Source organism: Hyla sarda, chromosome 9, assembly GCF_029499605.1.
Source record: "Hyla sarda isolate aHylSar1 chromosome 9, aHylSar1.hap1, whole genome shotgun sequence".
In the NCBI taxonomy this organism is placed as follows: Eukaryota; Metazoa; Chordata; class Amphibia; order Anura; family Hylidae; genus Hyla; species Hyla sarda.
Window position 1 is genome coordinate 77,831,432 of NC_079197.1, and position 144,179 is coordinate 77,975,610.

At 45.8% G+C, this 144,179-nt stretch overlaps 2 protein-coding genes, 1 non-coding gene and 1 pseudogene across 7 annotated transcripts; 3 read left to right on the forward strand and 1 right to left on the reverse strand.

Annotated features, from left to right (window-relative positions):
- The first annotated feature begins 19,345 nt into the window (after positions 1-19,345).
- On the forward strand, positions 19,346-26,314 carry LOC130291476 (zinc finger BED domain-containing protein 4-like). Of its 5 annotated transcripts, XM_056540219.1 has the most exons (4): positions 20,755-23,485; positions 23,572-23,639; positions 24,558-24,647; positions 26,180-26,314. In XM_056540219.1, exon 1 carries the CDS (start codon positions 22,054-22,056, stop codon positions 23,338-23,340), a length of 1,287 nt encoding a protein of 428 aa, XP_056396194.1. In that variant the 5' UTR covers positions 20,755-22,053; the 3' UTR covers positions 23,341-23,485; positions 23,572-23,639; positions 24,558-24,647; positions 26,180-26,314. The 5 variants fall into 5 exon arrangements, with proteins under 5 accessions (XP_056396196.1, XP_056396194.1, XP_056396192.1 ...); XM_056540221.1 differs by having other exon boundaries at positions 19,346-23,639; XM_056540217.1 differs by having other exon boundaries at positions 20,755-23,639.
- On the reverse strand, positions 26,214-98,789 carry LOC130291474 (uncharacterized). The gene is made up of 2 exons (XM_056540211.1): positions 97,041-98,789; positions 26,214-26,332 (listed from the first exon to the last, which is right to left on the reverse strand). The coding sequence occupies exon 1, from the start codon at positions 98,601-98,603 to the stop codon at positions 97,293-97,295; it is 1,311 nt and encodes a 436-aa protein (XP_056396186.1). The 5' UTR covers positions 98,604-98,789; the 3' UTR covers positions 26,214-26,332; positions 97,041-97,292.
- Positions 98,790-124,514: 25,725 nt separating this feature from the next.
- Positions 124,515-124,701, forward strand: LOC130292238 (U2 spliceosomal RNA). The gene has a single exon (XR_008848144.1). It is a non-coding gene; the product is annotated as a U2 spliceosomal RNA (small nuclear RNA).
- A 7,693-nt stretch (positions 124,702-132,394) lies between these two features.
- Positions 132,395-132,632, forward strand: LOC130292173 (U2 spliceosomal RNA; annotated as a pseudogene).
- The last annotated feature ends 11,547 nt before the right edge of the window (positions 132,633-144,179 follow it).

The following is a 144,179-nucleotide window of genomic DNA, read 5'->3' on the forward strand; positions in this document are numbered from 1 at the left end:
CTCAGTCGGGCTGTTCGGGACCGCCGCGGTGAAATCGCGGCGTTCCGAACAGCTGATCGGACACCGGGAGGGCTCTTACCTGCCTCCTCGGTGTCCGATCGACGAATGACTGCTCCGTGCCTGAGATCCAGGCAGGAGCAGTCAAGCGCCGATAATGCTGATCACAGGCGTGTTAATACACGCCAGTGATCAGCATTAGAGATCAGTGTGTGCAGTGTTATAGATCCCTATGGGACCTATAACACTGCAAAAAAAATATGATGATAATAAAGGTCATTTAACCCCTTCCCTAATAAAAGTTTGAATCACCCCCCTTTTTCCATAAAAAAAATAAAACAGTGTAAAAAAAATAAAAAATAAACATATGTGGTATCGCCGCGTGCGTAAATGTCCGAACTATAAAAATATATAATTAATTAAGCCGTACGCGCAAAAAAATTCCAAAGTCCAAAAAAGCGTATTTTGGTCACTTTTTATATCATTAAAAAATGAATAAAAAGTGATCAAAAAGTCCGATCAAAACAAAAATCATACCGATAAAAACTTCAGATCACGGCGCAAAAAATGAGTCCTCATACCACCCCATACGTGGAAAAATAAAAAAGTTATAGGGGTCAGAAGATGACATTTTTAAACATATAAATTTTCCTGCATGTAGTTATGATTTTTTCCAGAAGTGCGACAAAATCAAACCTATATAAGTAGGGTATCATTTTAACCGTATGGACCTACAGAATAATGATAAGGTGTAATTTTTACCGAAATATGCACTGCGTAGAAACGAAAGCCCCCAAAAGTTACAAAATGGCGTTTTTTTTTCGATTTTGTCGCACAATGATTTTTTTTCCGTTTCGCTGTGCATTTTTGGGTAAAATGACTAATGTCACTGCAAAGTAGAATTGGCGACGCAAAAAATAAGCCATAATATGGATTTTTAGGTGGAAAATTGAAAGGGTTATGATTTTTAAAAGGTAAGGAGGAAAAAACGAAAGTGCAAAAACGGAAAAACCCTGAGTCCTTAAGGGGTTAAACAAACAAAAGACCAACTTAATAACCACATTCTCCACCGCCGCTACTCGGATGAAGCAGATATTGAGAACACACTGGCACATCCTCCAAAGCGACGTATACCTTAAAGGAAAAATTCCCGAGCACCCCCAAATCACATTCCGCAGAGCCCCCACTCTGAAGAACCTGCTGGCCCCCAGCCAGATACGACAGCACAAACAGACTAAAGGGACCATGAACTTACCTGTAGGAAGTTTCAGATGTGGGTCCACCCGTTGCAAATGCTGCAAGGAGATCAAAAACAATGTAAATGAGATTAAGTCACGTTCAACAGATGAAAGATTCCAACTCAAATACAGACTGACATGCCAATCGAATTATGTCATCTACCTACTGGATTGTATGTGTGGTCTGCAGTATATAGGCAGGACGACCCAATCCCTGCACTGTCGGATGAACAAACATAGACAAAATATAAAGAAAAAATTTCTGCTCCATGGAGTCTCCAGGCACTGTGCAATTGCACACCCGGAGAGTGCGGATCCCATAAAAATCACTCCCATTGATCACATTCCTGATCACAATTCCAACCGATTTGAACTCCTAAAAAAACGAAAGGTCTTTTGGATCTTCAAGTTGAGCACAGTGAACCCGAGGGGTCTCAATGAAATAGACGAGACTATTATATAATCAGTTATCATAATTCCAATAATCCTTTATGTCCATATAATGGCTAAAGCTAGCTAGACAACCAGGGTATAGTAAGTGTCTACTACCAATAACCTTCAATTAGACCACCCGTCATATGCTTCATACCCGCGGCGACTACAATTTCGGTCCGGTAATACACGCTGGGAGCGCTATAATTATTAAATAATTATTAATAATTAATAATTGTTATATTCAAATGCACACCGGCATGCCCATCCCCTATAACCAAGGAACATACCCAAGATACAATTATCTTGCTCCCAAACAGAGCAGAAGCATCGGGGGAGTAAGAATACATCGGCGGTTGGTCCATCGAGGAGGTGCATCACCAGGGGAGCCCGTACTCAGCCGCTCTCTCAGGGTAGGCCAGGGCCGAGCGCGGGCTCCCCTGGAGACGAACCTTCCGGTTTCTCCCTTGGTATTTTCCAGGGGGAATGGGCTGGTTCATGTACCCGACCAGGGGCAGGGCGGTCCCTGGGCGAAGCCTCTCTAACAGTCCCCTGACAGGCTTCCATGCCTATAGACCTTTGACACGTAGAGAACCAGAGAGGCTATAAGGGCGGGAGGTGCGGGTCCCTGTACCCAGGCCGGGCGCGCCGTCCTTGGGCATAGGATCGGTGAAGTGAGCACCCAGCAGCGGGGAGCAGAAGCGTCAGGCGAGTCAACAAACATCTGCGTGCGGTCCACTGAGGCGCCTCGGCCCTCCAGAGGAAAAATGAAAAATGACAAAATCCAGGTTGTCGGCCAGCAGGAGGAGATGTGAGTCCCTATGCCCAGGATGGTCAACCGAACATAGCAAGGCCCCTGGAAGGATCTTCCATGCCTGTAGACTTTTGACACGCAGAGAACAAGAGAGGCTATAAGGGCGGGAGACGCGGGTCCCTGTACCCAGACAGGGCGTGCCGTCATTGGGCACAGGATCGGTGATGCGTACACCCCAGCGTCGGGGAGCAGAAGCGTCGCCCGAGTCGGCAAACATTGGTGGGCGGTCCGCCGAGGAAGTCCATCACCAGGGGAGCCAGTACTCAGCCGCTCTCTCAGGGTACGCCAGGACCGAGCACGAGCTCCCCTGGGGACGAACCTTCCAGTTTCTCCCTTGTTATTTTCCAGGGGGATTGAGCTGTTTCATGTACCCAACCCGCCAACCCGGAGCTGGGCAGTCCCCAGGCAAAGCCTCCGTAACGGTCCCCTGACAGGCTTCCATGTCTGTAGACCTTTGACACGCAGAGACCCAGAGAGGCTATAAGGGCGGGAGGCACGGGTCCATGTACCCAGACAGGGCGCGCCGTCCTTAGGCACAGGATCAGTGACGTGGCCCCCCTGCAATGGAGAGCAGAAGCTTTGGGGGTGCAAGAACACATCGGCGGGCGGTCCATCGAGGGGGTTTGTCCCCAGGGGAGCACGTACTCAGCCGCTCTCTCAGGGTAGACCAGGGCCGAGCGTGGGCTCTCCTGGGGACGGACTTTCTGGTTTCTCCCTTGGTATTTTCCAGGGGGATTGGGCTGGTTCATGTACCCGACGCTGGGCTGGGCGGTCCCCGGGCGAAGCCTCTGAAACAGTTCCCTGACAGGCTTCCATGCCTGTAGACTTTAAACATGCAGAGAACAAGAGAGGCTATAAGGGCGGGAGGCGTGGGTCCCTGTACCCAGACAGGGCACGCCGTCCTTGGGCACAGGATTGGTGACGTGGACCGCCCGGCAGCAGTAGCATCGGGCGAGTAAGAAAACATTGTCGGGCTGTCCGCCGAGGGGGTTTGTCCCCAGGGTAGCCCGTACTCAGCCGCTCTCTCAGGGTACGCCAGGGCCGAGCGCGGGCTCCCCTGGGGACGAACTTTCCAGTTTCTCCCTTGGTATTTTCCAGGGGGATTGGGCTGGTTAATGTACCTGACCCTGGCCCGGGCGGTCCCCGGGCAAAGCCCCTGAAACAGTCCCTGACAGGCTTCCATGCCTGTAGACCTTTGACACGTAAAGAACCAGAGAGGCTATAAGGGCGGGAGGCGCGGGTCCCTGCACCCAGGCAGGGCGCGCCGTCCTTGGGCACAGGATCGGTGATGTGGACACCCCGGCAGCGGGGAGCGGAAGCATCGGGCGAGTAAGAATAAATCGGCGTGCGGTTCACCGAGGAGGTTCATCCCAGGGGAGCCTGTACTCAGCCACTCTCTCAGCGTACACGAGGGCCGAGCGCGGGCTCCCCTGGGGATGAACTTTCCGGTTTCTCCCTTGGTATTTTCCAGGGGGAATGGGCTGGTTCATGTACCCGACCCGTGGCTGGGCGGTCCCCGGGCGAAGCCTCTGAAACAGTCCCCTGACAGGCTTCCATGCCTGTAGACCTTTGACACTTAGAGAACCAGTGCAGCTATAAGGGCGGGAGGCGCGGGTCCCTGTACCCAGGCAGGGTGCGCCTTCCTTGGGCACAGGATCGGTGACGCAGACACCCCGGCAGCGGACAACAAACATCGGCGGGCGGTCTGCCGAGGAGGTTCATCCCCAGGGGAGCCCGTACTCAGCCGCTTTCTCAGGGTACGCCAGGGCTGAGTGCGGGCTTCCCTGGGGACGAACCTTCAGGTTTCTCCCTTGGTATTTTCCATGGGGGAATGGGCTGGTTCACGTACCCAACCCTGGGCTTGGCGGTCCCCGGGCGAAGCCTCCGGAACAGTCCCTGACAGGCTTCCATGCCTGTAGACCTTTGACACACAGAGAACCAGAGAGGTTATAAGGGCGGGAGGCGTGGGTCCCTGTACCCACGCAGGGTGCGCTGTCCTTGGGCACAGGATCGGTGATGTGGACCCCCGACAGCGGGGAACGAAAGCATCGAGCGAGTAAGAATACATCGGCGTGCGGTCCACCGAGGAGTTTCGTCCCCAAGGGTGCCCGTACTCAGCCGCTCTCTCAGGGTACGCGAGGGCAGAGAGTGTGCTCCCCTGGGGACGAACTTTCCGGTTTCTCCCTTGGTATTTTTCACGGGGATTGGACTGGTTCATGTACCCGACCCCGGGCTGGGCGGTCCCCGGGCGAAGCCTCTGAAACAGTCCACTGACAGGCTTCCATGCTGTAGACCTTTGACACTTAGAGAACCAGTGCAGCTATAAGGGCGGGAGGCGCGGGTCCCTGTACCCAGGCAGGGCGCGCCGTCCTTGGGCACAGGATCGGTGACGCAGACACCCCGGCAGCGGACAACAAACATCGGCGGGCGGTCTGCCAAGGAGGTTCATCCCCAGGGGAGCCCGTACTCAGCCGCTTTCTCAGGGTACGCCAGGGCTGAGTGCGGGCTTCCCTGGGGACGAACCTTCAGGTTTCTCCCTTGGTATTTTCCAGGGGGAATGGGCTGGTTCACGTACCCAACCCTGGGCTGGGCGGTCCCCGGGCGAAGCCTCCGGAACAGTCCCTGACAGGCTTCCATGCCTGTAGACCTTTGACACACAGAGAACCAGAGAGGTTATAAGGGCGGGAGGCGTGGGTCCCTGTACCCACGCAGGGTGCGCCGTCCTTGGGCACAGGATCGGTGATGTGGACCCCCGGCAGCGGGGAGCGGAAGCATCGGGCGAGTAAGAATACATCGTTGGGCGGTCCACCGAGGAGGTTCGTCAACAGGGGAGCCGTACTCAGCTGCTCTCTCAGGGTACGCCAGGGCCGAGCGCGGGCTCCCCTGGGGATGAACCTTCAGGTTTCTCCCTTGGAATTTTCCAGGGGGAATGGGCTGGTTCACGTACACGACCTAGGGCTGGGCGGTCCCCGGGCGAAGCCTCCGGAACGGTCCCCTGACAGGCTTCCATGCCTGTAGACCTTTGACAGACAGAGAACCAGAGAGGCTATAAGGGCGGGAGGCACGGATCCATGTACCCAGGAAGGGCGCGCCATCCTTAGGCACAGGATCAGTGACGTGGACCCCCCGGCAGTGGAGAGCAGAAGCATCGGGGGAGTAAGAATACATCGGCGGGCGGTCCATTGAGGAGCTTCGTTCTCAGGGGAGCCCGTACTCAGCCGCTCTCTCAAGATAGGCCAGGGCCGAGCGCTGGCTCTCCTGGGGACGGACTTTCTGGTTTCTCCCTTGGTATTTACCAGGGGGATTGGGCTAGTTCATGTACCTGACCATGGGCCGGGCGGTCCCCGGGCGAAGCTTCTGAAACAGTTCCCTGACAGGCTTCCATGCCTGTAGACCTTTGACACGTAGAAAACCAGATAGGCTATAAGGGCGGGAGGCGCGGGTCCCTGTACCAAGGCAGGGCGCGCCATCCTTGGGCACAGGATCGGTGACGCGGACATCCCGGCAGCGGAGAGCAGAAGCCTTGGGCGAGTCAAAAAACAGAGGCGAAATTAAAGATTACAAAGTCCAGGTTGTCGGCCAGGGGGATATGTAAGCCCCTATGGCCAGGATGGTCAATCGAACATGGCACGACCTCTGGAAGGATCTTCCACGCCTGTGGACTTTTGACACGCAGAGAACAAGAGAGGCTATAAGGGCAGGAGGCGCAGGTCCCTGTACCCAGACTGGGCGCACCGTCCTTGGGCACAGGTTCGGTTATGCGGACCCCCAAGCGTTGGGGAGCAGAATCGTTGGCCGAGTCGGCAAACATCGACGGGCGGTCCGCGGAGGAGGTTCATCCCCAGGGGAGCCTGTAATCAGCTCCTCTCTCAGGGTATGCCAGGGCCGAGCGCGGGCGCCCCTGGGGAAGAACCTTCAGGTTTCTCCCTTGGTATTTTCCAGGGGGAATGGGCTGGTTCATGTATGCGACCCGGGGCTGGGCGGTCCCCGGGCGAAGCCTCTGAAACAGTCCACTGACAGGCTTCCATGCCTGTAGACCTTTGACACGTAAAGAGCCAGGGAGGCTATAAGGGCGGGAGGCGCGGGTCCCTGTACCCAGGCAGGGCGCGCCGTCCTTGGGCACAGGATCGGTGACACGGACATCCCGGCATCAAAAAAGCCTCGGCATGCGGTCCGCTGAGGCGCCTCGGCCCTTCGGAGGCGAAATGAAAAATTACAAATTCCAGGTTGTCGGCCAGGGGGAGATGCGAGTCCCTATGCCCAGGATGGTCAACTGAACACGAGCAAGGCCTCTGAAAGGGTCTTCCATGCCTGTAGACACGCAGAGAACAAGAGAGGCTATAAGGGCAGGAGGTGCGGGTCCCTGTTCCTAGGCAGGGCGCGCCATCCTTTGGCACAGGATCGGTGACGGGGACCCCCGGCGGCGGGGAGCAGAAGCGTCGGCCGAGTCGGCAAACATCAGCGTCCGGTCCGTCGAGGAGGTTCATCCCCAGGGGAGCCTGTACTCAGCCGCTCTCTCAGGGTACGCCAGGGCCCAGCACGGGCTCCCCTGGGGTTGAACCTTCAGGTTTCTCCCTTGGTATTTTCCAGGGGGAATGGGTTGGTTCATGTACCCCACCCAAGGCCGGGCGGTCCCTGGGCGAAGCCTCTGAAACAGTCCCCTGACAGGCTTCCATGCCTGTAGACCTTTGACATGCAGAGAACCAGAGAGGCTATAAGGGTAGGAGGTGCGGGTCCCTGTACCCAGGCAGGGCACGCTGTCCTTTGGCACACGATCGGTGACGCGGACACCCCGGCAGCAGTCAACAAACATCAGCGTGCGGTCCCCTGAGGCGCCTCGGCCCCCCAGAGGGGAAATGAAAAATTACAAAGTCCAGGTTGTCGGCCAGGGGGAGATGAGAGTCCCTATGCCCAGGATGGTCAACCGAACATTGCAAGGCTTCTGGAAGGTTCTTCCATGCATGTAGACTTTTGACACGCAGAGAACAAGAGAGGCTATAAGAGCGGGTCCCTGTACCCAGACAGGGCGCGCCGTCCTTGGGCACAAGATCGGAGATGCGGACCCCTCAGCGTCCGGGAGCAGAAGCCTTCCGGTTTCTCCCTTGGTATTTTCCAGGGGGAACAGGCTGGTTCATGTACCCGACCCGGGGCCGGGCGGTCCCCTGGCGAAGCCTCTTAAACAGTCCCCTGACAGGCTTCCATGCCTGTAGACCTTTGACACGCAGAGAACCAGAGAGGCTATAAGGGTGGGAGGCGCAGGTCCCTTTACCCAGGCAGGGCACACCGTCCTTGGGCACAGGATCGGTGACGCGGACACCCCTGCAGCGGTCAACAAACATCGGTGTGCGGTCCGCTGAGGCGCCTCGGCTCCCCCAGAGGGGAAATGAAAAATTACAAAGTCCAGGTTGTCGGCAAGGGGGAGATGAGAGTCCCTATGCCCAGGATGGTCAACCGAACATGGCAAGGCTTCTGGAAGGTTCTTCCATGCATGTAGACTTTTGTCATGCAGAGAACCAGAGAGGCTATAAGGGCGGGTCCCTGTACCCAGACAGGGCGCGCCGTCCTTGGGCACAAGATCGGAGATGCGGACCCCTCAGCGTCCGGGAGCAGAAGCCTTCCGGTTTCTCCCTTGGTATTTTCCAGGGGGAATAGGCTGGTTCATGTACCCGACCCGGGGCCGGGCGGTCCCCTGGCGAAGCCTCTTAAACAGTCCCCTGACAGGCTTCCATGCCTGTAGACCTTTGACACGCAGAGAACCAGAGAGGCTATAAGGGTGGGAGGCGCAGGTCCCTTTACCCAGGCAGGGCACACCGTCCTTGGGCACAGGATCAGTGACGCGGACACCCCTGCAGCGGTCAACAAACATCGGTGTGCGGTCCGCTGAGGCGCCTCGGCTCCCCCAGAGGGGAAATAAAAAATTACAAAGTCCAGGTTGTCGGCAAGGGGGAGATGAGAGCCCCTATGCCCAGGATGGTCAACCGAACATGGCAAGGCTTCTGGAAGGTTCTTCCATGCATGTAGACTTTTGTCATGCAGAGAACCAGAGAGGCTATAAGGGCGGGAGGCGCGTTTCCCTGCACCCATGGAGGGGGCACCATCCTTGGGCACAGGATCGGTGATGCGGACCCTCCCCCTGCCCGGCGGCAAGGAGCGGAAGCGCCGGGTGAGTAAGAATACATCGGAGGGAGGTCCGCCGAGGAGGTTCGCCCTCCAAGGGAGCCCGCACTCAGCCGCTTTCTCAGGGTACGCTAGGGCCGAGCGCGGGCTCCCCTGGGAACGAACCTTCCGGTTTCTCCCTTGGTATTTTCCAGGGAATTGGTCTGGTTCAGGTACCCGACCCAAGGCTGGGCAGTCCCCGGGCGAAGCCTCTGAAACAGTCCCCTGACAGGCTTCCATGCCTGTAGACCTTTGACACGGAGAGAACCAGAGAGGCTATAAGGGTGGGAGGCGCGGGTCACTGTGCCAAGGCAGGGCGCGCCATCCTTGGGCATAGGAGCGGTGACACGGACATCCCGGCAGCAGGGAGCAGAAGCGTCGGGTGAGGCAACAAACACCGGCGTGCGGTCCGCTGAGGCGCCTCGGTCCTCCAGAGGCGAAATGAAATATTACAAAGTCAAGGTTGTTGGCCAGGGGGAGATGCGAGTCCCTATGCCCAGGATGGTCAACCGAACATGGCAAGGCCTCTGGAAGGATCTTCCATGCCTGTAGACTTTTGACATGCAGAGAACAAGAGAGGCTATAAGGGCGGGTCCCTGTACCCAGACAGGGCGCGCCGTCCTTGGGCACAAGATCGGAGATGCGGACCCCTCAGCATCCGGGAGCAGAAGCCTTCCGGTTTCTCCCTTGGTATTTTCCAGGGGGAATAGGCTGGTTCATGTACCCGACCCGGTGCCGGGCGGTCCCCTGGCGAAGCCTCTTAAACAGTCCCCTGACAGGCTTCCATGCATGTAGACCTTTGACACGCAGAGAACCAGAGAGGCTATAAGGGTGGGAGGCGCAGGTCCCTTTACCCAGGCAGGGCACACCGTCCTTGGGCACAGGATCGGTGACGCGGACACCCCGGCAGCGGTCAACAAACATCGGTGTGCGGTCCGCTGAGGCGCCTCGGCTCCCCCAGAGGCGAAATGAAAAATGACAAAGTCTAGGTTGTCGGCCAGGGGGAGATGCGAGTCCCTATGCCCAGGATGGTCAACCGAACATGGCAAGGCTTCTGGAAGGTTCTTCCATGCATGTAGACTTTTGACATGCAGAGAACCAGAGAGGCTTTAAGGGCGGGAGGCGCTGGTCCCTGTATCAAGGCAGGGCGTGCCGTCCTTGGGCACAGGATCGGTGATGCGGACCCCCCGGCGGCGGGGAGCGGAAGCGTCGGGCGAGTAAGGATACATCGGAGGGCGATCCGCCGAGGAGGTTTGCCCCCCAGGGGAGCCCGCACTCGGCGGCTCCCTCAGGGTACGCCAGGGCCGAGCGCGGGCTCCCCTGGGGACGAAACTTCTGGTTTCTCCCTTTGTATTTTCCAAGGGGATTGGGCTGGTTCATGTACCCGACCTGGGGCTGGGCGGTTCCCGGGTGAAGCCTCCAGGACGGTCCCCTGACAGGCTTCCATGCCTGTAGACCTTTGAAATGCAGAGAACCAGAGAGGCTATAAGGGCGGGAGGCATGGGTCCCTGTACCCAGGCAGGGCGCGCCGTCCTTGGGCACAGGATCGGTGACGCGGACACCCAGAAGCATCGGGCGACTCAACAAACATCGGCGGGCGCTGTCGGCCAGGGGGAGATGCGAGGAGGGTAAACGATCATGAGCAAGACTTCTGGAAGGGTCTTCCATGCCTGTAGACTTTTGAAATGCAGAGAACCAGAGACGCTATAAGGGCAGGAGGCGCGGGTCCCTGTATCAAGGCAGGGCGTGCCGTCCTTGGGCACAGGATTGGTGACGCGGACCCCCCGGCGGCGGTTGCAAAAGCGTCGGGCGAGTCGGCAAACATTGGTGGGGCGGTTTAGCTAGGCGCCCCGGACCTCTGGAGGCGAAATAAAAAATATCAAAGTCCCGGTTGTTGGCCAGGTGGATGTACGGGTCCCTTTGCCCAGGAAGGTCACTTGAGGTGACTCACTGTAACAAACCACCTCCTCATATATTCTCCCTACTACTGTGGGGACACAATGTAACAAACCTGTTTCTCATGTAATCGCCTTACTACTTGGGTGACAAACTGTAAGGAACTCATGTAATCTCCTTACTACTGGGGTGACACACTTTAACAAACCCCATCCTCATGTTATTAATTTATTGCTGGGGTGACATACTGTAACAAACCTCCTCCTCATGTAATCTTCTTACTACTGGGGTGACACACAGTAACAAACCTCCTTTCTAATGTAATCTCATTACTTCTGGGCTGACCCACTGTAACAAACCACCTCCTCATATAATCTCCTTACTACTGGGGTGACACACTGTAACAAATCTCCTCTTCATGTGATCTCCTTACTACTGGGGTGACACACTGTAACAAACCCCCTAATCTTGTAATCTCCTTACTACTTGGGTTACAGACTGTAACAAACCTCCTCCTCATGTAATCTCCTTACTACTGGGGTGAAACACTGTAACAAACCTCCTCACGTAATCTCCTTACTACTGGGGTGACACACTGTAATAAACCTCCTCCTCCTCATGTTATTAACTTACTAATGGGGTGACACACTGTAACAAACCACCTTTCCATGTAATCTCTTTACTACTGGGGTGACACACTGTAACAAACCTCCTGCTCACATAATCTCCTTACTACTGGGTTGACACAATGTAACAAACCGCCTCCTCATGTAATCTCTTTACTACTGGGATGACACACTGTTAAAAAAAAAAAAAAAAAAACATCCTCATATTATTAACTTACTACTTGGGTGACACACTGTAATAAACCTTCTTTCCATGTAATCTCTTTACTACTGGGGTGTCACACTGTAACAAACCTCCTGCTCTTGTAATCTCCTTACTACTGGGGTGACACAATGTAACAAACCGCCTCCTCATGTAATCTCCTTACTACTGGGGTGACACACTGTAACAAACCCCCTACTCGTGTAATCTCCTTACTTCTGGGGTGACACCCTATAACAAACCTCCTCCTCATGTGATCTCCTTAATACTAAGGTGACACACTGTAACAAACCTCCTCCTTATGTAATCTTACTACTGGGGTGACACACTGTAACAAACCTCCCCATGTATTCTCCTTAGTACTGGGGTGACACAATGCAACAAACCCCATCCTCATGTTACGAACTTGCTACTGGGGTGGCACACTGTATCAAACCTCTTCCTCATGTAATCTCCTTACTATTGGGGTGAAAAACTGTAGCAAACCTCCTCCCCATGTATTATCCTTACTACTGTGGTGACACTATGTAACAAATCTCCTCCTCGTGTAATGTCCTTACTACGGGGTGACACACTGTAACAAACCCCTCCTCAAGTAATCTTCTTACTACTGGGAGGACACACTGTAACAAACCCCCTCCTCATGTAATCTCCTTACTACTGGGGAAACAAAATGTAACAAATCTCCTCAAGTAATCTCCTTACTACTGGGATGACACACTGTAACAAACCCCCTCCTCATGTAATCTCCTTACTACTGGGGAAACAAAATGTAACAAACCTCCTCCTCAAGTAATCTCCTTACTACTGGGATGACACACTGTAACAAACCCCCTCCTCATGTAATCTCCTTACTACTGGGGAAACAAAATGTAACAAACCTCCTCCTCAAGTAATCTCCTTACTACTGGGATGACACACTGTAACAAACCCCCTCCTCATGTAATCTCCTTACTACTGGGGTGACACACTGTAACAAACCTCCTCCTCATGAAATTTTCTTACTACTGGGGTGACACACTGTAACAAACCTCCTCATCATGTAATCTCTTTACTACTGGGGTGACACAATGTAACACACCTACTCCTTGTGTAATCCTTGTGACACCCTGTAACAAACTCATCTAATCTCCTTACTACTGGGTTGACACACTTTAACAAACCCCATCCTCAAGTTATTAATTTACTGCTGGGGTGACACGCTGTAACAAACCTCCTCCACATGTAATCTTCTTACTACTTGGGAGACACACTGTAAAAAATAAACCCTCCTCATGTAATCTTCTTACTACTAGGGTGACACACTGTAACAAACCTCCTCCTCATGAAATCTTCTTACTACTGGGGTGACACACTGTAACAAACCCCCTCCTCCTGTAATATTCTTACGACTGGGGTGACACACTGTAACAAACCCCATCATCATGTAATCTTCTTACTACTAGGGTGACACACTGTAACAAACCTCCTCCTAATGTAATATCTCCTCCTAATGTAATATCTTGACTACTGGGGTGACACGCTGTAACAAACCCCCTCCTCATATAATCTCCTTACTACTGAGATGACACACTGTAACAAACCCCCTCCTCATGTAATCTCCTTACTACTGGGGTGACACACTGTAACAAACCTTCTCCTCATGTAAACTCCTTACTACTGGGGTGAAAAACTGTAACAAACCTTCTCCTCATGTAATATCCTTTCTAATATGGTGACACACTGTAACAAATCTCATCCTCATGTAATCTTCATACTACTTGGCTGACACACTGTAACAAACCTCCTCCACATGTTATTGACTTACTACTGGGGTGACACACTGTAACAAACCTCCTCATAATGTAATCTTCTTACTACTGGGGTGACACACTGTAACAAACCTTCTCCCCATGAAATATCCTTACTACTATGGTGACACACTGTAACAAACCTCCTAATCATGTAATCTCCTTTCTACTGGGGTGACACAATGTAACACACCTACTCCTTGTGTAATCCTTGTGACACCCTGTAACAAACTCATCTAATCTCCTTACTACTGGGTTGACACACTTTAACAAACCCCATCCTCAAGTTATTAATTTACTGCTGGGGTGACACGCTGTAACAAACCTCCTCCACATGTAATCTTCTTACTACTTGGGAGACACACTGTAAAAAATAAACCCTCCTCATGTAATCTTCTTACAACTGGGGTGACACACTGTAACAAACCTCCTCCTCATGAAATCTTCTTACTACTGGGGTGACACACTGTAACAAACCCCATCCTCATGTAATATTCTTACGAATGGGGTGACACACTGTAACAAACCCCATCATCATGTAATCTTCTTACTACTAGGGTGACACACTGTAACAAACCTCCTCCTACTGTAATCTCTTGACTACTGGGGTGACACGCTGTAACAAACCCCCTCCTCATGTAATCTCCTTACTACTGAGATGACACACTGTAACAAACCCCCTCCTCATGTAATCTCCTTACTACTGGGGTGACACACTGTAACAAACCTTCTCCTCATGTAAACTCCTTACTACTGGGGTGACAAACTGTAACAAACCTTCTCCTCTTGTAATATCCTTTCTAATATAGACATGTGCATTTCGTTTCGGAACGAATCGCTAAAATAACAAAAAGTGTGATTTTCGTTATTTTCGGACGATCCCGAAAAACGAACATGAAATATCGGATGTTTACAAAAACACCCCATTAACGAATGCTAATCTGACGATATTCGTAATGTGCCAAACATAAAATATCGGGTCTTTACGAAAACGCCGTATTAACGAATGCCAATCTGACGATATTCGTTAAGATCCGAATGGCGATTAACATATGCATTCGATAATTACGAATGTTGACTCTTGTTAACAAACAATGCAGTCTGTAAATAACGTACGCATTCGTTACTCACGAATGCATTTGTTACTCACGAATGCATTCGTTATGTACGAATGCATTAGTTATGTACGAATGCATTCGTTAATTACGAATGCATTTGTTTTTTTTGTTTTTTTAATTATAAATTTAATACGTACAAAGTCCATTAATGCTTACATCATTATCACAAAGCAAAAAAACAAAACCCCTCCCCCTCCCTTTTCCCTCCCTCCCCTTAAGAAAGCCTGCCCGAAATCCATTGACTTCCTTCCTTTCCCTACTCCTCTCTTACTCTTTACTCCTTTTCACTATCTACTTTCTCCTTTCTCCCAGGGTAGCCATTTATTCTCGATTTTTTTATTTCTTTCACTGTCCTTGAACCACAACAACTCATAAGTTCTAACCTTATTTATACCTCCTAACTATTCTTCCCTTGATGGAACCGCTGGGGCCAACCATTTCCTAAGAATCAAATTCTTTGCCACTCCCAATATTCCAAGTATAATATCAGTATGCTTCGTTCCCATTGTTCCTAGTCCATAAATTGCAACCTTAGGTTCAAAGAGCAATACCACGCCTATTCTAGCTTTAATAGTTTCAAACACTACACTCCAAAATTTTAGCAACTTCGTGCAATTCCATACCATATGTAACCAATTACTTCCCTCAAACCCACACTTGGGGCATTGTGCATTTTCCCTAACATTAATTTTATACAAAAATTGCGGTGAGTACTGTGCCCGATTTACTAACATCAAAAAAGACACCCTATTATTTGCATTGATCGTTGTTCTTCTAATATTCTTTAACACCAATTTCCACTCTTCTTCTGAAATTCCACCTATATCCAGTGCCTGTCCTAACTGTTTGACTACGTCCTCCCAACCCTTCTGACCTAACATTTTATATAAAGTACTCATTATTTTCCTTTTCCCCCCCCCTGTGCACTTTTAATATATTCTGTAATGTGATAACACCCTACCTTTAATTTCCCTTTCGGTTTTTGCTGTCCCAAGGCGTCTTTTAACTGTACATAACCAAAGTAATTAGTATTTTTTAGATTAAAGCGTTCACTCAAACATTCCCAATCTATTATTTCCCCATTTGTGCAAACCTGCTCTAACAACCTAATTCCTTTATCTTCCCAATTCACATATTCTGCAATTTTCTTTATTTCTGGGAAGTTCTCATTTTCCCATAAGGGGGTACACCACACACACTACTCATTATCCCTGTTGCTGACTTCATACTATCCCATACTTGTACCAATAAATCTTTAGCTACGTTCTCCTCTTCTACACCCTTCTTCAAACTCCCACTCTCCAACCACTCCCATATGGACCCATATTTCTTACACCCCCTTTTCAAATAATCCAATAGTGTTTGTTGCTCTTGAATAACCAATGTTAGTTGGGATGCTATGAAGTATTGCTGAAAATTAGGGAGACCCAGCCCTCCTTCCTCTAAGGGATGGTACAAATATTGACTCTTGATCCTGACTCTTTTTCCACCCCATATAAGATTGTTTAATATACTTTCCAATTTTTTAAACCAAATATTTTTAATCCATATGGGAGAAGCTCTCAAATAATGTGTTATCATGGGGAGTAATACCATTCTCAGCAGTCCTATTCTATCTGCCATTCCCAATCTCATTTTCCTCCATGTATTTACCTTTCCCCTTACCTTCCCCAACAGAGGTCCAAATTTAATCTCTCAAAATTCAAGACAGCGCTAGAGATCTTAACACCCAGATATTCCAAACTATCATTAAGTCTTAGTACTTTTACAGGGCCAATAGGGACCTTAATTTCTTCATCCAAAGGCATGAGACCGGACTTCTGCCAATTAATTTTAATTCCTGAGAAATATCCAAATTTTTCCACTAACCTAATCACTTCCTGTACTTTCTCTACCGGATTCCTAACAAACAAAAGCACATCATCGGCATATAATAACATTCTTTCTCTATCCCCTTGTACCCCAAACCCTTGAAAGACTTCTGTGTTCCTAACCATAGCTGCTAGTGGCTCTATAAAGAGTGCAAATAATAAAGGTGATAACGGACATTCCTGTCTTGAACCTCTTTTTTTTAAAAACGTATTCGTAAATTTCCCATTAATACTAATTTTTGCTATAGGAGCTGAATAAACCATTTTCATAGCTTTTAAGAATAAAGTGCCCAAACTAAATCTTTCCACCACCCCAAAGAGGAAACCCCACTCCACCCTGTCGAAAGCTTTGTTTCGTCCAACGACAGGATGGAGCGGGGATCCGCTCCACGTGTTTGAATGTTAAGGAATGTCCTGTGTATATTGGAAAACATATTCCTACCTACCATAAAACCCCTTTGTTCTTGCCCTATCATCTCACCCAAAACCTTTTTTAATCTTCCTGCCCATAATTTTGCTAAAATTTTGTAATCCGTATTCAATAGTGATATAAGACGGTAATTCTCCATCTTTTCCCTGTTGCCCCCCTTCTTGGGGATCAATATTATCACTGCTTCAGACATTGAAGGGGTCATAGCCCCTCTTTCCAAGGATTCATTAATAATCTCCATCAAGCAGGGCAACAGAGACCCATGAAATCTTTTATAAAAATCAAATGAGAACCCATCAGACCCTGGGGCGGAATTCCCTGCACATGTTCTCAATGCTTCTTGGACTTCCCCCAGGCTAATCCCCTCATTCATTTTCCTCTTCCCCTCCTCATTTAAACTTGGCAGAACTAAATTTTGTAAGAATGTTTTAATCTCCGATTCTGATTTTACCCCTTCAGATTCATATAATGTTTGATAATACTCCATCGCTATCTTCCTTATCTCCTCTTGATCTGTTACTATTAATCCCTGCTTATTTTCTAAATTAGTAATTTCCGTATTTTCCCTTAGATTTTTTATTATACCAGAGAGCCACTTATTGGATTTCCCCCCTTCCGCATAGCATTTTTGTCCCCAGAAAAAAATCCTATGTTGTGCCTTCTCAAGCATTAACTCTTTATATTCTTTTTTGCGCTTGTTCCAGTTTTCACCAGTTCTCATCTCTAGCATCAGTTGCATAAACTTCCTCCAATTTTTTTATCTGATCTACCAAGTTATCTTCTTTCTTCCTTACTTTCCTCCTAAACTGGGTTATATTTCGGGACAAAATCCCCCTCAAATATGCTTTCATAGCATCCCAAACCATAAATATATCGGCCGAACCTTTGTTTGTAGCCCAAAACCATTTAATCTCCTCCTCTATACCCTTTGTCACGTCTTCCACCTCAAACCAATGCGGATTAATATTTCTATTCATATTCTGGGGGGGGGACCCGATCTTCACCACCGAAACTACAACCACCATGGAGTGATCAGACAAGCCCTTGGGCTCATAGACAATTTTTCTAATACCCCTTGCTCCACTATCATTGGCCAGAATCAAATCGATACGTGATGCAGTTTTATGGCTCAAATTAAAACAGGAAAAATTTTCTTGCAAAGGATTCAGGTTTCTCCATACATCTCTCCATCCTACTTCTTTACAAAAATCTGCCAGGACATTCCTCCCCTCCCTCATTACTCCTCCTCTCCGGTCCCTTTTGTTATCCATTACTGAGTTAAAATCCCCGATAATATATACATCTTTGTAATTTTTATCACTTAAAAAATTCACCAGATTAACCAATACCTCTGTTTTGAAAGGGGGAGGAATATAAACAAAAGCAAGAATAACTTGTACCATATTCCACTCTACGTGGAGAAAAACAAATCTCCCTCTATCATCACAGCGAGCATTTTTAACCTGCATATTCATTTTACCGTGAATCAACACCGAGACCCCCGATGAGTAGTTTGTTCTAAATGAGGGGAATTCCTGAACAGCCCATTTCTTTTTCATTAGATGGACAGATTCTTTTGTTAAATGTGTTTCTAACAAGCATACCACTGCAGGTAGATAATTTTTAACCCTATCCATAATAGCTACTCTTTTCTTCCTCTCCTTAATACCTTTAATATTCCATACTAACATTTTACCTCCTTGGCTACCCTGGGTCTCCATACTCTTTTACTCCGTCATCTCTACTTCTAACCGATTTCCAGGCTGTCTTGAACCACCCTCAAACGGGCTGGGAATAACAGGAAAAAGCAATATTCAAATTATGGAGTCTCTTCTTAATGTCTCTATACTCCATTCTTTTCCTTTGAGTCTCTTTTGAAAAATCCAGATAAAAAAAAAACACCCGCGCTCCCAACTTCAATTTTTCCCCTCTCCCTTGATAACTTCAATAGGGTGTCTCTATCTTTAGCACACATAAATTTTAGCAGTAAAGTCCTAGGCAAAGCTCCGGGCGGTGGTTTGGTATATGGTATCCTGTGGGCTCTTTCTATAACATAACAGGTTGAAAACGTACGTTCTCCAAAGGTGTCAGCTAGCCATTTTGTGCAGAAGGCAATAGGGTCAGCTCCTTCTTCCCCTTCCGGAAGGCCAATAACGCTTACATTAGCCCTCCTTGATCTATCCTCTAAATCTTCTATCTTCCTTTTTAAGAAATTATTTTCCTTTGTGAGTTCTTCCTGCACTTTCTCAATGCTTTGTAGTTTACCGTCCATCTGGGGCACCATGTTCTCTATTTTCCCCACTCTTTCTTTCACCTTTTTTATATCTTCACGGATAAAACTCACGTCTGAGCTGAGACTGCCCACTTGTACTGTTAAGTTTTCTAATGCTTTATTACTTTTTTCCACACCACTTAATATGGAAGTTAGCATAGAATTATTCACATCTTCACTCTCTCCCTCCTCTGTTACTCCTTCCTCCTGAAGGGCTGCATATCTAGAGCCATACATGCTATCCCCATGTCTTTGTGTTCTGGTTTTAATTGTTTCTTTAGGTGATTTTAGAAATGTATCCATTTTGCCTGCTTCTCCTGTAACATTCCCGCCCGATCTCCTAGGCTGGATCTTGGGAGCCATATTAATTTGTTTGGCTTTTTTATGTTATACTCAAGGAAAACACCTGCACAGAAAAGAGGCAAAAAAGGTGCATAGTGCTTTCTTACCTTTTCCCCCCCTTGAGGCGTGAAGGTTTTTTTTTAAAAGTAATAGACTTACAGTTCTGTTGTTCAACTCTGCAGGCTCTAAGCTGTAAATCTGAATGCATACGTCCTGCAAAAAACCATACACCATTCAATAACAGAGAGTCACCAGCTCATCTTTCTTCAGTGAGTTATTTTATAAATTCAGACAGAGCAATACTTTTCAATATACACCTCCTCCTCTCTACCGATGCCTTCGGTTAATACGTTTTTGTTTCACCTTGGGGATAGCTGAAAAATTCCTCCACATAAGGTAATCAGCTTATATAACCAGTCCTCGGACTACCGATCATGTTCACATATACTCTTAACAACATTATCCATATAGAGGAGGGGTAGCTGGAGGATTATAAGGGGTATAGAGGTATAGGGAGGGGGGGGGGAAGTCACTTTATAGTTCCAAAACTGTGATAGCTCCGACACACCTCTGCCCCCCCTCCACCACTTTTAGTACAGTAGCTCATCCAGATTTCTTGATCTCACATGCTTATCCTATCATCTGTAACCAGGGTGAGGAAGTATACCCCACCAGACTCTCATAGACTGCCATTGCCAGCCTGCATTTCAGAAAAGCTTTCCTACAACGGACTTCAGTTAAAATGAATAGATTCAAGCTCACCACGCTGATCCTGGCCTCTGTTACCCGAGCTGATTGCAGGGCACCCGGAGCGGCCGGCGTGTTCCGTCGCACGCCGAGCCCGCTCACGTGGTCCCCCCAGCTGCTTTGCACCACTCGTGCTTGCGCTCCGTCTCCTTCCTCTTCTTCCTGCCGGATCTCTTTTCTGCTGACTGTGCGCCTCTCAGCTCGTTCACCTCCACCACTACTGTCCACTGCAGCGAGGCCGCCACACCCCCTCCCACACCGGACACCTCCATCTCCATACCACAGCGGGGAGCAGATCCGTCCGTCAGGTGGTTTCCTTTTTTCTTTTTTCTCTCTTTCCTCTTTTTCTTTCTTTTTTCGCCCTAATCAGGGACGTTCGTCCCAGGGTCAGCATCATGCCTCCTGGGGGGTGGGGGGAGAGGAGGGAGAGAGCCCTGGAGCGGGCGGAGCTGACGAGATCACATCCTCTCGTCACGTGACCCTTGTCCCAGAATAAACAAGGACTTGATTTGTTAATTACGGAATGCATTCGTTATTAGTTGACGAAATCGAAACTAAGGAATAATTTTCTCCATTTATTTGATTGGTCACTTTACAGAGTTTGTTATCACATGACATTAGTCAGCCAATCGGGGTGTCCTTCTACATCCTGTGTTTTTCACGGACATTGAGGAACTTTTCTTTATTCCTGTGAAAGTTTTACTGGTGTTAACAGTGACTCACAGTGCTTGTAGAGATGGACAGATCCCCTGAGGAAGACTTCCCCAGTGACACAGAGACAGCTAGAGGACAAGGTGTTACCAAGAAGCCAAAGGTAACCGCTGCCATTTTTTATAAGAGGACATCAGCAAGGCCTGCTGCCAAGTCTTCCAGTGGCCAAACTTCTAGGCAACCAATCAGAGACATCTGCCATGTGGAGACGGAGACTCTAGCAGAAAATGAGACAGCCATTACTGATGCTGAGGTGGCCCTAAATGTCCATCAAGAAGGCTCTGACACAGAAATAGACAACATCATGCATGTCAGTCCTGCCCTTGCAGATGTGAACATTGGCATTGTAGAAGAGGAGGTACCATGGTCCAGTATTGCACCAGATAAACCTTTTTCGCCACTACTATTCGTACATGACATTGATGATGACTATCAAGAATCTCAATCACCACCATCCTCCTCTGGCTCCATAGTTGTGGATACACCCTCCCATGCAAAGACTGCCACTGTCACCAGTACAAGGACTTTAGCTACTGCTTCCAAGAGCACTCCCCTTCCAGAAAAACCTTCCCCATCAGCACAACCCAGTGTCAGTGGTAACCGCAAATCTAAGGTATGGGAGCATTTCATAACAGTTGGGGATGGTCGCTTGGCCAAATGTAAGCTATGTGGCAAGGAAGTAAGTTGTGGCAAAGTCTTGGGGCATCTCACCAATGCAGGAATGGATAACCATCTGAGGACACACCACAAGGCAGTGTTGATGAGAGAAGAAAGTGGTTTGGCAGCTCCACCAAGTAAAAGAAAGGGAAGTAGTAGTGCTAGTTCCAGTGCTACTATGAGTTCAGCCTCAGATAACCTGGAAAAGGGGCAAGGGGCTGAAGCTGTTGTTCATCCCAGTAAAGGAAACCAGTCCACCATAGAACAGTTTACTGGTTTTCATCCCAGGGGGATTTCCCGCCAACAGTCCCGCAAGATTACCCGCCTTATAGGTGAGCTCATAGCCATTGGGGGGGCTCCATTTAACATGGTGGAAGGGGAACCTTTTAAACGCCTTCTAAAGGCACTTGCACCCCAATATATTGTACCATCACGTACCACATTCAGCAGAAGTATAGTACCTGCTTTGTATAAATCGTGTGTGGAAAAGAGGAGCTGGGAAAAGCTGCTGGACAGTCTGTACATCTAACCACTGACCTGTGGAGTGCTCCCAGTGGCCAGCATGCTTTCCTATCATTGACCACACACTGGTGGCAGCCCATTGTCACTGAACTTGCCCAAACCAAATCAGGTCCAAGAAGCACAGGGGCTGGTGTTGAGAATACAAATCAGGGCCACCGCTCATTCCTCCTCCATGCAGAGGTATTGGATGAGCAGCACAGCTCACAAAACATAACCAGAGCACTTAAAAAAAATGGTGGAAGAATGGCTTGGGGAACACGGAGATACACATCTGAAGATGGGTTTCGTGGTGACTAACGGTGCAGCCAAAATGATAAAGGCATTGCGTAATGGCAACTTTGTATGTGTGCGATGCTCTGCACATGTCCTCCATCTTGTGGTGAAGGCCGGTTTGGAAGACACCTCAGAGAGCAACACAAAGCTCACAGGAGTTCTGGATTCATGTAGAAAAATTGCAGGGCATTTTCACCGGAGTGTTAAAGACAGCCACTTACTCAGACGGGAGCAGAGTAAGGCAGGTGTTCCTCAACACAGACTGAAACAGGATGTTAGCACCCGGTGGAATTCCACACTAGAAATGCTGGAAAGAATCCTAGAGCAGCAGAAACCCATACATGCAAAGTCCCATGAAAATTATATTGGCATCACCAGAGCATTTGGTAGGGAGGAGTGGACCTTAGTTGCTCAGGTGGTTGCTGTACTTAGCCCCTTTCGTGCGGTCACGGAAAAGTTAAGCCAGGAGAAGGCAAGTTTGGCGCAAGTCATCCCTCTCTTTACTCATCTGTTAACCAAAATGGATGCCTTCCTGAATAACAGAGAGAAGTTGACTGGAGGCTATATAGTTGGTGATGTTGCCACACTGGTAAGGAGACTCCAGGTCCTACTACAGCGTAGGATTAAAGAGCTGACAGACACTTGCCCTGATCTAATGCTAGCCACCATGTGTGACCCCCGGATTAAGGGCAAAATGGCTCTCCAAGCAAATGCCCTAACAAGCTGGAGGGACAAATTAATCATCAAGGTGTGTGACAGACAGAGACTATTAGATGTGGGACAAGAGAGGCATGATGAGGAGGAAGAAGCAGAGGAAGATGAGCCTGCAGAAATCTCAGCAACCATCAGTAACACTGCTACAACCTCCTCAAGAGCTGCAGACTTTTGGGCAGAGACATTGCAAAGCCTGGTTGGACAAACCAGACAACCCTCTCGGATACCAAGAGACAAGGTGGCAGACATGGTCAAAATTTATGTGTCTGAACCAAATATATTTCCCACTGCCGATGCCATGAAATATTGGGACGAAAAGAGGGCTATTTGGCCTGCTCTAAGCATGGTGGCCCAGGAGCTCCTATCCTGCCCCCCAACCTCTGTGCAAAGTGAGCAGGTATTTTCTGTCACCGGGAACATTCTATGCCCACAGCGTTCTCAACTGTCCCCTCAGCTCATGGAGCAGATGACTTTTTTTAAAGTCAATTTGCCAAAGTTAGGGTACCCAGCCCTAAACTTTGAAACAAGTTAAAAAGTTGAAGTTACCTCTTCAGTTAAAGTTGAACACTGCAGTTACCCTTGAGTTCAAGTTTCGTTAACAAGTTGGAATGTTTTCCCGTTACTACCAGTTGTTTAAAAGTGAAGCAAGTGACAAGCTTAACAGCCCCTTCAAACAGGTGAGTGGTCTGTCAATCATCCCCTTCCCTCCTAATATCCCATTATTAATTTTAGTTTAATTTATACCTTTCCATCTTTCTTTCAGGATTTAGGAATCCTATTGCTGGACCTTGAAGTGGGTGAAAAAAAGGAGTTTCTTTCAGCAAATCACTGGTGAGTAACTTAAAATTCCATCAATTTTCTTTATAACAGTTGTGCTTTACAGTGCCTCTGCCACTAGAGGGACCCCTAGTAAATGAATGGAGCAAATATTCCAGAGGCATAATGGTCAATTCACACGTACATTATTTTTTGCAGATATTGAAATCTGCAGCATAATATGCAGTACATCAAATCTGCGCAGAATAATGTACGTGCCAATAGAAAATATAAGTCAGTGTATTATTTTTTTATTTATTTCTCTCCAGTCTGTCCACAGGGCTCTCTCTGCTGACACCTCTGTACATGTCAGCCAGGAACTGTCCAGATTAGAATAACATTTTCATAGCAAAGTTCCTGCTGCTCTAGACAGTTCCTAATACGGACAAAGGTGTCAGCAGAGAGCACTGTGGACAAGGGGGCAGATTTATCAAAACCTGCCAAGAGGAAAAGTTGCCCAGTTGCCCATAGCAACCAGTCAGATTGGTTCTTTCATTTAGCACATGCCTTGTTAAAAAATTAAAGAAGCGAGCTGATTGGTTGCTATGGGCAACTTCTCCTCTGGACAGGTCTTGATAAATCTCCCCCAAGATGTGGACAACACAAAAAAAAAAAAAAGTGGAAATAAAAATAATGTAATGTTAGTAATAATTTAGACACCACACAGGATAAAGAAAAAAATGTTTTTTTTTTCTTGAATGGCCAAGGCCTTCAATGCTGCAGTAGTAATAATAACATATCTTAAACAGAACAACAACTGAAACATATCAACAAGGCGAAATAATTTAGTCCCGTATATTTCAGTTTTTTTTTGGGGTATTGCTGCTGCTTATGGGGCATAACGTCCACCCTCAAATCATGCATCGCCTGCATCTGTTGTTGGCTATGGTGGGACAACATGGCCTGAAATTCTCCCATTTGTTTGGCCAACAGGGCTTGGAACTCTTGTTTTTGTGATCGGTGGAGTTCAACCATGGTGCGATTCTCCTTGGCCAGCCTTTGGATTTCTTTAGCAAGCTGCAGGTAAGTATCCCTTGGGACAGAGCCAGGAGCTAGGGTTGGGGGAGAGTGGTTGGTGTTGTTCACCTGGGGACACCTCCTCCTCCTCATCTATCTCAGCCGATGCTGAGGACAGGACAGGTGATTGGGGCAAGTTTTGATGGCGGACCATCCTCCCTGCAGATGGACCTGGTTGATCTGAAAAAAAAAATAATAATAATAATTAATTAGTAATGTTTTGACTGAAACAGTAAGAAAGTTTACATTACAGTGTGTCTCATTACTTTGATTAGCTGCCATCATAAGTTCTTAAAGCTTAAATAAATAAATAAACTACAATATGGTGAAAAAGTAATGAGTTTATTTCATCATAGGTAAAGAAGAAGATACTAAAATATTATATTATTAACCTCTGAGGAAATAAACTCATCACTATTTCAGCATTTTGGAGTGTTGTGGGTCTGGAGATGCTGCATTCTCTTGATTGTTCGATATCTATTTATGTATGCATGTGTGTACACACACACACACAAATATATATATATGTGTGTGTGTATAAACTGTATATGTATGTATCTATAGATATATATATATATATATATATATATGAATATTTTATTTATATCTATCTATCTATATACATATATATATATATATATATACACCAATATATACACATATATATATATATATATATATATATATATATATAGCAACAGAAGAATGCAGCAGCACACTACCAGATTTAGGTGAAACATGAATATGCAGTTAAAACATGGAGAGCTATACAGCTATGGTGTAATAGATGCAAATGTGAAACTATGAAATAGTAAGGCACTTAGCTCGCAAATTTGTCTCCGCCGGCGGTCAAATAGCTTGGACCGTCCCACCGCGATAAGGTGGCCTCCTTGGGACGGACCCTACACTGTGAATATGCCTCTGTGTGAACAGTTCAGTAAGCATGGCAGGGTCTGGAACATCCAAGAAACCTTATATACACACACCTGATAGAGGTGGGTGGGGTGCAAGGCCAACATGGAGGTAGCCACTCCCCCGTATGTGCAATACAGACAAAGAATAAGTCAGCCAGCACTTTAGTTGATACCAAACTATTATATGGACCTGGCCTACAGGTGCACGCTACTAGGCTAGATATACAGCAACAGAAGTATGCAGCAGCACACTGCCAGCACAAGGATATAGGTGAAACATGAATATGCAGTTAAAACGGAGAGCTATACAGCTATGGTGTAGGCCAGGTCCATATAATAGTTTGGTATCAACTAAAGTGCTGGCTGACTTATTCTTTGTCTGTATATATATATATATATATATATATATATATATATATACATACATATATATATATACCAATATATACACACACACATATATATATATATATATATATACACATATATGTATATATACATATATATATATATATATATGTGGGTGTGTGTATGTTTGGGATTAGTATGATTGTTTTATATTTTTTGAACAAGTAATTATTAATAATAATAATAATTTATTTATATTTTTTTACTCACCGCCAGCACTCTCGGATTCAGGCGACATATGAGGACCACCAAGGCCTGTCTCACTCCGACCCTCTGGCAGGAGATGGTTCCGGAACTCCTGCTCCCACTTCCTGAATTCCTTGTTTTTTTTTTATTTTACGCAGGACGGTTGCTTTACAGTCATAATACCTGCATGAGATATAGTTTATTAAAAAGTTTATCATACATTTAAAATCAATAAAAAGTTTTGTTGACAAATGTTACAACTGTTTGATTTTACTTATATGCACAATTGCATATAAGCAACAGATATAGCCAGTGTTACCAAAATGTCTGGTATGTTAACCCCTTAAGGACTAGGGGTTTTTCCATTTTTGCATTTTCGTTTTTTGCTCCTTGCCTTTAAAAAATCACAACTCTTTCAATTTTGCACCTAAAAATCCATATGATGGCTTATTTTTTGTGCCACCAATTCTACTTTGTAATGACGTCAGTCATTTTGCCCAAAAATCTACGGTGAAACGGGAAAAAAAATCATTGTGAGACAAAAATGAAAAAAAAAACGCCATTTTGTAACTTTTGGGGGCTTTGGTTTCTACGTAGTAAATTTTTCGGTAAAAATGACACCTGATATTTATTCTGTAGGTCCATATGGTTAAAAGATACCCTACTTATATAGGTTTGATTTTGTCGTACTTCTGGAAAAAATCCTAACTTCATACAGGAAAATTAATACATTTAAAATTGTCATATTCTGACCCCTATAACTTTTTTATTTTTCCGTGTATGGGGCGGTATGAGGGCTCTTTTTATTGCGCCGTGATCTGAAGTTTTTAGCGGTACCATTTTTGCATCGATAGGACTTATTGATCGTTGATTCATTTTTTCATGATATAAAAAGTGACCAAAAATGCACTATTTTGGACTTTGGAATTTTTTTGCGCGCACACCTTTGACCGTGGGTTTAATTAACGATATATTTTTATAATTTGGACATTTCCGCACACGGAGATACCATATATGTTTATTTTTATTTACACTGTGTTTTTTTTTTTATGGGAAAAGGGGGGTGATTCAAACTTTTAATAGGGAAGGGGTTAAATGATATTAATTCACTTTTTTTCACTTTTTTTTGTAGTGTTATAGCTCCCATAGAGACCTATAACACTGTACACACTGATCTCTTATACTGATCATTGTTATCCCATAGGGACCTATAACACTGTACACACTGATCTCTTATACTGATCATTGTTATCCCATAGGGACCTATAACACTGCAAACACTGATCATTGTTATCCCATAGGGACCTATAACACTGCACACACTGATCTTTATCATTGATCACTGGTTTCTCATAAGAAACCAGTGATCGATGATTCTGCCGCTTGACTGCTCATGCCTGGATCTCAGGCATTGAGCAGTCATTCGGTGATCGGACAGAGAGGAGGCAGGTAGGGACCCTCCTGCTGTCCTGTAAGCTGTTCGGGATGCCGCGATTTCGTCGCGGCTATCCCGAACAGCCCACTGAGCTAACCGGCATGGTTTCAGTTTCACTTTAGACGCGGCATTCAACTTTGAACGCCGCGTCTAAAGGGTTAATAGCGTGCGGCACAGCGATCAATGCCGCGCGCTATTAGCCACGGGTCCCGTCCGTTGTTAGACCCACCGTGGCCCCGCGTTATAGATCGGGAGCGGACACATGACGTTCCAGTACGTCATGTGTCCTTAAGGGGTTAAAGGGGTATTCCATTATTTTCAATAATGCACTTAATTATACTGTCTGTACCTCTGTGTGGTTTTAATTTTTCCATTTGTGATTAATTACTTAATTAGTAGAATATGCATCATTACAAGTGCCACACACAGTGTAATAATATTTAAATTCCCCATAGACTACTCTTACATTAAAGGGGTACTCTAGTGAAAGGCAGTAAGGAAAAATATTAACTGAACTCTCCAGGGCATGGTTATACAAACTAATATGTTTTCTCTCTATGGTATACTACCCCTTTAACCCATAAAGGACAGTAGGACACAGTCCATGTGATCATATATGAAATTTAAATTGCCTAACTGCTGCAGATGTCATGATCTGTATTGAATGATCATGGTATCTGGTACCCAGAATGAATGCCCAATTGCAGCAAGGGGTTAAACCCTCAGTGAAGGACGGGTTTAACCCCTTGCTGCAACTGGACATTAATTCTGCATTTGCAGCTCCTGAGGTATGATGCACGCTCACCACTCAGTAGGTGGGTACTTTCTGCCTGGCACTTTTCTGTTTAGTTTCTGTTTAATTTCCTTGCACCAGTTGATTTTAAATAAAAAAGGTTTTCACCAGAGTACCCCTTTAACTCCTCTGCTGCATGCTTGAGATCCTGGATGGAGCAACAGAGCATAGATAACACTGATCAATATGCTATGCTACCTAAGTTATCACCCTTTTCACATTAGGTGGAATTAAATATAATTATATATATGTAATAAATCCAGCTGTTGAAAAACTACAACTCCCAGCATGCCAACGGCTGTCTCCGGGCATGCTGGGACATCTGGAGGCACCCTGGTTGGGAAACACACACACATATTTATTATTTATATATATATATACACATATAACATTTACATATAGTACTCACCTTTTGCGGATACATTCGACTGATCGGTCCTTTGCTCCAACATGGACCACAGCGTCTCTGACCCGCTTCCAGGCCGCAAATTTCTCCTCACTGCCCACGGTGGTGGTGAACAGTGTGGCTTTATGTCTGGTGACAGCCGCCACCAGAGCTAGATTTTCATCTGTGGTGAACCTGGGGCCACGATTCTTTTTGGCAACAGGTGCCGACTCCTCCCCTCCACTTTCCGAACTTGGTGATGGGGACACTGACCACCCAAGTCCGTGTTGTCTACTAGTGGTGCCACTGGCAGTGCCACTGCTAATGTTGCCATGATAAAGGCGCCTCCTTCTCCTCTCTCCTCTTCCACCAACATTCACACTGACACCTGCACTCTCACTCACTCTCATACTCTCACCTTCCTCTCTCCCAGCCACACTTTCATGCTCTCCTCCAGACATTTTTATTCACTCAGTATCACAGTATAACAGCTCACAACAACCAACACAATACTGCATGCAGCTCAGCCCAGGTGGAAGTGGAAGTTGCTGGAACGAATTCGATTTTTTTTGTAATTTCAATAAACTTTATTGACAAAATTGCGGATGTATTCGTTATGCAATAACGAATGTATCCGAATAACGAATGTAGCCGAATAACGCATGTAGCAGAATAACGAATGTATCCAAATAACGAATGTATCCGAATAACGAATGTATAACGACTGCAGCCAACTAACGAATGTATCCGAATAACAAAAGCACCCGATAACAAAAGAGATGACGAATATATCAGAATACCGAACAAATGATAATGAATCCTATAACAAAAGTCCATTATAACAAATGCCTATGAAAACTAATGTTTCTGTTGACGAATGAATCCGATAAGGAATGCGTTCGAAAATTTTGACCGCCATTTTAGATAATAACGAATCTGTCCGAAAATGTCATCGGAAAATGGCTGCCGAACCGAAAACATACGAATATAGGTGTAAAAAGAAACGAAAAGAAACGAAAATTTTTGATGTGCACATGTCTATCATGTAATCTTCATACTACTTAGCTGACACATAGTAACAAACCTCCTCCACATGTTATTGACTTACTACTGGGGTGACACACTGTAACAAACCTCCTCATAATGTAATCTTCTTACTACTGGGGTGACACACTGTAACAAACCTTCTCCCCATGAAATATCCTTACTACTATGGTGACACACTGTAAAAAAACCTCCTCCTCATGTAATCTCCCTTACCACTGGGGTGACACACTGTAGCAAACCTCCTCCTCATGGTATTAACTTACTACTGGGGTGACACACTGTAACAAATCTCCTCATCATGTAATCTCCTTTCTATCGGGGTGACAATCTGTAATAAACCTCCTCCTCTTGGAATCTCCTAACTGTTGGGGTGACAAACTGTAACAAACCTCCTCATTAGTTCTCCTAACTACTGGGGTGACACACTGTAACAAACCTCCTCATCATCTAATCTCCCTACTACTGGGGTGACACATTGTAACAAACCTCATCCTCATGTTATTAACTTACTACTGTGGTGACACACTGTAACAAACCACATCCTCATGTAATCTGCTTTCTACTGGGGTGAAACACTGTAACAAACCTCATCCTCATGTAAACTCCTTATGACTGGGATGACACACTGTAATAAAACCCATCCTCATATTATTAACTTACAACTGGGGTGATACACTGTAACAAACCCCCTACCTATGTAATCTTCTTACTACTGGGGTGACACACTGTAACAAACCCCCTCATCATGTAATCTCCTCACTACTGGGGTGACACACTGTAACAAACCCCCTCGCATATAATCTTGTTACGACTGGGGTGACACACTGTAACAAACCTTCTCCTCATGTAATCTCCTTACTACTGGGGTGACACACGGCAACAAACCTTCTCCTCATGTAATCTCCTTACTAATGGGGTGACACACTGTAAAAAACCTCATCCTTATGTAATCTTCTTACTACTGGGCTGAAACACTGTAACAAACCCCCTCCACATGTTATTGACTTACTACTGGGGTGACACACTGCAACAAACCTCCTCCCCATGTAATCTTCTTACTACTCGGGTGACACACTGTAACAAACCTCCTCCACATGTTATTAACTTACTACATGGGTGACACACTGTAACAAACCTTCTCCTCATGTAATCTCCTTTCTACTGGGGTGACACACTGTAACAAACCTCCTCATGTTATTAACTTATTACTGGGGTGACGCGCTGTAACAAACCTCCTCATCATGTAATCTCCTTACTACTGGGTTTACACACTGTAACAAACCTCCTACTCATATCATCTCCTTACTACTGGGGGTGACACACTGCAACATAACTTCTCCTCATGTAATCTCGTTTCTTCTGGGGTGACCCACTGTAACAAACCCCATCTTCATGTTATTAACTTAATACTGGGGTGACACACAGTAACAAACTTGCTCACCATGTAATCTCCTTACTACTGGGGTGACACACTGTAACAAACCTCCTCATCATGTAATCTCCTTTCTACTGGGGTGACTCACTGTAACAAACCTCCTCCTCATGTAATCTAATTACTACTGGGGTGACACACCATAACAAACCACATCCTCATGTAATCTCCTTATTACTGGGATGACACACTGAAACAAACCTTCTCCTCATATAATCTCCTTTCTACTGGGGTGACACACTGTAACAAACTTCTCATGTAATCTCCTTAGTACTGGGATGACACACTGTAACAAACCACATCCTCATGTAATCTGCTTTCTACTGGGGGAAACACTGTAACAAACCTCATCCTCATGTAAGCTCCTTAAGACTAGGATGTAAGCTCCTTATGACTAGGATGACACACTGTAATAAAACCTCCTCCTCGTATAATCTCCTTATTACTGGGGTGACACACTGTAACAAACTCTATCCTCATATTATTAACTTACTACTGGGATGACACACTGCAACAAACCCCCTCCTCATGTAATCTCGTTTCTTCTGGGGTGACCCACTGTAACAAACCCCATCTTCATGTTATTAACTTAATACTGGGGTGACACACAGTAACAAACTTGCTCACCATGTAATCTCCTTACTACTGGGGTGACACACTGTAACAAACCTCCCCCTCATTTTTTCTTCTAACTACTGGGGTGACACACTCTAACAAACCTCATCCTCATGTAATCTCCCTTACTACTGGGGTGACACACTTAACAAACCTCCTCCTCATATAATCTCCTTATTACTGGGGTGACACACTGTAACAAACCCCCTCCTCATGTAATTCCCTTACTCCTGGGGTGACACACTGTAACACACCTCTTCCTCATGTAATCTCCTTACTACTGGGGTGACACACTGTAACAAACCCCCTCCTTATGTAATCCCCTTACTACTGGGGTGACACACTTTAACAAACCCCATCCTCATGTTATTAATTTACTGCTGGGGTGACACACAGTAACAAACCTCCTCCTCATGTAATCGTCTTACTACTGGGGTGACACACTGTAAAAAACCTCCAGCTCATGAAATCTTCTTGCTACTGGGGTGACACACTGTAAAAAACTTCCCCCCAATATAATCTCCTTACTACTGGGGTGACACACTGTAACAAACCCAATCCTCATGTAATCTCCTTACTACTGGGGTGACACACTGTAATTTACCTTCTCCTGATGTAATCTCCTTTCTACTGGGGTGACACACTGTAACAAACATTTTCATGATGTAATCTCATTATTACTGGGGTGACACACTGTAACAAACCTCCTCATCATGTAATCTCCTTTCTACTGGGGTGACTCACTGTAACAAACCTCCTCCTCATGTAATCTAATTACTACTGGGGTGACACACCATAACAAACCACATCCTCATGTAATCTCCTTATTACTGGGATGACACACTGAAACAAACCTTCTCCTCATATAATCTCCTTTCTACTGGGGTGACACACTGTAACAAACTTCTCATGTAATCTCCTTAGTACTGGGATGACACACTGTAACAAACCACATCCTCATGTAATCTGCTTTCTACTGGGGGAAACACTGTAACAAACCTCATCCTCATATAAGCTCCTTATGACTAGGATGTAAGCTCCTTATGACTAGGATGACACACTGTAATAAAACCTCCTCCTCATATAATCTCCTTATTACTGGGGTGACACACTGTAACAAACTCTATCCTCATATTATTAACTTACTACTGGGATGACACACTGCAACAAACCCCCTCCTCATGTAACTCCCTTACTCCTGGGGTGACACACTGTAACACACCTCTTCCTCATGTAATCTCCTTACTACTGGGTGACACACTGTAACAAACCTCCTCATAATGCAATCTCCTTTCAACTGGAGTGACACACTGTAACAAACCTCCTCCTCATGTAATCTCCTTACTACTGGGGTGACACACTGTAACAAATCTCCTCCTCATGTAATCTCCTTACTACTGGGTGAAACACTGTAACAAACCTCCTCATAATGCAATCTCCTTTCAACTGGAGTGACACACTGTAACAAACCTCCTCGTGTAATCTCCTTACTACTGGGGTGACACACTGTAACAAATCTCCTCCTCATGTAATCTCCTTACTACTGGGGTGACTCAATGTAACAAACCTCCTCCTCAAGTAATCTCCTTACTACTGGAGTGAAACACTGTAACAAACCCCCTCTTCATGTAAACTCCTTACTACTGGGGTGACACACTTTAACAAACCCCATCCTCATGTTATTAATTTACTGCTGGGGTGACACACAGTAACAAACCTCCTCCTCATGTAATCTTCTTACTATTGGGGAGACACACTGTAAAAAAAAAAAAAAAAAAACCCTTCTCATGTAATCTTCTTACTACTGGGGTGACACACTGTAACAAACCTCCAGCTCATGAAATCTTCTTGCTACTGGGGTGACACACTGTAAAAAAAACCTCCCCCCATGTATTATCCTTACTACTGAGGTGACACACTGTAACAAAGCTCCTCCTCGTGTTATTAACTTTCTACTGGGGTGACACACTGTAAGAAACATTCTCATCATGTAATCTCATTACTACTGGTGTGACACACTGTAACAAGCCTCCTCATCATGTAATCTCCTTTCTACTGGGGTGACACACTGTAACAAACTTCCTCCTCATGTAGTCTCCTTACTACTGGGGTGACACACCATAACAAACCCCATCCTCATGTAATCTCCTTACTACTGGGATGACACACTGTAACAAACCTTCTCCTCATATAATCTCCTTTCTACTGGGGTGACACACTGTAACAAACCTCCTCATGTTATTAACTTACTACTGGGGTGACACACTGTAACAAAACTTCTCCTCATAAAATCTCCTTTCTACTGGGCTAACTCACTGTAACAAACCCTTTCCTGATGTAATCTCCTTACTACTGGGGTGACACACTGTAACAAACCTTCTCCTTATTTAATCTCCTTAATACTGGGGTGACACACTGTAACAAACCTCCTACTCATGTAATCTACTTACTACTGGGGTGACACACTGTAAAAAACCTCCTGCCCATGTATCCTTTTTACTACTGGTGTGACTCACTGTAACAAACCTCCTCCTCATGCAATCTCCTTACTACTGGGGTGACACACTGTAACAAGCCTCCTACTCATGTAATCTCCTTACTACTGGGGTGACACACTGTAAATAACCTCCTGCCCATGTATCCTTTTTACTACTGGTGTGACTCACTGTAACAAACCTCCTCCTCATGTCATCTCCTTACTACTGGGGTAACACACTATAACAAACCTTCTGCTCATGTAATCTCCTTACTACTAGGGTGACCCACTGTAACCAACCTCCTCCACATGTAATCGTATTACTACTGGGGTGACACACTGTAACAAACCTCCTCCACATGTTATTAATTTACTACTGGGGTGACACACTGTAACAAAACTTCTCCTCATGTAATCTCCTTTCTACTGGGGTGACCCACTGTAACAAACCCCATCTTCATGTTATTAACTTACTACTTGGGTGACACACTGTATCAAACCTTCACCCCATGTAATCTCCTTACTACTGGGGTGACACACTGTAACAAACCTCCTCCTCAATTTGTCTCCTAACTACTGGGGTGACACACTCTAACAAGCCTCATCCTCATGTAATCTCCCATACTACTGGGGTGACACACTGTAACAAACCCCAACCTCATATTATTAACTTACTACTGGGGTGACACACTGTAACAACCCCCCTCCTCATATAATCTTCTTACTACTGGGGTGACACACTGTAACAAAACCCATCTACTATTATTAACTTACTACTGGGGTGACACACTGTAACCAACTGCCTCCTCATGTAATCTCTTTACTACTGAGGTGACACAGTGTAACAAACCTCCCCCTCATTTAATCCCCTTACTACTGCGGTGACACACTGTAACAAACCTTCTCCTCATGTAATGTCCTTACTACTGGGGCGACACACTGTAACAAACCTCCTCCTCATGTATACATCTTACTACTGGGGTGAAACAATGTAACAAACCTCCTGCCCATGTTATTAACGTACTACTGGAGTAACGCACTGTAACAACCCCCTCCTCCTCTAATCTACTTTATTCTGGGGTCACACACTGTAACAAACCTCCTCCTCCTCGTGTAATCTCATAACTACTGGGGTGACACACTGTTACAAACCTCCTCATCATGTAATCTCCTTACTACTGGGGTGACACAATGTAACAAATCTCCTCATCATGTAATCCCCGAAATTAAAAATGTCAAATTCCTAGTTGTAGGCCAGGGGGAGGTGTGGGTCCATGTGCCCAGGAAGGTCAACCTTACCTGGGCAAGTCCTCCTGAAGGGTCCCCTGACTGACTTCCATACCTGACAATAATTGAAAAACTGAGAACCGGTATGAGATCGGATATGAAAGCTGAATCCAGGTCACAGTTCCACGAGCTGGGCATGTCCGAGTGGTACGCGTTCATAAAACTGTATCGCAGCATCACGAGTAAGTACCTTAGAACGGCCGCCTGCCTCAGAATAGTAGGAGAGCAAGCCGTCCGGCTGTTTTCTCAGGGTACGCCAGGGCCGAGCGCGGGCTCCCCTGGGGTCGAACCTCTGGTTTCTCCCTTGGTATTTTCCAAGGGGATCGGGATGGTTCATGTACCCGAACGGGGGCAGGGCAGTCCCTGGGTGAATCCTCTGGAAGGGTCCCCTGAAAGGCTTCCATGCCTGTAGACTTTTGACATGCAGAGAACCAGAGACTCTATGAGGGCGGGAGGCATGAGTCCCTGTACACAGGCAGGGCATGCCGTCCTTGGGCACAGGATCGGTGATGCGGACCCCCCGGTGGCGGGGAGCAGAAGCGTCGGGCGAGTTGGCAAACATTGGCGGGCAGTCCACCAAGGCACCCCGGCCCTCCGGAGGTGAAAAGAAAAATTACAAAGTCCAGGTTGTTGGCCAGGGGGAGATGCGAGTCCAAATGCCCAGGTGGGTCAACAGAACACAGGCAAGGCCTCTGGAAGGGTCTTCCATGCCTGTAGACTTTTGACACGCAGAGAACCAGAGAGGCTATAAGGGCGGGAGGCGCGGGTCCCTGTACCCAGGCAGGGCGCGCCGTCCTTGGGCACAGGATCGGTGACGCGGACCCCCCGGCGGCGGGGAGCAGAAGCGTTAGGCTAGTAAGAATACATCGGCGGGCGGTCTGCCGAGGAAGTTCGTCCCCAGGGGAGCCTGCACTCAGCCACTCTCTCAGGGTACGCCAGGGAGGAATGCAGGCTTCCCTGGGGACGAACCTTCCTGTTTCTCCCTTGGTATTTTCCAGAGGGATTGGGCTGGTTCACTTACCCTACCCGGGGCTGGGCTGTCTCAGGGGTGAAGCCTCCGAAAGGGTCCCCTGACAGGATTCCATGCCTGTAGACTTTTGACACGCAGAGAACCAGAGAGGCTATGAGGGCGGGAGGCGCGGGTCCCTGTACCCAGACAGGGCGTGCCGTCTTTGGGCACATTATCGGTGACGCGGACATCCCAGCAGCGGGGAGCAGAAGAGTCGGGCGAGTAAACAAACATCGGCGGGCGGTCCGATGAGATGCCCCGGCCCTAGGGAGGCAAAATTAAATATTTCAAAGTCCAGGTTGTCGGCCAGGGCGAGGTGCGGGTCCCTGTGCCCAAGAGGGTCAACCGAACACATGCAATGCCTCTGGAAGGGTCTTCCATGCCTGTAGACTTTTGACAAGCAAAGAACCAGAGAGGCTATAAGGGCGGGAGGCGCGGGTGACACAGACCCCCCCGGCGACGGGGAGCAGAAGCGTCGGCGGAGTAAGAATACATCGGAGGGCAGTCCGCCAAGGAGGTTCGCCCCCCCCCCAAGGGAGTCCGCACTCTGCCGCTCTCTGTGTACGCCAGGGCCGAGCGCGGGCTCCCCTGGGGACGAACCTTCCGGTTTCTCCCTTGGTATTTTCCAGGGGGATTGGGCTGGTCCCCAGGTGAAGCCTCCGGAACGGTTCCCTGACAGGCTTCCATGCCTGTAGACCTTTTACACGCAGAGAACCAGAGAGGCTATAAGGGCGGGAGGTGCGGGTCCCTGTACCCAGCAGGGCACGCCGTCCTTGGGCACAGGACCGGTGACGCGAGCACCCCGCAGTGGGGAGCAGAAGCGTTGGGCGAGTCAACAAACATCGGCGTGCGGTCCGCTGAGGCCCCTCAGCCCTCCAGAGGCGATATGAAAAATTACAAAGTCCAGGTTGTCGGCCAGGGGGAGATGCGAGTCCCTATGCCAAGGATGGTCAACCGAACATGGCAAGGCCTCTGGAAGGATCTTCCATGCCTGTAGACTTTTAATATGCAGAGAACAAGAGAGGCTATAAGGGCGGGAAGTGCGGGTCCCTGTACCCAGGCAGGGCGCTCCGTCCTTGGGCACAGGAACGGTGACGCGGACATCCCAGCAGCGGAGAGCAGAAGCCTCGGGTGAGTCAAAAAACATTGGCATGCGTTCCGCTGAAGCGCCTCGGCTCTCCAGAGGTGAAATGAAAGATTACAAAGTCCAGGTTGTCGGCCAGGGGGAGATGCGAGTCCCTATGCCCAGGATGGTCAACCGAACATGGCAAGGTCTATGGAAGGATCTACCATGCCTGTAGACTTTTGACACGCAGAGAACAAGAGAGGCTATAAGGGGGGAGGCGGAGGTCCCTGTACCCAGACAGGGCGCGCCGTCCTTTGGCATAGGATCGGTGATGCGGACCCCCCAGCATCGTGGAGCAGAAGCTTTGGCCGAGTCGGCAAACATCGGCGGGCGATCCGTCGAGGAGGTTCATCCCCAGGGGAGCCTGTATTCAGCCGCTCTCTCAGGGTACGCCAGGGGCAAGTGCGGGCTCCTCTGGGGACGAACCTTCAGGTTTCTCCCTTGGTATTTTCCAGGGGGAATGGGCTGGTTCATGTACACGACCCGGGGCTGGGCAGTCCATGGGCGAAGCCTCTTAAACAGTCCCCTGACAGGCTTCCATGCCTGTAAAACTTTGACACTTAGAGAACCAGAGAGGCTATAAGGGCGGGAGGCGTGGTTCCCTGTACCCAGGTAGGGAGCGCTGTCCTTGGGCACAGGATCGGTGACGTGGACCCCCCGGCAGCGGAGAGCGGAAGCATCAGGCGAGTAAGAATACATCGGCGTGCGGTCCACCGAGGAGGTTTGTCCCCAGGGTAGCCCGTACTCAGCCGCTCTCTCAGGTGCCCAAGTACAGCGCTCCCTAGTTGGGTACAGGGAACCGCGCGTGCTCCCCTGGGGACGAACTTTCCGGTTTCTCCCTTGGTATTTTTTACCAGAAAACTCCTTTAATAGCACAGTGTTATACAGCACTGCACGGGAATTTAAGAATATGCAGCCTATTTTTTTGGTGTGGGTCCGACTGCTGAGACCCCCACCGATCATCTCAGTTGAAGTGGTTCTCCAGCTGTTGGAAAGTTAAAACTCCCATCATGTCTGGAAAGCCGCAGACATTATGGGAGTTTTAGTTTTGTAACAGCTGGAGAGACACAGATTGGACACAGTTTTACCCATCATCACTGCAGAACTTACAAGTGACTACAGCCCTGATGGGACAGTCAGGAGAACACACAATGATATCAGTGACCTGAGTGACGTCTTCTCACTTGAGTGATATTTTCTCTGTTATCTTTTCTTCTTCATCTGGTCCAGAGACCAGGTCTTCCTCCAGCTCCATCTTTTCTGCAGAGTCTGACATCCAGACATCATTGGCTCCTCACATTGTCAGCAGATCCTCATCCTCTGCATGAAGACAGTCATCATTATAACCTTGCCAGAAAGTGAACTTTAAATAAAATACTGCCCCACACCGTACCCTGAATATAAAACTGCTATACACTGTACCCACTAAATATAATCCTGCCCCATACTGTACCCTGAATATAATACTGCTATACACTATACCCACTAAATATAATACTGCCACACACTGTACCCTGAATATAATACTGCCACATACTGTATCCACTGAATATAATACTGTCCCACACTGTACCCTGAATGTAATACTGCTATACACTGTACCCACTAAATATAATCCTGCCCCACACTGTATTCACTGAATATAATACTACCATACACTGTACCCTGAATATAATACTGCCATACATGCATACACATAATATAAACATATACTGTGTATATGTCCTCTGTATGTCCTCTGTGTCCTCATCACCTCCGCCAAACCTATCACTACTATAACCCCCCTACAACTCTCATCACTCCCATAACCCCCCTGCACCTCTCATCACCCTCATAACACCCCCTGCACCTCTCAACAACCCCATAACACCCCCTGCACCTCTCAACAACCCCATAACACCCCCTGCACCTCTCAACAACCCCATAACACCCCCTGCACCTCTCAACAACCCCATAACACCCCCTGCACCTCTAATCACCCCCATAACACCCCCTGCAACTCTCATCACCTCCATAACCCCCCTGCACCTCTCATCACCCCCATAACACCCCAAGCACTTCTAATCACCCCCATACCCCCCTGCACCTCCATACCCCCCCGCACCTCTCATCACTTCCCCTCTGCACCTCTCATCACCCCCCTGCACCTCTCATCACTCCCATAACACCCCCCTGCACCTCTCATCACCCCCATAACACCCCCTGCACCTCTCAACAACCCCATAACACCCCTGTACCTCTCATCAACCCCATAACACCCCCTGCACCTGTCATCACCCCCGTAACACCCCCTGCACCTCTCATCACCCCTATAACCCCCCTGCACCTGTCATCACCCCCTTAACCCCCCTGCACCTTTCATTACCCCCATAACCCCCCTGCACCTCTCATCACCCCCATACCCCCTAAACCTCTCATCACCACATAACACCCCAAGCACTTCTCATCAACCCCCTGCACCTCTCACCACCCCCCTCCCTGCACCTCTCATCACACCCCTGCACCTCTCATCACCCCCATAACAACCCCTGCACCTCTCATCAACCCCATAACACCCCCTGCACCTCTCATCACTCCCCCCTGCACCTCTCAACACCCCCTCTGCACCTCTCATCACCCCCCTGAACCTCTCATCACCCCTCCTGAACCTCTCAACACCCCCTGAACCTCTCATCACCCCCCTGCACCTCTCATCACCCCCCTGCCCCTCTCATCACCCCCCCTGCCCCTCTCATCACCCCCCCTGCCCCTCTAATCACCCGCCCTGCCACTCTCATCACCCCCCCTGCCCCTCTCTTCACCCCCCCCTGCCCCTCTCCTCACCTCTCTGCACCTCTCCTCACCCCCCCTGCACCTCTTATCACCACCATTACACCCCAAGCACCTCTCCCCCCGCACCTCTCATCACCATTGCAAACCCCGCCACCCCTGCAAGTTCACCTACCCTGCTGGCTGCCGGGGATCGGTGCAGCGGAGGCTGCTGCTGCTCCTATGCACGGGGAGGATCGTCTGGACTGGAGATAATGCAGGGACAGGTCAGGTGACTGGAGTAGACGTGTGTGCCTGCGCAGGGCATGTCGACTCCCAACAGCCCCTGGCCTGTCCGGCCCTGACAAGCTGGAAAAAAAAAGGTCCAGGGTCGGCTGGGCCTCCTGAAGCTCTGGGCCCCATACAGGTGTATGGGTTGTACCCCCCTGATGGCGGCCCTGATCTTACTATATGCTTTCCTTTGCCATCATAAGGTGATTTCACAGAAGGAACTGCTGGCATAGCATTTTCTTTATCTGATACGGTAATACTGGTAATGCTAGAACTGTCTTCAGGAGTAACTGGGTAGGACATGGTAAGTTTGTAAGAAGTCAAAAGTGAAATTTTTGTAGCTGAATTGCCATTTACTTTGGCCTGCTGGGAATCTTGCACAAACACTCCATTAACCATCACTTGAGTTGATTCTGTTAGACATTTTCTGTCTGTGGTTGGGCACTTCTATACCTCGGCAACTTTCAAAATTTTAAAGGAATCTTCTGTCTGTTAAATCTGACTGCTTATACTTTCAACCTGTTTAGGATTTACCTCTTTGCTATTAACAGTAAGGTGTTCCTGTACACTGAAGGATTTTGCCATATTTTTGCTCTTTCCAGATTTTGCCACAAGCTGCAGAGATTTTTTAACTGTCTTATGTGCCTTTCTTAAGGGCAGTATAGCTCGGTGTAATCTTTTGGATAAGCGCTTGTTCTTACACAAAGGTATTTCATCAGACAACATACCTAAAACAACTTTAATATTTTCTTCTGACTGAGAGAACTATTGAATTCATCTAGTACACCTTTTAATAAGCACTGAAGTTACCCCTTTTTTATTCAGTCTATTCTTTATTGTGGAAATATCAATTTTGTGCAAGGCTTTATTTGATGGAACTGGGCTACAGGTGACTGCTGTGTCTCAACACTGTTATCTACTTTTAATGAGAGTGTCTCAAGGTTGTCATTTTTACTTTCTATTAAAATTGGAGTGTTTGTCTGAATTTCTGAGATAGTCTCCTCATACTTATGCCACCTCCAGGCTCTGTCATTGTGCCACCATGTGACATGTGGCTCCTTGTTAGATTTGGGCCTTCGTAGCCACACGCTGGGTCCTGAGACCCTTAAACTTGATATTTTTAAATTAAAGCCCTCTTATGTATGCATCCTCCTGCCAGATCCAGGCTGTGTCTTTCAGCAACTAGATTGTTTTGGGATGCAACTGGGCCTGTGCCTAATATGTTTGGATGTTAGCATTACCTAACATGAGTGCTTAATAGAAATATCAACATTGATATTTCAATCTTATTGCTCATTAAATCCCCCGGTGTACTGCAGATGCCTTTTCCTGACTGTTTGTTTCAGGAACTAATTTACTTAATGCTGCTTCTGGCCTTGGCCCTCCAATTTTTGGATATTTAGCACTAGCTAAATACATGCTTAATTGAAATTTCAACATTGATCTTGCAATGTAAAGGGGTTATGAAACCCTCGGGTGTACTGCTGATGCATGCTCCTGACTGCTTCTGTGTCTTTCAGGAACTACTTGGCTTATTGATGCTTCTGGGCTTGGGCCTTACATTTTTGGATGTTTAGCACAAGCTAAATACATGCTTAATAGAAATTTCAACATTGATCTTTAAATGTAAGGGGTTATGAAACCCTCTTAGGTACTTCTGATGCCTGCTCCTGACTGCTCATGTGTATTTCAGGAACTACTTGGCTTACTGATGCTTCAGTCCCTGGTAATTAGTGGTGTACCCCAAGGTTCAGTACTGGGCCCGCTGTTGTTTAATTTATTTATCAATGATATAGAGGATGGTATTAACAGCTCTGTTTCTATCTTTGCAGATGACACCAAGCTTTGTAGCACGGTACAGTCTATAGAGGATGTGCATAAGTTACAAGATGACTTGGATAGACTAAGTGTCTGGGCATCCACTTGGCAAATGAGGTTCAATGTGGATAAATGTAAAGTTATGCATCTGGGTACTAATAACATGCATGCATCGTATGTCTTAGGAGGGATTAAACTGGCAGAGTCACTGGTAGAGAAGGATCTGGGTGTATTTGTAGATCACAGACTACAGAATAGCATGCAATGTCAGGCTGCTGCTTCCAAAGCCGGCAGGATATTGTCATGTATAAATGAGGCATGGACTCAAGGGACAGGGACATAATACTCCCCCTTTATAAAGCATTGGTACGGCCTCACCTGGAATGTGCTGTTCAGTTTTGGTCGCCTGTTCATAAAAGGGACACTGCGGAGTTGGAAAGGGTGCAGAGACGCACGACTAAACTAATATGGGGCATGGAACATCTTAGCTATGAGGAGCGATTAAAGGAGTTACAATTGTTTAGTCTTGAGAAGAGACGTTTAAGGGGGGATATGATAAACGTATATAAGTATATAAATGGCCCAAACAAAAAATATGGAGAAAAACTGTTCCAGGTTAAACCCCCCCAAAGGACGAGGGGGCACTCCCTCCGTCTGAAGAAGAAAAGGTTTAGTCTAAAGGGGCGACACACCTTCTTTACCGTGAGGACTGTGAATTTATGGAATGGTCTACCTCAGGAACTGCTCACAGCAGGAACAATTAACAGCTTTAAAACAGAGTTAGATACAGTTCTGGAACAAAATAACATTAATGCTTATGCAGAATTATAAAACTACATCCCTTTCCCTTATCCCCTTACACCCTTCACTTCAATTCCCTGGTTGGACTTGATGGACGTATGTCTTTTTTCAACCATACTAACTATGTAACTATGATTAAGAACTTGGGCCTTAAATTTATGGATGTTTTGCACTAGCTTACATACATGCTTAATTGAGATTTCAACATTGATCTTTCAATCTTAGGGGTTATGAAATCCTCTTGGGTTCTGCTGATGCCTTTTCCTGACTGTGTCTTTCAGGAACTACATGGCTTACTGATGCTTATGGGCTTGGGCCTTACATTTTTGGATGGTAGCACTACCTAACATGCATCTTCAATAGAGATTTCAACATTCACCTTTTACTTTTAGGGGTTGTGAATCCCTCTTGTGTACTCATGCTGCTTCCTGCTCCACTCTGTCAGCCCTTTGGTCCTGTGACAGTGTTCGACTCCACCTCCTCCACCATGTCCTCAGCCTCCACTGCCTAGACAAGTCTCAGTGGCCCTTCAGCATACCATGCGTACAGGGCATGGCGGTGTCACGCTGTTCTTCACATGGTTTGTCTTGGAGAAAAGTGTTGGAAACAATGGCTGGTCAGAGCAATGGAGACATTGCGCCTACATCTCACAGTCACATGAGCCCTGTGGGGGCTTGTTAGATTTGGCCCTTTGTACCCACACACCGGGGTCCGGGACACTAAAAATTGGGAGTTAAAAGTTCAATTTCAAAATCATTCATTTAAATTTCAAAATCTAAATTTAAATAAAAAAAATCATACATTTCAATGGTCTCCTCATGCTTCAGCCAACTCCAGGCTGTGTCATTCAGGCAATATATGGTTTACTGATACTGCTGCTGGGCCTGGGTCTGGGACTGAAAATTTTGTTATGGTCGCACTAGCTATCCAAAATCTTTGGTTTAAATTTCTGAATTCATCTTTTAATCTTAGGGATTGTGAAGGCCTAGTGTCTACTGCTGCCAACTCCTGGATGTGCCATTCAGCCACTATATGGTCTCCTCATGCTTCAGCCTCATCCAAGCTGTGTCATTCAGCCACTATATGGTCTCCTCATGCTGCCAACACCTCCAAGCTGTGTCATTCAGCCACTATATGGTCTCCTCATGCTGCCAAAACCTCCACGCTGTGTCATTCAGCCACTATATGGTCTCCTCATACTGATGCCACCTGCTGGCCCTGTCATTGTGCTGCTCTGCGGCAGTGATTCTAAAAGCGATGCCGGTAATCTGCACGTTATTCTGAATAACAGTATTATTTCACTACCCCAGCACACCCCATATGCGTGTTAGAACACAGCAAAGTGTTCTATACCCCTACTGAGGCTCTCTGTAGGCCAGAAATAGCAGTTTTTAATATAGTTTCACCACAAATAAATTCGGATTGAAACAAATTTTTTCGAAAAATTCGAATCAAATTTTTGAAAAGTTTGCTCATCTCTAGCAGTTTTCCAAAAACTGCCAGAAAAAAAAACAAGTGGAAGCATAGCCTTAAAAGGCAGTACTTGATAAGAACAGAAGATAAAATCAATCCTGGAGCTGCAGTTTACATTGCTCCAGGTCAAACCGTCTCTCTCTGGTAAAACACTGTGGATTTTAAACTTACCGATGTTTTTAAGAAATGTAACAATCATATTTTTTAACATAGAAGAAGTTTTGTCATAATTTCTACTTACTGAGTTGGTAAAACGGTGCTTGCCCCTTATAATACAATTAAAATCACCTGCTAAAATAAGAGTCTCAGAATCATTGATAAAAATGGGTAAAATCTCTAACATTCGTGCTCTATCATTTTTAACGAGTGAACCGTAAACTGCCATTTAAAACCATCAATAAAAGCATTATGTTAGGATTCCTCCTTGGGGATAGCTCCGAGGCGTCCTGGGCACTGCCACAGGACTCGTTTCCACTCAATAAACCCGCAGACAACAGTTATTCATGCAAGCCTGGCACCTTGCCAGCTTTATTTAGACAGGTTGCAGGGGAAAAACAAACATAACGCAGGAACAAAATAAAATCCTAGACCGTCTGGTCACTGACTGCACATATCAGCATGCCCTGACTACTAACTGGTGAGCTACCCTCAGCCAGTTAAACATGTGACTCCTGCAACCAGCTACTCACAGTTCACATCACTTCTTGGACCACTTGCAGCGCCTTCTGCGTGTTACCTAAACAGGGCCCGTGTGTCTCCCCCTCTAACTGCCAGCATACTGTTTCCAAGGGAGAGCCCAGATTAGACTGAGTCTCCATCTTATATACACCTCCCTTCCCTGCTGCCTCATTACATAAGAAGCAGGTGAGAGATTATTCAGGGTGAGCAAAGGAAATACACCCTTTCCTTGCCACCTTATCACATATCCCCCCCCCCCCCCTTTGCTCAGACCTCCGGGAAGGAGCACATGTATTTGAAAGGCATAAACCATCTGCGTTTCCTTTCTCTTGGACAACTTTTGTCCCACAGTTTCTGAAGTCCTTGACTTTTCTTCTGGGCTTTTACCAGCCACCATTTGCAAATCTCTCGGTCACACCTCTGCAGTACCAGGTTCTTCACCCTGGTGTGGGCAGGGTTCTTGAAATTAAGGACCAAGAGGACCGATGCTTCTAACCTTTGTCTTCTTCTGGCTTGCCGGACCTCTGCCTCTGCTTTAGAGAATCTTTCGGCCTCAGTGGCTGACTTCCCACCAGGTTTCACCACAGTTTTGACTTCAGTGGATTTCTCACACGGTTTCACCTCATCCCTTCCAGCTTTCTCTTCAGGGGCACCAGCTTCCTCAGGTTTGGCTTCAGAGTCTTTGGCTCCTTCAGATTCGTGTGTAGAATCAGCTTCTCTTCTCTGCAGCTTCTTCTTCAGGCTTACTCTTCTCTTCACCTGTAGCTTCAGTTGTGCCATTCTCTTTACTCATAGCTTTTGAGGTTGATTCTGGTTTAGCTTCTGCTTCAGAGGATTTCTCTGCCTCAGCATTACCTTCAGAATTTTTGGTCTGCTCAGGTTCAGAGGATTTCCCGCCTGACTTCTCCTTAGTCTCCACTTCAGAGGATTTCACACCAGGTTTCAGCTCAGTCCTAGCTTCTTACAGGGCTTCGCCTCAATCTTAGCATTAGAGGACTTTTTGCCGGGCTTCAAAGAAAGCATCCCTGTATCCCGTAACTTCTGCCCCAGAAGCCTTTCTTGAGCCAATTCCACCATAGCTTGGTCTCTGCTCTCTTTTAGAACTTCCTGGTCCTCTTCCTTTTTCTCACATTTTCGCTGCTTACACTGGAGCTTAGCGGACTTCCTCCTCTCACTGTCAAGTAACTCTGTCAAGTCCCTGACAGTATCTTCCGAAGACAGCAATTGTTTCCTCAACTGTTCATTGTCCGCCAGCACAGCCACCTGCTCGTAGAGTTGCGCTCCCAGCAAAACCAAGGCAGCTACATGGGACCTTCTGCACGTTTCGTTCTGCACTTCCAGGCTCTCATTTAAGATCTTCATGTCATCTTCCAGCTTTATATATTTCAGCTGCTCACTCGAGCTTTGCGGAGATCATCTTCTCACTGTCCAGCAACTGTTTCTTGGTCTTTTCTAACTCATTGATACATTTTCCACTCTCATCAATCTGTTCAGATAGATCTAAGATCTCCTGTTGCAAGTTCTTGTTTTCATGTTTCAGAGTCTCAACTCGTTCCAGGGCCTCCTCATACTGCTCACGGAGCAAGTCATTGTCATGACGAGCAGATTTAAGAGCATGTGCAAGGGCATTCTTCGCCTTGACTTCCTCCTCAAGTTGTCTCTTAGCTTTAGAGACACTCTCCAGATTGCTGGCAAGATCATCAACTTCCATCTTCATTTCATTCTTCTCTTTTTCAATTTTTTCCATGGCTACTAGCCTAGCCTTGTGATCACTCCGCAGAGCCTGATATGCACCATGTAGAAGACTCACTTCTTCTTCCTGGAATGACATCCGCTTGGCCAGACTCTCCACTTCACTCTCCTTGCTGGTCACAAGACCCTGGGAGCGGGACAGTTCATCCTGCAGAGCCACAAACTTACTTCTGTGGTGCTCCATTACTTTTTCCAACTGAAGCCTCGCTTCTTGCTCTTTCTTAAAGTCAGCAAGCGATTTGTCCCTCTCCTCTGTCAAGCGATGTACCTCTTTTTCTTTCTCTGTCAACTTCACAGAAACCATCTGCAGGGATTCTTCCAGATTCTGGATCTGCTCCAGTCTTTTTCCGAGGCCAGCTAGTCTTTTCCGAGACCTTTTACTGACAGTGGTCTCCTCACTCTCGCTGTTAGACCATGAGAAATCCTCTGGTCCTCTGTCAGACACTCGACCCAGCAATTCTCCATCTCTAGACGAAGTCTCCTCCTTTTTCGGGGTTGCGGCCACTTTTGCCTTGTCATCATCATCATCATCATCATCGTCATCATCAACAGGTGCCATCAACACCTGGCACTCTTCCTCTCCCACCACGTTGGCAACTCCGGCTTTTATAGACATTACAGCTAAACACTCCCGTCGGACCGGCAATCCCTTGACGGTAAGTTTGTTTCCCCTAACAACAACTTCAATGGCTCTTGGCAGCAGCGAATCCATGTGATTTCCAAACAGTTCCTCTGAACTGTCTCTTGGCTTCTTGGCAGACTTTTCTTTTGTCTTGTTACAGTCTCTCCATGGCCTGGCAAAAACTACTCCTGGGCTCCTGGGTCTGCAACAATATCTGGTCCAGTGGTTTGACCTTCCTGGTTGCAACCCCTCCCTGGTCCAGACGCCACATCTCCTTCACTTAGGACTCTGTCTGTGATGGTAAGCGCAGCCCCCAGCTCCACCTGTACTCTCTTCTGGAGTTTTGGTTTTTCCACAGCCCTCTCCGTAGCTTCTATTCCAGTCACCTCTTTAACTTGACTTGCGGACTGTTCTTCAGCTCCCCTAGTGGTCTGGCACACTTCCACCTGACATATACCTAGGATCTGCTGACACTCCCCGTCCTCATCCTCTGCTGAGTTATTGTCCCCTGCTATGTGGTGAAAACCAAGTGTTGTGAGCCTATCAGGTGTTCCTGCTCTAGTCACCTGACTATCTTCCCACAACTGCTGAAAAAACGGATAATCCTTCCCCAGCACTACTTCATACTCTAAGGTAGGCTCTATTGCAACCTTGTGACTTGTGGTACCATAGGGAGTAGAAATACACACATTAACTGTTTTATAACCCCAAATACCGGCTTTTATAGACATTACAGCAGGGTCCGGCTTTCTGCAGCTGGTCTTTACCAGACTTATTACACATTTTGAATGTAACAAAACCATCATCTTTTTACCTTCTATTTCCAGCTCACACAGGTTTTCTTTTGTCCTGCGAGAGGTGGCAACAGTACTCTTTACATCAGAACACATTAACATAAGTGTTTCAAGAAAAAGATCATCAGCCTGGATGGGTTCACAATATACAGCACCATTCACACAGTCCAGTAGAGACACCCCAGTCCTCACTACTTCCGGAACCTTTGAGTGCGAACTCTCAGGTGCACTGTCGGCATCCCACAGCTGCCAGAAATACGGAAAGTCTCTGTCCAGTACAATTTCAACTGTAATTTCTGCACATACCTCCATCATATGGCTTACTGCTCCAAAACATGTATCAAAGGTAATTTGAACAGTCTTACCGGGCTCCGGGTGGGACTTCACAAAGAGAATTATTTCTGGCATAATCCGAGATACAGTCTGGCAACAATCCAAGTCCACCCACAGTGGGATTCCGCCCACCAACAACTCACGGGACCTCAGCTTCATCCTAGCAACCACCGGTTGTGGCCCACATCGGTTTCCCCCAGCAACGGCCTGTCCTTTTTCCAGAAAAAAAAATCTCGATCCGTGTCCCCTAGCAACGCTTCTCCGCAGACACCAAACTGTGCTTGAACTCCTCTGCTGGGCTCTTCCGACTTGCAATCTTGCAGGGGGTTGCTCCTAGCAACAGCTCCTCTCCAACTCGCTCATTGGTTGCCCTTGGCAACGTGCTGTCCTTAGCAACGTGTGCCTGCATCCTCCACCAAAATGTAAGGATTCCTTCTTGGGAATAGCTCCGGGATCATCCTGGAATCTGCTACGTGACACGTTTCCACTCAATAAACCCGCAGACAACAGTTATTCATGCAAGCCTGGCACCTTGCCAGCTTTATTTAGACAGGTTGCAGGGGAAAAACAAACATAAGGCAGGAACAAAATAAAATCCTAGACCATCTGGGCACTGACTACACATATCAGCATGCCCTGACTACTAACTGGTGAGCTACCCTCAGCCAGTTAAACATGTATCTCCTGCAACCTGCTACTCACAGTTCACACCACTTCTTGGACCTCTCACAGCGCCTTCTGCGTGTTACCTAAACAGGGCCCGTGTGTCTCCCCCCTCTAACAGCCAGCATACTGTTTCCAAGGGAGAGCCCAGATTAGACTGAGTCTCCATCTTATATACACCTCCCTTCCCTGCTGCCTCATTACTTAAGAAGCAGGTAAGAGATTATTCAGGGTGAGCAAAGGAAATACACCCTTTCCTTGCCACCTTATCACATTTAACCAATATAATTCTGCCAGGTAAAATTTCATTAATAACATCAATGAAAACATTTCCTTTTAAAAGTATGGCGACCCCTGCTGATCTGGATTCGTTAGACAACAACAAAAAATGTTGTCTCAAATGGCTGGAGGTGCTCAACCCCACATGTGGTTGTGCATTCATACTGGGGGAGCAGATCCTGCCCTTGTAGTCCGTTGCTAGGGGCGATCCCCAGCATAAAAATGCATACAATGGAGGATGCCTGCACCAGACTACAAGTGCCACAATAGAATCCTACACCAGATAGACGGTGTGGATGTGTAACAATTAGAACAATACAATACAGGAATTTAGGTGCACTACTGTGGTAGATGTATACAGTGACATTGGCTATTCCTCAGCACTGATGTTAAAATTGAGACATTCACCAGTATATTCTTATATGAAGGACATACCAGAGCCCACACACCAACACCAAGGTTTCTCAAATGGCACGGGACCTAGCGCTAAACTTACCTGTGCGTGATAAGCAAAACAGGGGCCAGTGGGCAATTACGCTAGCATTAGGCTGACTCACAGCGTCCTCCCAGGTACCCTCCAGCGTGGCTAAGCACAAATACAATGGGAGGAGGGAGGCAAACTGCAAGTCCCACCTAAGTTGGCTGATATACGTGCATGGCCTCACAGTTGCAAACTTAATGCTGCCTGGAAAATGTTCAATGCGCATTACATATGGAGTTTACACACCTCCAAGTATAAAATTTAAACAACAACAAAAAACGTGGTCTCAAATGGCTGGAGGTGCTCAACCCCAAATGCGGTTGAGCATTCATACTGGGGGAGCAGATCCTGCCCTTGTAGTCCGTTGCTAGGGGCGATCCCCTGCATAAAAATGCATACAATGGAGGATGCCTGCAGCGGACTACAAGTGCCACAATAGAATCCTACACCAGGTAGACAGTGTGGATGTATAACAGTAGTGTACCTAAATTCCTGTATTGTATTGTTCTAATTGTTACACATCCACAACGTCTATCTGGTGTAGGATTCTATTGTGGCACTTGTAGTCCACTGCAGGCATCCTCCATTGTATGCATTTTTATGCTGGGGATCGCCCCTAGCAACGGACTACAAGGGCAGGATCTGCTACCCCAGTATGAATGCACAACCGCATTTGGGGTTGAGCATCTCCAGCCATTTGAGACCATGTTTTTTGTTGTTGTTTAAATTTTATACTTGGAGGTGTGTAAACTCCATATGTAATGCACCTTGAACATTTTCCAGGCAGCATTAACCCCTTAAAAAATCATAACTACATGCAGGAAAATTAATACGTTTAAAATTGTCATCTTCTGACCCCTATAACTTTTTTATTTTTCCACATATGGGGCGATATGAAATTGATTTGCATTGATAGGACTTATTGATAATTTTTTCATGATATAAAAAGTGACCAAAAATGCACTATTTTGGTCTTTGGAATTTTTTTGCGTGTACGCCATTGACCGTGCGGCTTATTTAATGATATATTTTTATAAGTCGGACATTTCCGCATGCGGCGATACCATATATGTTTATTTTTATTTACACTGTTTTGGTTTTTTTTATGGGAAAAGGGGGTTGATTCAAACTTTTAATAGGGGAGGTGTTAATTGATCTTTATTCACTTTTTTTTCACTTCTTTTTTTTTTGCAGTGTTATAGCTCCCATAGGGACCTTTAACACTGCACACACTGATCTTTTACATTGATCAGTGGTTTCTCATAAGAAACCACTGATCGGTGATTCTGCTGAGCAGTCACTCGGCGATCGTACAGCGAGGAGGCAGGTAGGGATCCTCCGGCTGTCTTGTAAGCTGTTCGGGATGCCGTGATTTTGCCGCGGCTATCCCGAACAGCTCCCTGAGCTAACCGGCATGCTTTCACTTTCACTTTAGACGCGGCGTTCAACTTTGAACGCCGCGTCTAAAGGATTAATAGCGCGCGATCAATGCCACGTGCTATTAGCCACGGGTCCCGGCCGTTGTGGCCCCGCGTTATAGATCGGGAGCGGACTCATGACGTATGCGTACATCATGGGTCCTTAACAGGTTAAGGTAGCACCTGTGAGGCCATGCACCTATATCAGTCAACTTAGGTGGGGCTTGCAGTTTGCCTCCCTCCTTGTATGTGTGCTAGCCATGCTGGAGGGTACCTGGGAGGATGCTGTGAGTCGGCCTAATGCTGCCATAATTGTCCACTGGCCCCTGTTTTGCTTATCACGCACAGGTAGGTTTAGCGCACAGGTAGGTGTGTGGGCTCTGGTATGTCCCTCATATAAGCATATACTGGCGAATGTCTCAATTTTAACATCAGTGTTGAGGGATAGCCAATGTCACTGTATACATCTACCACAGTAGTGCACCTAAATTCCTGTACTGGATTGGTTAGATCCAGACCAGACTGATGGACCGTGTACTGGGGCTCTCGTAACCCCCCACATCTGAATCTACCATGCACATAGAGGAAGCTGGAGAGAAACTACCGTTGCTCAGACATCCCCCACAATTCAAGGCTACAGGTGTGTAGATGGAGCACATTGGTAAGACTGCCTTCTGGGCTCCAAACTCGTCTTCATCCTCCACCTCTTGCCCATCCATAGGGGTCGGGTGCTTACTCAGGTCTGTTTCGGGGACCTCGGAGATAGTCACCCCTGAAACCTCCTCCTGGCTGGGAGGAGGGGGGTATCCACTGCTGGGACCTGTGGATGAGCATCACTTGGAGTCCCCTTCTCGGCTCGTATGTATGTACAGTATAGACCAAAAGTTTGGAAACACCTTCTCATTCAGAGTTTTCTTTGTTTTCATGATTATGAAAATTGTAGATTCACACTAAAGGCATCAAAACTATGAATTAACACATGTGTAATTATATACATAACAAAAAAGTGTGAAACAACTGAAATAAGGCATATTCTAGGTTCTTCAAAGTGAAGAGATGTGTGAACAAGTTCCTCTAAAAGAAGGCGCTGGTACCCGAAGATGGAGGTATACTTCTTTATTAGCTATGCGTTTCAATCCCGAACCGGGATCTTCATCAGGCAGATGAAGATCCCGGTTCGGGATCGAAACGTGTAGCTAATAAAGAAGTATACCTCCATCTTCGGGTACCAGCGCTTTCTTTTAGAGGAACTTGTTCACACATCTCTTCCCATTGCAATCCACCAGACTGACTGACGTCATACCGTGAAGTTCCTCGTGGCAGCGGTTCCATCTGATTTTCTGCATCCGCACGCTACTATAGGTGTTGTGCTCTGAGCGCAACACCTAGGGGTAAGAACCCATCTTTGCGCTATCTCTTCCATTTATGATAAACGGTCCTCACTAGGGGCGCACCTCTTGTTGTTATTTCTCGTCTATATATAGGTTCTTCAAAGTAGCCACCTTTTGCTTTGATTACTGCTTTGCACACTCATTCTCTTGATGAGCTTCAAGAGGTAGTTACCTGAAATGGTCTTCCAACAGTCTTTAAAGAATTCCCAGAGATGCTTAGCACTTGTTGACCCTTTTGCCTTCACTCTGCGGTCCAGCTCACCCAAATCCATCTCAATCGGGTTTAAGTTCCCATGACTGTGGAGGTGCAAAGCACCCCATCACTCTCCTTCTTGGTCAAATAGCCCTTACACAGCCTGGAGGTGTGTTTGGGATCATTGTCCTGTTGAAAAATAAATGATGGTCCAACAAAACACAAACCGGATGGAATAGCATGCCGCTGCAAGATGCCGTGGTAGACATGCTGGTTCAGTATGCCTTCAATTTTGAATAAATCCCCAACAGTGTCACCAGCAAAGCACCCCCACACCATCACACCTCCTCCTCCTCCAAAAAAGTACACCTGTGAAGTGAAAACCATTTCATGTGACTACCTCTTGAAGCTCAAAAAGAGAATGCCAAGAGTGTGCAAAGCAGTAATCAAAGCAAAAGGTGGCTACTTTGAAGAACCTAGAATATGACATATTTTCAGTTGTTTCACACTTTTTTGTTATGTATATAATTCCACATGTATAAATTGATAGTTTTGATGCCTTCAGTGTGAATCTACAATTTTCATAGTCATGAGAATAAAGAAAACTCTGAATGAGAAGGTGTGTCCAAACTTTTGGTCTGTACTGTATGTCATACAACATACATGCGACATACATACAGCATACAACATACTTACAACATATATACAACATACATACAACAAGCATACAACATATATACAACATACATGCAACATACATTCAACGCAGATACAACATAAAACATACATACAACATACATACAGCATCCAACATGCATACAACATACATACAAAATACATACAACATACATACAACATCTATACGACATACAACATACATACAAAATGCATATAACATACATACATCATGCATACAACATACAACATACATACAACATACCACATACATACAACATCGCGATAAAATCGCGATGTCCCGATTAGCTAGGACGCAAGCGGAGGTCCCCATACCTTGCTCTGTCGCGTCCATTCGGTGTTTGATTCCTCAAGCCTGTAGCTCAGGCTTGGAGCAATCAACCCCCTATAACGCTGATCCATGCAAAGCTATGGCTTTGCAGGGATCAGTGTAAAAGATCAGTGTGTGCAGTGTTATAGCCCCCTAAGGGAAAAAAAAAGTGAAAAAAAAGTTAATAAAGGTCATTTAACCCCTTCCCTAATAAAAGTTTGAATCACCCCCCTTTTCCCATGAAAAAAAAAACTGTGTGAATAAAAATAAACATATGTCGTATTGCCGCGTGTGGAAATGTCCGAACTATAAAAATATATTGTTAATTAAACCGCACGGTCAATGACGCACGCGCATAAAAATTCCAAAGTCCAAAATAGTGTATTTTTGGTCACTTTTTATATCATGAAAAAATTAATAAAAAGCGATCAAAAAGTCCAATCAATACAAAAATGGTATAAACATCAGAACATGGCGCAAAAAATGAGCCATCATACCGGCCCGTACGTGGAAAAATAAAAAAGTTATAGGGGTCAGAAGATGAGAATTTTTAATGTATACATTTTCCTGCATGTAGTTATGATGTTTTGCAGAAGTACGGCAAAATCAAACCTATATAAGTAGGGTATCATTTTAACCGTATGGACCTACAGAATAAAGATAAGGAAGCCCCCAAAAGTTACAAAATGACATTTTTTCTCACATTGAAATTTTTTTCCGTTTTGCCGTGGATTTTTTGGTAAAATGACTAATTTCACTGCTAAATAGAATTGGTGGCGCAAAAAATAAGCCATCATATGGAATTTTATGTGCAAAATTGAAAGTGTTATGATTTTTAGTAGGTGATGAGGAAAAAATGAAAATGCAAAAATGGAAAAACGCTTAGTCCTTAAGGGGTTAAATTGTCCTTATGCTTTTAACCTGCTGCATACACGGGTGTCTTCCATACCGGGCATTCCAGCACCGAAGAAGTATGGCCGACACTGCAGACTGTCTGAGCGAGGGCTGCCAGGAACAAGAGTTTGTGTACCACCTTTTCTGGACTTGTTTGGGCCGCTGGGCCTGGGGCTGCTTTGGGGCCGGATTAACGTAGGGGCTCCAGGCCCCTACATGAAAATAGGAACAGCGGGCTGCACAGGCCGCCTGCATGCCCGGCTCTATGACTAGGCGGACCTAGCGCCCGCTTAGGGGTGGCCAGGTCCGCAGTCCGGGGGCGGGGGGGGGCGGAAAATTTACTGCCCGCTCCAGTCTGTGTCCGCCCACTCTGTCTGCCACCCTTTCCACTCCGTCTGTCCGTAGCCCTGGGAGCGCAGGGGAGTCACATGCGACGTCACGTGCGACATCACGTGCGGCGTCACGTGCGGCGTCATTCCCCCTGTGTCTTCACGCCGTAAAGCTGGGAGCCCGGCACTGCTGCTGAGCGCGGGGCGGATCTGCGTGTGATTAAGGTAAGCATGGGCTACGGAGGGTAGGCTGAGGAGAACAAAAGAATAAAGTTGCCGTGCAGGGGGGGGCCTAGGAGACTGAGGAGAGGGGGGTGTTGTATATGTATTATAAATGGGGGGAGGCTGGGGGTGACGAACAAGGAGGAAGGGGTGTATAATTATGATTGATGGGGAGGCTGGGGGGTTAGGACCAAGGATGAGGGGGGGGTGTATGTTTATGATTGATGGGGGGAGGCTGGGGGGTTAGGACCAAGGATGAGGGGGGTGTATATTTATGATTGATGGGGGGGAAGTTGGGGGGTTAGGACAAAGGATGAGGGGGGGTGTATATTTATGATTAATGGGGGGGAGGCTGGGGGGTTAGGACCAAGGATGAGGGGAGGGGTATATATTTATGATTGAAGGGGGGGAGGCTGGGGGGTGTTGGTGAGGATAACAAGGATGGGGGGGTTTGGGGAGGTGTGAGGCTGAGGAAACCAAGGATAAAGAAGGAGGTGTATATGCATGATTGATAGATGTGGGTCCAAAGAATATGGGATAAGTTATAGATTGTGGGGGGGGGGGTACGAGCGCTGGGACCCCCGCGATCTCCAGTACGGGCCTTGGCAGTCAGCTGAAAAAGAGGTATGTCAACCCCGCACAAAATGCCAGCGACACACCCCATACTCCATAGAGATACATGGAGGGAGCGTGCCGTCCACGGCTTCCTGTGGGGTCAGATGTCGGCTTCTGGCATACTGACTGGGCCCCCATGCAGGAGATCGTGGGGGGTCTCAATGCTTGGACCCCCCGCAATCTATAACTTATACCCTATCCAAACGCTAATCCAAAGACTAATGGCAGTATTATGTTTAGGGCACTGTGCATGGCAGTATTATATTCAGGGCGCAGTGTATGGCAGTATTATATTCAGGGCGCAGTGTATGGCATTATTATATTCAGGGCAAAGTGTATGGCAGTATTATATTCAGGGCGCAGCGCGTGGCAGTATTATATTCAGGGAGCAGTGTATGGCAGTATTATATTCAGGGCACAGTGTATGCCAGTATTATATTCAGGGCGCAGTGTATGCCAGTATTATATTCAGGGCGCAGTGTATGCCAGTATTATATTCAGGGCGCAGTGTATGCCAGTATTATATTCAGGGCGCAGTGTATGGCAGTATTATATTTGGGGCGCAGTGTATGCCAGTATTATATTCAGGGCTCAGTGTATGGCAGTATTATATTTGGAGCACAGTGTATGCCAGTATTATATTCAGGGCTCAGTGTATGCCAGTATTATATTTGGGTCGCAGTGTATGGGATTATTATATTCAGGGCACAGTGTATGGCAGTATTATATTCAGGGTACAGTGTGAGGCATTATTATATTCAGGGCGCAGTGTATGGCAGTATTATATTCAGGGCGCAGTGTATGGCAGTATTATATTCAGGTATTCAGGATGCAGTGTATGGCAGTATTATATTCAGGGCGCAGTGTATGGCAGTATTATATTCAGGGCTCAGTGTATTGCAGTATTATATTCAGGGCGCAGTGTATGGCAATATTATATTCAGGGCACAGTGCATGGCATTATTATATTCAGGGCACAGTGCATGGCATTATTATATTCAGGGCACAGTGTATGCCAGTATTATATTCGGGGCGCAGTGTATGCCAGTATTATATTCAGGGCTCAGTGTATAGCAGTATTATATTTGGGGCGCTGTCAGGATCCGGACTGGTTTGCAGCGAGGACACTGGAGGTGGATCCTCTGTGTCAGTGGGGTGATGGCGTGGGCCGTACCAGGGGAACGGAATCTAAGGGGTTACTGGTTTTCACCAGAGCCCGCCGCAAAGCGGGATGGACTTGCAGCGGCAGGTAACCCCCAGGTCGTTCCACCCGATAGCGACGGGGGGAGCCGGAGCGCTCGGCGTAACAGTACCCCCCCCCCCCTTTGGTCTCCCCCTCTTTTTGGAGCCCAGGAACCAATGGATGAGCTCCTTGTCGAGGATATTGTCCTCGGGCTCCCAAGGCCTCTCTTCAGGGCCACAATTCTCCCAGTCAACGAGAATTTTTTTTTTTACCTCTGACAACCTTGGAGGTGAGGATTTCTTTTACCGTGAAGACATCAGAGGAGCCAGAGACAGGAGCAGGAACGGTGACCTTGGGGGAAAAGCGGTTAAGAACGAGAGGTTTGAGATGGGAAACATGAAAGGAGTTAGGAATACGAAGAGAAGGAGGAAAATGAAGCTTGTAGGAGACAGAGTTGATTTGACTTTTGACTTTAAATGGTCCAAGGTAACGTGGACCCAGCTTGTAGCTAGGAACACGAAACCGGATATATTTGGCAGAGAGCCACACTTTGTCACCAGGAGCGAAGACAGGAGGAGTTCTTCTCTTCTTATCTGCATGTCTCTTCATACGAGACGAGGCCAGTAGGAGCGACTTTTGAGTCTCCTTCCAGATAACAGAGAAGTCCCGGGTTACTTCATCTACGGCAGGAACTCCAGAAGAAGTGGGAATGGGGAGGGGGGGGGGGGGGCAGAGGGCGACGGCCGTACACCACAAAGAAAGGAGATTTGGCGGAGGATTCAGAATTTTTGAAATTGTACGAGAATTCAGCCCAGGGCAGAAGGTCGACCCAATCATCTTGGCGGGAGGAGACAAAATGTTGCAAGTAGTCACCAAGAATCTGGTTTACTCTCTCTACTTGTCTATTGGATTGGGGGTGATAGGAGGACGAGAAATTTAATTTGATCTTTAATTGGTTACAGAGAGCTCTCCAAAATTTCGACACAAATTGAAGGCCTCTATCCGAGACAATATTCGTGGGAAGCCCGGGAAGCGTGGGAAGCCCAACTGTGGCGCAGAAGGAAGGCCTGGAAGCGGAATGAAGTGAGCCATTTTGGAAAAACGATCAACGACCACCCAGATGACGGTATTGCCATGGGATACGGGAAGATCGGTAATAAAATCCATGGCAATTTGGGACCATGGTTGCTCAGGGACGGGCAAAGGAAGGAGGAGTCCAGCAGGCTTCTGGCAAGGGTTTTTATCCCGGGCACAAATAGTACAGGCCCAAACGAAATCAGTAATGTCACCCTCTAGTGTAGGCCACCAATACAGATGGAAAATGAGCTGAATGGACTTTTTAATGCCAGCATGACCAGCCAGGTGAGAGGAATGCCCCCATTTGAGAATCTTGAGGCGAAGGCGTGGAGGAACAAAAGTCTTTCCGGGGGGGTGGGGGGGTTTGCCCCAGTGAGGCTGGAGCAGAGGATACCAGGCACTCAGGCGGTACGATATGCTGCAGAGGGGCTTCAGATTCGGAGGCATCCGAGGGACGGAAATGTATCTCGAAGTTAAAGCGGGCAAAAAACAACGACCATCTAGCCTGGCGAGGATTCAGACGCTGAGCGGACTGGAGGTAAGAGAGATTCTTCTGGTCGGTGTAAATGACAATGGGGTGTTTGGAACCCTCCAATAGATGTCTCCACTCCTCGAGTGCTAACTTGATGGCCAGAAGTTCACGATCTCCAAGAGAGTAATTCTTTTCTGCCGGAGAGAAAGTTTTTGAGAAAAAACCACAAGTAATGTAACGTTTGGTAGCGTTTTTTTTTAAGAAGTATGGCTCCCGCTCCAACTGAGGAAGCGTCAACTTCCAGGAAGAATGGCTTCAACGGATCAGGTCTGGACAGAACTGGTGCAGAGGCGAAGGCAGTTTTGAGACGATTGAAGGCCTCATTCGCTTGTGGAAGCCACGATTTAGGATTAGCATTCTTCCTGGTCAGAGCCACAATAGGGGCCACTATGGTGGAGAAGTGGGGAAGAAACTGTCGGTAATAGTTGGAAAAATCCCAGGAAGCATTGGATAGCGCGGAGTCCAGAAGGGCGTGGCCAATCCAAAACCGCTGACAGTTTATCTGGGTCCATTTGAAGCCCTTGGCCAGAGACTAGGTAACCTAGGAAAGGAAGACTGTTGCATTCAAAGAGACATTTTTCAAATTTAGAGTACAGGTGGTTTTCACGAAGTCTTTGGAGCACTTGACGGACATGACGACGGTGTTCCTCTAAGTTAGAGGAAAAAATCAAGATGTCATCCAAGTAAACCACAACACAGGTATACAATAAGTCCCGAAAGATCTCATTAACGAAGTCCTGGAAGACTGCAGGGGCGTTGCAGAGCCCAAAGGGCATAACTAGATATTCAAAATGTCCACCTCTGGTATTGAAAGCGGTCTTCCACTCATCACCTTTCCGGATGCGAATAAGCTTAAGTCCAATTTAGTGAAGATATTTGTTCCACGAAGACGGTCAAAGAGTTCAGAGATCAAAGGCAGGGGAGAGAGCGGTTTTTGATGGTAATTTTATTTAAACCGCGGTAGTCAATACACGGTCGTAAGAATCCATCCTTTTTAGAAACAAAGAAGAACCCCGCTCCAGCAGGGGATAAGGACTTCCGAATAAAACCTCTCTTTAAGTTCTCTTGGATATACTCAGACATGGCTTAAGTCTCTGGGGCTGACAGAGGGTAAATCCTGCCACGGGGTGGAGTAGTACCAGGAAGGAGGTCAATGGGACAATCATAAGGCCTATGAGGTGGTAAGATCTCTGCTTGCTTTTTGCAGTAAACATCTGAAAAGTCCTGGTAAGCCTTGGGAAGGCCCGGTAAAGGTGGAGCCTCAGGGGTTTGACAAGTGGGAGCAGATGTGAGGCATCGTTTGTGACAAGAAGGACCCCAACTTTTGATCTCCTCGGTGGTCCAGTCGAGGGTAGGAGCATGACGTTGGAGCCACGGCAGGCCGAGAAGAACTTCAGAGGTGCAGTTAGGCAGAACGAAAAATTCGATTTTTTCATGGTGCAGTCCAATGCTCATGGGCAGGGGTTCTGTGCGGTAGCGCACAGTGCAGTCCAATTTTTCTCCGTTAACAGAAGAGATAAAGAGCGGTTTGACGAGACGGGTTACTGGGATGCTGAACCTATTAATGAAAGAGGCCAAGAAGGCCACTGCTGAGAAGGAGGAGTGGGCGGAAGGAGAAATCCGCACAGGTACAGTCAGACGTGGAGAGGCAGAATTCACACCAAGAGTCGTCTCACCCTTGTGAAGTAAGTGAGTGCGTTTCTCCTGACGCGGAGGGCGGATAGGACAGTCTTTTAGAAAATGTTCGGTACTAGCACAGTACAGGCACAGATTCTCATTACGACGGCGAGTCCTCTCTTGTAGGGTCAGGCGGGACCGATCCACTTGCATAGCCTCCTCGGCGGAAGGCACAGGAACAGATTGCAAAGGACATTGGAAGAGAGGAGCCGGGAAGAGGAATCGCCTGGTGCGAACAAAATCCTTTTCCTGTCGAAGTTCCTGGCGTCTTTCCGAGAAACGCATGCTGATGCGGGTGGCCAAATGGATAAGTTCAGACAGATTTGCAGGAATTTCTCGTGCGGCCAAAACATCTTTGATGTTACTGGATAAGCCTTTCTTGAAGGTCGCGCAGAGGGCCACATTGTTTCAGGATAGTTCAGAAGTGAGGGTACGGAACTGGATGGTGTATTCGCCCACAGAAGAACTCCCTTGGACGAGGTTCAGCAAAGCAGTCTTGGCTGAGGAGGCCCGGGCTGGCTCCTCAAAGACACTACGTACTTCTGAGAAGAAGGACTGTATAGTAGCGGTGGCGGGATCTTTGCGGTCCCAGAGCGGTGTGGCCCATGACAAGGCCTTTCCAGACAGGAGAATGACCACGAAAGCCACCTTAGACCGTTCAGTAGGGAATTGGTCCGACATCATCTCCAGGTGTAGGGTCCCCATCAAACTTGTCCGATAGAGACAGGCGGAAGCTGGGAGCAGCCACTCACTGCGGAGGAGATGAAGGAGCTGGCAGAGGAGATGATTGCTGTAGTTGCGGCAGAAGCTGTTGCAGCATAATGGTCAGTTGAGTCAGCTGCTGTCCTTGTGCGATCTGTTGTGATTGCTGGGCGACCACCGTGGTTAGGTCAGTGACACTAGGCAGCGGGACCTCAGCAGGATCCATGGCCGGATCTACTGTCAGGATCCGGACTGGTATGCAGCGAGGACACTGGAGGTGGATCCTCTGTGTCAGTGGGGTGATTGCGTGGGCCGTACCAGGGGAACGGAATCTAAGGGGTTACTGGTTTTCACCAGAGCCCGCCGCAAAGCGGGATGGACTTGCAGTGGCAGGTAACCCCCAGGTCGTTCCACCCGATAGCATCTCAACCCCAACTGACAGCTGAGACAGGCGCGGTACACAGGGACAAGGCAAGAGCAAGGTCGGACGTAGAAGAAGGTCAGGGCAGGCAGCAAGAGTTGTAGTCAGGGGCCACAGCAGAAGGTCTGGGTACACAGGCTTGGGAACACACTAAACGCTTTCTCAGGGCACTAAGGCAACAAGATCCGGCAAGGACAGGAAGGGGAAGTGGGTTTATATATACAAGGAGCAGATGGAAGCTAATTAGGGTGATTGGACCAGGCACCAATTAGTGGTGCACTGGCCTTTTAAATCTGAGAGCCCCGGCGCGCACGTGCCCTAGAGAGCGGGACCGCGCGCACTGGGATCCAGCAGGAGATCGGGACAGGTGAGCGGGACGGGATGCGATCCGCGAGCGGGCACGTCCCGCTAGGCAGATCGTATCCGCGCCGGGTACAACAGAACAGCGTCTCCGGTCAGCGCTGCCGACCGGAGCGCTGCAGGTCAGAAGACGCCGCGAGCGCTCCGGAGGTGGAGGGGGAGATGGAGCACTCAGCGTAACAGGCGTGTATGCCAGTATTATATTCAGGGCTCAGTGTATGGCAGTAATATATTTGGGGTGCAGTGTATGGCAGTATTATATTCGGGGCACAGTGTATGGCAGTATTATATTCAGGGCTCAGTGTATGGCAGTAATATATTTGGGGTGCAGTGTATGGCAGTATTATATTCGGGGCGCAGTGTATGGCAGTAATATATTCAGGGCTCAGTGTATGGCTGTATTATATTCAGTGGGTACAGTGTGTGGCAGTATTACATTCAGTGGGTGCAGTGTGTGGCAGTATTTTATTTAGGGCACAATATCTGGCAGTATTATAATGATTATTGACATCATACAGAGGATGAGGATCTGCTGACATAGTGAGGAGACAATGAAGTTTGGGCCTCAGACTCTGCAGAGAAGATGGAGCTGGAAGAAGGCCTGGCGTCTGGATCAGAGGAAAAGGAACGACAACAGAGAAGACATCACTCAGGTCAGTGATATCATTGTGTATTCTCCTGACTGTCCCATCACTGCTGTAATTTGTAAGTTCTGCAGTGATGATGGGGACACTGTACTCCAATCTGTGGCCTTCAGCTGTTACAAAACTGCATACCATAATGCCTGAGGCTCCAGACATGATGGGAGTTGTAGTTTTGCAACAGCTGGAGAGCAACTTGAAGCAAGGTGATTGGTGGAGGTCCCAGCATTCAGACCCCACCAGAAAAAATGGACTGCTTATTCTTAAATGTCAGGGTGTATTTTTGGTCCCAGTCCAAACCCCATAAAAAAGTAGCAAATTTAAGCCAGGTCAGACCTGGCTTACAAAACGTGCTGTAGCATTTAAAAAAAAGGTGCACAAAAAGTCGCAAACTGCAACTTTTTGTACAACTTTTTGTGAAGATCCGCACCCCGGCCATCTGCCCGCATCTACCTCCCACTGCCTAGCTGGTAGAACTACAACTCCTAGCATGTCCTCACTGTAAGAGCATGCTGGGAGTTTAGTCTTCCAACAGCTAGCTGGCAGGTGGGAGATGCGGGTGGGGGCGTGGCTTTGTTTTTCTACTTGAGGATTGGGGGGGGCTGACCTCAGTGTACAGAGTCCTGCTTGTCCTCAGTGTACAGAGCCTCGGTTGTCCTCAGTGTACAGAGCCCTGCTTGTCCTCAGTGTACAGAGCCCTGCTTGTCCTCAGTGTACAGAGCCTTGTTTGTCCTCAGTCTACAGAGCCCTGCTTGTCCTCAGTCTACAGAGCCCTGCTTGTCCTCAGTCTACAGAGCCCTGCTTGTCCTCAGTCTACAGAGCCCTGCTTGTCCTCAGTCTACAGAGCCCCGCTTGTCCTCAGTCTACAGAGCCCCGCTTGTCCTCAGTCTACAGAGCCCCGCTTGTCCTCAGTGTACAGAAGACTGCTTGTCTTCTACAGTGACTGCACCTAATGTGGGGAACTATACTGCACCTAATGTGGCGGAACTATACTGCACCTAATATGGGGACTGTACTGAACCTAATGTGGGGGGGGGGGGCTGTACTGCACCTAATGTGGGGGGAACTGTACTGCACCTAATGTGGGGGAACTATACTGCACCTAATGTGGGGGAACTATACTGCACCTAATGTGGGGAAACTGTACTGCACCTAATGTGGGGAAAGTGTACTGCACCTAACGTGGGGAGCTATACTGCACCTAATGTGGGTGAACTATACTGCACCTAATGTGGGGGGAACTATACTGCACCTAATGTGGGGGGGAACTATACTGCACCTAATGTGGGGGGAACTAATATGCTTTAAAATACATGATTTTACCTTTTATGAACAAGAAAATGACGACGTGCTGTTATAATGACGCAACACTATGGGGCTGGTATGTAATATTTTCCAGGGCTGGTTTTCCCACCCAGTCCGGCCCTGGTGTTAAGGCAGCTCTGTGGGATGCCAGAAACTGTTTACTATTTAAGCACAAGATTTTATCTGTGAATGATGCTTTATCTATTTGTTTTAGTAATATGTACCAGTACCTTTTATTGGACAGGAAATACTATCCTTTACGAGCTAGAAAATGATATTTTAATGAATGGAACGCCATTTTGTAAAGCAACCAAATGAACATTTTAAGTGTAATATGAGTGTATTTATGTAAACATTTACTACTATTTATGTGACTTTTATTATGAAAAATGTGTTTTTATTGTAAAAACAATGTCTTTTACGATCATATGCACTTTGTTAATTTTATGAATTTTTAAATAAAGATACCCCTCAGGGGTAGCCAAATAAAAAAAAAAAAGGGGGCTTGCGATAGACCACATCCTCGTGCACAGTGTTTTGTGTGAATACTTGCACTTGGGTGACTTAACCCCTTAAGGACCGGGGTTTTTTCCGTTTTTGCATTTTCGTTTTTTGCTCCTTGCCTTTAAAAAATCATAACTCTTTCAATTTTGCAAATAAAAATCCATATGATGGCTTATTTTTTGCGCCACCAATTCTACTTTGTAATGACGTCAGTCATTTTGCTCCAAAATCTACGGTGAAATGGGAAAAAAAATCATTGTGCGACAAAATTGAAAAAAAAAACGCTGTTTTGTAACTTTTGGGGGCTTCCGTTTCTACATAGAACATTTTTCGGTAAAAATGATACCTGATATTTATTCTGTAGGTCCATACGATTAAAATGATAGGTTTGATTTTGTCGGACTTCTGGTAAAAATCATAACTACATGCAGGAAAATTAATACGTTTAAAATTGTCATCTTCTGACCCCTATAACTTTTTTATTTTTCCGTGTATGGGGCGGTATGATGGCTCATTTTTTGCGCCGTGATCTGAAGTTTTTAACGGTACCATTTTTGCATTGATAGGACTTATTGATCACTTTTTATTCATTTTAAATGATATAAAAAGTGACCAAAAATGCATTATTTTGGACTTTGGAATTTTTTTGCGCGCACGCCATTGACCGAGTGGTTTAATTAATGATATATTTTTATAATTCGGACATTTCCGCATGCGGTGATACCATATATGTTTATTTTTATTTACACTGTGTTTTTTTTTTTTATTGGAAAAGGGGGGTGATTCAAATTTTTAATAGGGGAGGGGTTAAATGATCTTTATTCACTTTTTTTTCACTTTTTTTTTTGCAGTGTTATAGGTCCCAATGGAACCTATAACACTGCACACACTGATCTCCATCATTGATCACTGGTTTCTCATAAGAAACCAGTGATCAACGATTCTGCCGCATGACTGCTCATGCCTGGATCTCAGGCACTGAGCAGTCATTCGGCAATCGGACAGCGAGGAGGCAGGAAGGGGCCCTCCCGCTGTCCTGTCAGCTGTTCGGGATGCCGCGATTAGCCGCGGCTATCCCGAACAGCCCGACTGAGCTAGCCGTCAACTTTCACTTTTAGCCGGCTCAGCTCTGAGCGCGCGGCTAAAGGGTTAATAGCGCGCGGCGTCCCGGCTTCACTATGACGCCGGGCCCACCGTGATATGACGCGGGGTTACTGTGTAACCCCACGTTATATCAGGAGAGCAGGACCAAGGGCGTACATGTACGCCCTTGGTCCTTAAGGGGTTAAATGGGTACTCTCATTAAAAAAAAAAAATTATTAAAAAGATTTTGCTAAATAAAAAATGTTTCTAATATATTTTCATAAAAAAAAAAAATGTTTTACATGTATATTTTCACTTTGAAAACCTGGCCACTAGGTGTCACCCTAAGTGGCTCAGGTTGAGTTTTCCTTGCTGAATTTCAGCATGCATGGACCAACGCTGGCCGGGCATGCCCCAGCGTGATCCGGAATGCGCGCTCACAGCTTCCTATACAGCAGATAGAGAGCTCAGCGCGAAATTGAAATATCCCCGAACGCCCGCCCCCCCCCCCACCTTACAGCTCCCGCGCATGCGAGCAGCAGGGTATCTTGGAGACACAGCAGAGAGCGGAGGACAGCACACGTGGGAGAAGTTTACAGCAGTGGGGGAGCTTCATATTCAGGTAATGGAGTAAATGTATTTTGGTGTATATATGTATGTATGGATGCATATATGTATGTATGGGTATATATGTATGTATGGGTGTATATATGTATGTATGGGTATATATGTATGTATGGGTGTATATATGTATGTATGGGTATATATATGGGTGTATATATGTATGTATGGTGTGACGATCCGTCTTGGGGATTAGCTCTGGGATCGTCCTGGACCACGCCACAGGATGCGTTTCTTCTCAATAAACCAGCAAACAAACGCTTATAATGCAAATCTGGCACCTTGCCAGTTTTATTAGACAGGTTGCAGGTAAAGAAATAAACAAAAAGCAGGAACAAAACAAAATCCTAGACCGTCTGGTCACTGACTAAACAGATCAGCTTGTCCTGACTAACAACCGCTGAGCTTCCCTCAGCCGGTTAAACATATGTCCCCTGCAACCTTCTACTCACAATTCATGTCACTTTCTTTGAGCCACTCATAGCTCGGGCTGTGTACTCCTCAGCAGGCTCTGTCTCTTCCCTACAGCCCACATGCTGTCTCCTAGGAAGAGCCCACATTAGACTTAGTCTCCATCTCATATACACCTCCCTTCCCTCCTGCCTCATTACTTAAGAAGCAGGTGAGAGCTTCTGCAGGGTGAGCCAAGGAAATACACCCTTTCCTTGCCACACTGCCACATATCCCCCCCCCCCCTTTGCTCAGACCACCGGGAAGGAGCACATGTATTTGAAAGGCAGAAACCATCTGCCTTTCCTTTCTCTTGGACAACTTTTGTCCCACAGTCTCTGAAGTCCTTGACTTTTTTCTTCCGGACTTTTACCAGCCACCAATTGCAAGTCTCTCGGTCACACCTCTCCAGTACCAGGTTCTTCACCCTAGTGTGGGCAGGGTTCTTGAAATTAAGGAGTGAGAGGACAGATGCTTCTAACCTTTGTCTTCTTGCTTGCCGGACCTCTGCCTCTGCTTCAGAGAATCTTTCGGCCTCAGTGGCTTCACCAACCACTGTCTTGTTCTCTGTACCGTCAGAGGACCTCTGACACGGGTCCATCTCAGTTTCAACTTTAGAGGACTTCATTCCGCCATATCCTGGTCTCTGCTCTCTTTTAGGACTTCCTGGTCCTCTTCCTTTTTCTCGCATTTTCGCAGCTTACACTGGAGCTTAGCGGACTTCATCCTCTCACTGTCAAGTAACTCTGTCAAGTCTCTGACAGTATCTTCCGAAGACAGCAATTGTTTCCTCAATTGTTCATTGACCGCCAGCACAGCCACCTGCTCGTAGAGTTGAGCTCCCAGCAAAACCAAGGCAGCTACGTGGGACCTTCTGCGCGTTTCGTTCTGCACTTCCAGGCTCTCTTTTAAGATCTTCATGTCATCTTCCAGCTTTATATATTTCAGCTGCTCACTCTTGAGCTTTGTGGAGATAATCTTCTCACTGTCCAGCAACTGTTTCTTGGACTTCACTAACTCATTGATAGATTTTCCACTCTCACCAATCTGTTCAGATAAATCTGAGATCTCCTGTTGCAAGTTCTTGTTTTCATGGTTCAGAGTCTCAACTTGTTCCAGGGCTTCCTCATACTGCTCACGGAGCAAGTCATTGTCATGACGAGCAGATTGAAGAGCATGTGCAAGGGCACTCTTTGCTTTGACTTCCTCCTCCAGTTGTCTCTTAGCTTTAGAGACACTCTCCAGATTGCTGGCAAGATCATGAACTTCCATCTTCATTTCATTCTTCTCTTTTTCAATTTTTTCCATGGCTACCAGGCTAGCCTTGTGATCACTCTGCAGAGCCTGATATGCACCATGTAGAAGACTCACTTCTTCGTCCTGGAAGGACATCCGCTTGGCCAGACTCTGCACTTCACTCTCCTTGCTGGTCACAAGACCCTGGGAGCGGGACAGTTCATCCTGCAGAGCCACAAACTCCCTTCTGTGATGCTCCATGACTTTTTCCAGCTGAAGCCTCGCTTCTTGCTCTTTCTTGAAGTCAGCAAGTGATTTGTCCTTCTCCTCTGTCAAGCGATGTACCTCTTTTTCTTTCTCCAACAACTTCACATAAGCCATCTGCAGGGATTCTTCCAGATTCTGGATCTGCTCCAGTTTTTTTCCAAGGCCAGCTCATCTTTTCCGAGACCTTTTACTGACAGCGGTCTCCTCACTCTCGCTGTTAGACCTTGAGACATCCCCTGGTCCTCTGTCAGACACTCGACCCAGCTCTTCTCCATCTCTAGATGAAGTCTCCCCCTTTTTCGGGGTTGCGGCCACTTGTGCCTCATTATTATCATCCACAACAGGTGCCACTGACACGTGGCACTCTTCCTCTCCCACCACGTTGGCAACTCTGGAGACTCTCGCTAAACACTCCTGTCGGACCGGCAATCCCTTGGCGGTAAGTTTGTTGCCCCTAGCAACAACTTCAATGGCTCTTGGCACCAGCGAGTCAGGGAGATTCCTGATCAGTTCCTCTGAACTGTCTCTCGGCTTCTTGGCAGACTTTTCTTTTGTCTTGTCACAGTCTCCTTCACTTAGGACTCCGTCTGTGACCGTAAGTGCAGCCCCCAGCTCCACTGGTACTCTCTTCCGGAGTTTTGGTTTTTCCGCAGCTTCTATTCCAGTCACCACTTTAACTTGACTCGTGGACTGTTCTTCAGCTCCCCTAGTGGTCTGGCACACTCCCACCTGAGATATACCTAGGGTCTGCTGACATTCCCCGTCCTCAGCTTCTGCGGAGTTACTGTCCCCTGCTATGTGGTGAAAACCAAGTGTGGTGAGCCTATCAGGTGTTCCTGCTCTAGTTACCTGACTATCTTCCCACAACCGCTGAAAAAACGGAAAATCCTTCCCCAGCACTACTTCATACTCTAAGGTAGGCTCTATTGCAACCTTGTGACTTATGGTACCACAGGGAGTAGAAATACACACATTAACTGTTTTATAGCCCCAAATACTGGCTTGTATAGACACTATAGCGGGGTCTGGCTTTCTGCAGCTGGTCTTTACCAGACTTATTACACATTTTGGATCTAACAAAACAGTCATCTTTTTACCTTCTATTTCCAGCTCACACAGGTTTTCTTTTGTCCTGCGAGAGGTGGGAATAGAACTCTTTACATCAGAACACATTAACATAAGTGTTTCAAGAAAAACATTTTCAGCCTGCATGGGTTCACAATATACAGCACCATTCACACAGTCCAGTAGAGACCTCCCAGTCCTCACTCCTTCTGGAACCTTTGTGTGCGAACTCTCAGGTGCACTCTCGGCATCCCACAGCTGCCAGAAATACGGAAAGTCTCTGTCCAGTACAATTTTCCACTGTAAGTTCCGCACATACCTCCATCATATGGCTTACTGTCCCAAAACATGTATCAAAGGTAATTTGAACAGTCTTACCGAGCTCCGGGCGGGACTTCACAAATGGAATTATTTCTGGCATAATCCGAGATACAGTCTGGCAACAATCCAAGTCCACCCACAGTGGGATTCCGCCCACCGACAACTCACCGGACCTCGGCTTCGTCTTGGCGACCACCGGTTGTGGCCCACGTCGGATGCTCCCAGCAACAGCCTTTCGAGGTTGTCCCATTTTCTTGAAAAAAAATCTCGATCCGTTGCCCCTAGCAACGCTCGTCCACAGACACCAAACTGGGCTTGAACTCCTCTGCTGGGCTCCTCCGACTTGCAATCTTGCAGGGGGTTGCTCCTAGCAACAGCTCCTCTCCAACTCACTTGTTGGTTGCCCTTGGCAATGGGTTGCCCTTAGCAACGGCGTACCCGCATCCTCCACCAAAATGTGACGATCCGTCTTGGGGATTAGCTCTGGGATCGTCCTGGACCACGCCACAGGATGCGTTTCTTCTCAATAAACCAGCAAACAAACGCTTATAATGCAAATCTGGCACCTTGCCAGTTTTATTAGACAGGTTGCAGGGAAAGAAATAAACAAAAAGCAGGAACAAAACAAAATCCTAGACCGTCTGGTCACTGACTGAACAGATCAGCTTGTCCTGACTAACAACCGCTGAGCTTCCCTCAGCCGGTTAAACATATGTCCCCTGCAACCTTCTACTCACAATTCATGTCACTTTCTTTGAGCCACTCATAGCTTGGGCTGTGTACTCCTCAGCAGGCTCTGTCTCTTCCCTACAGCCCACATGCTGTCTCCTAGGAAGAGCCCACATTAGACTGAGTCTCCATCTCATATACACCTCCCTTCCCTCCTGCCTCATTACTTAAGAAGCAGGTGAGAGCTTCTGCAGGGTGAGCCAAGGAAATACACCCTTTCCTTGCCACACTGCCACAATGGGTGTATATATATATTTATGTGTGTGTGTATATATGTATGGGTGTATATATGAATGGGTGTATATATGTATGTATGGGTGTATATATGTATATATGTATGGGTATATATGTATGGGTATACAGTATATGTATGGGTATATATGTATAGGTATATATGCATGGGTATATATGTATATGTGTATGGGTATATATGTATATGTGTATGGGTATATATGTATATGTGTATGGGTGTGTACGGGTATATATGTATATGTGTATGGGTGTATATGGGTATGGGTGTATGGGTATATATGTGTTTGGGTATATATGTGTATGGGTATATATGTGTATGGGTATATATATGTATATGTGTATGGGTATATATGTATATATGTATGGGTGTATATATATGTATGGGTGTATATATGTATGTATGGGTGTATATATGTATGTATGGGTGTGTATATATATATATATATATATATATATATATATGCGTGTAATTATGTATGGGTATACAGTATATGTATGGGTGTAGATATGTATGGGTATACAGTATATGTATGGGTATATATGTATAGGTGTATGGGTATATATGCATGGGTATATATGTATATGTGTATGGGTATATATGTGTATGGGTATATATGTGTATATGTGTATGGGTATATATATGTATGAGTGTGTATGGGTGTATATATGTATGTATGGGTGTATATTTATATATATATATATATATATATATATATATATATATATATATATATATATATATACACTCCCATACATACATATATACACCCATACATACATATACACCCATACATACATATACACCCATTCATATATATACCCATACATATATACATATATACCCATACATATACTGTATACCCATACATATATACCCATACATACCTACACCTATACATATACTGTATACCCATACATAATTACACCAATACATATTAATATATATATATAAATATATATATATATATATATATATATATTAATATGTATGGGTGTAATTATGTATGGGTATACAGTATATGTATGGGTGTAGGTATGTATGGGTATATATGTATGGGTATACAGTTTATGTATGGGTATAGATGTATGTGTATATGTATGGGTATATATGTATATGGGTATGGGTATATTTGTAAATGTTTATGGGTGTATATGTATATGTGTATGGGTATATATGTATATGTATTTGGGTATATATGTGTATGGGTATATATGTGTATGTGTATGGGTATATATGTATATGTATGGGGGCGTGGCCTAGCGCTGAGAGAGAATAGTCGCATGTTGTGTTAGCTCCTCTATGGTTTCTCACATAAAGCAACAAAAAGCTACTTCTCCGGGATAATTTTGGGTCCAAACCTCTCACAATCCTTTGGGACATCAGTGAGAAGCTCTCCAGTAAATTTGTTTTGATTTACCAGACTTATTGTGGATAAAAAGTTTTGGCCTAGCAGACTCCATACCTCCTGCCTGTGAGGAAAAGTCCTGTCATCCAACTACAGAGGGGAATCACCTGACAGGACACTACAGAGCGGAGCCTCCATCTTTCCTCACAAGACTCTACAGAGCGGAGCCTCCATCTTCCCTCACAAGACACTACAGAGCGGAGCCTCCATCTTCTTTCACAAGACACGTCTCCATCTCATCCCTGCTGAGATTCTGGTGAGTCCTGCTCTATACAAGCTGACAGAAAACACTGATAACAGTCCTGTGCTTAGCCCCGCCGCCATCTTCCCTCCCCTGTCATCACCTCAGAGCTCCTGAGGAGAATACAGCCTGAACAGTAGTGTTGCTCGCGAATATTCGGAATACGAATTTTATTCGCGAATATCGCATATTCGCGAATATTCGCGAATATAGCACTATATATTCGTAATTACGAATATTCCTTTTTTTTTTTTTTTTTTTCACAGTACACATCACAGTGATCACCCCTTTCTTCTTCCAGCTTGTGTGGTGTAAAGTAGGCTCAAATACTACTGTGTGAGACTGGCGAGCGAATTTTCGCATATGCGAAAATTACCATAAGCGAAAATTTACATATGTTAATTTTCGCATATGCGAATTTTCGCTTATGGTAATTTTTCCTATGCTAATTTTCGCACATGCTAATTTTCGCGTATGCGAAAATAAAACGCGACTATTATGAATATGTGAATTTAGCGAATATATGACGAATATTCGTCCATATATTCGCGAAATATCGCGAATTCGAATATGACATATGCCGCTCAATACTACTGAACAGCTGAGAGCAGAGTATATACTGCTGTATACAGTGCCCTAAGACTACAGATATACAAATAATTAAAGAGTACAATACAGAGTACTGAGTACAATACAGAGTACAGAGCTCCTGAGGAGAATACAGCCTGAACAGCTGAGAGCAGAGTATATACTACTGTATACAGCGCCCTAAGACTACAGATATACAAATAACTAAAGAGTACAATACAGAGTACAGAGCTCCTGAGGAGAATACAGCCTGAACAGCTGAGAGCAGAGTATATAACTGCTGTATACAGTGCCCTAACACCACAAGACATATAACTAAAGAGTACAATACAGAGTATATAACTGCTGTATACAGTGCCCTAAGACTACAGATATACAAATAAAGAGTACAATACAGAGTACTGAATACAATACAGAGTACAGTACAGAGTACAGAGTACAATACAGAGTACTGAGTACAATACAGAGTACAATACAGACATAACTGTCCCAGGAATGCAGAGTATATATACAGTGTACTGACCTACCTGCCAGCACTACACAGCTCCTCTCTATATCTCTGTGCTCATTATAAAGCTCATACACTTGTTCCTCAGCAATAACCTGAAGAGATCACACAGGAGGAAAGTCCTCACTGTCTCTTTCCTTCATATAAAGTGCAATTACCCCTGAAGTGCCACAACTTCACTGCGCCCTCTAGTGGACAGTCTTTATATCTCATCTTACTTACACCAAAATGGCCTCCAATCCTCAAAATAAATGGAAAACCTCCAACAATCCTTCTATTAAAAAAACATCTGAGAACAAAGAACAAAAAACTCACCATGTACGCCGTACTGAAATGGAACTATTGCAATCTGATATATTGGGAACCTCCCATGGTTCTCAAAAAGAACAAGGTAACAGAATTCAGAACAAATCACCTAAAAAAAGTGTCACACCAAGTGATGCACTACCTCAAAGATCTACTTACGTCAAACGGAAAGAAAGAGATCCAGTTACACCAAATACAACTGGCAATAAATCAGCTACGGCGAGCCCAGAAACACACAAAGGGAGATGGGACGACGGAAACAACCATTCTACTCCATCTGATATGGAGGATGACTCTGACGACCCCATTACACAAATTCAAGCATCTAAAACCTCACCTGCATCAGAAGAATTAATGAAAGAGATGATGCTGTCCCTCAGAAAATCTATAAAAAAAAAGATCTCAATGACGCCATCACAAAAATCTCTGACAGATTGGACACTTTAGAAGAAAGAGTGACTGAAATAGATGAGAGAATTGAAGAAGTTGCATTCAATCACAACGGCCTCACTGACAAAGTCATTTCTCTTCAAGAGGAAATCTCTGCCATGAAAATCAAAATGGCAGACATGGAGGATAGAGGGAGGAGAAATAATGTCAAAATCAGAGGTGTACCCGAAACTGTTAAGGATGCGGACCTGAAAAAATATGTCCAACACCTCATAGCAACACTGATTCCTACAGTGGACACCATAGAACTGACTGTGGACAGAGCTCAAAGGTTATATAAACCAAAACATCTACCGGAAGAGATACCACGAGACGTCATCACCAGGATCCATTACTTCCATGTCAAAGAACAACTGCTCGCTGAATGCAGGAAACTACAAAAAACCACCAGAACCATTCCAGCACCTGTCTCTATACACCGACCTCTCCCAATTCCCTCATACCCTACAAGTGGGGGTTCCCAACTAAAATCCTACTGACCAGAAATGGGAAAACCTATTCTATTGCCTCAGTGGAGAAAGGCAAAGAGCTCCTTCAGAAATGAGACATTCAAATTGACAATGCTCCAAAGGATGATCAGCGAAGATTCTCAAAGCTCAATACGGATTGGTCCCGAGTACCCGGGAGCAACCCAACATGAGGAACTATATAATTGTTAAAGAACTTACCCTTTTTCCTGCAACTTCCCCAGTTGCGCAGATATTGAATCTGCACTTTCCCGACAACACTACTCCTAATTGTTGGTTATATTAATTGAAAATGTTATGTTTGTTTTGTTGTTTACACAGATTTCTTTGTGTTTCAGTAGGAGACGATATTCCTCCCTCCGAATTACCGGGTGCAGAAGCTTCCTCCTCCCCATGAATAAGACCCTCCAAAGGGTTCAGGTAAACACTACTCACTCACATCATTCCACTACTGATCCACCATGACAGTCCAATTTATGAGTTTAAATGTGAAAGGACTTAACAGCCCTTTCAAACGTTCCTTAATTTGGACAGAGGCGAGGAAAAATAAGGTTGACATCTTGTGTTTACAAGAAACACATTTTAAGGAGGGCGATCATCCTAATTTTTTAAACAAAAATTTCTCTAACATATTTTTGGCCAACTCAAAAAAGAAGTCAGCCGGAGTAGCAATAGCGGTTAGAAACTTTGTCGCCTTCAACCTAATAGAAATACTAAGGGATATCAATGGGAGATATCTGATTATTGTATGTGAGATTAATAATCAGTTGTTCACCATAGTAAACGCATACGGCCCAAACAGCTCAAAAGTTAATTTCCTTAACAAATTGATCAAAAAAATAAACCGTATAGCTGAGAGGAAGCTAATAGTTGTGGGGGATCTTAATGCGATTGCTGATCGCTCAGAGGATACCGCCTCACAGAGCTCCACTCCACCTACTCAACTAAAACAATGGTTTGCCCAACACGAATTCCTGGATATATGGAGGTGCGCTCACGCCAACGAAAGAGACTATACATTTTACTCAGCTGCACATAAAATCTATACTAGAATAGATTATTTTCTGTTGAAAAAAGACGCTTTGAATTATGTCAAAGACTGCTCAATATCTCAAATCACTTGGTCTGACTACGCCCCCATTTTTCTAAAAATTCATATTCCAAACCACCCTAGCAATACCTACATCTAGAAATGTAATGATTTTGTGTTGGGCAACCCACAAACTGTAAAGCTCATAAAGGAAAAATTTACAGAATTTATAGCCATAAATTCTCCTTCAACTGATGATCAATTCCTCTTGTGGAACTCAAGTAAGGCGTATATCAGGGGACTCATCATTCAGGCCACCTCAAAACAAAAAAGACTACATGAGGCTGAAATAAACCAAACTCTAACCAAATTATCCCAAATAGAAGCATCTCATAAACAGAACCCCTCCCAACAAGTAGAGACTGAACTTAGACAGATTAAACTACATCTACGCCAATTATTAGTTTCAAGATTCGATAAAAGAATGAGGAGACTTAAAATACTCTATTATAATGATTTCAATAAATCATCAAAATTAATGGCAAACAGAATAAATAAAATGCGAATTAAAACTAGATTAAGTCACCTAGAAAATCCCTCCACAAAAAACAAAATTTATCACCCCCAAGAAATTGCTGATGAATTCAGTAAATATTATTATGACTTATATAATCTGAATAAAGACCCCAATACTCATCAGCCAGACCTAGAAGAAATTAACAGCTTCCTAGACCGATGTGATCTCCCTCAAATTCCTGACAAATTCCATAGCTTCTTATCACGGCCGTTCTCCTCAGAAGAAATTCATACAGGAATCGGACAAGCCAAACTCCATAAATCCCCTGGCCCGGACGGTTATTCTACTTTCTATTATAAAACCTTTGCAGATACCCTGGTGCCTCTATTGGAAAAGGTTTTTAATGAGACTATGAGGTCTGGTAAGTTTCCGATAGAGATGCTGTCAGCGCATGTTGTCACATTACCCAAACCTGGTAAAAGCCCCACCTGGCCCTCAGCCCTACGACCAATATCATTATTAAATGAAGATATCAAAACTGTATGCAAGGCTTATAGCCAACCGTTTTCATCATTGGTGAGGACCAGGTTGGGTTTACTAAAGGCCGTCAAACCTATGATGGCACCAGACGAGTAATAGACCTAGTGGCTCTAGCAGATCATAAACGGACGCCTTCTCTGCTCTTGTCACTAAATGCAGAGAAGGAGTTTTCTCTTTAGTGATGGAGCCCTTCGCCTCTCTAATTCGCAAATCCCCCAGCATTAAAGGAATTGATCATTCAATCAGTGAAAATAAAATCAGCCTCTACGCTGATGATGTCATTCTTCTTCTTGTTACGCCGAGCGCTCCGGGTTCCCGCTCCTCCCCGGAGCGCTCGCTTCACCTCCTCCGCTGCAGCGCCCCGGTCACGTCCTCTGACCCGGGGCGCTGCGATCCTGCTGCTAGCCGGGATGCGATTCGCGATGCGGGTAGCGCCCGCTCGCGATGCGCACCCCGGCTCTCCTACCTGACTCGCTCCCCGTCTGTTCTGTCCCGGCGCGCGCGGCCCCGCTCCCTAGGGCGCGCGCGCGCCGGGTCTCTGCGATTTAAAGGGCCACTGCGCCGCTGATTGGCGCAGTGGTTCCAATTAGAGTTATCACCTGTGCACTCCCTATATTACCTCACTTCCCTTGCACTCCCTTGCCGGATCTTGTTGCCTTAGTGCCAGTGAAAGCGTTCCTTGTGTGTCCCTTGCCAGTGTTTCCAGACCTTCTGCCGTTGCCCCTGACTACGATCCTTGCTGCCTGCCCCGACCTTCTGCTACGTCCGACCTTGCTTCTGCCTACTCCCTTGTACCGCGCCTATCTTCAGCAGCCAGAGAGGTGAGCCGTTGCTAGTGGATACGACCTGGTCACTACCGCCGCAGCAAGACCATCCCGCTTTGCGGCGGGCTCTGGTGAAAACCAGTAGTGGCTTAGAACCGGTCCACTAGCACGGTCCACGCCAATCCCTCTCTGGCACAGAGGGTCCACTACCTGCCAGCCGGCATCGTGACAGTAGATCCGGCCATGGATCCCGCTGAAGTTCCTCTGCCAGTTGTCGCTGACCTCACCACGGTGGTCGCCCAGCAGTCACAACAGATTGCGCAACAAGGCCAACAGCTGTCTCAACTGACCGTTATGCTACAACAGTTGCTACCACAGCTTCAGCAGTCATCTCCTCCGCCAGCTCCTGCACCTCCTCCGCAGCGAGTGGCCGCTCCTGGGATACGCTTATCCTTGCCGGATAAGTTTGATGGGGACTCTAAGTTTTGCCGTGGCTTCCTTTCCCAATGTTCCCTGCATCTGGAGATGATGTCGGACCTGTTTCCCACTGAAAGGTCTAAGGTGGCGTTCGTAGTCAGTCTTCTGTCCGGAAAAGCCCTGTCATGGGCCACACCGCTCTGGGACCGCAATGACCCCGTCACTGCCTCAGTACACTCCTTCTTCTCGGAAATCCGAAGTGTCTTTGAGGAACCTGCCCGAGCCTCTTCTGCTGAGACTGCCCTGTTGAACCTGGTCCAGGGTAATTCTTCCGTTGGCGAGTATGCCGTACAATTCCGTACACTTGCTTCAGAATTGTCCTGGAATAATGAGGCCCTCTGCGCGACCTTCAAAAAAGGCCTATCCAGCAACATTAAAGATGTTCTGGCCGCACGAGAAATTCCTGCTAATCTACATGAACTTATTCACCTAGCCACTCGCATTGACATGCGTTTTTCTGAAAGGCGTCAGGAACTCCGCCAAGATATGGACTCTGTTCGCACGAGGCGTTTCGTCTCCTCGGCTCCTCTCTCCTCTGGTCCCCTGCAATCTGTTCCTGTGCCTCCCGCCGTGGAGGCTATGCAGGTCGACCGGTCTCGCCTGACACCTCAAGAGAGGACACGACGCCGTATGGAGAACCTCTGCCTGTACTGTGCTAGTACCGAACACTTCCTGAGGGATTGTCCTATCCGTCCTCCCCGCCTGGAAAGACGTACGCTGACTCCGCACAAAGGTGAGACAGTCCTTGATGTCTACTCTGCTTCTCCACGTCTTACTGTGCCTGTGCGGATGTCTGCTTCTGCCTTCTCCTTCTCTACAGTGGCCTTCTTGGACTCTGGTTCTGCAGGAAATTTTATTTTGGCCTCTCTCGTCAACAGGTTCAACATCCCAGTGACCAGTCTCGCCAGACCCCTCTACATCAATTGTGTAAATAATGAAAGATTGGACTGTACCATACGTTTCCGCACGGAGCCCCTTCTTATGAGCATCGGATCTCATCATGAGAGGATTGAACTTTTGGTCCTCCCCAATTGCACCTCGGAGATTCTCCTTGGACTTCCCTGGCTTCAACTTCATTCCCCAACCCTGGATTGGTCCACTGGGGAGATCAAGAGTTGGGGGTCCTCTTGTTCCAAGAACTGTCTAAAACCGGTTCCCAGTAACCCTTGCCGTAACTCTGTGGTTCCTCCAGTAACCGGTCTCCCCAAGGCCTATATGGACTTCGCGGATGTTTTCTGCAAAAAACAAGCTGAGACTCTACCTCCTCACAGGCCTTATGATTGCCCTATCGACCTCCTCCCGGGTACTACTCCACCCCGGGGCAGAATTTATCCTCTCTCTGCCCCAGAGACTCTTGCCATGTCCGAATACGTCCAGGAGAATCTAAAAAGGGGCTTTATCCGTAAATCCTCCTCTCCTGCCGGAGCCGGATTTTTCTTTGTCTCCAAAAAAGATGGCTCCCTACGTCCTTGCATTGACTACCGCGGTCTTAATAAAATCACGGTTAAGAACCGCTACCCCTTACCCCTCATCTCTGAACTCTTTGATCGCCTCCAAGGTGCCCACATCTTCACTAAATTGGACTTAAGAGGCGCCTATAACCTCATCCGCATCAGAGAGGGGGACGAGTGGAAAACGGCATTTAACACCAGAGATGGACACTTTGAGTATCTGGTCATGCCCTTTGGACTGTGCAATGCCCCTGCCGTCTTCCAAGACTTTGTCAATGAAATTTTTCGTGATCTATTATACTCCTGTGTTGTGGTATATCTGGACGATATCCTAATTTTTTCTGCCAATCTAGAGGAACACCGCCGGCATGTCCGTATGGTTCTTCAGAGACTTCGTGACAACCAACTCTATGCCAAAATTGAGAAATGTCTGTTTGAATGCCAATCTCTTCCTTTTCTAGGATATTTGGTCTCTGGCCAGGGACTACAGATGGATCCAGACAAACTCTCTGCCGTCTTAAATTGGCCACGCCCCTCCGGACTCCGTGCTATCCAACGCTTTTTGGGGTTCGCCAATTATTACAGGCAATTTATTCCACATTTTTCTACCATTGTGGCTCCTATCGTGGCTTTAACCAAGAAAAATGCTGATCCCAAGTCCTGGCCTCCTCAAGCAGAAGACTCCTTTAAACAACTCAAGTCTGCCTTTTCTTCGGCTCCCGTGCTCTCCAGACCTGACCCTTCCAAACCCTTCCTATTGGAGGTTGATGCCTCCTCAGTAGGAGCTGGAGCTGTTCTTCTACAAAAAAATCCTTCCGGGCATGCTGTCACTTGTGGTTTTTTCTCTAGGACCTTCTCTCCAGCGGAGAGGAACTACTCCATCGGGGATCGAGAACTTCTAGCCATTAAATTAGCACTTGAGGAATGGAGGCATCTGCTGGAGGGATCAAGATTTCCTGTTATTATCTACACCGACCACAAGAACCTCTCCTACCTCCAGTCGGCCCAACGGCTGAATCCTCGCCAGGCCCGGTGGTCTCTGTTCTTTGCCCGATTTAATTTTGAGATTCACTTTCGTCCTGCCGATAAGAACATTAGAGCCGATGCTCTCTCTCGTTCCTCGGATGCCTCAGAAGTTGATCTCCCTCCGCAACACATCATTCCACCTGACTGCCTGATCTCCACTTCTCCTGCCTCCATCAGACAGACTCCTCCAGGAAAGACCTTTGTTTCTCCACGCCAACGCCTCGGAATCCTCAAATGGGGTCACTCCTCCCATCTCGCAGGTCATGCGGGCATCAAGAAATCTGTGCAACTCATCTCCCGCTTCTATTGGTGGCCAACTCTGGAGACGGATGTTGGGGACTTTGTGCGAGCCTGCACTATCTGTGCCCGGGATAAGACTCCTCGCCAGAAGCCCGCTGGTTTTCTTCATCCTCTGCCTGTCCCCGAACAGCCTTGGTCTCTGATTGGTATGGATTTTATTACTGATTTACCCCCTTCCCGTGGCAACACCGTTATTTGGGTGGTCGTTGATCGATTCTCCAAAATGGCACATTTCATTCCTCTTCCTGGTCTTCCTTCTGCGCCTCAGTTGGCTAAACAATTTTTTGTACACATTTTTCGTCTTCACGGGTTGCCTACGCAGATTGTCTCGGATAGAGGGGTCCAATTCGTGTCTAAATTCTGGAGAGCTCTCTGTAAACAACTCAAGATTAAATTAAATTTTTCCTCTGCATATCATCCCCAGTCCAATGGACAAGTAGAAAGAATTAACCAGATCCTGGGTGATTATTTGCGACATTTTGTTTCCTCCCGCCAGGATGACTGGGCAGATCTCCTTCCATGGGCCGAATTCTCGTATAACTTCAGGGTCTCTGAATCTTCCTCCAAATCCCCATTTTTCGTGGTGTACGGCCGTCACCCTCTTCCCCCCCTCCCTACCCCCTTGCCCTCTGGTCTGCCCGCTGTGGATGAAATTTCTCGTGACCTTTCCATTATATGGAGAGAGACCCAAAATTCTCTCTTACAGGCTTCTTCACGCATGAAGAGGTTCGCGGATAAGAAAAGAAGAGCTCCCCCCGTTTTTTCCCCTGGAGACAAGGTATGGCTCTCCGCTAAATATGTCCGCTTCCGTGTCCCTAGCTACAAGTTGGGACCACGCTATCTTGGTCCTTTCAAAATTCTGTGTCAAATTAATCCTGTCTCTTATAAACTTCTTCTTCCTCCTTCTCTTCGTATCCCTAATGCCTTTCACGTCTCTCTTCTCAAACCACTCATCCTCAACCGTTTTTCTCCCAAATCTGTTCCTCCCACTCCTGTTTCCGGCTCCTCGGACGTCTTCTCGGTCAAGGAGATTTTGGCTGCCAAAAAGGTTAGAGGAAAAAATTTTTTTTTAGTAGACTGGGAGGGTTGTGGTCCTGAAGAGAGATCCTGGGAACCTGAGGACAACATCCTTGACAAAAGTCTGCTCCTCAGGTTCTCAGGCTCCAAGAAGAGGGGGAGACCCAAGGGGGGGGGTACTGTTACGCCGAGCGCTCCGGGTTCCCGCTCCTCCCCGGAGCGCTCGCTTCACCTCCTCCGCTGCAGCGCCCCGGTCACGTCCTCTGACCCGGGGCGCTGCGATCCTGCTGCTAGCCGGGATGCGATTCGCGATGCGGGTAGCGCCCGCTCGCGATGCGCACCCCGGCTCTCCTACCTGACTCGCTCCCCGTCTGTTCTGTCCCGGCGCGCGCGGCCCCGCTCCCTAGGGCGCGCGCGCGCCGGGTCTCTGCGATTTAAAGGGCCACTGCGCCGCTGATTGGCGCAGTGGTTCCAATTAGAGTTATCACCTGTGCACTCCCTATATTACCTCACTTCCCTTGCACTCCCTTGCCGGATCTTGTTGCCTTAGTGCCAGTGAAAGCGTTCCTTGTGTGTCCCTTGCCAGTGTTTCCAGACCTTCTGCCGTTGCCCCTGACTACGATCCTTGCTGCCTGCCCCGACCTTCTGCTACGTCCGACCTTGCTTCTGCCTACTCCCTTGTACCGCGCCTATCTTCAGCAGCCAGAGAGGTGAGCCGTTGCTAGTGGATACGACCTGGTCACTACCGCCGCAGCAAGACCATCCCGCTTTGCGGCGGGCTCTGGTGAAAACCAGTAGTGGCTTAGAACCGGTCCACTAGCACGGTCCACGCCAATCCCTCTCTGGCACAGAGGGTCCACTACCTGCCAGCCGGCATCGTGACACTTCTATCAGACCCACTCTCCTCACTCCTGACAACTCAAAAACTTCTGGATGACTTCGGTAAAGTCTCCTATTATAAATTAAATGAGAAGAAATGTTATTTATTGAGTATACATATGTCAAGGGAGGAGAAGGACATCATTGGTCAAAAATTTCCTTACAAATGGGCAGAAGAATCATTAACCTACTTAGGTATCCAAATCACTAATAATCCAAGAAATCTTATTAAAAGTAATTACCCCAACTTAATAACATCCCTGGGTAAAGAATTAGATGATATAAGTAAGAATGAGACAGGCTGGCTGAGTAAGTTGACTTTATATAAGATGTTTATCTTACCGAAAATCTTGTATAGGTTCAGAGCCCTACCTATCCCAACTCCCAAATATATATTCAATGCTCTGCAGAAACAACTCCTGAAATTTATATGGGGGTTCCCCTCCGAGAGTCGCACAAAAGATTTTTCTAGGCCCCATTAAAGATGGAGGATTTGGTTTGCCAAATATAGAGGCTTACTGGAAGTCCACCATATTATCCCAAACCAAAGCCTGGTTAATACCAGAACGTGGCAACATTGGTTGGCAACGTGTAGAGAAAGAGACGCTAAATGTAGACAATTGGTCAAATGTATTACTAGTCGCAGGAAAACTGCTTCCTATTAAAAGATTTACTGTTCTACCACCAGTCAAAGCAATGCTAAAACTGTGGGCAGATTACAGCAAGTCAGAGAGAAATCCCCATTCTGGTTCCCAATGTAATATTCCCCTCTCCTCCCTCGTCCTATACACCTCCTTGCAGGACGTCTCCACCTGGTCAGATAAGCAAATAAAATATGTCTCAGATCTTTTTGAAGGGGACCGTCTTCTTTCCTTCCATGAATTACAGCTCCGCTATGGCCTCCCAGATATAGAGGAAGCTACATTCCAAATAATACAGAAATCCATTAAAAAATTATCCCATAAAGATGTCAACCTCCCCCAATTCCTAGCAGACACCCTACACAATCCGCACTCATACCTAGAGAAAGGTTTAGCGTGGTCCTATAAATTCTTTAATGAAAACGGATATAATGAGGCAAAATTCTCCCATCTAGGAAAGTGGGAGAACGATCTCAAATTAACGTTGAATTCCATGAGATGGGAGAAAGCGTTCTTCTTGGCTAAGAAGTCTACCCGATGTGCTTCCCACTGGGAATCGTATGCTAAAGTGTTAATGAGATGGCATTATACGCCGCTCCGTCTATCTACAATGTATCCTTTCGCTTCTATGGATTGCTGGAGGGACTGCGGTGGAATTGGATCCATCAAACATATTCTATGGAGCTGCCCAAAGCTCAAGCACTTTTGGTCAAATATAAATTCATTGATTAATGATTTATTGATCTCCCCGATCTCATTAACCCCTGAGTTGGAAAAAACAACGTAGTCTCAAGGTGATAACAGGTGCTCAACCCCAAGTGCAATTGTGCACTCATACAATGGGGTAGAGGACCCGCACCTATGGACAAAAGTGGGGTTTCAATCCTGTGGTAAATATATACAATGATATTAGCTAATCCTCAAAACTGATGTAAAAATGAGACATTAGCCAGTATATCCTTATATGAAGGACATACCTGAGCCCGCACACCACGCCAAGGTTTCTCATGTTATGCGGGACCTAACCACCAACCTTTTTTGCCTGGCCAGATGCATAGAACCAGGAACCAGATATACAGCAGCCTAAGGTCCAACTTGCAGACTGCTCCCCAGTCGCCTCCAGTGTGAACTCAGCACACATACAATGGGAGGGGGGAGACAGGCTACAAGCCCCACCCTTGCTGGTTTATATATAGCAGGCCTCACAGGTGAAACCCCCAATGCTACCCAATAAGATAAAAGGGTGCATTGGTATAAGCCTTAAAAGGCGCTTGCCGGCTTATATTTGCATGGACATGGCTATAGCAGGAAACTCAACCCCAAGTGCAATTGTGCACCTTCGCTGGGGTGGAGGCCCTGCACTTGTCAACCGCTGCTAAGGGCGATGTCCCCAGCAAAAATTGCATACAATGGAGAATGCCTGCAGACGGTCACAAGTACCACAATCACATCCTGACACCTGATAAACGTGTATATAGATGCAAACAACATGACTGACTTTAAACAGAGAGACAAAACAACGTAGTCTCAAGGTGATAACAGATAACCCCTGAGTTGGCCCTGTTATTTATTGACATAGAGAATATTCCATTCCCCCAGCGAATCCCCATATGCCACATATTTCATGTATCCAGACTCCTCATTACGAGGCGCTGGAAAACTCCAAATATCCCAGACATCCAAGAAGTCATCGATAACGTCTCCACCAATGGGTCATATGAATGGGCTCTGGCAAATCAACAAGGGTGTGGGGAAAAGATGAGACACAAATGGAAATCCTGGTTTACAAAATTCCCTCAATCGGCCAATAACTTCTGTGATGGTTCCACGTAAATTCTGCTCTAAGCCTCAGCCGGACCAATATATAAGACCTGGATAATGGATCAGGGACAGTTACGTGTATTACATATGACATCACACATGACATCACTGCTGGACCAATATATAATACCTGGATAATGGATCAGGGACAGTTACGTGTATTACATATGACATCACACATGACATCACTGCTGGACCAAAATATAATACCTGGATACTGGATCAGGGACAGTTACGTGTATTACATATGACATCACACACTGAGCTTAAATATAGCAAAACTGGAGATGGGGACGCACCTGGTGAATCCGGAATATTACTTCCCATTCATATCAATAATAATAGTGAGTATAATAATAGTAACAACTCTGATTTTGTGGCGTTTCCTATAATAGTTTATAATATAATTGTAGCACTAAATCTCCATATCTATTGTTTACTAGAACATGAAGGTCTCATACTGAACATTGTGTTCTTTGTTATTATACAGTTAGGTGGTATTGTTATTACCCCTTATTATACCCCATTATTTACACTGCTGACAAATCCTACATAACCCAGGATCTCACAGATCATCGTGTATATGGACATGTATACACCATTATATTCCCCCACCCACTGGACTCTTCTGGTTAGATCTTCCCTATTACCGTGTTCATATTGGAGATCAGTCCGGACCTTCCGCGACATCAGATCCACACGTCATTTATACTAAGTATTAGTGCGGTTATTGTGAGTCCATTATATGTCATGTCTGCAGCATTATTATCCCATTTATTGTCTTTTGTTTATCCTTTGTTACATTCTAAAATCCTTTAATAAAAACCAAGTTGAAACATATATGTATATGTGTATGGGTATATATGTATATGTATGTGTGTATGGGTGTATATGTATGTGTGTATGGGTGTATATGTATGTATGGGTGTATATATGTATGTATGGGTCTGTGTATATATATAAATATATATTAATATGTATGGGTGTAATTATGTATGGGTATACAGTATATGTATGGGTGTAGGTATGTATGGGTATACAGTATATGTATGGGTATATATGTATGGATATATATGTATAGGTGTATGGGTGTATATTTATAGGTGTATGGGTGTATATGTATGTTACGCCGAGCGCTCCGGGTCCCCGCTCCTCCCCGGAGCGCTCGCTTCACTCTCCCCGCGGCAGCGCTCCGGTCACGTCCTCTGACCCGGGGCGCTGCGATTCCGCTGCCACCCGGGATGCGATTCGCGATGCGGGTAGCGCCCGCTCGCGATGCGCACCCCGGCTCCCCTACCTGACTCGCTCTCCGTCTGTTCTGTCCCGGCGCGCGCGGCCCCGCTCCCTAGGGCGCGCGCGCGCCGGGTCTCTGCGATTTAAAGGGCCACTGCGCCGCTGATTGGCGCAGTGGTTCCAATTAGTATGTTCACCTGTGCACTTCCCTATATCACCTCACTTCCCCTGCACTCCCTTGCCGGATCTTGTTGCCTTAGTGCCAGTGAAAGCGTTCCTTGTGTGTTCCTTGCCTGTGTTTCCAGACCTTCTGCCGTTGCCCCTGACTACGATCCTTGCTGCCTGCCCCGACCTTCTGCTACGTCCGACCTTGCTTTTGCCTACTCCCTTGTACCGCGCCTATCTTCAGCAGCCAGAGAGGTGAGCCGTTGCTAGTGGATACGACCTGGTCACTACCGCCGCAGCAAGACCATCCCGCTTTGCGGCGGGCTCTGGTGAAAACCAGTAGTGGCTTAGAACCGGTCCACTAGCACGGTCCACGCCAATCCCTCTCTGGCACAGAGGATCCACTACCTGCCAGCCGGCATCGTGACAGTAGATCCGGCCATGGATCCCGCTGAAGTTCCTCTGCCAGTTGTCGCTGACCTCACCACGGTGGTCGCCCAGCAGTCACAACAGATAGCGCAACAAGGCCAACAGCTGTCTCAACTGACCGTTATGCTACAACAGTTACTACCACAGCTTCAGCAGTCATCTCCTCCGCCAGCTCCTGCACCTCCTCCGCAGCGAGTGGCCGCTCCTGGGATACGCTTATCCTTGCCGGATAAATTTGATGGGGACTCTAAGTTTTGCCGTGGCTTTCTTTCCCAATGTTCCCTGCATCTGGAGATGATGTCGGACCTGTTTCCCACTGAAAGGTCTAAGGTGGCTTTCGTAGTCAGCCTTCTGTCCGGAAAAGCCCTGTCATGGGCCACACCGCTCTGGGACCGCAATGACCCCGTCACTGCCTCTGTACACTCCTTCTTCTCGGAAATCCGAAGTGTCTTTGAGGAACCTGCCCGAGCCTCTTCTGCTGAGACTGCCCTGTTGAACCTGGTCCAGGGTAATTCTTCCGTTGGCGAGTATGCCGTACAATTCCGTACTCTTGCTTCAGAATTGTCCTGGAATAATGAGGCCCTCTGCGCGACCTTCAAAAAAGGCCTATCCAGCAACATTAAAGATGTTCTGGCCGCACGAGAAATTCCTGCTAATCTACATGAACTTATTCACCTAGCCACTCGCATTGACATGCGTTTTTCCGAAAGGCGTCAGGAACTCCGCCAAGATATGGACTCTGTTCGCACGAGGCGTTTCTTCTCCTCGGCTCCTCTCTCCTCTGGTCCCCTGCAATCTGTTCCTGTGCCTCCCGCCGTGGAGGCTATGCAGGTCGACCGGTCTCGCCTGACACCTCAAGAGAGGACACGACGCCGTATGGAGAACCTCTGCCTGTACTGTGCTAGTACCGAACACTTCCTGAGAGATTGTCCTATCCGTCCTCCCCGCCTGGAAAGACGTACGCTGACTCCGCACAAAGGTGAGACAGTCCTTGATGTCTACTCTGCTTCTCCACGTCTTACTGTGCCTGTGCGGATGTCTGCCTCTGCCTTCTCCTTCTCTACAGTGGCCTTCTTGGACTCTGGATCGGCAGGAAATTTTATTTTGGCCTCTCTCGTCAACAGGTTCAACATCCCGGTGACCAGTCTCGCCAGACCCCTCTACATCAATTGTGTAAATAATGAAAGATTGGACTGTACCATACGTTTCCGCACGGAGCCCCTTCTTATGAGCATCGGATCTCATCATGAGAGGATTGAACTTTTGGTCCTCCCCAATTGCACCTCGGAAATTCTCCTTGGACTTCCCTGGCTTCAACTTCATTCCCCTACCCTGGATTGGTCCACTGGGGAGATCAAGAGTTGGGGGTCCTCTTGTTCCAAGAACTGTCTAAAACCGGTTCCCAGTAACCCTTGCCGTAACTCTGTGGTTCCTCCAGTAACCGGTCTCCCTAAGGCCTATATGGACTTCGCGGATGTTTTCTGCAAAAAACAAGCTGAGACTCTACCTCCTCACAGGCCTTATGATTGCCCTATCGACCTCCTCCCGGGCACTACTCCACCCCGGGGCAGAATTTATCCTCTCTCTGCCCCAGAGACTCTTGCCATGTCCGAATACGTCCAGGAGAATCTAAAAAAGGGCTTTATCCGTAAATCCTCCTCTCCTGCCGGAGCCGGATTTTTCTTTGTGTCCAAAAAAGATGGCTCCCTACGTCCTTGCATTGACTACCGCGGTCTTAATAAAATCACGGTTAAGAACCGCTACCCCTTACCCCTCATCTCTGAACTCTTTGATCGCCTCCAAGGTGCCCACATCTTCACTAAATTGGACTTAAGAGGCGCCTATAACCTCATCCGCATCAGAGAGGGGGACGAGTGGAAAACGGCATTTAACACCAGAGATGGACACTTTGAGTATCTGGTCATGCCCTTTGGACTGTGCAACGCCCCTGCCGTCTTCCAAGACTTTGTCAATGAAATTTTTCGTGATCTGTTATACTCCTGTGTTGTTGTATATCTGGACGATATCCTAATTTTTTCTGCCAATCTAGAAGAACACCGCCAGCATGTCCGTATGGTTCTTCAGAGACTTCGTGACAACCAACTCTATGCCAAAATTGAGAAATGTCTGTTTGAATGCCAATCTCTTCCTTTTCTAGGATATTTGGTCTCTGGCCAGGGACTACAGATGGATCCAGACAAACTCTCTGCCGTCTTAGATTGGCCACGCCCCTCCGGACTCCGTGCTATCCAACGCTTTTTGGGGTTCGCCAATTATTACAGGCAATTTATTCCACATTTTTCTACCATTGTGGCTCCTATCGTGGCTTTAACCAAAAAAAATGCTGATCCCAAGTCCTGGCCTCCTCAAGCAGAAGACGCCTTTAAACGACTCAAGTCTGCCTTTTCTTCGGCTCCCGTCCTCTCCAGACCTGACCCTTCCAAACCCTTCCTATTGGAGGTTGATGCCTCCTCAGTGGGAGCTGGAGCTGTTCTTCTACAAAAAAATTCTTCCGGGCATGCTGTCACTTGTGGTTTTTTCTCTAGGACCTTCTCTCCAGCGGAGAGGAACTACTCCATCGGGGATCGAGAGCTTCTAGCCATTAAATTAGCACTTGAGGAATGGAGGCATCTGCTGGAGGGATCAAGTTCTCCTGTTATTATCTACACCGACCACAAGAACCTCTCCTACCTCCAGTCTGCCCAACGGCTGAATCCTCGCCAGGCCCGGTGGTCTCTGTTCTTTGCCCGATTTAATTTTGAGATTCACTTTCGTCCTGCCGATAAGAACATTAGGGCCGATGCTCTCTCTCGTTCCTCGGATGCCTCAGAAGTTGAACTCTCTCCGCAACACATCATTCCACCTGACTGCCTGATCTCCACTTCTCCTGCCTCCATCAGGCAGACTCCTCCAGGAAAGACCTTTGTTTCTCCTCGCCAACGCCTCGGAATCCTCAAATGGGGTCACTCCTCCCATCTCGCAGGTCATGCGGGTATCAAGAAATCTGTGCAACTCATCTCCCGCTTCTATTGGTGGCCGACTCTGGAGACGGATGTTGTGGACTTTGTGCGAGCCTGCACTATCTGTGCCCGGGATAAGACTCCTCGCCAGAAGCCCGCTGGTTTTCTTCATCCTCTGCCTGTCCCCGAACAGCCTTGGTCTCTGATTGGTATGGATTTTATTACTGATTTACCCCCTTCCCGTGGCAACACTGTTATTTGGGTGGTCGTTGATCGATTCTCCAAAATGGCACATTTCATCCCTCTTCCTGGTCTTCCTTCTGCGCCTCAGTTGGCTAAACAATTTTTTGTACACATTTTTCGTCTTCACGGGTTGCCTACGCAGATTGTCTCGGATAGAGGCGTCCAATTCGTGTCTAAATTCTGGAGGGCTCTCTGTAAACAACTCAAGATTAAATTAAATTTTTCTTCTGCATATCATCCCCAGTCCAATGGACAAGTAGAAAGGATTAACCAGATCTTGGGTGATTATTTGCGACATTTTGTTTCATCCCGCCAGGATGACTGGGCAGATCTCCTCCCATGGGCCGAATTCTCGTATAACTTCAGGGTCTCTGAGTCTTCCTCCAAATCCCCATTTTTCGTGGTGTACGGCCGTCACCCTCTTCCCCCCCTCCCTACTCCCTTGCCCTCTGGTCTGCCCGCTGTGGATGAAATTTCTCGTGACCTTTCCATCATATGGAGAGAGACCCAAAATTCTCTCTTACAGGCTTCATCACGCATGAAGAAGTTCGCGGATAAGAAAAGAAGAGCTCCCCCCGTTTTTTCCCCTGGAGACAAGGTATGGCTCTCCGCTAAATATGTCCGCTTCCGTGTCCCTAGCTACAAGTTGGGACCACGCTATCTTGGTCCTTTCAAAATTTTGTGTCAAATTAATCCTGTCTCTTATAAACTTCTTCTTCCTCCCTCTCTTCGTATCCCTAATGCCTTTCACGTCTCTCTTCTCAAACCACTCATCCTCAACCGTTTTTCTCCCAAATCTGTTCCTCCCACTCCTGTTTCCGGCTCCTCGGACATCTTCTCGGTCAAAGAAATTTTAGCTGCCAAAAAGGTCAGAGGGAAAAAATTTTTTTTAGTGGACTGGGAGGGTTGTGGTCCTGAAGAGAGATCCTGGGAACCTGAGGACAACATCCTAGACAAAAGTCTGCTCCTCAGGTTCTCAGGCTCTAAGAAGAGGGGGAGACCCAAGGGGGGGGGTACTGTTACGCCGAGCGCTCCGGGTCCCCGCTCCTCCCCGGAGCGCTCGCTTCACTCTCCCCGCGGCAGCGCTCCGGTCACGTCCTCTGACCCGGGGCGCTGCGATTCCGCTGCCACCCGGGATGCGATTCGCGATGCGGGTAGCGCCCGCTCGCGATGCGCACCCCGGCTCCCCTACCTGACTCGCTCTCCGTCTGTTCTGTCCCGGCGCGCGCGGCCCCGCTCCCTAGGGCGCGCGCGCGCCGGGTCTCTGCGATTTAAAGGGCCACTGCGCCGCTGATTGGCGCAGTGGTTCCAATTAGTATGTTCACCTGTGCACTTCCCTATATCACCTCACTTCCCCTGCACTCCCTTGCCGGATCTTGTTGCCTTAGTGCCAGTGAAAGCGTTCCTTGTGTGTTCCTTGCCTGTGTTTCCAGACCTTCTGCCGTTGCCCCTGACTACGATCCTTGCTGCCTGCCCCGACCTTCTGCTACGTCCGACCTTGCTTTTGCCTACTCCCTTGTACCGCGCCTATCTTCAGCAGCCAGAGAGGTGAGCCGTTGCTAGTGGATACGACCTGGTCACTACCGCCGCAGCAAGACCATCCCGCTTTGCGGCGGGCTCTGGTGAAAACCAGTAGTGGCTTAGAACCGGTCCACTAGCACGGTCCACGCCAATCCCTCTCTGGCACAGAGGATCCACTACCTGCCAGCCGGCATCGTGACAATGTATAGGTGTATGGGTGTATATGTGTATGGGTGTATATGTGCATGGGTGTGTATGTGTATGGGTGTATATGTGTATGTGTATGGGTGCATATGTGTATGGGTGTGTATGGGTGTATATGTGTATGGGTGTATATATGTATGGGTGTATATGTGTATGGGTGTATACATACATGTATGTATACATACATGTATACACCCATACATATATACACCCATACACATATAAATATATACCCATACACATATATACCGATACATATATACCCATACATATACCCATACACATATATACCCATACACATATATACACATATATACCCATACACATATATACCCATACACATATATACCCATACACATATACATATATACCCATACACATTTACATATACACCCATACACATTTACATACACACATACACCCATACACATATACATATATACCCATACACATATACATATATACCCATACACATATACATATATACCCATACACATATACATATATACCCATGCATATATACCCATACATATATACCCATACACCTAAACATATATACCCATACATATACTGTATACCCATACATATATACCCATACATACTGTATACCAATACATATACTGTATACCCATACATAATTACACCCATACATATATATATATATATATATATATATATATATATTATGTATGGGTATACAGTATATGTATGGGTATACAGTATATGTATGGTATATATGTATAGATGTATGGGTATATATGCATGGGTATATATGTATATGTGTATGGGTATATGTGTATGGGTGTATATGTATATGTGTATGGGTGTATATGTATATGTGTATGGGTGTATATGTATATGTGTATGGGTTTATATATGTATGTATGGGTGTGTGTGTGTATATATATATATATATATATATATATATATATATATATTAATATGTATGGGTGTAATTATGTATGGGTATACAGTATATGTACGGGTGTAGGTATGTATGGGTATATATGTATGGGTATTCAGTATATGTATGGGTATATATGTATAGGTGTATGGGTATATATGTAAATGTGTATGGGTGTATATGTGTATGGGTGTATGTGTATATGTGTATGGGTGTATATGTATATGGGTATGGGTGTATATGTATATGTGTATGGGTGTGTATGTATATGTGTATGGGTGTATATGTGTATGGGTGTATATGTATAGGTGTATGGGTATATATGTATAGGTGTATGGGTGTATATGTGTATTGGTATATGTGTATATGTGTATATATGTATGTATGGGTGTATATATGTATTTATGGGTGTAATTATGTATGGGAATACAGTATATGTATGGGTATATATGTATAGGTGTATGGGTATATATGTGTATGGGTATGGGTTTATGTATGGGTGTGTATATATATATATATATATATATATATATATATATACATATATATATGTATGGGTGTAATAATGTATGGGTATACAGTAGGGATGCAGTATATCGGCGGCCGATACATATCGGCCGAAAATAGCTGTTTCGGGGAAATGCCGAAACAACAAAAAATGTGCCGATAATGACCCACCTCCCCTGCCCGCCCACAGCACAAGTTGCAAACAGGCACTCGTGGGCGGTGCGCAACATCTGGGGGGGGGGGGGGCGCGCTCTCCGGGATAGGAATACTTCTTTTTATGTGCCCGGGCCGGCTCCCGTGTGTGGCTGCAGGTGGGGGCCGGCCAGCGCATATAAAACCTAATACTGTATACTAAAAACCAGGGGGCCTCCAGCTGTTGTGAAACTACAACTCCCAGCATGCCCGGACCGGCAAATCTTTTCGGGACATAAGGATGTCCGCCGGTCACTCACCATTCCCCGGCGTCCTCCTGCGATCCTCCTTCGGTCCCTCGCTTCTCCGCCTCTATGGTCGTACGCACGGGACGTCACTGACGTCCCGTGCGTACAACCAAAGAGAAGCAGGAGGACCGCAGGATCGTCGCAGGATAATGCGCGCTGGCCGGGGCCTGGTAAGTGACCGCGTCATCTTCTTCAGTGTTCCGGTCACCGCTCCTCCGGTCCCGGCACCTACTGCTATGGTCCATAGGCCATAGCAGTAGATGTGGCCCCGGGCCGGAGGAGCGGTGACCGGATCACTGTGGGGGCAGCAGTACAGACATACAGCCTCCAGCCATACACTGTATATGGCTGGAAGCTGTATGTCTGTGGAGTGGGTGGAAGCTGCCTACTATTGTGGGGGAACTGCTGACCTAATGTGGGGGGGAGCTGCCTACAAATGTGGGGGGGAGCTGCCTACAAATGTGGGGGGAGCTGCCTAATATTGTGGGGGGGCAGCTGCCTACTATTGTGGGGAACCTGCCTACTATTGTTGGGGGGCAGCTGCCTACAAATGTGGGGGGAGCTGCCTAATATTGTTGGGGGGGAGCTGCCTACAAATGTGGGGGGAGCTGCCTAATATTGTTGGGGGGAGCTGCCTAATATTGTTGGGGGGAGCTGCCTACAAATGTGGGGGGGAGCTGCCTAATATTGTGGGGGGGGAGCTGCCTAATATTGTGGGGGGAGCTGCCTAATATTGTTGGGGGGGGGGGCTGTCTAATATTGTTGGGGGGGAGCTGCCTAATATTGTTGGGGGGGAGCTGCCTAATATTGTTGGGGGGGGGAGCTGCCTAATATTGGGGGGGGGGAGCTGCCTACAAATGTGGGGGGAGCTGCCTACAAATGTGGGGGGAGCTGTCTAATATTGTTGTGGGGAGCTGCCTAATATTGTGGGGGAACTGCCTACTATTGTGGGGAACCTGCCTACTATTGTGGGGGAACTGCTGACCTAATGTGGGGGGGGGCTGCCTACAAATGTGGGGGGAGCTGCCTAATATTGTTGGGGGGAGCTGCCTAATATTGTGGGGGAACTGCCTACTATTGTGGGGAACCTGCCTACTATTGTGGGGGTACTGCTGACCTAATGTGGGGGGGAGCTGCCTACAAATGGGGGGGGAGCTGCCTAATATTGTGGGGAACCTGCCTACTATTGTTGGGGGGCAGCTGCCTACAAATGTGGGGGGAGCTGCCTAATATTGTTGGGGGGGAGCTGCCTACAAATGTGGGGGGAGCTGCCTAATATTGTTGGAGGGAGCTGCCTAATATTGTTGGGGGGGAGCTGCCTACAAATGTGGGGGGGGGGAGCTGCCTAATATTGTGGGGGGGAGCTGCCTAATATTATGGGGGGAGCTGCCTAATATTGTTGGGGGGGGGGGGCTTTCTAATATTGTTGGGGGGAGCTGCCTAATATTGTTGGGGGGGGGGGAGCTGCCTAATATTGGGGGGGGGGAGCTGCCTACAAATGTGGGGGGAGCTGCCTACAAATGTGGGGGGAGCTGCCTAATATTGTTGTGGGGAGCTGCCTAATATTGTGGGTGAACTGCCTACTATTGTGGGGAACCTGCCTACTATTGTGGGGGAACTGCTTACCTAATGTGGGGGGGAGCTGCCTACAAATGTGGGGGGAGCTGCCTAATATTGTTGGGGGAGCTGCCTAATATTGTGGGGAAACTGCCTGCTATTGTGGGGAACCTGCCTACTATTGTGGGGGAAATGCTGACCTAATGTGGGGGAGCTGCCTACTATTGTGGGGGAAATGCTGACCTAATGTGGGGGAGCTGCCTACTATTGTTGGGGAGCTACCTACTATTGTGGGGGAGCTGCCTACTATTGTGGGGGAGCTGCCTATTAATGTGGGGGAACTCCTGACCTAATGTGGGGGAGCTGGCAATCTAATGTGGGGGAATCTAATCTAATGAGCGGAGTGCTGCATTCTACCAGAAGACGGGGAGAAGTCATTTTCGGTTTCGGTATCGGTTTCGGCCGGACATTTTTTTTTTTCCGGTTTCGTTTCGGTTCTGAAATTTCCATTTCGGTGCACCTCTAGTATACAGTATATGTATGGGTATACATGTATAGGTATACAGTATATGTATGGGTATACATGTATGGGTATACAGTATATGTATGGGTATATATGTATAGGTGTATGGGTATATAGGTAAATATGTATATATGTATGGGTATATATGTATGGGTATATATGTGGGTATGGGTATATATGTGGGTATGGGTATATATGTGGGTATGGGTATATATGTGTGTGGGTATGGGTATATATGTGTGTGGGTATGGGTATATATGTGTGTAGGTATGTATTGGTATATATGTATGGGTATATATGTATATATATATATATATATATATATATATATATATGGGTGGGTATGTATGTGTGGGTGTATATATATATATATATATATATATATATATATGGGTGTAATTATGTATGGGTATACAGTATATGTATGGGTATACATGTATGGGTATACAGTATATGTATGGGTATATATGTATAGGTGTATGGGTATATAGGTATATATGTATGGGTATATATGTGGGTATGGGTATATATGTGGGTATGGGTATATATGTGGGTATGGGTATATATGTGTATGGGTATACAGTATATGTAAGGGTGAATGTATGTATGGGTATATATGTATGGGTATACAGTATATGTATAATGTCTCCGCTGTCTCGTGGACACAGCTTCACATCAAGTTTATACCGAATCTCAAGGAAAGACACGCTGGTTTGCTTAACTGATGTAATCTTTACTGAGATATAATGAAAGTGCGGTAAAACTGTAAAACAAACATATGAAAGACAAATGTAAGCATGGCTATTCAAGTGCCTTACATTATGCATAGCTAATACATAGATAGGGTCTAACATGTGCTCACTTACTACACACTGAAAACACATTATCTATCTACAAATGCCTAGCATCTCTCTACACAGGCTAACTAACAATTCCGTACTCACAGGCTTTGGTATTTATCAGATTTGCAGTCTGTATTAGCTTTAAGAAGTCCTGTGGATCTGGTCACTGTGGTGGCTGGAGCTGGAATGAATGAGACATGCCGGATCTAGCCCTATGCTTTAGAGAGAAGGCCCGCCTCTAGGCTTCAAGAAAATGGAGGGTCTTAAAGGAACAGACCCTGCTGAGTGCCAAGCATGTAAAATACATTGCGAAGGCAGCACACTCCCCACCTGGCATACTTTTTTGTTATGCCACTAACCCTTGGACAGAAGTAAAACTACTTCAGAAATTGGCCTTGCATACACTTTGGGAATGCCCTGTCTAACAATCCTAACTTCAACCTTTCTAACTCTAGCATCACTACTAGGATCAGTCCCCACAATGAGTCCAATAGGCCACTCGTTCCTGTGGGCCTGAGAGTCTTTCAGTAAGACAACGTCTCCAACTTGTAAATTGGGTTTGTCATCTTGCCATTTCTTGCATGGCTGGAAGATCACCAGGTATTCCTGTCTCCACCTCTTCCAGAAAATGTCCGCAAGACTTTGAACTTGTTTCCATTGCTTGGCGTACAAGTCCTTGAGTGAATTGTGTTGAGAAATCTCTTCCTTTTTCAGAAGGCCTTGGATTTCTTCTTTAAAGACTTCCTGTTGGACGCATCTGATGATCGTGACCTTGGCTTGTTCAAGGTGGTCGTTGCTACGCTGATCAGTATTGGTAGCTCTGCAGGAGGATCTGGCTAGACAGATAAGTTTTCCGATTGCACGGGTCAGCGACTTCCAGCTGGAAAACCTTTCAAATCTATGAGTGCCCAGACTGTCTCTTGTAACTATAGTCCTACAAACTGTCACTTGAGGTCTTACCTCTTTGTCTTGATCTGGTTCTATGAGTTCAAAGGTCTCTACCTGAGTAGTTTCTTTGGTTTCTGGTTTACGAAGAAAGGATGGACCTACAAACCAGTTAGTTTGCTTGAGCGCAGCGGCTGGCACCAGTCTTGTCCCATGATCAGCTGGGTTCTTGTCTGTGCTGATGTGATGCCACTGTTCTGGACATGTAGACTTTCTGATATGTGTCACTCTGTTGGCCACGTATGTATAAAATCTTCTTGAAGCATTGTGAATATATCCTAACACAATCTTGCTGTCTGTATAAAAGTTCATTGCATGGATCTCGATGTCCAGTTCTGTTGTAATCATGTCTGCCATCTCTACAGCTAAGACAGCAGCACAAAGTTCTAGACGTGGGACAGTGTGAGCCGGTCTGGGAGCCAGCTTAGATTTTCCCATGAGGAACCCGACATGACTTTGTCCCTCAGTGTCTATTACCCTAAGGTAGGCGACATATGCGATAGCCATAGTGGAGGCGTCAGAGAATATGCATATTTCTCTTCTCTTTGTAGCAGACAAGGAAACAGATACGTATGGTCTAGGGATGTTGAGTTGTTCAAGCTCTAACAATGAGTCTTTCCACAACTTCCACTGCATTTTCTTCTCTTCAGGTAGAGGTACGTCCCAGTCACTTTGTTCTTGCTCAGTAGTGATCTGTCTCAAAAGAGCTTTACCTTGCATGATGATGGGTGCTACGAACCCCAGGGGGTCGTAAAGACTGTTGACTGTAGATAGGACACCTCTTTTTGTGAATGGCTTCTCTTCTCTGGAGACCCTGAAGGTGAAACTGTCAGTCTTCAGGTCCCAACTAATCCCAAGACTTCTTTGCAAGGGTGGTGATTCTGTTCCTAGATCCAAGTCTTTGAGGTCTTTAGCACGGTCTTCCATTGGAAATGCTTCCATGACTCTGTTGCTGTTGGAAGCTACCTTGTTCAGTCTTATGTTGGATTCTGCCAACATTTCTCTTGTACTTTTCAGGACGTTGATAGCTTCTTCGTTCCTGGAGAAAGAAGCAAGTCCATCATTTACGTAGAAGTTCTTCATGACGAACTGTGTGGCTTCTTGACCATGTCTTTCACCTTGCTGTGCTGCTCGTCTCAGGTTGTAGATAGCTACAGCTGGAGAAGGGCTGTTTCCAAACACATGTACCTTCATCCTGTACTCTGTGATTTCTTTGTTAAAGTCGTTGTCTGTATACCACAGGAACCTTAAGTAGTCTCTGTGATCTTCACGAACAAGGAAACAGTAGAACATCTTTTGTACGTCTGCTGTCACTGCTATGAGTTCTTTTCTGAACCTGATGAGTACTCCAAGGAGTGTATTGTTCAGGTCAGGTCCGCTGAGAAGGACATCATTTAGTGAGATGCCTTTGTGCTTCGCACTAGAGTCAAATACTACGCGTTTCTGGCCTGGTTTCTGAGGATGGTACACCCCAAATATTGGTAAGTACCAGTGTTCTTGGTTCTCTTGTAGTGGTGGTGCCCTTTCAGCTTGATCGTTATCAAAGATCTTCTGCATGAAGGCTTGGAAGTGTTTCTTCATATTTGGCTTTCTTTGTAGCATGTGCTGCAACGAGGTGAAGCGTTTCTCTGCTTGTACCTTGTTGTCAGGAAGGCGATGGCGTGGTGACCGGAAGGGTAGAGGGGCTACCCAGCTGCCTGATTTGTCTCTGAAGACTTCTCTGTCCATGATCTCAAGGAAGAGAGTATCTTCCACCGAGGGTGCTAGCTTGTCGTCATCTCGTGTTCTTTCAAACACCTTACAGCCCAGTTCATCTGTATCTCCAGTTGAGGCGAAGTCTTCCATGCACCTCTGGATACTCGGATGATGTGTTGGGTTTACAAGTCTCTCTTTAATGTGTAGACTGTTGGTACATGGGCAAAGACAAGATGTACGACCATTCTGTAACAGATGTGTTCTGTAGACATTTACCTTTTCTGGTTTGTGGAGTCCGTCTAGACATACTTCTCCAACGATGACCCATCCGAGATCAAGGCGTTGTCCAAATGGTGCATTGTGTGGCCCATTGTACTGTTCTCTGACTTTGTGCACTTTGAGGATATCTCTCCCAAGTAGAAGGATGATTGCAGCATCTGGATCTAGTGCTGGTATCTGGTCTGCTATTCGCACCAGATGGGGGTGATGACGAGCAACTTCAGGTGTGGGGATCTCTGACCTGTCGTCTGGTATCTCATCACATTCTATGAGGGTAGGAAGAGTCACCTTTGTCTTTCCATCTAATGACTCAATGATGTAGTTGTTTGCTCTTCTCCCTGTTGTCTCTACAACTCCAGAACAAGTCTTCAGGGTGTATGGAGTTGGACTTCCTTTGTCACCGAAGAGGTCAAAGAACTCTGTTTTTGCCAGAGATCTGTTACTCTGTTCATCCAAGACTGTGTACATCTTGATTGCTTTTTCTCTAAAGCCTGCAGGATACACCTTGACTAAGCATATCTTGGAACATGATCTGGGGCGGCCCTGCTCTGTACAGATCTCAGTACACTTTGAGGTTACTGCTGGCGTTGTACTCTCGCCTTGCTCCCCACCATGATCTTCTTGAGTTGCTGGAACTTCTTGTTTCCATGGTGATGGTCCTGGGTGCAGTGCTGACAGGTGTTTGTCACTGTTGCACTCTGTGCATTTTATTGTTTTTGTACAGTCTTTTGCAAGATGCTGAATTGAAGCGCAACATCTGAAACAAATGTGATTGTCTTTAAGGTAAGCTTTGCGCTCTTCTAACGTCTTACTTCTGAAACTGCGACATTTTCTTAGTGGATGAGGCTTGTTGTGGATGAGACATATTTTGTCTGGCTCCTCAACTTTCTTACTTGTGTTGTCTTCCTGATTGACTGCAGACTCAGGTGAGACTTCTGTCTTCCGTACAGAAACTGTTGCTCTGCGTTCTTTGTAAGGCGTTGGATGTTTTTGCTCTACCTTTGGGGAGCTTGCAGTTCTCTTGTTCAGGAAAGCAAAGCTTGGATCATTGCGTGTTTCAGCTTGGTCTACGATGAATTCAGCAAGGAAGGCAAATGATGGAAATGCGACTCGATGTTCTTTCTTGTATCTTGATGCTTGAGTGACCCACCTTTCCTGCAAGTTGAAAGGAAGTTTCTCGATTATGGGATCAACTCCACGTGCTGTATCTAAGTATGAGAGACCTGGCAGATATCCACTAGACTTAGCGGCTTCTATTTCTAAGAGTAGGTCCCCAAACCCTCTCAGCTTTTGATTGTCTTTGTTTGTCATTCTTGGATAGTTTTCTATCCTCTTCAGAAGAGCATCTTCAATCACTTCAGGTGACCCATAGCAGTGTTCTAGTCTCCTCCACACCATTGCAAGTCCTGCTGCTGCGTCATGAACATGTACTGATCTGATTCTTTGGGCTTGCTCAGTGGACTCTGGTCCTAGCCATTTGACGAGCAGATCAAGCTTTTCTCTGTCTGTCAGATCTAAGTCTTGGGTACCGCTTAGGAAAGATGACTTCCAGGCCAAGTAGTTTTCTGGACGGTCGTCGAATTTCATGAGACCAGCGCTCACTATCTCACGGCGCATCAGGAATCTTGCTACCTCTGTAGCTCTTGATGCATCTGGTGAATACTTCCTGGGTGTAAACTCAGGGTATGGCTGCGGCTGGTAAGGCTGATGAGGTACTTGACTAAGTCTGCTTTGTTCTCCTCTATTGTAAGTCTTTCTGCTATAATCCAGACTTGTATTTGCTTGAGGAGGGAGTACATCAGCATCCGTTTGCACTCTTGTCAGGTTGGCAGATTGGTCTCTGAGCATGCGACCACTTGACTTCCTACCCTGAGGTTCTGATTCAGTCTTGCAGTGTTGCATAGTATCAAAGTTGCTTATTGCTGGTGGAGTCAATGATGGCCTTGGTGTGTCATTGAACTGCTGGTCAGTGTACATGGTTGCTTGTGACTGTATGTACTCACGGGTACGTTGGCTTGCGCTGAGGGGTGACATCTGGGTTTCTATGTCAGCGAACTGAGCTTCAGCAGCCCTTGTGAGAACTTCTGCCTCGGCTAAGGCTGCTGCAGCGTTTTTCTGCTGTTGCAGTAAGTGTAAAGATGCTTGCACTTCAGCTTTTCTTCTAAGTGCTTCAGCTTTTCTTCTAAGTGCTTCAGATTCACTTTTTGCTTGTTCTTTCATCAATTCAGCTTCTCTTCTAAGTGCTTCAGATTCACTTTTTGCTTGTTCTTTCATCAATTCAGCTTCCTGCTTTGCATAGGAAGCCATTGCACAAGCTGCCTCTGCTTTTGCTCTTGCCTTAGTTGCTATGGCGCTAGCGGATGACAGGCTGGTGGTGCTTGAGTGTCTAGAACTATGGCGTTTAAATCTTGATGCATCGGCGCTAACCGAAGTTAGATTTGTTTGACTGGATGCTCTAGACAATGTTGTGCACCTAGATCTACTTCTTGGCAAGGTGTCTTCCTCTTTATAGGAGCATTGAGGGTTAACTGTCAGAGTGCTGTTCTCTGGGTTCTGCATCTTGATTTAGCTGGCAGCGTAGATAATGATGATGACTGGACACAGCACAGCGGTGTTATAGCACGTGAGAGAATTAGTTTCACTTTCTAGTGCTTCGCGCCCTTACTCCGACACAGACTGCAGGGCACCGGATTTATGAGTCTTTTTTACTGCTGCGGACGATTCAAAGCTGATTAACTGCTTCTGATAACGTTTTAAAAGCCTTTTTACTATAATGTCTCCGCTGTCTCGTGGACACAGCTTCACATCAAGTTTATACCGAATCTCAAGGAAAGACACGCTGGTTTGCTTAACTGATGTAATCTTTACTGAGATATAATGAAAGTGCGGTAAAACTGTAAAACAAACATATGAAAGACAAATGTAAGCATGGCTATTCAAGTGCCATACATTATGCATAGCTAATACATAGATAGGGTCTAACATGTGCTCACTTACTACACACTGAAAACACATTATCTATCTACAAATGCCTAGCATCTCTCTACACAGGCTAACTAACAATTCCGTACTCACAGGCTTTGGTATTTATCAGATTTGCAGTCTGTATTAGCTTTAAGAAGTCCTGTGGATCTGGTCACTGTGGTGGCTGGAGCTGGAATGAATGAGACATGCCGGATCTAGCCCTATGCTTTAGAGAGAAGGCCCGCCTCTAGGCTTCAAGAAAATGGAGGGTCTTAAAGGAACAGACCCTGCTGAGTGCCAAGCATGTAAAATACATTGCGATGGCAGCACAATATGTATGGGTATATATGTATAGGTTTATGGGTATATATGTATATATATATATATATATATATATGGGTGGGTATGTATGTGTGGGTGTGTATGGGTATGTATGTGTGGGTGTGTATGGGTATGTGTGGTATGTATGGGTATGTATGTGTGAGTATATATGGATATGTATGTGTGGGTATATATATATATATATATAATATATACCCATATATATACATATATATATATATATTTATACACCCATATATATATATATATATATATACCCATATATAAAAAAAAAATATATATATATATATATACCCATATACATATATAAACCCATATATATATATATATATATATATATATATATATATATATATATCCTTATATATATCCATATATATACACACCCATATATATATACCCATATATATATATATATATATATCCATATATATATACCGTATTTATCGGCGTATAACACGCACTTTTTAGGCTAACATTTTTAGCCTAAAGTCTGTGTGCGTGTTATACGCCGATACCGCCCCAGGAAAGGCAGGGGGAGAGAGGCCGTCGCTGCCCGCTTCTCTCCCCCTGCCTTCCCTGGGGTCTAGAGCGCTGCTGTCGGCCCTTCTCACCCCCTGGCTATCGGCGCCGCTGCCCGTTCTGTCCCCCTGACTATCGGTGCCGGCGCCGATAGCCAGGGGGAGAGAAGTGGCGCCGATAGCCAGGGGGAGAGAAGGGGCAGCGGCACCCATTGCCGGCGCCGCTGCCCCGTTGCCTCCCCCCATCCCCGGTGGCATAATTACCTGAGTCGGGTCCGCGCTGCTCCAGGCCTCCGGCGTGCGTCCCCGGCGTCGTTGCTATGCGCTGAACTGCGCGGCGCATGACGTCAGTGCGCCGCGCCGAGCATAGCAACGACGCAGGGGACGCACGCCGGAGGCCTGGAGCAGCGCGGACCCGACTCAGGTAATTATGCCACCGGGGATGGGGGGGAGGCAACGGGGCAGCGGCGCCGGCAATGGGTGCCGCTGCCCCTTCTCTCCCCCTGGCTGTCGGCGCCGCTTCTCTCCCCCTGGCTATCGGCCAGGGGGTGAGAAGGGCCGACAGCAGCGCTCTAGACCCCAGGAAAGGCAGGGGGAGAGAAGCGGGCAGCGACGGCCTCTCTCCCCCTGCCTTTCCTGGGGGTATATCGGGGTATACACGCGCACACATGCACCTCATTTTACCATGGATATTTGGGTAAAAAAATTTTTTTTACCCGAATATCCTTGGTAAAATGAGGGTGCGTGTTATACCCCGATAAATACGGTATATATATATATATCCATAGATATATATATATATATATATATATATATATATATGAGTGTGTGTATGTATTGCTTACTGACATGATAAAAACATTCTTGAGACCAATAAACATATACTTCATTATATTCATCATCAGTAATTTTAGTAGACACATGAATAACTGTTTCTAAACAACAACTCCCATGATAAGGGTTGTATTTTAGGAACAGGTTGCCTTCTGCTGTTGCAAATCTTTAGGCTCAACATGTTTTTTAAATTACAACTCCCATCATTCCCACACAGGAAATGGGGGTTGTTTTTTATCAAAAGTTGGAGCATCCACATTAAAAAAAACGTTCTCCACAGGGGTGAGTGCCATGCATGTAGTAACTTTTTTTTTAGTTTTTATTTCAGATACGTGTGAAGGGCTACAACTCTGTCTGATGGACTACGTTTATTTTGTTGTAAATTCAAAAAAATATTTTGACAGCTTGTGTGGTAGTGCTTCTTTCAATAAAATTTTTATAAAACGTGTTGTAATTTTTTATTTTTGTGTAATAAATTTACATTATAATGCTTAGTAGTGGAAACTGTCTTGTAGACAGAATCCATTACTAAGTCAGGGCTTAGCTTTAGCGCCAAAACCAGCTAGCGCTATCCCCCCCCCCATTATTACCCTGGTACCCACCGCCACAAGGGTGCTAGGAAGAGCCGGTACCAACAGGGCTGGAGAATCAAAAATGGCGCTCCTGGGCCTAGGTGGTAACAGGCTGGCATTATTTAGGCTGGGGAGGGCCAGTAACAATGGTCCTCACCCACCCTGGTAACGTCAGGCTGTTGCTGTTTGGTTGGTATCTGGCTGAGAATGAAAATATGGTGAACTGCACACGTTTTTTTTTTTTCCCATCTTGGTAATTATTTTTGACAAACAACGTGTATGTCACCATTTTTTCAGTCTCTGACAGATAGCAAACAAACAGCAAGAGCCTGACATTACCAGAGTGGACGAGGACCATTGTTACTGGCCCTCCCCAGACTAAAAAACACCAGCCTGTTAACAACTAGGCCCAGGTTCACCATTTTGGACGCTCTGGGCCTGTTGGTACCGGCTCTTCCCGGTACCTCGTTTTAGGTTGTGAACTTGGTAATAATTGGAGGTTACCGCTTCCTGGTTATTTATTTTTTGGCACAAACGCTAATCCCTGCGTTTGTAATGGACTACATCTATACGATTGGTTCCATTACTAAACCGTATAATATAAATTAATTAAAAAAAATTATAAAATTTTAGAGAAATAAGCACTCCCCTCCATTTTATTGTTTTTATACCAAAATAAAGGAGAGCCAGCTACATAGGCAACAGAATGCAAAATTGTATTCCTCACAATTAATGAATCTGAAAATAAAACATAATAATTTAATTGTGTAACATGGTATTCAAAATACATATTAACAGGGTAGAGGTGGCGCTATATGGTGTGGTTCACATATATCAGGTATCCTGCATAGGTGGTCTCACCCTAAATATTGACACAACTGATTGAATAACTTATGAAAACTTGGCATAAATTGTATTGACTCATGCGTCCATTGTTTCTTGCCAACGGACAGGTGAAAGCAGAAAGTTGTGTTACCCTGTCATAAGCATCACCCATCTAGCATTAACCTCCCTGGCGGTATGATTCTTTCTGGAAATTTGTACCAAAAGCGGTACAATTTTTTGCACTGAATCTCACATCTTCCCCCCGCCCATTTCACATCTCCCTCATCACATTCCCCCTCCCTTGTCACATTCCCCCTCTCCCTTGTCACATCCCCCCCCGTCACATTCTCCCCCCTCCTTGTCACATTCTTCCCCCCTTGTCACATCCCCCCCTCTGTCACATTCCCCCCTTTGTCACATTCTTCCTATCCCCCCCTTGTCACCTTGTTCTGCAGCAGGATACACTGGGTTTGCCGGGCAGTTTTCAAACCTAGTGTATTTGCTGCAGAACAAGCCCTTTCCCCTTCAGCCAATCACAGGCTTTACACCACTGCGGCCTGTGATTGGCTGAAAAGTGAAAGGTCCTGTAAGATGAATAGAGCAGGGACCAGAGCGCACGGAGGGGAACGACATCTTCAGGGACCGGGACTAGGTGAGCAAAAGTTTTTTTTATTTTACTACTTTTTCCTTTTACATTTAGCTCAGTGTTTTTCTGACAGGGTACCTCCAGCTGTTGTGAAACTACTACTCCCAGCATGCCCGGACAGCCTTTGGCTGTTCGAGCATGCTGAGAGTTGTAGTTTTGCAACAGCTGGAGGCCCCCTGGAAGGGAAACACTGACTTTTAGTATTTTTCTTTACCTGCTCTGGCCGGCCCCCGCAACGCGAGCCAACCAGAGCAGATAATCGCAAGTTTTCCCGGGGGGCCGCATCGCTATATCGCATTGCTTTTGCGATATATCGTGCAGCCCGGCCGGGAACTCTGTAATTCTACCCCGAGCGTGACTCGGGGTTACCGATTCTGGCAGGGAAAATTAACCCCGAGTCACGCTCGGGAATACCGCTCAGGAGGTTAAATTTAGATTCTTGATGAATGTGAACTGTCAAAAAGAAAAGATTGGTATCAGTTCTTGCATGATTTTACCCGCAAATCACGCCAGAGGGAAACTTTGCAGGACATCAATTTTGAGGCAGGATGGTTGGACATCTGAGAGGGCACCTGACAGGGTAACACATCTTTATGCGTTGCCCTGTCCACTGTCTTGAAAAAATGGACACCAGATGCTACACTACTTATAATAAGTGGTCATCTGTTGTGGCGTCAATTGTGTCAATATTTATGCTTTAACATATGTTCACTAGAGATGAGCAAACTTACAGTAAATTCGATTCGTCACGAACTTCTCGGCTCGGCAGTTGATGTCTTTTCCTGCATAAATTAGTTCAGCTTTCAGGTGCTCCAGTGGTCTGGAAAAGGTGGATACAGTCCTAGGAGACTCTTTCCTAGGACTGTATCCACCTTTTCCAGCCCACCGGAGCACCTGAAGGCTGAACTAATTTACGCAGGAAAAGTCATCAACTGCCGAGCCGAGAAGTTTGTGACGAATCGAATTTACTGTAAGTTCACTCATCTCTAATGTTCACCATAAGGTGTCTATGCATTCAATTTGGAACAAGTTGTGATACATAGATCAAAACCATAATTAGGAAAATGATGTATTGGTCTGTATGTCAATGGGACATTTTCCTTTTCATTTTTCAGAAGACTCATCTACAGCTATCTTATTTGTGTTTATTGTCGACTACTCTACAGAACAGCTATACAGGTTGGCATTTAATAATACATACATAATTGTATCATGTAATATAAACTAAATGTACATAAACATTTTTTTTTGTTATAATCAATGTCTTAGCATTACATGTAGCTGGCACGGACGTCACTGTGCCAATGTAGTCGAAATAAAACGTAAAAATGAGTTTAGTAGCTGTGCTGGAGTCCCTCTATTTTCTGCCCAATATACCCTGTCGTCACAGCCCTGCTGTATGAGTGATATTTAGTGGGGTGGGGGTGAGTACTGAGTCATTCAGGGGCGCACTGCTTTACTTGAGTCCTCCGCTGTGGAACTCTTTTACCCTTGCAGTGCTGTTACAATATTAACCAAGTTTCAAGCGGAATGAAGGTTTGCCAGTATGTGCCTCTTGCTGGAAAATGCAGATGGTGGTGTTATTGGACTAGGTTCAGGGACCAATGCCACGATTTGGCTGGACAGTGGTGATGTTGTGATCAGTGGAGCGTGCTCTCAGTTCTCAAGTGAGACGGTAATGGCTTCGTAATTGCGTGTACTACTATGTGTATAATATTTTGGTATTGGTGTGTGCAGTCCTAGGCTACACACATTTATGGAAGCCACATCCCCATTTTCAAAAGCGATTAGTAGGGTTAACTTGTGATAAGTTGTCATTTGTTGTGTTATAAATTTTGTCTATTTAGGCTTAGTTCACCTATGGTGTCTATGTGTTACATTTTTTAAAAGCTGGGCAACATAGATCAAAAATCTAAGTAATAAAATGATGTTTAGTTCTGTGTGTCAATGTGACATTATCCTTTTTTGATTTTTTTCAGAAGACTCATCAACAGCTCTTTTCTTTTGCTTTATTGTCTACTACTTATCAGAGCCGCTTTTCAGGTTTGCATAAAAATTTTACATAAAGTTATGTAATACATAAATATAGTGTGGGTGGTTTTAGAACAACTTGTCCTGATGTGAAGCTGAAGAGTGTCCCAACCGTTCAGATCGCTTCTTTCATCAAAAAAGCTATATGATTGTTTGCTTTGGGCAACCCAACAACCTTTAGATACATAAATGTATTTCCTCTTCATGCCACACAGAGGTAATAAAGGGGCAATGAAATAGTAGGGTGAAAATTAGTAGTAGACATAGTGGCGGATCAAGGTGAAATAATATGGCACAGTGGTTAAAATCATATGGGGTGGTGGTTTTAGTAGATTACTAAAAGGCTCTCGGATATTCTACTGTATTTAAGGGTTTTATAGTTAATTACAATCTTCATTTAGTACATGACACTACTCTATAATTTATAAAGATTTTTTTAGCCTCTATTCACAATAGGGAACATCTTCCACTAATGGACACTATTTTATTCCACGTGATTCTGCACCATTCTTAGATTATAGTGGATACTATCTTATGCCTCAGTTCAATAATGTAATGCTCCCGCACTATCACAAAGGCTCAAAAGAAACACAAGCCATGATTCAACTCAAACGATAATAATTTGAAAAGATTTGTGTTCATCTTGTAAAAATATTTGAGTTAAAACAGGACACACTAAAGCAGTGTTTCACAATCAGTGTGCCACAAGCTGTTGCAAAAGTAAAACTCCCAGCAATCTCAGACATACAGAGGGTACACATACATGACAGCCAATGAAGTTTTGCAACAACCAGAGTAACCATATTTTGGATAAACAGTAATAAGTACAGGCCAAGTAAAAAAATTAAAATTATTTAGAAAGCTTTGTAAAATTTTGGAAGGAGTTACATTACTGTACTAGTGAACTAACATATTAATCTTGTATTTATTATTTGAATGGTGCTTTTTCAATAAATATTATTTTTCAAATGTTCTCCTAGAAAATAGAAACATAATGTAATTTTAATATTTTTATATAGACATATTTAGTATTTATTTTAAAATCCATTATTCCATTTTCTTCTTTAGAAAATGCCGGGCTGCATTGTCAACGGTTGCAAGTCAAGGAGCGTAAAAGGCGACCATAATATCATCATGCATTCCTTCCCAAGAGAGAGGGATCGTATCATGGCATGGCTATTGGCTACAGATCAAGAGTTTCCCAAAATTGATGAACTGGTTGACCACATTCATCTCTCTAAAATGAACAATTATCGGCTCTGCTCAGCCCATTTTAAAACTACTGACTATACCTTTAATCCAAATACAGGAAAACAGAGGCTCACCCCCTTTGCCGTTCCTAGTATTTTCCCTACACGGGATATACAAGTTCAAGCTGCCGAGGCAGTTGAGGCTGAAATCCTGAATCCTCAAAAGAGGAAAAGATTGGATGAAGACGTAGCTTCAACCAATGGTTTAAAGCCAGGGGAAATGTGCCCAACCTGCCGAAATATTGTACCTCATGTTAACCCAACTGAAACGGAGCCACAAGCCTCAGAGATAACGAAAAAGGAAGCAGCAACTATATTTGACAGGAATTGGGGAACCGGAAATCAGTGTATACAAGTAAAACCTACAACTTTCTCTATAAAAATACAATGCAGAAGACTGGTTAAAAAAAAAATCTTGAGAAAAAAAAAATCAAGACAAAGCTTGGTATTTGGAAACCTGCCTTCGGAGCCATTGCAAGGTGCCAGTGTAATATTTTCGACTCCGAAAAAAAATATAGGACCAACTGGATCAGCAACTCTTAACAGTGTACCTGAGTTTCAAGAAAGTTGTAGAGCTAGACACGAACTACTACCTGCCACGCTTTTATCCGAATTGACAATTTCACCTATACAACCTATTGAAGACCCTGAAGTCACTGTTATTGTGGAGGAATCTACTCTGCATGCCCCTATATCTGTTTTAGAAGTAGATAAAAGTTTATCAACAATCACAACTCCAGTCTCAACAAATGAAAGTAGTTCAAGTGATGATGAGGGAGACTCAGTTCATTCAGATGATGAAGACTACGAAGAAGAGGACAGTCAGCATGTGCTGAGTGAAAAATTTGTAAATGTAAATGTACCACATCATGAAGAAAGAAAATTGATAGTTTATGAAAGCTGTTTGGACACATTACTATACAAGATGCCCTGTACCTCTAATCCACCCTGCAACAAAAAAATACTAAGAGTGTATAAAAAAACAAAGGGATCATATATTTCAGTCTTTGCTGAATGCGAGGCCAAACATTTAAAACGCATATGGCAGAGCCAGCCCCGATTGGGAAAGAAACCATTTGGAAATTTACAGTTAGCTACTGCTATCATTACTAGTGGAAACACTTACATCAAAATCCAACAGTTCCTAAAAATATTTAATATTTTGGGAATTAGCCAGGCTACTTACTACCGTATCCAAAAAATATATATATTTCCTGCAATTGAAAATTCTTGGACAATTAATCAAAAATTAGAAATGGAAAAAATATCACAACATGCAGTATGTGTTGCTGGAGATGGACAATGTGATTCACCCGGGCACAGTGCAAAATATTGTATATACACATTGATGGATGTAGAAACTAACAAAATATTGAATTTCAACATTCAACAAATATTGGTTTATCCTCTGTTGCCCTTGAAAAAATAGCGTGCAAGAATGCCATGGAATTTCTACTGCAAAATAAAGTGGACATAGACATCATTTGCACTGACCGGCATGTATCCATCAGAAAAATGCTGTGTGAGGAATATAAAACAATTGGTCCCCAGTTTGATGTCTGGCACTTAGCTAAATCTATTGGAAAAAAGCTACTTGCTGTCAGCAAAAAAAAACAAAAAACTGCCAAGATTTAGCAGAATGGATAGGACCAATTAAAAATCATTTATGGTGGAGTTCTAATACTTGTGAATGCAATCCAGATGAACTTGTAAACAGATGGAACTCTGTCTTGTACCATGTCACCAACGTTCATTTTTGGAAGGATGATAATGGTCAGGAATCATCTTGTCATCATGACCAACTCCCTGAGGACATTCAGTCCACCCGAAAATGGTTAAAAAAACAAAGTGCCTGTTATGTTGAACTTGGAAAAATTGTCATGGATACAAGACTACAAAAATACCTTAGACATCTTAGCAACTTTTGTCACACTGGATATCTGGAAGTGTTTCATAGTTCACTAACAAAATACAGGCCTAAAAGACTTCATTTTAGTACAGACAGGGTGTATGCTCGAACACAGCTTGCTGCTCTTGACCATAATTATAATGTGAATAGAGTGCAAGCAGTTGTTACAAGAGAGACTGAAACTAGCGGACCTTTAGGCACACCGAGGTACAATCTTGCCTATTCAAAAGCCCGGAAAGAGTGGTTTTTTACGATCAGTGTATGAGCCAACCACTCAGGAATTCGTCTCGAAAATCATGCAGGATGTAATGGGACTTGCCGATGGAAACATTTCCATAGACTGGACCTCTCGCCGGTCAACAATGCCTTCTAATATAGCACCAATTGAAAAACCAGACAAACAATCAATGGTTGAAAAACACCACTCAAGATTTTAATTTTTTACTTGTTTGTTATGTGCTATATACTTGTTTATGTGCTATATTGTTTAACATGCATATTCATGTATATTTTCATGAGTAAAAAATACTTTTTTTTATTAATGGTTTATTATTATAGTGTTGTTTATTAAAAAATATTATTACTACTTGTTTTTGTGAAATGTTTTCATTACAGAAAATAAATGTTAATCATCAATTGTTAAAAAAAAACGTAAATCAAAAATATTCAGTTTCTAAGGAACTAATTTTTTTTTTATATGCCATATAAGACTACCTTTAAACAAGGTAAAATTTTATAGAAAACCGGGGGTTATCTCATACGCCAGGTGCTGCAGCTGGCCGAGATACAAGGAGTATGGATTATCTATTTTTCAGTTGGTATGTATTTAAAATTTCTGCTTTATATAGCAACTGACAAATAATATCTTCTCTACTTTGAATTGTTGCCATCTTGACTATTTATTCCACACACAATTCTTCACTGTTAAACATGCAAAACAAACACATTAGGATCCGCAATTATTTTACGTGGGCAACAGAGGGGTGTAGATGAGTGTACATGGGTAACAGAGGGGTGTACATGGGTGACAGAGGGGTTTGAGGAGTGTATATGGTTTATAGAGGGATGTAGATGAGTGTACATGGTTTATAGAGGGGTGTAGAGGAGTGTACATGGTTTATAGAGGGGTGTAGAGGAGTGTACATGGTTTATAGAGGGGTGTAGAGGAGTGTACATGGTTTATAGAGGGGTGTAGAGGAGTGTACATGGGTAACAGAGGGGTGTAATTGGGTAACAGGGGTGTAGAGGAGTGTACATGGGTGACAGATGTGAATAGGGGGTAGACATGATTGACGGGGAGGGGGAACATGTGTGACAGTGAGGACAGGAGGATGAACATGGTGACACGGGTGTGGACGGGGGGGGTTGACAGTTGGGGTGGGTAGAGGGTGGACCTGGGTGACACCGCAGTGACGGTGGCACCGCAGGTATTACAGCTTCTTCACCATGGCTCCATTTTTGCCTCACTGGGCCGCAAGGGGGAGTGGGACACTGTGCGCAGTTCGCACGCAGGCTTCCCTTCCACCCTGCGCCGTCAGTCATCAGCGAGCATGCCAGGGCTGGAAATAAAAAAATAAAAAAATCAACGGAAAAATAAACTCCAACAATGGGAAGTGTCAAATGGAATAGCAGTGTGCCGAGGGACCACGTTTGGGAAATGACTGGTGTAGACAGATTAAAATAGACAAAATAAAATAACCACCATAAAAATTTAAATAACTAATTAATATAATATAAATAACAAGATAAATAAACATAAAAAAATTGTAAACAATAAAAGTGCAATGTAAAACTGTAGTAACATGAAAAGTGCAGAAAGTAAGTGTCATAGTGAATCAAACATCAGCAGCCATGTCACTTGCTGGGTATTCATCAGGCCAGTGGAATCCAATATATTGCCCGTCAGGATCTGGAAATTCAGACCTAATAAAATTGACGACACATGATGGTATTGGCTTTCGTCGTTTAGGCCCAAGGATTCCATGCGCAAAACAAGAGTAGGATCTATAAGCGGACTTGCGAATAACCCTACAAATAAAATAAGATTAAAATAGTGTAACAATTATGAATAATTTACAGATATGTGGATTTAGATTCAAATTTCACAAACGTGGGGGAAGACTTATAAAGACCTACATCATGTTGTTACACTTACATGAGTTCATAAGGCTGTGGTGGAGCTAAAACCATGTGCTACCGTATCCCTGCCGTATGGTAAATCATTTCAATGAGCCGACCGGAGTGATCCTCAGTGAGGTTGGCTCATTTTTGTCCCGTATGCACTTTCAACCGTACCTAAAAGGGTGAAGTAAAACCATGGTCGACTATGGCTTTTGGTCTGTGGAAAAAGCGCATACAGAGCAAAAATGAGCCAACCATAATCGGCATTTCACTCCGGACGGCTCATAGAAAGGAATTAACATACGGTTGCATTTGGCAGGGATACGTGATCCCCCGGTTTTATCTCCCCCAGCCGTATACGCTAAAGTTTGTGTAAATGTACTTTGAGATTGGTAAATTATTTGCACACAAAAAAATAAATAAAAAATAAAATGAATTGTAATAGCAACTGCAATTATGTTCATGTAAACACAGAGAAATGCTGATATGCACATTTTTAATTTTTCAAGTTTTATGAAAAGGTCAAAAAAAGAGAGTAATATTTAAAAACATTAAAAAAAATGTTTCTAAAAAAGATATAAAAATTAATATACAATACAATATTATTACCTATTGCGATTTTTTTTAACAATTCTTTGGCACTTATCCATCCACTGAACTTTTTTCTTTAAATCTCAAGTTGACTAACTCCTCGTGTTGTAGAATACAAGTTAGTCCTTTATCAAAGTGGGGATTAAGAATATCCTCCTCCTGGCAGCAGATGCTCTCATCTCTTGTTGGCATAATTTTGCAATTTTGGCACTTGCACCAATGTGTATTCCCAATTCTTGGATCATTATAGTTCAATGTGGTTCAATGTGGATAAATGTAAAGTTATGCATCTGGGTACTAATAACCTGCATGCGTCGTATGTCTTAGGGGGGATTAAACTGGCAGAGTCACTGGGTGTACTTGTAGATCACAGACTACAGAATAGCATGCAATGTCAGGCTGCTGCTTCCAAAGCCGGCAGGATATTGTCATGTATCAAAAGAGGCATGGACTCAAGGGACAGGGACATAATACTCCCCCTTTATAAAGCATTGGTACGGCCTCACCTGGAATATGCTGTTCAGTTTTGGGCACCTGTTCATAAAAGGGACACTGCGGAGTTGGAAAGGGTGCAGAGACGCGCGACTAAACTAATATGGGGCATGGATCATCTTAGCTATGAGGAGCGATTAAAGGAGTTACAATTGTTTAGTCTTGAGAAGAGACGTTTAAGGGGGGATATGATAAACGTATATAAGTATATTAATGGCCCATACAAAAAATATGGAGAAAAACTGTTCCAGGTTAAACCCCCCAAAGGACGAGGGGGCACTCCCTCCGTCTGGAGAAGAAAAAGTTTAGTCTCAAGGGGCGACACGCCTTCTTTACCGTGAGGACTGTGAATTTATGGAACGGTCTACCTCAGGAACTGGTCACAGCAGGAACAATTAACAGCTTTAAAACAGGATTAGATACATTCCTGGAACAAAATAACATTAATGCTTATGATGAAATATAAAATCCCAACCCTTCCCCAATATCGCGCCACACCCCTACCCCTTAATTCCCTGGTTGAACTTGATGGACATATGTCTTTTTTCGACCGTACTAACTATGTAACTATGTAACTATGTAACTATGTCACCTGGGATGTCATTGATGCTTGGCCACTCTGGGTCGTTTTGGAAAGAGTGCTCATGTAGCTCGCCATGTAGTTCTGCCTTTTTTCTTAGTCTTTCCAGAAGAGCTTTTCGTTTCTAAAAATGAATACAAAAAGATAAAAAATTGTATACAATAAAAAAATGTAATCCTCTTGAACAATATATTAAATGGACATAGGGGTGTCACAAAAATTTTTGGGGACCACTTACAGTAGCCCTATGGGGGACTGTTTTATCCAAACCCACCAGTTCCTGCTAAAATGTTTGTCCAATGCATCAAGCTACAGACAAAATAGGAAAGTACAGAAATTTAGGAATAAATTAACCCATTAAAGATTATCATTTTGGTGAGTCAGAATACCATTGAAGGCTGAGTATGAAGTCAGCCTCCATGGTCTATTGTTGGTGTATAGGAATGAATGGGCTAGATCTATAACATTGAGATTTTTTGCCCATTGAATTCAATGGCCCATTGTGGTCTATGGAGATCCTGTGTCAAATGAAGTAGGAAACTAAACAGCAGGGTACTGGTAGTAATATGTATGGGAGACCCTGGTGTGGGTTCAATTCCTGGGTTCAGCTCAAGTTGTGTGATTATTCTTTAATTAGGTTTGACAGATATAGGTCAATTGATACTTTGAACCGTGGAAACTAGGTTGATTGGATACCATAAATGGGCAACTAGGTTAATTGAAAAAGGAGGTAATGTGTTGTATTCAATTGACCTAGTTCACAAAAGTTCAAACTAATATGAGTATAATCACAGAACTCTATGGGGGAGATTCATCAAAACCAGTGTAGAGGAAGAGTTGTGCAGTTGCCCATAGCAACCAATTGGATTGCTTCTTTCATTTTTTAAAAGGCCTCTGAAAAATGAAAGAAGCAATCTGATTGGTTGCAATGGGCAACTCAGAAACTTTTCCTCTGGACAGGTTTTGATAAATCTCCCTCTATATCAACAGAGGAATTGAACCCACACCAGGGTCTCCCATACACATTACTAACAGGACACTGCTGTTCAGCTTTCTTACAAGTTTACCACAATATCGCCATAGACCACAATGGGCCCTTGGACTTAAATAGACAAAAAATCACTATGTTATAGATTTATTAATTTTATTTATTTATTTATATAGCGCATACAGATTCCACAGCGCTTACAATTATGGGGTACAAACAAAGACAAGTATCAGACATAAAATTACACAATAACTATTCAAACAAGAGGTGTGGGGATATGTTGGGGATATGTTGAGGCCAATTAGAGACTACTGTAGGCCTGTCTGAAGAGATGTGTTTTTAGGCCACGTTTGAAACTATGGATGTTGTTGTTGAGTCTGAGGGATTTAGGGATGGCATTCAAGAGAACCGGTGCAGCACGAGTGAAGTCTTGTAGACGGGAGTGAGAAGTTCGGATTATAGAAGATGTTAGTGTGAGATCATTAGCAGATCGGAGAGAACGTGTAGGATGGTAGACGGAGATGAGAGAGGAGATGTAGGGAGGTGCAGCATTGTGGAGAGCTTTGTGTGTGAGACTGAAGATTTTGTACTGTATTCTGGACTGAATTGTTAACCAGTGTAGTGACTGGCACAGGGAGGAGTCGTCGGTGTAGCGGCTGGAGAGGAGATGAGTCTGGCTGCGGCATTAAGGATGGACTGAAGAGGAGAGAGTTTGGAGAAAGGAAGGCCTATTAGTAAAGAGTTACAGTAGTCGAGACGGGAGTGAATCAAAGCAATAATGAGAGTTTTAGCAGTTTCAGTAATGAGAAACGGGCGGATTCTGGAAATGTTTTTTAGATGCAGGTGACAAGAACGTGAAAGAGACTGAATATGGGGAGTGAAAGACAGATCAGAGTCGAGTATAACTCCAAGACAGCGAGCCTGCTGCCCGGGAGTTATGGTAGTACCACATACCGAGATGGAAATGTCAGGGTTAGGTACAGTATCAGTTGATGGAGAAAAGACAAAAAGTTCTGTTTTAGAAAGATTTAGTTTCAGATATAAAGAGGACATGATGTCTGAGACGGCAGAGAGACAGTCACTGGTATTCTGTAGGAGTGCAGGGGTGATGTTGGAGGAGGAGGTATAAAGTTGGGTGTCATCAGCGTAGAGGTGGTACTGGAAACCAAATCCACTGATTGTTTTTCCAATTGGGGATGTGTAGAGTGAAAAGAGTAGAGGACTTAGGACCGATCCCTGGGGAACCCACGACAGCAAGGGGAAGAGGAGAAGAAGTAGAGCCAGAAAACGAGACGCTAAAGAAGCGTCCAGAGAGATAGGAGGAAAACCAGGCGAGAGCAGAGTCCTTGAGACCGATGGAGCGGAGACTACTGAGGAGGAGTTGATGATTCACAGTGTCAAAAGCCGCAGACAGGTCCAAGAGAATCAGTAAAGAGAAATTGCCATTTGATTTGGCCATCAGAAGATCGTCAGTGACTTTGGTTAGGGCCGTTTCTGTGAATGGAGTGAATGAAGCGGAAACCAGACTGTAAGGGGTCAAGGAGAGAGTTCTCGGAGAGATAGCGGATAAGGCGGGAGTAGACCAAGCATTCCAGGAGTTTGGAGATAAAGGGGAGATTTGAGACGGGTCGATAGTTGGCTGCACAGGAAGGGTCCAGAGATGGTTTTTTCAATAGTGGGGTTATGATAGAGTGTTTGAAGGAGGAGGGAAAGACCCCAGAAGAGAGGGAGAGGTTAAAGATTTTAGTTAGGTGACAGCTGATAGCAGGAGAGAGAGACTGGATGAGGTGTAAAGGCATGGGGTCACTAGAGCAGGTAGTGGGGCGGGCGGAGGAGAGGAGCTTGGAAACCTCATCCTCCATTACAGGCTCAAAAACTGAGAGTGATGAAGAGGAGACGTGGCTGGGAATTGGATCAGAACTTTTAGGGGACTGGGAGAGGATTTCATCACGAATTTCATCGATTTTAGTTTTGAAGTATTTGGCCAGGTCTTCAGCACAGAGATCAGTGATTGGGGTCTGTACTTTAGGCCGAAGGAGAGAGTTGAACGTGTCAAAAAGGTGTTTTGGGTTGTTAGACAGAGAGGAGATGAGGGAGGTAAAATATGTTTGTTTGGCGAGGTGAAGAGCGGAGTAATAGGATTTAAGCATGAATTTATAGTGCAGATAGTCTGAAGAAGTCTTAGTTTTCCTCCAGAGACGTTCAGCACACCTAGAGCATCGCCTGAGAAAGCGGGTTGTTAGCGTGTGCCAGGGTTGCTGCCGTCTGTGTCGGGAGATTCGTGTTTTAGAGGGTGCCATTTGATCCAGGGTAGACTTTAGGGTGTCATGGTAATGTTTGGCTGCTAGATTAGGGCAGGAGAAAGAAGAGATTGGTGATAGTGAAGATTGTAGAAGATAGATGTAGCCAAGTGGTCTTCAAACTGTGGCCCTCCAGATGTTGCAAAACTAAAACCCCCAGCATGCCTGGACTGTGAGTGAGTTGTAGTTTTGCGACATCTGGAGGGCCACTGTTTGAACAACACTGATCTAGCCCATTCATTCCTATACACCAACAAATTAACCCATTAAACATTTGAGGTTTGTTTAGTCAAAATACCATTGGAGGCTGAGTATGAAGTCAGCCTCCAGGGTCTATTGTTGGTGTATAGGAATTAATGGGCTAGATCTATAATATTGAGATTTTTTGCCCATTGAATTCAATGGCCCATTGTGGTCTATGGAGATCCTGTGTCAAATGACGTAGGAAGCTAAACAGCAGGGTACTGGAAGTCAGCCTCCAGGGTCTATTTTTGGTGGATAGGAATGAATGGGCTAGATCTAAAACATTATTTTATTTTATTTTGCCCATTGTGGTCTATGGAGATCTTTTGTCAAACGGGGTAGAAAGCTAAACATCAGGGTGCTGTTAGTAATGTGTAGGTTAGACCCTGGTGTGGGTTCAATTACAGTGTTCAAATGATCTTCAAGTGTAGCTTGTTGATATGCTTACCGGCGTTATTTCATGTATTGTTGCAGCTGTTTCCTCCTCACTGTCACTTTCCGTCTCCTGTTGAATACTATAATCTTCCTATTTAAAAAAAAAAAAAAAGTGAATTAATATAATAATAAGTATTAAAAAAATTATATATATATATATATATATATATATATATATATATATAATAAAGAATATTAATTACCTCATCAGAAGATTCTTCAGGATTATATTCTTCATCCCTTTCCTCCTCTGCAGCATATGAATATCCAGTTGCCTTTAGTAAATAGATTAATAGAGTATGTAATAGCCTAAAGCAAAATTCTCCATTACTTGGTTTTGGTCTTGTTGAGATAACATGTTAGTGGCTATCATCCTTTTTCAGTACAATAATCAATTATACAAGGTTTAATAATACTCTGCACATTGTATTTATAGCGACAGCAAGCTAGGGCTGCTCAATATCATATTTTGAGCCTGTATGCTATGCACGCTCAGCTAAGCAAACTCATTATCATGTATTGAGTGTGCATGCTATGCACACTCAGCTATGCAGGCTCATTATCATGTACTGACTGTGCAGGCTATGCACGCTCAACATCAGGTATTGATCAGATAAGCACGCTAATTATTATGTATTGAGTGTGCATGCTATGCACTCTCATTATGATGTATTGAGCCTGCATGCTATGCATGCTCATTATCATGTATTGAGTGTTTATGCCATGCAAGCTCAATATCATGTATTGATTGTGCATGCTATGCACGCTCAATATCATGTATTGACTGTGGATGCTATGCATGCTCAATAACATGTATTGAGCATGCATGCTATGCACGCTCATATATTCACGTTCATTATCATGTATTGAGTGTGTATGCTATGCATGCTCAATATCATGTATTGACTGTGCATGCTATGCACGCTCATATATTCATGTTCATTATTATGTATTGAGCATTCATGCTATGTACTCTCATTATGATGTATTGAGCCTGTATGCTATGCATGCTCAATATCATTTTTGAGTGTGTATGCTATGCATGCTCAATATCATTTATTGAAAATGTATGCTATGCATGCTCATTATCATGTATTGATTGTGTATGCTTTGCGTGCTCAATATCATGTATTGAACATGCAGGCTATGCACGCTAAAATATTCACGTTAATTATGTATTGAGTGTGCATGCTATGCATGCAAAATATCATTTATTGAGCATGCATGCTACACACTTTCATTACGATGTATTGAGCCTGCATGCTATGCATGCTCATTATCATGTATTGAGTGTTTATGCCATGCACGCTCAATATCATGTATTGATTGTGGATGCTATGCATGCTTAATAACATGTATTGAGCATGCATGCTATGCACGCTCATATATTCACGTTCATTATCATGTATTGAGTGTGTATGCTATGCATGCTCAATATCATGTATTGACTGTGGATGCTATGCATGCTCAATAACATGTATTGAGCATGCATGCTATGCACGCTCATATATTCACGTTCATTATCATGTATTGAGTGTGTATGCTATGCATGCTCAATATAATGTATTGAGCATGCAGGCTATGCACACTCATATATTAACTTTCATTATTATGTATTGAGTATGCATCCTATGGATGCTCAATGTATGCTACACATACATGCTACACACTTTCATTACAATGTATTGAGCCTGCATGCTATGCACGCTCATTATCATGTATTGAGTGTGTATGCTATGCATGCTCAATATCATATACTTACTGTGCATGCTATGCATGCTCAATATCATGTATTGAACATGCAGGCTATGCACGCTCAAAATATTCATGTTTATTATTATGTATTGAGTGTGCATGCTATGGATGCTCAATATCAGGTATTGAGCATGCATGCTATGCACTCTCATTATCATGTTTTGAGCCTGCATGCTATGCACGCTCATTATCATATATTGAGTGTGGATGGTATGCACGGTAAATTTCTGATTTTGGACTCATTTGGTACTTTGGATCACTATCTATATTGTAGTGCTGCGGTTTTATTGAGTAACACCGGATCACTCCAGTATAGATGGTGAGCAAAAAAAGCACATTTATTCCATTGGGGGGAGGTTATGGTGTTATGTGCAATACAGTCTAGATGGTGATATAAATTGTGAATTCATTCCATCAATAAATATGCACAATTTTTGAATGGAATAAAATCTTTTTTTTTAATCACCACCTATCCTGAATTGCTGCGGTGTTCCTAATGCAATAAAATATGCAATCAGTGAGCACATGTACACGATAAAACCGCAGCAATGCAGTATAGGTCAGTGGTCCCCAAACTGTGGCCCTCCAGATGTTGCAAAACTACAATTCCCAGCATGCCTGGACAGCCGTTGGCTGTCCAGGCATGCTGGGAATTGTAGTTTTGCAACATCTGGAGGGCCACAGTTTGGGGACCACTGGTATAGATGGTGAAAAAAAAGAGATTTTATTCCATTACAAAAATGATGCATCATTTTTGAATGGGATAAAATCACTATTATTGACACTATTTATAATGCACTGCTGGCTGCAGCCATTCATTTGGGAGTGCAGCTTTATATGAAAAAATAAATAAATAAATTCACAAAGCTGCAATCCCCAATGAATGGCTGCAGCCAGCAGTGCATTATAAATGGTGTCAATAATGGAGATTTTATCCCATTCAAAAATTATGCATCATTTTTGATTGGGATAAAATCACTATTATTCACACCATTTATAATGCACTGCGGTCTGCAGTCATTCATTGGGGATTGCAGCTTTGTGAGATTTTATTTTTATTGTTTTGGGCATATAATCAATTGTACTACCCACCATTTTGATATTATAAATTCCCTCAGGGTACAGTACAGCAGCTCCATTCTCAGACTCTCAGAGGCTGCCGTCCCTCCCAGCCTGTATGCGCGCCTGTATGCGCGCTCCCGACATTGAGCGCAGAATACAGCAAGATGGGCGGAAGTGGTGGCCGGCGAGGCTTCAGATGACATCACGCCGGCCCGCCCGCCGACTTCCTGCAATCGTGAGACTGCTCAACTCTGAGCTACCGAAGAGGAGTGGAAAAAGGTATTGTTCTAATGTTTTAAGAGGATAAAAAAAACAGGGATAGATGTAGACAGTGGGAGGGGGAATATGGACATTTTAGTTGAGGATAGCTACTCTTTAAGAGCACATACCTCAGCTCTTCAATAAAATAAGAGATTTTATTCCATTACAAAAATGATGCATCATTTTTGAATGGGATAAAATCACTATTATTGACACTATTTATAATGCACTGCTGGCTGCAGCCATTCATTTGGGAGTGCAGCTTTATATGAAAAAATAAATAAATAAATTCACAAAGCTGCAATCCCCAATGAATGGCTGCAGCCAGCAGTGCATTATAAATGGTGTCAATAATGGAGATTTTATCCCATTCAAAAATTATGCATCATTTTTGATTGGGATAAAATCACTATTATTCACACCATTTATAATGCACTGCGGTCTGCAGTCATTCATTGGGGATTGCAGCTTTGTGAGATTTTATTTTTATTGTTTTGGGCATATAATCAATTGTACTACCCACCATTTTGATATTATAAATTCCCTCAGGGTACAGTACAGCAGCTCCATTCTCAGACTCTCAGAGGCTGCCGTCCCTCCCAGCCTGTATGCGCGCCTGTATGCGCGCTCCCGACATTGAGCGCAGAATACAGCAAGATGGGCGGAAGTGGTGGCCGGCGAGGCTTCAGATGACATCACGCCGGCCCGCCCGCCGACTTCCTGCAATCGTGAGACTGCTCAACTCTGAGCTACCGAAGAGGAGTGGAAAAAGGTATTGTTCTAATGTTTTAAGAGGATAAAAAAAACAGGGATAGATGTAGACAGTGGGAGGGGGAATATGGACATTTTAGTTGAGGATAGCTACTCTTTAAGAGCACATACCTCAGCTCTTCAATAAAATAATTTTTTTTATATATCTATATATATATACCGTATTTATCGGCGTATAACACGCACTTTTTAGGCAAAAATTTTTAGCCTAAAGTCTATGTGCGTGTTATACGCCGATACACCCCCAGGAAAGGCAGGGGGAGAGAGGCCGTCGCTGCCCGCTTCTCTCCCCCTGCCTTTCCTGGGGTCTAGAGCCCTGCTGCCGGCCCTTCTCACCCCCTGGCTATCGGCGCCGCTGCCCGTTCTGTCCCCCTGACTATCGGTGCCGGCGCCGATAGCCAGGGGGAGAGAAGCGGCGCCGACAGCCAGGGGGAGAGAAGGGGCAGCGGCACCCATTGCCGGCGCCGCTGCCCCGTTGCCTCCCCCCATCCCCGGTGGCATAATTACCTGTTGCCGGGGTCGGGTCCGCGCTGCTGCAGGCCTCCGGCGTGCGTCCCCGGCGTCGTTGCTATGCGCTGCACGGCGCGGCGCACTGACGTCATGCGCCGCACCGTGCATAGCAACGACGCAGGGGACGCGCGCCGGAGGCCTGCAGCAGCGCGGACCCGACCCAGGTAATTATGCCACTGGGGATGGGGGGAGGCAACGGGGCAGCGGCGCCGGCGGCAATGGGTGCTGCTGCCCCTTCTCTCCCCCTGGCTGTCGGCGCCGCTTCTCTCCCCCTGGCTATCGGCGCCGGCACCGATAGTCAGGAGGACAGAACGGGCAGCGGCGCCGATAGCCAGGGGGTGAGAAGGGCCGGCAGCAGCGCTCTAGACCCCAGGAAAGGCAGGGGGAGAGAAGCGGGCAGCGACGGCCTCTCTCCCCCTGCCTTTCCTGGGGGTTTATCGGGGTATACACGCGCACACACGCACCCTCATTTTACCATGGATATTTGGGTAAAAAACTTTTTTTACCCAAATATCCTTGGTAAAATGAGGGTGCGTGTTATAGGCCGGTGCGAGGTATACCCCGATAAATACGGTATATATATATATAGATGGATAGATAGATAAAAAAAAAGTCAGTTCTGTTATGGTGAATATATTTATTGTGTGATTGACAATTGATTGGTAATAAAGGTTTTTTCAATCAAAAATCTGTTCTTATCAGTTTAATATCTGATATGTCCCCTATCTGGGGACCATAAATTAAATGGATTTTTGAGAATGGGAGCCGATTTGGAAACTTGCTTCCGTCGCCCAATGCATTGACCCAATATGGCAGTATCTTCGGGTACAGTGCACCACCCCATTCCAGTGTTAAAAAAGACAGATTCTTATTTAATCCTCTGTGGGTGCTGCTGCAGCTGTTGCCTGACTTGTCATGTCAGTCAGTCTGGCTGCAGAAGGTGCCGCTGCTGTCCAGACCCAGTACTGCTGAATGGCCTCCTTAATTGGATAAGCTCATCGTATCCTCACAAAAAAAAAAAAAGAGTTCCACAATTAGAGACCACAATAATGAGTTGCACTGACTGGTTTATGAACGTCTATCCATTTGGCGTTTTACTGACCATGTTTGCACACTGATTGATGTCAAAAAAAATAAAAAAATAATAATAATACTAATCTAGCACACCTGTGCAGGTTTGACATGACATGATACGTAGCTGTCTTGCAGGTGGTGCTGAATCCTGTTAAATGATGTGAGGGTCTCATGGTTATTCACAAGGGTGCGTCATTGCTGTTGCTTGACCATGCATTGGTTCTGTGGTCAGTGAATGATAAAAACAAAATTTGCCATCCATTGATTGATGGGAAATCAGCCATGAGGCATTTGTTTTTAGAAACTGCTGCTCACAACCAATGTTGCAATGGAGTGTCTCCATCTGCTGGTGGTATTGGATAAGCATTAGTGCTATGATGGGGTCTGAAGAAGAAGAAGAAAAGAAAGAGAGAGAGAGACTGACTGAGTGAGTGGGTAAGATAGAGAGTGAGTGAGAGTGAATGAGTGATTGAGTGAGTAATTGAGTGAGTGAGAGAGAGAACAAATGAATTAAAGTGAGTGAGTGAGTGAGAATGAATGAAAGTCTGAATGACGGAAAGAAAAAAGTATGAAGAAAGAAATATGAAGAAAAGAAAATGTATATGGAGTTGCAAACATGAGTGCAATCTACAAAGCTGTTGAGGCTGGTCCTCATGGGAGGATTGTTGCACCCAGGACCTTTAGTTCTATTAAATGTCATTCAATGCCACTGCCAGGTGTAAACAGCAGAAGAACCAGAAGCACCAACAGCACGACCATGGGTTGTCAGATTACCCTGATTCAGCAAAGAGTCCAAAAGGATGCAGGTGAATACTGTTTATTTTCAGTTTCTCGTTACAGTTGGTTTGATTCCGTGTCCGGACAGCCAGGGAGGTAGCTACAGGCAACAAAGGTAAGCGTGTTGTTTTCATATGCAGATCTTAACCCCTTAAGGAGGGAGGGCGTGCCCATACGCCCCCGTTTCAAAGTCCTTAAGGACTGAGGGTGTATGGATACGACCGTGGGAATTTCGGTCCCCGCCGCTAGCCGTCGGGTACCGGACCGAGATGCCTGCTGAAATCTTTCAGCAGGCATCCTGTGAAAATGCCTAGGAGGGTCCTGAGAACCCCCCATGTCGGCCATGGCGGCAAATCGATGTTTGTGGCAATTCCGGGCTGATCGGGTCTCTGATGACCCGACTGCCCGGAAAATAGGGATGAAAGGATTTGTCAGTGACAGCCCCAATCCTCCTAAGGGATAGGAGCGAGGTGGCAGTGGTGCCATTCCCCCCTATCCCCTGCCATTAGTAATGACTACTGACCAATGGCAGTTAAAGGCGGAGGGGTTACCATGGAAATTCCCCGCTCTGCCCGCCCCTGGATGTCAGGAAGAGAGCGGGGGGGGGAGAAGATGGTGGCGGTACCTGGGGGTTTGCCCCCCCCTCCATGCGAATGTACAGGGTACATTCACAAGGGGCGGGGGTTTACAGTTAGTCTCTCGCTGCAAGCTAGAGATGCAGGAAATTTTCTGCTGCAGCTCAAACTCCCAGCAGGAAACTCGCTGTAATCCCCGGGCAGTCTGAATGTACCCTAAAAACACTACCTATAAACATACCCCTACACAGTCCCCCCCCCCCCCAATAAAAATGAGAAACCTCTGGTATGGCACGGTTTCTAAAACGCAGTCTCCAGCTGTTGCAAAACAACAACTCCCAGTATTGCCAGACAGCCATCGACTGTCCAGGCATGCTGGGAGTTTTGCAACAGCTGGAGGCACTCTGTTTTCGAAACACTGCCGTAGGGTATTTTGGTATCCGAGGCAAGTCTAACTCTTGCATCCGAAATTTAGGCCTTAAATGCGCATGGCGCTCTCTCACTTTACCGTACTCCATAAAAATTGCCCAACAAATTTTGGGGGGCTTTTTCTCCTTTTACCTTTTACAGCGGTTCTGACATAAACGCACAAAAATAAATACCCACATGTGACCCCATTTTGGAAACTACACCCCTCACGGAATGTAAGAAGGGGTATAGTGAGCTTTAACACCCCACAGGTGTTTGACAAATTTTCATTAAAGTTGGACGTGAAAATAAAAAAAATTTTTTTCTTCACTAAAATGCTGGTGTTATCCCAAATTTTTCATTTTCACAAGGAGTAATAGGAAAAAAAGCCATTGATGGCTGGGAAATATTGGAACATGGAGGTAGGCATCTTTGATGTCCACTGAAGAAAGAAATTCCCCTTGTTCCATGGATGCCACTACCGAACGGAGGGATTCCAATCGGAAGTGGCGGATGAGAAGATGAAGGTTGAGACGCTTGAGGTCCAGGATTGGCCGCACAGAACCGCCCTTCTTGGGGACCACAAAAAGATTGGAATAGAAACCCCAAAAACGTTCCCTTAGAGGAACTGGGACAATAACTCCCTGGAGAAGCAGGGACCGGAGAGCCTCCCGAAACTGTTTCGCCAGAGAAGGAGACCGGGGGGCCCGGGACTGAAAAAAACGATCCCTCGGGAGGGAGGCAAATTCCATTCGGTATCCGTTGGACACCACGTCCCTGACCAAAGAGTCCTGAATGTGTGTGGTCCAGATGTCTCGAAAAAGTAAGAGACGACCTCCCACCCGAGAAAAATCTGCGGGTGGGGGCATCACTTCATGCGGAAGTGGGTTTGCGTTTGCCCGATTTGGCCGCAAAACGGCCTGAACGGTTGGAGTCCAACTTCCAAGACGGGCAAGCCCGGAATGAGGGAGCCTTCTTGTCCCGCGAAGGCGCCTGCCTAGACCCCTTATTAGGGCCAAAAGTCCAAAAGGACTGAAAGGAAGAGGACTTCCTCTGGGAAGTAGAGCGAGCCTTATTTTGAGGCAACAAAGAACTCTTGCCCCCCGCCGCCTCAGAGATAATCTCGTCAAGGCGCTTGCCAAAAAGACGGGCACCAGTAAAAGGAAGCTCGGTGAGAGACCTTTTGGAAGCGGCATCCGCATCTCAAGCCTTAAGCCACATGGAACGGCGGAGGGCCGCCAGGTGACCCACAGCAAAGGCAGCACAACGGGCTGACTGCATGGAAGCTGTGCACAAAAAGTCCCCAGCTTTAGAGCATTGGAGAACCAAAGCAGACAGATCCTCTGGGGGGATCCCGCCTGGATACCCTGACGGAGTTTTGAGCACCACACCGATAGGGCCTTGGACACCCAAGCCGAGGCGAAGGTGGGAAGCAGAGAAGAGCCTGCTGCTTCAGAGGCAAACTTCGCTAAGGACTCCACCTTCTTGTCCGTCGAATCCTTGAAAGCAGCCATATCTGCTAGCGACAGTGTAGTAGCCTTAGAGAGGCGGGAAATTGGTGGATCCACCAAGGGAGGGGAAACCACGTTAGAGGCAAGGTCCTTGTCGAATGGGTAACGCACCTGAACCTTCTTCATTCCCGGGAGCCTCTTGTCCGGATGTTTCCATGCAGATTCCAGAAGGATGTCAAATTCAGCGTGAGAGCTGAACCTTTGAGGTGCCAGTTTAGCATGATGAAAAGATACTTCAGGAGTCACATCCGAAGATCCTGGGTCCTCTAAGTGAAAGGTGTCTCTTATGGCCGCAACCAATGAGTTCATCATTTCAACTGTATCCAAGCGGTCTTCCGAGTCAGATGCCGATTCGAAAGCCTCATCCACCAGTTCACCAGGAGAATGTGAACAAGTGGAGGCAGCCCTGGAGGGGGGCGACCATGACCGGGTACGCGACTCTTGCGAGGCAGAGTGGCGATTCCGGGAACGTCCTCTGGAGGAGCGACGTTTGTGACCAGATGACACGGGGGGGCGGGACCCACGAGGGGAGCACCCACGTCTACCTGAAGACTCAATGGAAGAGTCAGAAGATACACCCCTAGTACACCTGTGAGATTGTGAAGTATGTGGAGAAGAGGAGCGGGGCCCTTTAGAGGGTTGGCACAGGGCAGACCTCTTCAAGGCAGACACCACGTCACGAGAAGCCTCAGCCACCGAACGGGAGACTTGAGTCAAGTCAGCCCATATACTGGGATAGGGAAGAAACCCAGGCTGGAGGGGCGGCCGAATCCACCAGAACTGAAAGAGCATCCGAGGGTACCAGGGGGTCTGGGGCAGCAGAGGAGCAGGCAGAGCAAGTGGGTTCAGCAGAACCAGGCATTTTGGAATTACAGTTCTTACAGACCAAATAGGAAACTAACGCTCCAGTTGTCTGTTTAGAGGGAGGAACAGTTCTGGGTACGAACATAATGAAAAAAGAACTATCTCACCCGAGTCTGTGTCCCCTGTGGCGGCTGCTGTGAGGAGAACTCCGCTCTGTGTAGATAGAGAGGGAGAAACAGGCCAGCCAATAGCCAGAGAGGGGCGTGCCTGGAGCAGGGGCCCTGTCTGATTGGCCTCTGCCACCGAAAATCGCACGCACGGCGCTGATTGGAGGACAATCCGCGCCTCCAGTGAGCTCCGGCGGCCCTGTGGGCGGAGCTATAGCGCCCCGGCCGCCGAGAAGAACAATAGTAATGGCACCCGCTCCTTGCCCCAGGCGCACATGTCAGCCGCATATGCGCCCACGGGGAAGTGAGCGGGCGATACACATATTCGCCGACAGTCGTCTGTTGCCGAAAGCGAAAGTAAGTCGGCGCTTCATGCGCCCGAACAGTAAAAGCGCCGCGGCTGTCAGCCACATAGTAAGCGCCGCGGCTTTCAGCCGCATAGTATAACACACACACACATGTGCATAATAATAAAGTAAACCATTCATTCCCAATATGCCATTGCTCGCCCCTTTTTTAGAATAAAAGATAGAGCCCCTAACACAGGCCAGCCCCTTGGACCCTGAAAGGTGGGCCAAAAAATGAGGGTCTCCAGAGGTTGCAAGTCAGCACCTAAAGGGAGAAGAATATATACTCACCTCAATCAGTAGTACTTACCTAATGGAGTCTTCTGTGAGGTCTTCAGTCAGCTTTCTGTTACCTGCATCACGCTGAGTTACCATGTGCGAGCAAAGCGAGCAGGGAATAGGGGGACCCGGACCCATGAGGTACAACCCCAGACGCTGACCGTTGGCGAGAGGGGGTGAACAGCGCATATACACAATGTCTGTGCCCCCTTAATCACAATGAGCAAACAGTGAGCCGCAGTTCCTGAGTCCCCACCTGAAAACATGAAAGAAAACGGAATAAAAAACTAACACATACCCTAACTAGGAAAAATAAGAATCAGAAGACCTGGTCTGGAGAATTCCAGACCATGTCCACCTCCTTCAGACACTAAGCTAAAACTGATTAGCTCAGGGCCTAGAGGCGGGTATATCCTGCTGGGAGGAGCCGACTTTTTTTGTTGCCATAGTGTCATACCTCCTAGAGACAGCAGCATACACCCATGGTCTGTGTCCCCCAATGGAGCCGATAGAGAAAATCTAATTTTCCATTTTTACACCCAACTTCAATGCAAAGTTGCCAAACACCTGTGGGGTGTTGAGGCTCACTATACCCCTTGTTACATTCCTTGAGGGGTGTAGTTTCCAAAATAGTATGCCATATGTTTTTTTTGTTCTGGCACCATGGGGGCTTCCTAAATGCAACATGGCCCCAAAAACCATGACAGCAAAATTTGTTTAAAAAAATCCTACAGTTGCTCTTTCCCTCTTGAGCCATGTTGTGAGCCCACAAAGCACTTTATGTCAACATATGATGTATTTACGTACTCGAGAGAAATTGAGCTACAAATTTTGGGGGGCTTTTTCTCCTTTTACCACTTTTAAAAATGAAAAAAAATGGGGCTACAAGAATATGTTAGTGTAAAAAATGCAGATTTTGATTTTTCTCCTCCACTTTGCTGCAATTCTTGTGAAAGACCTAAAGGGTTAACACACTTTTTGAATGTCATTTTGAAAACTGTGAGGGGTGTAGTTTCTACAATGGGGTCATTTATGGGGTATTTCTCACAGAATGGCCCCTCAAATCCAGTTCAAACTTAACTGGTCTTTGAAAAATTCAGATTTTAAAATTTTCATGAAAATTTTGAAAATTGCTGCTATACTTTGAAGCCCTCTAATGTCTTCAAAAAGTAAAAAATTGGTCAATTTTATGATGCCAACATAAATTAGACATATTGGGGAACATTTACTAATCTAGTCTATTCTGGGTATGCTAATAGACCAGCGTATGTGGTAGTTTCCTGTCTATTGTGCTCCTAATTTATCAAAGGTCTCACAGCCCTTGATAAATTCTGTGCTCAGACTTCAGGGTCTACAGCTTAAACTGCATTTAGACCTGCTCCAACATGGTCTGACATTTCAGCGTATTTTGGGCAGATGCGACTTGTCGCACAAAAGTCGCACTTGATAAATTTAGCACCAATGCATTTTCCAATGCATTTCTGTCTAAAATAGACTTGCATGCATCATGTTCTAAAAATCCTCTAGAGCAAAAGTCGCAGAAAAGTCGCACATATTTAGACTGCGACTTTCTGTGCGACAAATTTAGACAGGAAAAATCAGTCTAAATCCTTTGATAAATTTCCCCCATTGTGTTTGTGAATCAATATAAAATGTATTTGGAATATCCATTTTCCTTACAAGCAGAGAGTTTCAAAGTTAGAAAAATGCTAAATTTTCAACATTTTCATGACATTTTGTGATGCAAGTAACAAAAAAAATTTACCGCTATGTTAAAGTAGAATATGTCACGAAAACCTACACTAGCTAAATCCCCTAGGGATCTCTGGGCCGACTTATTAATGAACAACCTACTTGGGGAAATAAATCCCCTCAGGATTAACCCTGACTAAAGATCCCCTAAAAATTTTCTTTTATTAATGCTTCTTTAAAATATTTCTTGACTTGTGTAATTCACATTTCTTGCCACAAGATGGCAGTGGTGTTTTAAAATATTGAACGCTGTGCACAGCTAACTCCGAGATAGTTTCGGAAATAGTTTTTCATGATATAAAACGTAATCCTCCCTTCCTTTAAAGTAAGGGAGGATTATGTTTTAATAATAACGCTGTGCCAGTGTCCCAGTTTAGTTAGTAACTCCCGTGCCCGAGCTGCAGCAGGGCACCGGAACTAACTAGATAGAAGAGTCTAAATACCAGTCTGTCTGACAGACACTGAGCAATTTCAATAGTACGGAGTTAGCTGTGCACAGCGTTCAAGATTTTAAAACACCACTGCCATCTTGTGGCAAGAAATGTGAATTACACAATTACAGGGGTTCCTGTAAAAGCCAGGGTATGGATTGCATTGCTTATTGCTCCATCAGAGTGGAATGGACTCCTGTCCTTCTTTTAAGCAATGATGTGGATTTAGCCTGTGCTGTATGTACGGGTGGCTGACTGCCACCCACCCAGAGAGTGTATGGGAGACTGCCTGCCTCCCTCCTTTCCTATGCATGGGAGGCCGCCTGCCAGCCTTCCTTTTCCTTTCTTCCCTATAAGTAGTGTGAGTGCTCATGAAGGGGGCATGGTTGGTTCCACCCCTTTACCGGTTATCACCTCTGGGCCTTTTGGCTAAGATCAAGTGTAAAAAAAGGGCTTGCGATAGACTGCATCCTTGTGCACGGTATTTTGTGTGAATACTTGCACTTGGGTGACTTGAGAGCACATACCTCAGCTCTTCAATAAAATAAAAGAATATATATATATATATATATATATATATATATATATATATATATATATAAACAAAGTCCCGAAATCACAGCACCAGTCAGGTCATGGATCTTGATATACTGGATTATTTTATTCTTCCCCACAGCAAATGCGTGGGGACCTTCACTACAGCCAAGATCGCAGCCATTGCAGCCATCCTCTTATATATTATTTTTTTTTCTAATATATGCCCTCATTCATGTCATCTAGAAATAAAATATCAGTTGCATGATAATTTGATGTCAGCATTTACTGTTGTACTATTCAAACATGATTTGCTAGGTTACAAGTGTTTGGTTACAATGCGCATGCACAGCCGGCCGGCTGGATCGCGATATGTCCAGTGTGATAACACGATCGTCGGACCCGTGTGCGCAGCCGCAGAACACAAATGGTGATTAGTGTGGGTAAGGGCATTACGCGCACCTGATCAGCACACATTACTGTGAGCGATCGAGAGCGGAAGTGATGCGCTGATACGTAGGAACTTTTCCGACGCATGCGCAGTCGCTTTGTATACAAACAAGAATGAGAACGGAGATGGCAGCGATCGGCATGTTCTGGGTGCGATCGAGTTATATATTTGGCTGATACTGAAGGTACCTATATAACACTATATAGCACTGTATGTCATATTGCAATGGGCACTTTATATGTGTATTGATTGTATTGTATATAGACGGATGCTATGTCAACTTGACATCACTGTGATTAACAGAGCATTGCTCCAATTAAATTTAAATAGAGGTGCGTTTTTAGATAATTATACATTTGTATCACATGAGTTGTAGCCAATGAAATGTATCTGTGATATATATATATATATATATATATATATGCACATTTTGTATTTGTATTATGCTTGATAAAGGCTACTACTGCCGAAACGTTGCATTTGCTGTGGGGAAGAATAAAATAATCCAGTATTTCAAGATCCATGACCTGACTGGTGATGTGATTTCGGGACTTTGTATATATATATATATATATATATATATATATATATATATATATATATATATATATATATTGTTAACAGTGTTTCCCAACCAGGGTGCCTCCAGCTGTTTAGGCTATTTGGGCATGCTGGGATTGGTAGTTTTGTAATAGCTGGGGGCATCCTGCTGGGAAACACTGATTTATGCATGTGTGTGTATATATCAATGTTTCGCAACCAGGGTGCCTCCAGCTGTTGGAATACTACAAATCCCAGCATGCTGAGAGTTGTAGTTTTGCAACAGCTGGATACGCTCTGGTTGGGAAATATATATATATATATATATATATATATATTTTTTTTTTTTCTTTCTTTCCTATGATATATACATATATATATACACACACACACACGCACAGTAGTGTTTTTCAGGGGGTGTAATCCAAACCTCCCTCTCCGGTGTGTCCAACAATCCAGCGTCAAAATTAAGACGCTGGATGATTTTGAACTGTCCCATTCAAATAAATGGGATCAGTTCTAGCATTAGTTTCCCTCCAGTGCACGCCTGACATATGTGAACCCGGCCTCATTCGATCTGCAGGGTGCCAGTGTATAGTTGGTATCTACCACTACAGTATATGTTATTGTATGTCAGAATATTGGTCTTTTTATCGTGGTTTTTAATTTGGAATAATATAGCGGTATTGTGTGTATAGCAAATATTGTGTGTCTACAAGCTTTGTGGCTTGTGCTCCTGATCATTTAACCCTTTCAGGACTCAGCGTTTTTCCGTTTTTGCACTTTAGTTTTTTCCTCCCCACCTTCTAAAAACCATAACGCTTTCAGTTTTCCACCTACAGACCCCTACAAGGGCTTGTTTTATGCACTACCAATTTTACTTTGTAAAGACATCAGTCGTTTCACAATAAAATCTAACTTGTTTGGCTTTTGCGGCCCCACTTTTAATTTTGCCCAGCGCCACATTAAATCTAAAACTGGTCCTGAGTGTATGGCTGTGTGTGTGTATATAGGGGCAGTGTATGTGTATGAGGCTATGTATATGGTATGGGGCTGTGTATGTGTGTATATAGGGGCAGTATATGTGTATGGTGCAGTGTATGTGTATGAGGCAGTATATATGTGGGCTGTGTATGTGTGTGTACATAGGGGCAGTGTATGGGGGCAGTGCATGTGAGTATATGGGGGCAGTACATGTGTATGGGGCAGTGTATATGGGGGCTGTGTATGTGTGTGTAGATGGGGGCAGTGTATGTGTATGGGGCAGTGTATTTTGTATGGGGCTGTGTATGTGTGTATATGGGGGCTCTGTATGTGTGTGTATATGGGGGCAGTGTATGTGTATGGGAGCAGTGCATGTGTATGGGGCAGTGTAGGTGAGTATATGGGGGCTGTGTATGCAAGTATATTTGTATGGGTGTATGTGTAGGTGTATGGATGGGGCAGTGTATGTGTATGGGGGCAGTGTATGTGTATGGGGCAGTGTATATGGTACAGGGCTGTATGTGTGTGGGGGGGGCTGTGTTTGTGTGTATGGTGGACTGTGTGTGGGAGCTGTGTCTAAGTGTGTGTATATAGGGGCAGTGTATATGGTATGGGGCTGTTTTTGTGTATGGGGGCTGTGTATGTGTGTATATGGTGGCTGTGTATGTGTATGGGGGCAGTGTATGTGTATGGGACTGTGTGTGTATGGGGTTGTGTACGTGTGTGTGTTTATAGGGGCAGTGTATGTGTGTATGGGGTTGTGTACGTGTGTGTATATAGGGGCAGTGTATGTGTATGGGGCAGTGCATATATATGGGGCTGTGTGTAAGGTATGGGGGCAGTGTATGTGTATGGGACAGTGTATGTCGTCAGTTTATGTGTATGGGGCAGTGTATGTGTATGGGGCAGTGTATGTGTATGGGGCAGTGTATGTGTATGGGGCAGTGTGTATGGTATGGGGCAGTGTATGAGTATGGGGGCAGTGTATGAGTATGGGGGAAGTGTCTGTGTATGGGGGCAGTGTATGTGTATGGGGGCAGTGTATGTGTATGAGGGGGCATTGTATGCTTATGGGGGGCATTGTATGTGTATGGGGGCAGTGTATGGTATGGGGCAGTATATGTGTATGGGTGCAGTGTATGTGTATGGGGCAGTGTATGGTATGGGGCAGTGTGTATGGTATGGGGCAGTGTATGTGTATGGGGCAGTGTATGTGTATGGTGCAGTGTGTATGGCATGGGGCAGTGTATGTGTATGGGGCAGTGTATGTGTATGGGGGCTGTGTATGGGGGCAGTGTGTATGGTATGGGGCAGTGTGTATGGGGCAGTGTATGTGTATGGGGGCTGTGTATGGGGTCAGTGTGTATGGTATGGGGCAGTGTATGTGTATGGGGCAGTGTATGGTATGGGGCTGTGTGTATGGTATGGGGCAGTGTATGTGTATGGGGCAGTGTATGTGTATGGTGCAGTGTGTATGGTATGGGGCAGTGTGTGTGTATGGGGGCAGTGTGTATGGTATGGGGCAGTGTATGTGTATGGGGGCAGTGCAGGGCTCGAGTCCTGCAGGAACAGCGTTCCTTTGCATTTTCCACAGGAGGAATGCTGTTCCTTACATTAGTCCTGCAGGACCGACCTCTCTGTTCTTACCCTCCCTCCGTCTCCTCCCCTGGCCCAGACTGCTAGATGCTGGAGATGTAGGACCTGTGATGATGTCACCATCACATGTTGGGGCGGAGCTTAGCTGTGGTGGAGAGGGAAGATTGTGGTTGAAGGACCTGTGTGATGCTGTGGAGGAGGCGGGGCGGAGCTGGAGGAGACATGTCACCCCAGTAAGGTAATTACATGGAAGATTTGTTACAGTGTGTCACCCCAGTAGTAAAGTGAGTACAGGAGGAGGAGGTTTGTTACAGTGTGTCACCCCAATAGTAAGGATATTACATGATGATGAGGTTTGTTACAGTGTGTCACCCCAGTAGTAAGGTAATTTCATGAGGAGGAGGTTTGTTACAGTGTGTCACCCCAGTAGTAAGGAGATTACATGAGGAGGAGATTTGTCACAGTGTGTCACCCCAGTAGTAAGGAGATTACATGAGGAGGGTGTTTGTTACAGTGTGTCACCCCAGTAGTAAGGTAATTACATGAGGAGGAGGTTTGTTACAGTGTGTCACCCCAGTAGTAAGGAGATTACATGAGGAGGAGGTTTGTTACAGTGTGTCACCCCAGTAGTAAGGAGATTACATGAGGAGGAGGTTTGTTACAGTGTGTCACCCCAGTAGTAAGGTGATTACATGAGGAGGAGGTTTGTTACAGTGTGTCACCCCAGTAGTAAGGTGATTACATGAGGAGGAGGTTTGTTACAGTGTGTCACCCCAGTAGTAAGGTGATTACATGAGGAGGAGGTTTGTTACAGTGGGTCACCCCAGTAGTAAGGTGATCACATGAGGAGGAGGCTTGTTACAGTGTGTCACCCCAATTCTAAGAAGATTACATGAGGAGGTTTCTTACAGTGTGTTATCATGATGATAGGGACATAAGGAGGTTTTTGTTACAGTGTATTATCAGAATGATAACCCCTTAAGAACATTGGGGGAGATATATAAAGACCTGTGCAGAGGAAAAGTGGAGCACTTGCCCATAGCAACCAATCAGATCGCTGCTTTCATTTTCAGAGGCCTTTAAAAAAAATAAACAAGCGATCTGATTGGTTGCTATGGGCAACTGGTCAACTTATCCTCTGCACAGGTTTTAATAAATCTCCCATATTGGATGTAAATATACATCTTGGTGCCCTGGTACTTAAAGAAGTACTCTGGTGCAGAGTTTTCCTGCTCCGTCCTGCCCGGGCTGCAAAAAAAATGAAAATAAACCATCTCTCACCTTCCTGGGTTCCAGCGGAGCGCCACTACAGCTGATGGGTCCTCCGGTCCATCTTATTCATACTTCCGTGTGAACGAATCGCCATGTGACGCTTCGTTACACCCGGAAGTATGAAGAGGATGGACCGGAGGACCGATCAGCTGTAGTGGCGCTCCGCGGGAACCCAGGAAGGTGAGAGATGGTTTATTTTCATTTTTTTTTTGCAGCCCCGGGCAGGACGGAGCAGGAATACTGCCCCAGAGTACTCCTTTAAAAGGGTACTCCTCCTCTAGACATCTTATCCTCTATCCAAAGGATATGGGATAAGATGTCTGATCGCAGGGGTCCCGCCATTGGGGACCCCTGCGATCTCGGCGGTGGCCGCTGTCATCACTGCACAGAGCAAACTTGCTCTGTGCTTAATGACTGGCGATACAGGGGCCGGAGTATCATGACTTCACAGCTTTGGTTCTTGTGATGTCATGGCCCGTCCCCTAAATGCAAGTCTATGGTAGGGGGCTTGACGGCGGAACGAGACCTTGCGAGGGGCCGGGGGTGTATTAGAAATCTTGGGTGAGTTTCTACACTTTTTTTTCCAGGACTTGACCCCTGGGGCAGTGTATGTGTATGGGGCATTCCTGGGGGCCCAAAGCAGCTAGCCCTTTAGCCCCACCGGTCCACTGCGCTGCAGCCAGGGACGGTTTTTCCTATAAGGCACTTTTCATGGGGCAGCAATCCCGACCGCTGAACACCCCCCCTCCCCCCTCCTGTGACAGGCACCGCGGTGGCAGGCGGCTTCAGGACTGTGCGCATCATTATGAGTCCCCACAGTCACAGATGACTCATACAGCCGGGCCCCCAACTGTGAGCCGCTCCTGCCATCAGTGGAGATCCAGGGGAGGGGAAATATACCTGCTCTGTTGTGTCCTATGTGTATGTGTATGGCTGTGTGTGTGTATATAGGGGCAGTGTATGTGTATGAGGCTATGTATATGGTATGGGGCTGTGTATGTGTGTATATAGGGGCAGTATATGTGTATGGTGCAGTGTATGTGTATGAGGCAGTATATATGTGGGCTGTGTATGTGTGTGTACATAGGGGCAGTGTATGGGGGGCAGTGCATGTGAGTATATGGGGGCAGTACATGTGTATGGGGCAGTGTATATGGGGGCTGTGTATGTGTGTGTAGATGGGGCAGTGTATGTGTATGGGGCAGTGTATTTTGTATGGGGCTGTGTATGTGTGTATATGGGGGCTCTGTATGTGTGTGTATATGGGGAAAGTGTATGTGTATGGGAGCAGTGCATGTGTATGGGGCAGTGTAGGTGAGTATATGGGGGCTGTGTATGTGAGTATATTTGTATGGGTGTATGTGTAAGTGTATGGGGCAGTGTGTATGGTATGGGGCAGTGTATGTGTATGGGGGCAGTGTATGTGTATGGGGCAGTGTATATGGTACAGGGCTGTATGTGTGTGTGGGGGGGACTGTGTTTGTGTGTATGGTGGACTGTGTGTGGGAGCTGTGTCTAAGTGTGTGTGTATATAGGGGCAGTGTATATGGTATGGGGCTGTTTTTGTGTGTGGGGGCTGTGTATGTGTGTATATGGTGGCTGTGTATGTGTATGGGGGCAGTGTATGTGTATGGGACTGTGTGTGTATGGGGTTGTGTACGTGTGTGTGTTTATAGGGGCAGTGTATGTGTGTATGGGGTTGTGTACGTGTGTGTATATAGGGGCAGTGTATGTGTATGGGGCAGTGCATATGTATGGGGCTGTGTGTAAGGTATGGGGGCAGTGTATGTGTATGGGACAGTGTATGTCGTCAGTTTATGTGTATGGGGCAGTGTATGTGTATGGGGGCAGTGTATGTGTATGGGGCAGTGTATGAGTATGGGGGCAGTGTATGAGTATGGGGGAAGTGTCTGTGTATGGGGGCAGTGTATGTGTATGGGGGCAGTGTATGTGTATGAGGGGGCATTGTATGCTTATGGGGGGCATTGTATGTGTATGGGGGCAGTGTATGGTATGGGGCAGTGTATGTGTATGGGTGCAGTGTATGTGTATGGGGCAGTGTATGGTATGGGGCAGTGTGTATGGTATGGGGCAGTGTATGTGTATGGGGCAGTGTATGTGTATGGTGCAGTGTGTATGGCATGGGGCAGTGTATGTGTATGGGGCAGTGTATGTGTATGGGGGCTGTGTATGGGGGCAGTGTGTATGGTATGGGGCAGTGTATGTGTATGGGGCAGTGTATGTGTATGGGGGCTGTGTATGGGGGCAGTGTGTATGGTATGGGGCAGTGTATGGGGCAGTGTATGTGTATGGGGGCTGTGTATGGGGGCAGTGTGTATGGTATGGGGCAGTGTATGTGTATGGGGCAGTGTATGTGTATGGGGGCTGTGTATGGGGGCAGTGTGTATGGTATGGGGCAGTGTATGTGTATGGGGGCAGTGTATGTGTATGGGGGCAGTGTATGTGTATGGGGCAGTGTATGTGTATGGGTGCAGTGTATGTGTATGGGGCAGTTTATGGTATGGGGCAGTGTGTATGGTATGGGGCAGTGTATGTGTATGGGGCAGTGTATGTGTATGGTGCAGTGTGTATGGTATGGGGCAGTGTGTGTGTATGGGGGCAGTGTGTATGGTATGGGGCAGTGTATGTGTATAGGGGCAGTGCAGGGCTCGAGTCCTGCAGGAACAGCGTTCCTTTGCATTTTCCACAGGAGGAATGCTGTTCCTTACATTAGTCCTGCAGGACCGACCTCTCTGTTCTTACCCTCCCTCCGTCTCCTCCCCTGGCCCAGACTGCTAGATGCTGGAGATGTAGGACCTGTGATGATGTCACCATCACATGTTGGGGCGGAGCTTAGCTGTGGTGGAGAGGGAAGATTGTGGTTGAAGGACCTGTGTGATGCTGTGGAGGAGGCGGGGCGGAGCTGGAGGAGACATGTCACCCCAGTAAGGTAATTACATGGAAGATTTGTTACAGTGTGTCACCCCAGTAGTAAAGTGATTACAGGAGGAGGAGGTTTGTTACAGTGTGTCACCCCAGTAGTAAGGATATTACATGATGATGAGGTTTGTTACAGTGTGTCACCCCAGTAGTAAGGAGATTACATGAGGAGGAGATTTGTCACAGTGTGTCACCCCAGTAGTAAGGAGATTACATGAGGAGGGGGTTTGTTACAGTGTGTCACCCCAGTAGTAAGGTAATTACATGATGAGGAGGTTTGTTACAGTGTGTCAACCTAGTAGTAAGGAGATTATATGCGGAGGAGGTTTGTTACAGTGTGTCACCCCAGTAATAAGGTGATTACATGAGGAGGAGGTTTGTTACAGTGTGTCACCCCAGTAGTAAGGTGATTACATGAGGAGGTTTGTTACAGTGTGTCACCCCAGTAGTAAGGTGATTACATGAGGAGGAGGCTTGTTACAGTGTGTCACCCCAATTCTAAGAAGATTACATGAGGAGGTTTCTTACAGTGTGTTATCATGATGATAGGGACATAAGGAGGTTTTTGTTACAGTGTATTATCAGAATGATAACCTCTTAAGAACATTGGGGGAGATATATAAAGACTTGTGCAGAGGAAAAGTGGAGCACTTGCCCATAGCAACCAATCAGATCGCTGCTTTCATTTTCAGAGGCCTTTTAAAAAAATAAACAAGCGATCTGATTGGTTGCTATGGGCAACTGGTCAACTTATCCTCTGCACAGGTTTTAATAAATCTCCCATATTGGATGTAAATATACATCTTGGTGCCCTGGTACTTAAAGAAGTACTCTGGTGCAGAGTTTTCCTGCTCCGTCCTGCCCGGGCTGCAAAAAAAATGAAAATAAACCATCTCTCACCTTCCTGGGTTCCAGCGGAGCGCCACTACAGCTGATGGGTCCTCCGGTCCATCTTATTCATACTTCCGTGTGAACGAATCGTCACATGGCGCTCAGCCTATTATGGGCCGAGGCAGAACATTGCGGCGGCCGGCGATAGGCTGAGCGCCATGTGACGCTTCGTTACACCCGGAAGTATGAAGAGGATGGACCGGAGGACCGATCAGCTGTAGTGGCGCTCCGCGGGAACCCAGGAAGGTGAGAGATGGTTTATTTTCATTTTTTTTTGCAGCCCGGGCAGGACGGAGCAGGAATACTGCCCCAGAGTACTCCTTTAAAAGGGTACTCCTCCTCTAGACATCTTATCCTCTATCCAAAGGATATGGGATAAGATGTCTGATAACAGGGGTCCCGCCATTGGGGACCCCTGCGATCTCGGCTGTGGCCCCCCCCCCCTCCCCCCCATCTTGGGTGAGTTCCTACACTTTTTTTTCCAGGACTTGACCCCTGGGGCAGTGTATGTGTATGGGGCATTCCTGGGGGCCCAAAGCAGCTAGCCCTTTAGCCTGCAGCCAGGGACGGTTTTTCCTATAAGGCACTTTTCATGGGGGCAGCAATCCCGACCGCTGAACACCCCTCCTGTGACAGGCACCGCGGTGGCAGGCGGCTTCAGGACTGTGCGCATCATTATGAGTCCCCACAGTCACAGATGACTCATACAGCCGGGCCCCCAACTGTGAGCCGCTCCTGCCATCAGTGGAGATCCTGGGGAGGGGAAATATACCTGCTCTGTTGTGTCCTATGTGTACACATATGGACCCCTTCACTGCCTCCCTATAGCAGTGTTTCCCAAGCAGTGTGCATCCAGCTGTTGAAAACCACAGCTCCCAGCATGCCCAGATAGCCAAAAGCTGTCTGGATATGCTGGGAGTTGTAGTTTTGCTATATCTGTATGCACTTGCTTGGGAAACACTGCCATACACACAGCGATCTCAACCTCCAGCTCAGCTCCTCCCCTGCTGGTCATGTGATCATAGACTCATACGGAGGCCTGCTGGGGTCAGAGGAAGGACCAGAGTGCAGGTGAACAGTGGATGATGGCATGACAGGCAGGTTACATAGGTAACACTATAAATACTGTGCCCTGACCCCTGCCAATCCTCACCCCATTGTGAGTTCTAACCCTGTACTGTGTATATCCCTCTACTATGACATCACTGTGTGTATTATCTCTGTATGGTGACATCACTGTGTGTATTATCCCTGTACTGTGACATCACTGTGTGCAGTTTCCCTGTACTGTGACATCACTGTGTGTATTATCCCTGTACTGTGACATCACTGTGTGCAGTTTCCCTGTACTTTGACATCACTGTGTGTATTATCCCTGTACTGTGACATCACTGTGTGCAGTTTCCCTGTACTATGACATCACTGTGTGTATTATCCCTGTACTGTGACATCACTGTGTGCAGTTTCCCTGTACTGTGACATCACTGTGAGTATTATCCCTCTACTGTGACATCATCATGTGTATTATCCCTGTACTGTGACCTCAATGGGGGAGATTTATCAAAACCTGTGCAGAGGAAAAGTTGCCCAGTTGCCCATAGCAACCAATCAGATTGCTTCTTTCATTTTTAACAAGGCCTCTGCAAAATGAAAGAAGCGATCTGATTGGTTGCTATGGGCAACTGGTCAACTTTTCCTTTGCACAGGTTTTGATAAATCTCCCCCAATGTGTGTATTATCTCTGTACGGTGACATCACTGTGTGTATTATCCCTGTACTGTGACATCACTGTTTGTATTATCCCTGTACTGTGACATCACTGTGTGCATTATCACTGTACTGTGACATCACTGTGTGCATTATACTGTACTGTGACATCACTGTGTGTATTATCCCTCTACTGTGACATCATCGTGTGTATTATCCCTGTACTGTGACCTCAATGTGTGTATTATCTCTGTACGGTGACATCACTGTGTGTATTATCCCTGTACTGTGACATCACTGTGTGTATTATCCCTGTACTGTGACATCACTGTGTGTATAATCCCTGTACTGTGACCTCAATGTGTGTATTATCTCTGTACGGTGACATCACTGTGTGTATTATCCTTGCACTGTGACATCACTGTGTGTATTATCCCTGTACTGTGACATCACTGTTTGTATTATCCCTGTAATGTGACATCACTGTATATATTATCCCTGTATTGTGACATTATTGGGTGTTTCATCGCTGTACTGTGACATCACTGTGCGTATTACCCCTGCACAGGTCAGGAGGCATTATCACTATATGTGAGGTATGGTGTATCATATAAGGTTTAATGTATGACAAGGTTATATTCAGAGGCGCAGTATGTAATAGTATCATATTCAGAGACTGCAGTATGTGGTAGTGTAATATATATAGGGGATACAATCTGTGGCAGTATTATACTCAGAGGGTATAGTGTGTGGTATTATTATATTCCAAAGGTACATTGTGCAGTAGTATCATTCAGAGGGTACAATGTGCAGTAGTATCATATTCAGAGAGCACAGTGTGTGGTAGTGTTATATATAGAGGATCCAACTGTGGCAGTATTATACTCAGAGGGTATAGTGTGTGGTATTATTATATTCCAAAGGTACATTGTGCAGTAGTATCATTCAGAGGGTACAATGTGCAGTAGTATCATATTCAGAGAGCACAGTGTGTGGTAGTGTTATATATAGAGGATACAATCTGTGACAGTATTATACTCAGAGGGTATAGTGTGTGGTATTATTATATTCCAAAGGTACATTGTGCAGTAGTATCATTCAGAGGGTACAATGTGCAGTAGTATCATATTCAGAGAGCGCAGTGTGCAGTAGTATATTCAGAGAGTGCAGTGTGCAGTAGTATCATATTCAGAGAGCAGAGTGTGCAGTAGTATCATATTCAGAGAGTGCAGTGTGTGCCAGGTTTATATTCAGAGAGCAGAGTGTGCAGTAGTATTAT

Excerpts from the sequence above, each read along its gene's own strand:
- LOC130291474 (XM_056540211.1), bottom strand. The coding sequence starts at position 98,603 with ATGCAAGGTAAAGCTCTTTTGAGACAGATCACTACTGAGCAAGAACAA.
- LOC130291476 (XM_056540217.1), top strand. The coding sequence starts at position 22,054 with ATGGTGGAAGAATGGCTTGGGGAACACGGAGATACACATCTGAAGATG.